This window comes from Enhydra lutris, unplaced genomic scaffold (assembly GCF_002288905.1).
Source record: "Enhydra lutris kenyoni isolate GAN:26980312 unplaced genomic scaffold, ASM228890v2 scaffoldscaffold8, whole genome shotgun sequence".
In the NCBI taxonomy this organism is placed as follows: Eukaryota; Metazoa; Chordata; class Mammalia; order Carnivora; family Mustelidae; genus Enhydra; species Enhydra lutris.
Window position 1 is genome coordinate 26,223,723 of NW_019154092.1, and position 144,179 is coordinate 26,367,901.

Consider the following 144,179-nt stretch of genomic DNA (forward strand, 5'->3'; position numbering starts at 1 on the left):
CCTCCTTCTCTGAATAATTACCTACCTCTTCAACTGTTTCCCATTGAATGGCAAATATATTTTCTTAATAATGAAATTATAAGCAACTTGGAGGGAGCGCCTGGGGTGGTTCAGCAGTTAAGCATCTAACTTCAGCTCAGGTCACGATCTCAGGATCCTGGGATCCAGCCCCATATACGTCCAGTTCCTCACTCAGCAGGGATTCTGTCTCTCTGCACCCCCCCCCCCATTAGCACTGTCTCTTTCTCTCTCAAATAAATAAGTAAAGTCTTTTAAAAAATAAAAAATAAAAATAACTCAATTATAAGCAACTTTGAAACTTATGCTTCTTGATATTTCTCATGGTGATGGCTAGCGCATGGCACACATTCAGAAGATACCCAAAAGTTGCTTGTTTTTTATTCAGTTGATGAACAGAAAATATCCTTATATTAGTCATATTTCCAAAATTGAAAGATACGTAAAAGTCACCAAAATATGGATCCTGAGCCACGGATCCTGGATGATGCCTCTAAGCTGATTCTAAAGGTGACGTGAGTTAAGAAATAAAAATCAGTAACAAAATCTTTTTAAATTCTAGCTGGAACAATGGACCTAAGCCCCAGAGCTGTCTCTTGGTGAACTGAGCTAAGCTATCAGGCAATCATGAAGACATGTTTGGAGAAGAAAGTAGTCTGTTCCATCCTATCTTTCCATCAGGACATACCCTAATTCTTGCTTATCACAGGATATGGTCACACAGGTCCACCAAAGGGACATGCGATCTCAGGCTTGTTTTGCCATACCAGGGACATGAGAGCTGCAGAAAAAAACAGAAACACAAAGAAAACCTGCAGCTAGATGAGAATGGAAATCTCTAGTTGGATTCCCCTCTCCTGTCTATACCTCTCTCCATCATAAGAAGGGCTGGATGAACTTTGAGTGGCTCCAGAAATCAAAACTCTAACTTCATCTAATAACTACCTATGGATAAAATCCTTAACAAATGTGTAATTGCTAGGACAGATATGAACTTGGCCCTAGGCATGGGTGTTTTGACTTTGAATCATCTGATCTACTGACGTAAGGTAAATTGAAGTCCTCCAGATAGAGACAGGGTCAGTTTTCTAACTTGGTGTGGGGCCGTGGTTGCTGCTTTCCATGATACAGTCCCCAAATATGGCAGCATGCAGGATAAGAGCTGTGGAAAATTCTTATACTGGGAAGTTCCCAGCTGTTCTTCCCAACAAGGTTGGGCCCTGAGATTCAACCGTGAAACTAAAATTACAATTAATAAAAAATAAAATGAGGTCTAATTAACGTGTCCTAGCAAATGTTTGCCTTTACCTGCACGATTGTCCATATGGACAGTGAAAGAAGGGAAGACAAAGGAAAAGCCCTTTTTAGTGTTTATTCAGCAGTCCCTGAGGAAAGACATGCCACATAAGGTGGACACAAGCATTTTGAGCGCCAGAAAAAGCATACTCTATGGTGAAGTAAAGAAACATTTCTAGTCTCAACAGTAGTTTGGATAAAATGTTTTCAAAAAATCAGTCAAGTTCCTTTGCTGTAATTCCTTGCTTACTCAGCAACCATCTGACTATTAATTAAATTGGTATTATGGTTTAAAATGAATCTTTTATGATTTGCTTACCTTTAATCAAACCCACAGGGCTTTATTCACTTTGAGAGGAACTAACAGAATTGAATTCTCTACCCCCGCAAAGATCCAGGGTCCAGCCCCACCCCCACTGCTTCCATGGAGACCCATTCCAAGCACTTGGCCAGCCAACTCTCCACTCTGGCTAATCAGCTTACTTGCAATAATATTAATAAGCATTTCAGGGTCAACAGACCCCCCCCCCCGCTAGCATTTCATAGGCACCCTCAGAAACTAAATGAAGAAAAAAAGAGTTAATCTATTGTACTTTAAAAATATTGGTAAGTTTGTTCGTTACAAGGGAGAGAGCAGAAGGACCTTAAATTAAGAGCAGGCCCTTCCATTAACCACCCCGTCTTCTATAGTAGGAAGAGGAATGTTGTCATCAAATTAGTCTATTTTACCTCAATTAAACATTTAGCCATAGTCCCATGGTCGGAATGGGAGGAAAAACAGGATATGGTTAAGAAAAGGCACAATTGTAGCATAAATGTCTCAATAACGCACCTTTTGTTTTGGGCAATGGATCCTTATTGCTGCTAATATTTGCCCTAGAGCACAGTTTCTACAGCAACCACTTAGGACTCCAGGAATGTGGTGACCTTTGACCTTAACTCATCCCTCTTGGTGATCCCATGTAACCATCTTTCTCAAAGAGCTTTCACAAACTCAAAGGAACAGGGGAAAAGCAGCCCCTCTTATCTTAGAGTGCCTGTGTTTACCCAAGTGACCCTCAGTCATCCTCACAGATTGCCTCTCAGGCAGGAAACACTGGATTTTTCTTGTACTAGTCATTGCCACTTGTTCCAACAAGCGTTCCTTTGACCGAGAATGCATTTCCACTCCTTTTCTCTTTTTCCTTCCTCCTTGCTCTCCCCTCACCTAAAAGGCACTGAAACTCCTTCTCCTGAGCTCTCTTACGTTTACTTTAGACCATCTCCCTTTGATCTTTAGATCTCTGCCAACATTTTTCCCTTTATGTTAAAAATAACTTCTAGGGACGCCTGGGTGGCTCAGTTGGTTAAGCAGCTGCCTTCGGCTCAGGTCATGATCCTAGCGTCCTGGGATCGAGTCCCACATCAGGCTCCTTGCTTGGCGGGGAGCCTGCTTCTCCCTCTGCCTCTGCCTGCCTTTCTGTCTGCCTGTGCTCGCTTTCTCTCCCTCTCTCTCTGACAAATAAATAATAAAATCTTAAAAAAAAAAAAATAACTTCTATCTCTGAAAATTTATGGTTGATTCAACAATCAAATGCAGCTGCTCCTTGTACTCTGCATGACTCCACTTTCCCTCCACCTCCTTGTCTTGTTCAAATTCAAATTTTATTAATGATTTCCAGATCAATGACCTTTCAGAAGGGAAGCAAGTCCAAGCGGCCAAGGACAAGGCTTAGAGGGCACACTCACGCAGGGAATAACGGAATCAACTATTAAATGGTGTCAATAAGATGGCTTGGGGGAATAGAACTAACAGGAAGACATAAATATAGGTTCCCATATTTAGGTTAAAATTTATAAATGATAACCACAATGAGTTAGCACCTCATACCTGCCAGAATGATAATCATCAAAAAGAAAAGACACAACATGAGCCAGAATGTGGAGAAAAGAGAACCCTTGTATACTGTTACTGGAAATGTAAATTGGTTCGGCTACTAGAGGAAATAGTACGAGGGTTTCTCAAAAAATTAAAAATAGAATTACCATATGATCCAGCAATTCCATTTTTGGATACATATCTGAAGGAAATGAAAATCGAATATCAAAGAGACATCTGCATTCCCATGTTCACTGCAGCATTATTCACAATAGCCAACATAAAGACACAACATAAGTGCCAGAAGACAAATGAATGGATAAATAAGATTGGGATGTAAATACACTGGATTATTATTCAGCCACGAGAAAGAAGGAAATCCTGACATTTATGACAGCATGAATGGACCTAGAAGGCATGATGCTAAGCGAAATAAGCCAGAGAGAGAAAGACAAACACTACATTGTATTACTTATATGTGGAATCTAAATTAAAAAGAAAAGAAAAAAAAAAGTCAAACTCAGAAACAGAATGTAGAAAAGTGGCTGCCAGGGCTGGGAGGTGGGGGAAATAAGAGGCTAATAAAAGTACAAATTTCAGCTATAAGATGAATAAAGTCTAAGGACTAATGTAAACCATGGGAACTTTAGTTGATAATAGTACACTATATAACTGAAATTTTCTGAGACAGTAGAACTTACATGTTCTCACACATAAATAAGATAAAGGGCGCCTGGGTGTTTCAGTGAGTTAGGTATCTGACTTCAGCTCAGTCATGATCTCTGGGTTCTGAGGTCGAGCCCCTCGTTGAGCCCCATGTTCTGCTCCATGCTCAGCAGGGAGTCTGGTTCTCCCTCTCCTTCTGCCCCTCCCCCCACTTGTGTTCTCTCACTCTCTCTCTCTTTCTCAAATAAATAAATAAAATCTTTTTTTTTAAAGGTAAAAATATGTGGGGTGATGGATGTATTAATTAACTAGATGGTGGGAAATCCTTCCACAATGTATGCGTATATCAAGTCACCACAATGTACACTTTAAATATCTTATAATTTGTCAAGTATATCTCCATAAAGCTGAAAAACAAATAAGATAAAATTTATACATGATAAAAGCATAGGACAATGGATAATATATGGTGATTTGAGATCATTGTGCCTATCAGGTCACAGTGGGTAGTGTTATCATGGGGGGTTCATAGCTGCTCTGGTACAAATGCTCTTAGGGTGCCCCCTTGGCAGTGGAGTGCCTTTGCCAAGGGAAATAATGGTCTCAGTCCTGTTTGTGCTCCCATGTCGCCATCAGAGCATCACATTTGAAGAGAAACAGTGTCAGTGGGAGTATGTCAGAGGAGGAAGTTTTCGGTGATAAGGGTTCCAGAAACTGTCTGAAAAGGAATCATGCAAAGAAGTGAGAATGTCTGTTTGGCAAAGCAAAAGACAAAAACAAAAACAAAAATCCGAGCTGTCATTCACTATCTAAATGGCTGTTGGAAGACCAGCAATGGTTAACCCAAGTTGCCAAGAGGCCAGATAAGAACTTAGATGAGACAAACAAGGGCATGTGTAAGGAAAGAACCAAGCTTGAGCCTGATAGTGCTGCTTAGAAATGTCACCTAGCCTGAGAGCTGGAGGGAGGCCTAATGCACTGTGATGTCTGAGAGGGAGAGCCCACTGTAATGTGTGAATGTGGGCTGAGAGCTGCCATCTTTTCTGATTTTTCAAGAGAAGCCTGAAACAGAAATTTTTATGCAATGTGTCTCAACTTTTAATTTTAGCAACTATTTCAGAATATTTAAAGAAATATCCCATAACCCATACATACGATGTCTACAAACCAGTAGCAGCCCGGGATGGCCAGTTCACAGTGTCGGCAGGAGAGTGTTCGATTTCAACAGAACGTAGTGCTGAGATGGGATATAAGAGAATTTTCAAGTATTTTCATAGTCAGAAAACAGGCCCTCCATCTAACTTCTGAGCCGTGGGAACAAGTCAAGAGAAAATTGGATGACAATATATAAAAAACATTAGAGAAAGGGTCTTCTCCTTAGCAGAGATGTTGAGCCAAATTGTTATAACTATCCTTGACACCAGAGCAGTGGTTTACAGTTTACAAAAAGCTTTTATATCCTCTCATATTAAAAGCTACTAGAAAGGCCCTTTAAGTAAAATATTAGATATTTCCATTTTACTAATGCACAAGCTTGAGTATCTGAGGTTATTCAATAACTGAGAGAAGGTCATCCTAGAAATGGGGCAGTAGAAGTAGGAATTGGATGATTCAGGTTATCTATCAGCCAACTCAAAACTCTTTCCTGTATCACTTCAGAGCCAGGCTCTAAGGCTCTAAGATTCCATTTGGAGCTATGCTTAGAAATGGATTTGCTCTGGTTACTCTCCTGTGATCACCCCACCCTCCCCAAGTGTCCTGCTCATTTCCATATTCCTGAAATGCTTCCCTGTCCTTCCACTCTTCCCTGAAAGCTGTTCTCCTTCATGATTACTTGCCAACTTCTTTTCAGCCTGATTCTGTCAGCTGTGAGAATGCTCTCCCAACCCTCACTGCTCTAGACGTGACCTATCCTTGACTTGTATTTGCCCAAAATTGTTGTCTATATTCTGCATGTCCCTGTAAGGACAAACCTGTCTTAAAGAATCCATGAACAAAGCCACATACACATATGTGTGCATTCATGTACCTGAGTTGAAACTTGATCAATGAATCGTCGAATAGTGATAATTTCTGGGTGTGTAAGTTGAGAGGAGGAAGACAATATGCTGTCAACCGTAACTTTCAGGTCTTACAGTCCTTTCTACTCCTTCAAGGAATTTGGATTGTGATTCTTTTTTTTAAATAAACTCTAAGCCCAACATGGGCCCCAAACTCACAACCCCAAGATCAAGAGACGCATGTTCTACCAAGTCAGTCAGTGTCCCAGATTATGATTCTTGAGATTTAAAAACCAGCTGGGTAGCCGTGTTTCTGCACATCCATGCAGGAGAAACAGTAAGAATATCTGGTTTTCCGGGCACCTGGGTGACACAGTTGGTAAAGTAACTGACTCTTGGTTTCAGCTCAGGTTATGATCTCAGTGTTGTGGGATTGAGTCTGGTGTTGGGCTCCCTGCTCAGTGCGGAGCTTACTTGAGATTCTCTCCCCCTCTCCTTTGCCCCTTCCACTCATGCTATCGCTCTCTCCAAAATAAATAATAATTAAAAAAAAGATCTGGTTTTTTGTATTTCAGGCTCTTTAATGTCAGTTTGAAACATATCATTATTTCTTGGGTTGAGATGAACCTTGTCTGGGAAGAACACAAAAACCGGTGGAGAAATTGCTGAGTAAGCAAAGCTTCCAGATGACTTAATTTGGCTGAAACATAGGCTTTTTAAAATATAAGCACCATCAAGAGTTTTTCTTTTTGATTATTGGACATGCATGCCAAGTGCACTGATGTTTTCTAATGCACTGTATTTAACCCTGTGAGGCCAAACGTCATTCCATGTGAAATAAATTATTACAACTTGCATCTCACATCTAAAACAAAAGACAAGATGTCTAGAAAACGAAAAAATAAAAAATAAAAATGCAGAAAAATCTGTAAGGGAGAAAAAAAAAGAAAATTCCCAAGAATGCTGCTGCCTCCTGCCAAGTGGAGAGAAGAACATGACTGTTTGGTTTCGTGTGTTTTGTTTTGGTGATCTAGCTGGCCATTGACCCGTCAGGCATAAGAATATTTCATAGAGCTAATGTTCCTACGCTCTAATCTCTCTAGGCAAGGTTCATATTTGTGTGAGTTACTTATTCTCCCTTTGTTGACTAAGTCAATAATCAGAATCAGCAGGTTTGGAGTCAGTTGGCAGGGATCAGCGGCATGGCTTGGGAGAAGGGAGCATAAAAGGCCCAGGCTGGGGGCGGCCGCCTCACAGGCCCGCGCACTCTTGACAGGATGGCTTCTCGTCGTCTGCTCCTCCTTTGCCTCGCCGGACTGGTACTTGTGTCAGAGGCTGGCCTTGCGGTGAGTGCTGGATTCTGTGAAGTCCTTTTATACAGACCCTGAGGTCCACTAGATAAAGTAGAAGTGAATTCTTTCAGCTCTGCCAGCCGCCTTTTGTTACTAGGTCAAGGACAGCCCGCGTCGACTTTTAAATATTATTGAGTCAAACTTCAAAATGAGCCAAGTTCTGCAGAGCTCACTGAACGGGGGCTGGAACCCTCGGTGTGTCCCGCTGTTGCTCTGGTGCCCTGGGGTTACGGGGCCTGGCTCCTCCGCTCTGTTTCCTCAGATGGTAGAAATAAAGACGTGATCTTCGCGAAGCTACCAATATCACGTTTTCAGAAATGCATCCTTTTATAAAGTTTATTTCCCTTCAGCTAATCAAAATATCTTTATTGATTAATTTTTGAAAGGCTTGGCAGAAAACCTCAAATACTGAATTCTTAAGTCCTCTGGAAGAATTAACTAATACTATTAAATGGGTCATGAAATAGTCTGACAGGATTGTACAACTAATAAGAGGGAATGACAACAGCAACAGAGAACTGAAGGGTTCTCAGGGAGAAACTCACTCTTTGGGCCTATGGCACATTACATCTTTTCAGTAATTCCACTCAAATAGCGAGGCTTCACAAAGCAATTGTTCTCAGAGGGCCTCTTTCCTCCCTTAAAATTCATTAGGCACGTTCCCGGTCGATCATAGGGGACAGAAGCATAAACCAGCTTTGCTTTGGGAACAATCATGTCTGTGTGACATGGAGAAGGGGAGCTCATTACCTAGCAACACTTATATTGCTGGAAATGGAACTGGCATGTACATCTTGCCTTGTTCCAGATTTCGAACTCTATAAAGGATAGATCCTTTCAGGGGTGCCTGAGTGGCTCAGTTGGTTAAGGGTCTGCCTTTGACTCCGGTCATGATCCCAGGGTCCTGAGATCAAGCCCCACATCAGGGTCCCTACTCAGCGGGGAGCCTACTGCTCCCTCTGCCCTTCCCCCTGCTTGTGTTCTCTCTCTCTCTCTCTTAAATAAATAAATGAAATCTTAAAATAAAAAACAAGAAAAAGAATAGACCCTTTCATTCTGACCAGTTTTGCTGACCTCTTCCTGGCCTTCCCTATCCCCAGGGCTCTGGTGGATCCAAGTGCCCCCTGATGGTCAAAGTCCTAGACGCTGTCCGAGGCAGCCCTGCTGTCAACGTTGGCGTGAAAGTGTTCAAAAAGGCTGCTGATGAGAGCTGGGAGCTCTTCGCCTCCGGGTAAGCTGCCCAACCACCCCGGACCTGGGACCTCGTTCTAGCTGCTCATTCTCCGGCCCTTTCTTAGAGAGAGTGCCTCACACCATTCGCCATTCACCAAAGAATGCAGGCAGGGGTCAAGTAGGTCATGGGGAGGATGCCCTGCTCTTGCTTTGCTTCCCCTGGAATGCCCTGAAGGGACAGACCAAAAGAAAGAAGGAGCCAGCACCTCCTCTTTCTCTAGTAATGGTCCAAGGCCTTCTTGAGTCACAGACCACTTTAAGAAGGTAATCTCCTATGATCTCCAAACCCAGAAAAATCTCACACACACACACACACACACACACACACACACACACACACACACATATACACAATTTCAAGAGTGTCACAGATTTCCCAGTGCCCTTGCCAAACACTCAAGCTGAGTGTCCTTGGCTTGGAATTATAGGCAAAAAGTGCAATTTGCACTACTTTATTAACGAAAGGAAAGGAACTGAGGGACAGCCCTGACAAGGCGTGCGTCTATAGTTTAACTGGACCCTCCAGACCTCAGCGCTTGTGTCTAACCAGAACACGTGGAGCGCCGAGTCCATGCCAGGCTGGAGGCCGTGCACTCAGTAAGGAAAGGACACAGACAAGAAAGGCATATAAGCAAAGCCCAGCCCCAGACCAATGACCCAACATCGGGTGCAACAGTGACTTCTTACCTTCTGTGGCCACTGCCCAATTTTCATGGTGGTTTCCCACCTCCTTTAGCAAGAATCTCAAAGAAAATGCACATTAGTAAACCTAAACCAACTCACTGTATGAATGAGCAGCCAAGAAACCCTCAGCACCAGACGATACTGCTAAGTGCTTATGTTTCCAGGAAGGAAAACTTCTGTGGGTTTTAATTGAATCCCAAGAACCGCATTATGATTCCTCACCCATCCCTGGGAAGACCTTTTCTGTTGGTGTGGTTTCAACTAAGTGTTTATTTGTGAATTCATTTATGTTTATCTAAAATGCCAAGCACAATGTGGAAAGTACTTAAGAGAATATTCTAAGCAAGAGATCGAATAAACACCAAACATTCAGATGTTCATGTGGATGTTTTTTCCTTCTGACAAGACCAAAAAAAAAAGAAAGAAATTAAATCTTTTCTTCCTAGAAGAGAAGAAAGGTGGAAAGGCAGTGATCAGAGTTAGTAAAGACAACTTCCATTTTTATCTGTCAGTTTTTGAGGTCTAATGGAGGGCAATTTCTAACATCAGTAATGGAGCTGGTACGTATGTAGAAATAGAATTGGCTTAGTTATTTTTTTAAAAGGAATTGCCTTGTATTTATTGTTAGCAAAGTTTTACCAAAGAGATTAAACATGCAAATAATTTCAGATAACGGGTGCCTTATCATACGTTGGGGCTCCCCCGTGTGTTGCAGTGTTACCACCTCTGAAAGCCAACCTCACACTGGGAGGGAAAGGAGTAAGACCTTGGTGTCATGGGGCCTGCAGAGTCCTAGAGGCTCATGGCCACTTCCGAGGGGTAGTTATGAACTTTCACCCAAACACCAACCCTGAATTGCAACGACTGTTTTTGAGGTGAAACATTATACCTATACCTTCTGTTCTCCTTAGAAAAATCTAGAATAAAGTTTTGAAATCTTTCTGACAAATTTCTTCTCAGTAAATTTCAGTTACTAGAATTTTGCCTTCCCTTCTCTCTCCCCTTGCTGAATATGTATATTTATATATATGTATTTCCCCCCACATACACACACTGCACATGTGTTGTGTGTGTGTGTGTGTGTGTGTGTGTGTGTGTGTGTGCGCACGCGCGTGTGGTGTCACCTTGCCCTGGCATTCATTCCCCTAATGCCTAACTTAACCTATAATTTTTACCTTCTAGGAAAACCAAGGAACTTGGAGAGCTCCACGGGCTCACAACTGCTGAGAAATTTGTGGAAGGGGTGTACAAAGTAGAATTAGACACCAAGTCGTACTGGAAGTCACTCGGCATTTCCCCATTCCATGAATATGCAGAGGTGAGAGCGTAGAGACACGCGGGTTGCTTTTTAGTATTTTATTTGTGTTCTTGTTGTTGTTAATCCCAGGCAATGCCCAGTCTGCACGTCACAGGCCATGGAAATGTTGTAAGGAGAGCACGGAACTAGCTTAGATCCCCTTTCCTGTTTCTACAGCCAGAAATGTATAAAACTCTGAAGAGCAAAGTTTATTTCTAAATTTGGTGGAAACTCACTTAGTAACATGACCTGAATTTACATGACGCTCCTTAGTATCTTCCTTAATTCCACTGACTAGGAATATTCGCTTGCCAAAGAACTGCTAATGTGTTGGATGACTAGCAGCTCTCCAGACCCTACCCAGGGTGTTATGTAATGAAATATAGATGTGCCACTTTACTTCTCTAAAATCTGAAACAAACAAACAAACAAGCAAAAAAACAAAACCCACTTCATTCCAAAACACCTCTGGCTCCCAGAGGTCTGGAGAAGCGATTTGGGGTAATGCCTATACAGATGACAAATTCAAGATAGTGATGGCAGCACAATAAATAACAGGGGTTGAGCATACATCATGTGCCAGACTGCTGTCTTTTCTATATTTAACCTACTCAGTCCTCCTCCACAACCCATCACGGTTGTTATTATTAGCCTCATTTTACAGAGGAAGAATTTGAGTCAGCGGACAGTGAAATAACTTGTCCAAAATCCCAGGCTAGTAAAGGAGGAAGTAGAAATAATGACCACCAGGGCCCAGGCTGGGCTTAGCCTCAGGTGTGCCTCAGCTTTCTTACTATAAGAAATCAGGCTAAAAACAACAACAATAAAGCCACGTTTGTAACCCTTGGTTCACACTCTATATTTTGCTTATGAGGTAGTGGGAACCTCTGAGTTATTCATGGGCCCAGTCTTGGCACCTCCTCCTTGCCTCTAACTCCTTAAGTCATTTAAACCAGATGGCTGTCATGGAAAGAGAATCCAGACATGCTGGTTGGGGTCAAAGATCAAATAATTGCGAGAAAAATAGCTCAGCATGAAAGAGAACCATCATTTCTGGCTTGGTCATGGATGAGACTTTCAACTGACATCAAATGGTTCTTTTGGTAGATGGTGTTACCAGAAAAATCGTAGGAGCCTGTTTGATTTCTGGGGTTCACAAGTCATCCAGGGAGCTGGGGCTCCCCATCTACCAAGAGGCTTGCCTTTGGCTGCTCCTCCTCAGTCTTGGAGGCAAGACAAGGAGCCTAGTTTACATCGTGCAGGGCTTAGAGGAGCCTACCACAAAACGTTTGCTCGCAGAGTCTTAGCCTCTACCCTGGAACACAGGATCAGGCTCCTTGGAACCCTTGTCTGCCGTGGGCTCCTGCTAATGAGAGGAGTCATGGCCATAGCGCCCACCATGGGTTGCTTCTAGTCATTAGGTGTTAGCTTCCTTGTCTGTTACTTACTCTCAGTATTCATTCAACTTACCCTTGGAAAATGAAAGCCTTCTATGTGTCTACATTCCGCTAAATGTTAGAAATTCGTAAGTGAAAACACACTCCTGCTCTGAGGGTGGAACGAGAGGGACTGATGTCAGACATATTAGGTAGGACCATCAGCCCCATGGATATGGGGGTTGAGAAAGGGCAGGCAGGGAAGTGCGAGTCCTGGGGCCTCCCCTCAGTGGCTGGTGCTGATGGGTCCAGCCATGAGTTCCTCCCCTGCCAGCTTCTCCTGATCAAGACCTCCCAGACAAATGCTGTTTTTCTGCATCATCCCCTCCTCCCTTGCCAGGGACCCAGGTCGCCTTGTTACTCTTGCCAAGAAAGTAGAAAATTTTCTGTGGAACTAATAGTCCTCTTCACTTCATGGGATTTTGAGCACAGATTATGCCATTTACAGTTTTGAGGAAGAATCAAGTTAAGCTGGAGACCAATGCCAGTGTTAGAGGGAAGAAGCTTTCTCTAGGTGATTCTAGTCACTTGGCCTTTAAGGAATGTTTTTTCTCCTTCAGAGATTCTTAGGTGATTCTCACCGCCTCTTGCCCTCATGCTATTTTTATTTTCAGTATGGTTCAATAAGATTTTTTTCCTCCTGTCTCCAAACAACCAAGGCTTCTTTTTTCCATATTAGGAAAAAAGCCATGTTTATCCATGATGGGTCCAAAGCTCAACCCAAGACCTGTATACAAAACAAATAAAATTAAAGACCTCCTCACTGTCCCCCATCTCTCTCCTGAACCAAATTCCTCTCTATTTGTCTCACTCTGGCATCTAGACTATCCCAGTCCCTGAGTCTCAGAAGCTCTACTAAATCTGACCGAAGTATATGACCGACCAGAACAACACTTTGGTCAACAATTTGTCCAATTAGGAAGTTCAAATGAGCTCCAACCCCCATGTGTCTATTTCAAAATTCTCACATGAGCCTCCACACTCTGCTTTTGTAACTAGAACCCTATACCACTTTTACTCTATATTGCATTGTTATACACATAAACACATACTTGTTCTTTGTGTTAAAAAATGCAAAGGAATAGAGGAAGAAAAATCTCTGGGTTTGGAGACAGAAGCCTTAACTTCTAACCTGGCTCTGTCCTGTGTAAATTTGGGCCAAACACTAACTCAGAGGTCTGGTTTACTTATCTCTTGTTATCTCTGGTTTACTTATCTCTTATCTCTCTATTTACTTATCTCTAAAATGGGAAGAATATTCCCTTCCAGCTCTACAGTTCTGGGTCCCTGGTCGGTGGTGAGAATGGCAGTCACCTCTCTTCAGTTGTCTGGCCACCAAATGACAATTACTACCTCTTCTCCTCTTTTTTCTAAAACCAAGAAAATGAACAAGAGCATTTAGGCTCTCTGTGATTTCCCTCAGTCAGGTTAGGGCCACCCTGATTTTTACTGTGAATTTGCAAAAACAAGCAAACAAAAATGAGAGAGAGAGAGAGAGAGACATAGACCTGATGACACAGGCCTGGGAAAGAAATCTTGTTCCAAGGGTTGCGCCAGTCTCCCATAGAGTCTTACCTGCATATTTGGATTTTTGCCTTTTGTTCAATCTGTTCCAGAAAAAGAAACCATCAAATAAAATGAATTAGCTTGGCACTGAACTTCCAGTAGTCTCCGTCTTGGTGACTCACATTCTAGGCTCTGATAGAAACGGACCCTGTCTGTGCTCTCTCTTAGGTGGTGTTCACAGCAAACGACTCTGGCTTCCGCCACTACACCATTGCAGCCCTGCTCAGCCCCTACTCCTACTCCACCACAGCCCTTGTCAGCAACCCGGAAGAATGAGGGACCCCTCCTTGGGTGGATTTGAAGGAGAAAGGACAGGGTTTTGTGTAACCAGTAGTATTCCATTTTTATTAAAGCAGTGTTTTCACTTTATAAGCTATGCTAGAAACTTGAGCAAAGACAATAAAACATTCCTATTAAAGCAATTCTCATTTCATTTGAACTCACTTTTTTAATCCCCTTGTCCTCTCAAAAAAAAAAAAATAGAATTTTAGAGAGAAGCAAAGGAACTCAAAAAAAATCTCTGGCTGAATTCTGGAGGGAAGTTCCAATTCCCAATGTCTTTCAAGCTAAACAGGTACTCAACATGGTCTGTAGTCATTAAACACACACATTCTAAAAAAGAGAGCTTTCATGTCCTCTAACCTTCGGTGAACAGCAAAAGACAAATTCTGAGGACCCACTTCTTTATTCTGTGCATTCCCTTTAAGGGCTTTTCTGATTTTGAGAGCAGCGCCCAGCTGTACAGGGACAGTTCTGCAGTGATTCAAGCTCTCTTATCTGGTTCTGACCAATGGCAGCCCATAGTCAGCTGACTAGAAGATGTCATCTGAGAATCCTCACACCCCCAGTTCACTTAGACTCATCCAAAATTCATGTACTGAGAAACCCTCCATGCCAAGTGCTATTTTAGGTGCCCTGAACATAAAGAGCGAGATCTAGTGCCCGCATTTCAAGAGCTCACAGACTTTGCAGAAGATGACGATGTCAATGTGATCTCACCGAGGCTAGGCTACAAGGCGCAGAGATGGGAGGAAAGAGGGCGTAGCAAACAGCTGGGAGAAGTCAGGCAAGGACACCGAATAAATTTCCCTTCTGAATCTTGGCGGTTTACCAGCTAGAAAAGGGAGGAGTTATTCCAGGTCAAGAGAGCAGAGATTGCAAGGCCCAGACAAAGTGAAACAATGCTGTGAGTTGGGGGAACAGATGGAGACTGAGCGTGTTGACAGGTAGGGGGTCATAAGGTGGGCTTGTTGCGCTGCCATAATAATAATCCCAAACTCCGTGGCTTCACAAAACCACAGGTTATTTCTCACTCACACCAAGTCCAATGAAGGAGCTCTTCGTCTAGTGATCCCCAGGGTGGCTTTCCTCCAAACGATGATTCTGGGTCCAGGTTTGTTTATTTTGTGGCTCCAAGGGCACCCAGTCCGCAGACCAGAGGAAGAGAGAAAGTATGGTCTTCTCCCCACTGTGTTGCAGTGACACACAAGAATGTGTGTGCCAGACAAATTCTGGCCAGAATTTGTCGCATGGTCTCACTTAGACACACCAAGCAATATGGTTCCTGGCTGGGAGTCGTTTCCCAGAATGACGGCATTCTGGAGAAAAGTACTAATTTGTGTCGGTCAAGAACCGTCTCTGTCACAGTGAGGTTAGGGCCAGAGGGAAAGGGGGCTGGAGTGGAAGCAGGCTTTAGATGCCTCCTGCTAGAGCCGCAAATTCATCTTCCAGACAATATGGATCCAAGCTGGGAAACTTGTGACCCGGTGTTCCCCCCGCCACTGCCCCATGTGACTAGAGCAGAGATGGTTACTTCTGGGGCACAATCTCCAAATAGGCTTCCCCAGGACAAGTTGGATCTGACCCAAGGTTTAGGTCTAAACATACCTAAGCAGCCATTCTATTTTCTTTTTTTTTTAAGATTTTATTTATTTATTTGACAGACAGAGATCACTAGTAAGCAGAGAAGCAGGCAGAGAGAGAGGAGGAAGCAGTCTCCCTGCTGAGCAGAGAGCCCGATGCGGGGCTCGATCCCAGGACCCTGGGATCATGACCTGAGCCGAAGGCAGAGGCTTTAACCCACTGAGCCACCCAGGCGCCCCGCCATTCTATTTTCTACCAAATTCAAATCTAAATGCTCTAGCTAGCTGTGCTCTAGGTGGCTGTGTGGAAAGAGGAAGAAATTTGAAGAAAGTGGGGTGTTTTAGGCTTGGACTTTTTAACATGTATTCATTATGCTTTTCCCCAAATCCATGTGGTAAAATCAATGCCTCTAATTCTGCTGACAAGGTTAGCAAGTCCTTTTTTCATGTGTATTGGGCTAATCCACATCAAATCGCCATTTTTATAGATTAAACAGTCAAATATTGGTAATTTTGTAAGATTCAATCTAACACTTAAATGATTGTATTGGTCACTGGCCTGCTTATTAATAAAATACGACATTTCGATTTGGCCACTGTTAAATAGCTATGGATTTTTATAGCCCAAGCATATTGAAAAATTGAAAATATGAACCTGCCATATAATATACATATTAAATATATATAAATATATAAATATAATTATCTTATATTTATTATTATATAATTATAATTATATAAATATACAGATATATATATATATATATATATTTGTTTATTTATATCTGAATTTAATTTAATCTTTTAACGTTCCTGCCTCATTTCTTCTTGGCATCAACAAATTGAATCATGTCCATTGAAATCAACTCAATTTGACTTGCTGTTTAACGTTCAGCCTTCTCCTTCCTTTCTGAATGTCATCTTCTGGAAGCTATGTAGTATCTTGGCATAAAGTAGAATGTGTTGTCTGGTCCCTGAGAGTCCTCTGTCCCTCCTGCCTCCACTGAAATGATACCTTCTTTCTTTGTTTTTATTATGTGTTAATATCTTAGCTTGTGCCTTTCACAGCCACAGTTACAGTTTGAGTTGTTCCCCCTAGAAAGATACGTTGAAGTCCTAACACCCAGTACCTGTGAATGTGACCTTTTTGGGAATTGGGTCTCCAGACGTAATTAGTAGAGATGACGTCATTAGGGTGGGCCTAAGCCAAGACGACTGGTGTCCTTATAAGAGGAAAATTCAGACACAGACACACAAGGAGGAGGCCACGTGGTAACAGAGGGAGAGAATGGAGTGACAACAAGCTATAAGCCAAGGACACCAAGGATTGATAGCCATCAACAGAAGTCTTCTCCCCTACAAGTTTTGGAAAGAGTATGGTCCAGCTGACACCTTGACTTTAGACTTCTACCCTCCAGAACTGTGAGACAACAAATTTATGTTATTTTAAGCCACCCACTTTACAACTCTGGGAAACTAATAAAGCCTCCTATGGTAGTCTTCCAAATTTTATCCTAGGTTTATATTCACTGAATTATGTCATTCTGAAAGTCAAGATTTATCCCTAGTATTTCTTTAGATTCTTTTTTCCTTGGTGATGCTGAACATATTGTCTTGTGTTTATTGGCCATTTGAACCTTTTGTGAACTGCATGTTGGCATCATTTACCATATTAGGCAGGGGGGTCTGTTTATTCAATATTGATTTATAAAAGCATTGCCTATTTTAAAGATATTGCAAGTTGTATTTGAAAAGTAAATGTGACAGACAGAGGAATAGTTATCTAAGTTGTAGAAAACCCACAACAACTGAGATATCTTGATGGAAGCTAGTGTGATAATTGCAAAGAGGAGGGTGGGAACTGGGTCGTCACAAGCAGAGAGATGAAAAATCATTGGGGATAACTGGATGGGTAAGTTCAGGTTATAGAATCACTGAATGCTAGGTTTTAGAAGTCTTTTTGGGACAGGAAGACTGAGCTACAGAAGGTTAAGTAATTTGCCCAAAGCCATGCAAAGAGCTTTGGAAAGCCCTGAAACGCAGAGAGAGAGATTTGCCACAGTAGTCCATGGGTTCCTCATTAACTCAGACAGCGATGAACTGCTCACCCAAACACTTGAAATAACAACAAATGCTAATAAGAAAATCCTGCCAAAAATCCACAAAAACAACAATATATGCTTCTAACATATCAACATTGGTGACCACCCATCAGCCCTCTCTTTTTCCCATAAAAAATAGCCAAGAGATTAGGGTATCTTAATTAATTCCATCCATGGCCTTTTCCACTAATCAGAAACACACACGTCTCTTACTTCCCTAGAACAAAAAGGATCTTTATCACGTTGTATCAATTTCCCAATAACCTCAGGAATAAGGATGTGGCCAAAGATTTCACCCTAGGATAGATAAATTAGAGGAGGAGCACCATGATAATTAACTTTATGCATCAACCAGGTTAGGCTATGGTACCCAGTTTTTGGTCAAACACTGTTCTAGATGTTGCCATGATGTATTTTTTGACATGATTAACATTTTTTTCCTCCATCTTTTTTAGGATATAATTGACATATAACACTCTGTAAGTTCAAATGTAAAACATTATGATTTGATAAACATATATCCTATGAAAAGATTACCACAATAAGGTTAGTTAACACATTCATCACTTCACATGGTTGCCTCTTGTGTGCATGTGCGTGGTGAGAACTTTTAAGATTTACACTGTTAACGACTTTCAAGTATATGATAGAATATTAACTAGAGTTACCAAGCTGTACATCACATTCCCCTAACTTACTCATCTCATAATAAGAAATTAGTACCCTTTAACTACTTAAACGTGATTAACATTTAAATCAGTGGACTTTGAGTAAACCAAATTGTCCTCCATAATGTGTGGGCTTCATCCAATCAGATGATGGTCTTACGAAAAAGACTGATGCCCCCAGAGAAAGAAGGAATTCTGCCTGCAGACTGCCTTTGGACTTAGGACAGCAACATCAATACTTCCCTGGATCTCTAGCCTAGGGGCCTGCCCTGCAAATTTCAGAATTCCCAGCTCCCACAATCACATGAGCCAATTCCTTAAAGTGAATCATTTTCTCTCTAAATATATATGTATATATAAATATAAATAAAATTAAATTTTTATTTTAGATATAAATTTATTTTTTATTTATATTTATATTTCTCTGGAGAACCCTGAGTAATACAGGGACTATACTACCATCCATCCTTTGAAAAGCCTGTATATAGAATAAAGAGGCCTTGTAGGGTCTGAACCAGGGGAATGACATGATAGAAGTTGAGTTTAAGGAAACAAAGCTTGTGGGGCACCTAGGTGGCCCAGTTGGTTAAACGTCCAATTCTTGATCTCAGCTCACATCATGTTCTCAGGGTCATGAGACTGAACCCCGTGCTGGGCCCCACACTCAGTGGGGAGTCTTTTGGAGATTCTCTCTCTCCCTCTGCCCCTCCCCAATGTATAGGCATGCACTCTGGCTCTCTCACTCTCTCTCGCATATCAATAAATAAATCTTTATTTAAAAAAAAAAAAAAAAGCAGGGTCCCTGGGTGGCTCAGTTGGTTAGTGTCTGCCTTCAGCTCAGGTCATGATCCCAGAGTCCTGGGATTGAGTCTGTTGGCTCTCTACTCAGCAGGGAGTCCGCTTTCCCTCTCCACCTCTACCCACCTCCTCGAATGCTTGTGATCTCTCTCTGGCTCATGGGATTGATTGAAAGCAGAATCAGGGAAACCAGCCCAATTCACCTGCAGAAATGAAGGTTTGAGGTATGGATTAGTGTGATTTGGATTAGTGTTGGTACACATGGACATTCAGAAAAAGGAATGAATATTAGATTATAAAATGTATACAAAATGAATGAGTTTCATTTGCCTTGTCCAGAAAAAGCTATGAGGTAGATTAAAAAGAACCCAGTGCCTTAAGAGAGAGCTAGATGAAAATATCCCTCCGGCCCATGTAGACTTCCTATTATTTGAATCAATCATTTATCTCCATATACAAAAACATAAAATCAATAAAGCAAGCATGTGTGTATGTGTGTTTGACGGTAAATGTTTAACAACAGGCTCTTCAAAGGAAAAAAGCCCAGATTTGTAGTGTTTGCTAATTTCTCTCATGTAAATAATCTGACCACGGCCAATTTCAAGCCGCCAGCGCGGTGTCCCTGAATGCAGAACTGGCAGGAGAAGCCCCGGGGTGTGGTATAGTATCTCCAGCATGCAGAAGCAGCGGACATAAGTAACATAAAGAGCTCAGAAAAAATGATTAGAAAGGAAGGAGATTGAAGTTTTTATTACCTTTATCTTAATATAATTTAACACAGTGTTTGATAATCAGCTATAAAATTCCTGGAAGTTTAACAGAAGGCATTACATGCTGGTTCTGGGACACCAGTGAGTAAATCCTGAGTTACAACCCTTTCAAATGTGACCTGACTATGAGTCTCGGTCTGTGTGAATGGCTGGAGGGTAAGTATGAACAGCAGTGTCATTTAAAGGCAAGGTATTCATTCTCATAAAATGGCCCCGCCCTTCCTAAAAATAAGAAAAAAAAAATACGGCTATGTTTGCCACTTAAAGCATATCCAAATGAACGTAATTTGAATGAGACATTTATATGCAACAGTCTATTTCAAGATTACCTCTGTTTAAAGACAGACTTTTCCTGGACCGTGTGTTACATCTTTAGGGATCCAGAGACCACCACTAGAATCAATGGAACGTCCTGAGCCTTTGAAGCCAGACTTCACAGGTAAAAATTATTAATCTGATCACATAGAGATGAATTGATTAGTACATTTCCACGCCCCATTTAACCTTTCTGATGTTTCAGGACACTACACTGCTGAAGCCTGGAGACTCATACCTGGGGTAAGACCCTGGGGTAAGACTCATCCCTGTGGTTAAGACTCTGAGGGGCATAGGAGAAAGGGAATATTTTTCTCATGGTTTCTGATATAAACAGAGAAAAGAAACAGAATATTCAGTGCACGCGGTTGGGGACTGATGCAGCCAGAGGGCAAGAAGGGAAGGATCAGAGAGGAGACAATGAATGAATGGAGTCCTGTCAATTCCCACAGTGGGAAGGCGAGAGCCATGGAGATGAGCCTAGTGAGGTCAGTGTCGCTGGAGAGCAAAGACCAAAGCAGGGAAGGGCAGCCTGATGGACAGAGGCCGGCTTGTGAGATGCCTTCTGTGCCTCCCCCACCACGTCATCTTTGGTGCAAACAAGCAGGGCGGACTTGTTCCTCTCATCCCGACACAGGGTTTTAAGCAGAGAAGTGGCAGGATTAAATTAGAATGTCAGATTATTGTTTCTCTCTTTTTTTCTTTTTTTTAAGATTTTACTTATTTATTTGAGAGACAGAGATCACAAGTAGGCAGAGAGGCAGGCAGAGAGAGAGGAGGAAACAGGCTCCCTGCTAAGCAGAGAGCCTGAAGCGGGGCTCAATCCCAGGACTCTGGGATCGTGACCCGAGCTGAAGGCAGAGGCTTTAACCCACTGAGCCACCCAGGCACCCCCCAGATTATTGTTTCTTATTTAAAAAATAAGTCTGTTCCCTGGTGTGTGTGTGTGTGTGTGTGTGTGTGTGTGTGTGTGAGTGTGTGTGTGTTTTAATTCCAGTATAGTTAACAAAAGTGTTACATGAGTTTCAGGTGTACAACACAGTGATTTAACACTTCCGTAGCTGAGCTCAGTGCTCCTCACAGTAAGTGCACTTTCAATCCCCATCACCCATCTTATCCATCTCCCACCCACCTCCCCTCTGGTAACCATCTGCTTGTTCTCTATAGTTAAGAGTCTGTTTGGGATTTTTTTTTAAGATTTTATTTATTTATGAGAAAGAGAGAGCACAAGCATGGGGGAGAGGGGCAGAGGGAGTGGGAGAAACAGCTTCCCTGCTGAGCAGGGAGCCTGATGTTGGGGCTCAATTCCAGGACCCCAGGATCGTGACCTGAACTGAAGGCAGACACTTAACCAACTGAGCCACCCAGGTGCCCAAGAGTCTGGTTTTTTGTTTTTTTATAATTTGTCTCTTTTTTTGTTTGTTTTTGTTTCTTAAAATCCACATATGATTAAAATTGTAGGGCATTTGTCTCTCACTCACTTATTTTACTTAGCATTATAGTCTCTAGGTTCATCTATGTTGTTGCAAATGGCAAGACTTCATTCTTCTTTATGGCTGAGTACTATTCCATATGTGGTATGTGTGTGTGTGTGTGTGTGTGTGTGTGTGTGCACATACTACTACTTCTTTATCTATTCATCTATCAGTGGACACTTGGGCTGCTTCCATAATTTGACTACTGTAAATAATGTTGCAATAAACATAGGCATGTATATATCTTTTCAAATTAGTGCTTTCATATTCTTTGGGTAAATACCCAGTAAAGGAATTACTGAATCATGTGATAATTCTATTTATACTTTTTTGAGGAACCTCCATATTGTTTTCCACAGTGGCTGCACCAATTTGCATTCCCATCTACAGTGTGTGAGCTTTCCTTTTTCTCTACATCCTTACAAACACTTGTTTCTTGTGCTTTTGATTTCAGCCAGTGTGGCAAGTGTGTGGTGATATCTCATTGTGATTTTCATTTGTATTTTCGTGAGGATGAGTGATGTTGAGCATCTTTTCATGGGTCTCTTGACCATCTGGATGTCTTCTTTGGAGAATATCTGTTCATGTCTTCTGTCCTTTTTAAAACTACATTATTTGTTTTTTGAGTTGCGTAAGTTCTTTATATATTTTAGATAATAACCCTTTATGGGATATGTCATTTGTAAATATCTTCTCCCATTCTGTGGGTTGTCTTTTAGTTTTGTTGATTGTTTCCTCTGCTGTGCAGAAGCTTTTTATTTTGATGTAGTCCCAATAGTTTGTTTTTGCTTTTGTTCCCCTTGCTTCAGGAGACATACCTAGAAAAACATTGCTACATATGCCCTATTGTTTTAACTTCTCATTTTGAATTAGTTTTCACCTCAGAGAAAGAAAAGTTGGAAAAATAGTACATAGAGCTCCTTACCCAAATTCTAATGCTAACGTCTTAGGAATGTACACTTATCAAAACTGAGAAAACAACAATGATATAGGGCTGGTTAGTGGCATCCAACCCATAACAGTTTCTCGGTCTTTTCTTGCTGTATTAGATTCCGGGGGCTGTTGTAAAAAACGTACCATAAACCAGGAGGCTTAAAACAACAGAAATGTATTGTCTCACAGTTCTGCGGGTGAGAATGTCCAAAATCAAGACATTGACGGGGCCCCGTCCTTTCTGAAATCTGAGAGACAGGATCCTTCCTTGCCTCCCCCGGCTTCTGGTGACTTGCTGGTAACCTTTGGGGTCTTTGGCTTGCAGCTGTGTGTCCAGTCTCTGCCTCCTATCCAAATCCACCAGGAGCACTTTGATGTAGCTGAACCACTTGGGTTTATTACTCTTGCCAGTCAGAGAGAACATGCACCATATACACGCGAACTATAGAGTGTCTCACTGAGTGTTGGAAAGAAACTATTATAGGATTTGGGCTTTAATTGGACGAGTTGAGAAAGAGTCTAAGAACGTGGGACTTCCTCAAGATTGGATGCTGTCTGAAAGTGGGGGCCATTCTATGGGTGTCACAGAAGTTTATCTGCAGGGAGGATAGACCAGAGAAGAGAGAACTATAATTGGTAACAAAGCAGGGGATTTATTTCTTTCAGTAGAGGGGAGGTTTGGTGATTGGTGGGTTTCACGGTGATTTTGGTTTCTGTCTTTGTCATGGTCTCAGAACAAGCTTGATGATGTTGATGCTCCGTGGTATTGTCATGTCCAACGGACCAAACTAGCTTATGGTAACACTGAGGCCATGTCCTCCACATGTGAGCTACTTGCCCACCCTCCCCCCTTGGCCTCCATGTCTATAGAGGGCTCTAGAATAGAAAATCAGCAGATAGCCATGCTGGCTTCATTGTGGGGATGGGGAGAATTAGAGGAGGCCGTGAAGTCTCGAGCACCCATCATGGCTAGCAGATTGAGTGGATGAGCCAGCAACTGAGCTCAGGAATACAGGCAGAAGAGAAGATTTGTAGGCAGAGATGATGAGTTCAATTTCAACTATGCTGAACTTGAAGTCATCAAGCCACTTTTTTTTTTTAAGATTTTATTTATTTTATTTGACAGATAGAGATCACAAGTAGGCAGAGAGGCAGGCAGAGAGAGAGAGAGGAGGAAGCAGGCTCCCTGCCGAGCAGAGAGCCTGATGCGGGGCTCGATCCCAGGACCCTGGGATCATGACCTGAGCCGAAGGCAGAGGCTTTAATCCACTGAGCCACCCAGGCGCCCCATCAAGCCACTTTTTAATCTCATACCTTGGGGGTTGGCATCGTGGGCACCCAGGTAGCCAGGAAACAAAAATCCCCAATATCACTGGAGCTCCTGAAAGACCTGGATAGCACCTGTCTGACAGGGATGTTTAGAGAATTTATGCCTTAAGCTACATTTTGTCCACAGAAACAGTGTTTCCTAGGAATCCTGTACCTCATCCGACCCTCAGCTTTACAGCCATGCCTCCCTTCTACTGCCCAGTCCACAGAACACACCCCTCCCTTAGCCCCATTCCTTCTTACTGCCTCTCAACATGGAAATAAGCTCCCAATCCATTCCATTTTCCAGCTCCTCATTCACTGCGGGTTAGAACGGCCCCAGTTAATTTAAAGCCAAGGCAGATGGCAATTCATCTTTGGCGGTCAATGCAAATGCTGAAGATTGGTTCTAAGATCTTGGCCGTGGCCGCTGCTAGCAGGGAGGGAGGGGCTCCACGCAGCCCGCTTCCATAAACGCCAAGGGGTGGCGCTTCCCTCCAGGCAGGACAGGCACCCACCTGCTCACCCTGCCACTAAGGTCATCTAGATGACCCACACTGAGCTGAATGAACACTGTTCCACCGCCTTCCCCAGGAGAGTGTTTTTGGAAAAGACACTGGAGTGTCTCCAGCTCCTGAAAGACAGAAAACAAGGCTTGGTGATATTTTGGCCCAGGTGAAGCATTTAATATTTCTTGAATTTTCACTGGAATTAACTAATAGTTTATTTTTTAAGTGGGTTTGATACAAGGGGTTTTTTAAATCAATTTTTCTTTATTATAAAAATGGCTTTTAAAAAATTATATATACTTTTTAAAAAGAGTTTTAAAATAAACTTTGAATTTTAGAACAATTTTGGATTTACGGATTTATTTATTTTGCTACTGATGACCAAGAATGTCTCAAGAGGTGCCTGGGTGGCTCAATCTGTTAAGTGTCTGCTTTTGGCTCAGGTCATGATCTCAGGGTCCTGGGATCGAGCCCCATTTCTGCTCAGTGGGGAGTCTGCTTCTCCCTCTCCCTCTGTCCCTTCTCCCTTTCCCCCATGTTCTCTCTCTCTCTTTCAAATAAAATTTTTTTTTTTTTTTTTAAAGAATGTCTCTCCCTCTCTGGTTTCATCTTGTTTCATCTCAGGAAACAAACTGAGGGTTGCTGGAGGGGAGGGGGTTGAAAGGGATGGGGTGGTAGGATTATGGACGGTGGGGGGTGTATGTGCTATGATGAATGATGTGAATTGTGTAAGACTGATGAATCACATACCTGTACCCCTGAAACAAATAACACATTATATGTTAATTTTAAAAATTAAAAAAAAAGAATGTCTCAAATGAACAGCTGTAGAAATACCCATTTGTTTTGGTAAGAGAAAAGCATGTACCAAAAAAAAAAAAAATCAGTTATGGTTCCAAATAGGCTTTCTTTTTGAAACACTCAATCCCATGATTTATTGAGAAAAAAGTTAGCAGAGTTTTTTCAAGGATAATTATTTTATTATACTTTTCTTGAAAGGAATTTCATAATGTCCAAAAAAATGAAAATTATAACAACACATAGTCGTACCGCAACAGAATGTTCTTATTGATAGGATGCTATAAACATATTTATATAAAGTTGCCATCATAATGTAAAATTACTTTCATGCTTTAATTATGTTATCATGAACAATTTCTCATATTGCCATATAATCTTTATAATTTTTATTTTTTGAAAAATTTATACCACTTTCATAATGTAATATACTTAGTCTCAATTTGGGGGACTTATAGTTAGTGCTACAATGAATATCTTCATGAAGCATACAGCTTTTTGCTTCTGTTGAATTAAGTTGAATCTGTTGCATTCTGTGAATGACCTAACATTTTCTAGAAGTATCTAATTCTTATGTTAGATAACGTGGAGCCTTGGGCATCAAATTGCCTGGGAAGTAGTCTTGGCTTCTCCGTTATAAGCTCTTTGATCTTAAACAGATTACATCAGCTTTCTACACCTTGGTTTTTTTTCATTTGTAAAATGGGAATAATCATAGCACCACTTCCAAAGCATTCTTTTAAAGACCAATTGTCACGTAGTGATCCGAAGGGGCACGTGCACCCTAATGTTTAATAGCAGCAATGTCCACAATAGCCAAACTATGGAAAGAACCTAGATGTCCATCAACAGATGAATGGATAAAGAAGATGTGGTATGTATACACAAGGGAATACTATGCAGCCATCAAAAGAAATGAAATCTTGCCATTTGCAACAACATGGATGAAACTAGAGGGTATTATGCTTAGCGAAATAAGTCAATCAGAGAAAGACAACTCTCATATGATCTCCCTGATATGAGGAAGTGGAGATGCAATGTGGGGGGTTTAGAGGGTAGGAAAAGAATAAATGAAACAAATGGGATTGGGAGGGAGACAAACCATAAAACAAACTGAGGGTTGCCAGGGGAGGGGGGATGGGAGAGGGTGGTGGGGTTATGGACATTGGGGAGGGTATGTGATATGATGAGTGCTGTGAAGTGTGTAAACCTGGCGATTCACAGACCTGTACCCCTGGGGCTAATAATACATTATATGTTTATAAAAAAATTAAAAAAATTTTTTTAAAGCTAAAAAAAATAAAGACCAATTGTCATAAAACATGTAAAAAAGTTTAAAACAATCCACAAAACATATTAAGTTCTCAAGAACTATGATATATTATTTGGAGTAATATTGGAGTATGAACATTAATGTGAAAATTTCTGTAGCACTGAAGCTTTACCAGTTCTGCTTTTTAGAAATGTTTTACCACTTTAGCAGACATATCATTATACCTCATGATTGCTTGAATTTTTACTCTTTGACTACAAAGGATGAACATTTCTCCTGTATTTATTTTTTAAATATTTGGTTATTTATTATATTGTGGATATATTATATATATCCACTATATATATATATATATATATATATATATAATATTGGGATATTATATATCCCACAAGCAGGAGGGACAGAGGGAGAAGGAGACGGAATCTCAAGTAGACGCCACGCTGAGCGCCGAGCCCGACATAGGGTTTGATCTCAGGACCCTGAGATCGTGACCTGAGCAGAAATCGAGAGTCAGACGCTTAACTGACTGCACCGCCCAGGTGCTCTGTACTTATTTTATTTTTAATGTGTATTATCTATTCTCTCTAATAAGCCATTTTTTAAAATATGTCTAATAGCCTGAACGTTCTGACTCGTTGATTCATTTAGGCATGTGTATTAGTGTATTAATGTACTGTCACTGGAACAAATTACCACAAATTCAGTGGCTTAAAACAACCCACATTTACTCTCTTACACTTTCAGAAGCTAGAAGTCTAAAATCAAGTTGTTGGCAGGGCTGTGTTTTTTTGTGGATGCTTGGCCTCAAAGCGTGGTTCTCCTTATCTTTTTAAGCTTCTAGAGGCCACTTGCATTTTTGGCTCATGGCCCTGTCTTACAAGGACCCTTGTGATTATATTGGGTCACTCAAATAATCCAGGATAATCTCTCTGTCTCAAGATCCTTCATTGAATCACATCTGCAAAGTTCCTCGCACAGTTCTGGGAATTAGCATGTGGCTATCTTTGGCGGGGTGAGAGGGCTGGTGCACTATTCAGTCTATGACAGCACACACGTATTAGTTCTTCCGCACACACGTGTTGAGTGCTGGAGCCAGAGGGTTGGTGATTAAGACACTAAGTCTGTTTTCAGGGAACTCATGTCATTACCAGTGGAGATGGGCATGAAAGAAGAATAGAGAGAAAAAGAGAAGGTGGGAAAAAAGGAAGGGTTGAAAAGAGGGAGGGAGGAAGGAAAGTAGAGAGAAGGAAAGAGAGAGGGAAAGAAAGTCAGCAGTCCATAAAAAAGATTCAAATGCTATGGCAACGTAACAGGAAAACTTGCCCCCATTGCTGGGGCCTGGAGGTGTCCCAGAAGAAAGGACATCTGAGCTCGTACTTGGAAGCTAAGTAGGAGGCACCAGGCAAATAAGTAGGAGAAGCCATTCCTGGGGAGAAGACTGAACTGCGGAGGGACAGAGATGTGCAAGAACATTAAACGTTTGGGGAAAAGCAAGCAACTTGGTTTAATTCGAGGCAGACTACTTCATATCGAGTAGCAGAGGACAGAAGGCCTATGCTAAGAAGTTAAAAAAAACTTACAGGTAAAGGGGAAGCTGGCGTCAAGGTGAAAACAGGCAATGAGCTGATCTGATCAGTGCTTTAAACCCCGTCTCGTGGCTGGGATAGACCAAATGAGGGGAACTTTACAATTAGCCGCTGGAGGAGTGGTAAATTCCATTTATATTTCTTTTTGTTTTAATGGGGACCTAATACAATAAATAGAAAGGAACAGAAGTGAACTGGATGATTTTAAATTTCCGTCCTGATCTGAAGTTCTGTGGTTTCACAGTCTCTATTCAAGTTGTTCTCCCCATGGGACTGGTCGTTACAGCACTTTCGCTACTAGGCCTAGAGTAAAAAATTATATTTACTCCCAGGAAATGACTTACAAAAGAAGTTTTTACATAACTAGCTACTAAAAAGTGTTATTAAAAAATTATTCAATTATTTCCCCTAATGTATACTCTGAAGCCTTTGGATAGACTTTATTTCCTTACAAAAGCACACTATAAAAGCAATGCCATAGTCCTTACTGAAAGCAGCAAAACCCTTCACACTGCAGACTCAGAAAAACAATGTCTGTTGTTCTTTTTTCCCCCCTTTAATTTTAATAAGTTGTTGGACTTTAAGGCTGAAGTCTAGGGTCACAAATTAATTTCTAGAAAGGCCTAACACCTGTAAATTTCTGGGGTTTATAAAATCCCTCATCCACTGCTTCTTATTCTACTTCCTTAGACCCACCAATATCCTTTAACCACTTCCACATTCTGATTTATCTTGAAGGGGCAGCATTTAACTTTTGTCCTTTTCCCATTGAATTTCTTTCCTGTGGCTTCTCAACAGATCCCTACTTCTACTGCTTCAGGGTGGTTGTGAGGACCAGTAAATTGTGTCCATATACACCATGGAGTATTATGCCTCCATCAGAAAGGATGAATACCCAACTTTGGTAGCAACATGGACGGGACTGGAAGAGATTATGCTGAGTGAAATAAGTCAAGCAGAGAGAGTCAATTATCATATGGTTTCACTTATTTCTGGAGCATAACAAATAGCATGGAGGACAACGGGAGATGGAGAGGAGAAGGGAGTTGAGGGAAATTGGAAGGGGAGGTGAACCATGAGAGACTATGGACTCTGAAAAACAATCTGAGGGGTTTGAAGAGGCAGGAGGTGGGAGGTTGGGGGAACCAGGTGGTGGGTATTAGAGAGGGCATGGATTGCATGGAGCACTGGGTGTGGTGCAAAAACAATGAATACTGTTACGCTGAAAAGAAATTAAAAAAAAAAAAAAAAGAGGTTAGGACCTGAAACAGACTTCAGGGTGGTTGTGAGGACCAGTAAAGAGGTAGGACCTGAAACAGGTTAGAAAGTACCTGGTCCAGGGGCACCCGTGGTGGCTCAGTCAGTCAAGCATCTGCCTTTGGCTCAGGTCATGATCCCAAGGTCCTGGACTGAGCCCTGCATTGGGCTCCTTGCTCATTAGGGAGCCTGCTTCTCCCTCTTCCCCTGCCTGCTGCTCCTCCTGCTTGTGCTCTTTCTCTCTCTCTCTCTGTCAAATAAATAAATAAAATCTTAAAAAAAAAAAAGAAAGAAAGTAAGTACCCGGCCCATCGTAAACATGTGTGTGAAGTATTATCTATGTGAACTTCATGGAAACTGAGCATATTATCCTATGAAATAGTCAAAAACTTTTCAAGATAATGGTCTTATTAAATAGTCTGTCATAATGAGCACCTGGGTGGGTCAGCTGGTTGAGCATATGACTCTCGGTTTTGGCTCAGGTCAGGATCCCAGGGTCGTGGGGTTGAGCCCTGCATCGTCGGGCTCCATGCTCAGTGCGGTCTGCTCAGGATTCTCACTCTCCCTCTCCTTTGCCCCTCCTCCCACCCTTGCGCACATACTTTCCCTCTCTCTCTCTCTCTCTCTCTCTCTCTAAAATAAATAAATAAAAATCTTCAAAATAAATAAATAGTCTGTCTTAAGTCTCCAGCATATTTCTCTGGAAATAACAATAACTTACGACTAAAAGGAGAGGGGGAGGGGCATGGACCAAGACAAAGGCCACAGGTTCGACACGCACCTGTTTTGGCATCAAGCTGTGGTTCCCAAACTTCAGCGCCCATCAGCCTGGACCGAGGTCTCCATCTGTGTGAAAGGTCCCATGAGTACCTCAACTGCAGGGCCACAGTAATGACTTAGGGTTTACTGCCATGGTTTTCCATCCCAGCTGCATTTTTGAGTCATGTGGGAATATCTTGAAGAATTCCCATACCCAGGCCCCAAATGAGACCAGTGAAATCAATTCTCTGGAGGTGGTCCCCAAAAAAGTCCCCAATTGATTCTAATGTCAGTCAGCTTTGAGACCCACCAGCCAAGAGTGTCGTCCATGTAAACAGTCCCCAAACCATGGGAAACCCCTGCCTCAGCTTCCCAGGACTTCCTAGACAAGGACTGAGGCAAGCCAGAGACCTGGGAGATTGTTCCAGAATCTCTATAGCTCCTGAAATGCACCTCAAACTGAAGCGGTACTTGAGAGATTCTCATTCTGTTGTCTCGGGAAACGTTGTTTGGGAAAAAAACAAACCAACTGAATCCATGCTCTAAGGGCCATCACTGAACAAAGTGTCACTCAGCACGATTTATTGAACTCCCGTTAGGAGTGCCAGGTAAAGATGAATGAGGAATGGTTCTTGTCTTCAAAGACATCTCACTCCAGTGGGGCTATTTATATGTAGCTTTGAATACCCTTGATTATGAATAGCTTGTCACTCTGATCAAGGTAATCAAACTTGATTTTAATGAGGTCAAAATCCTTTCTAAAAGAGAAATGAAGTATCTCAACAAGGGGTTCGTTTAAGAAACCCAAACTCAGCCTAGCTGACTTGAATGACGAGGGATTTATTTAAGGATTCACGTGTATCGTACAGGACACAAATGGAATGGACACAGCTGGGCTTCCCCAGGGACTGGATCTGGAAAGCCATCAGGAACTAAGGTAACTACTACCTTTTTATTTCTCTATTTCTGGGTTGCATGATTCCCAATATAAGTCTTCCTTCTCACTGCAGACCAGCCTCTCTGCTCACCTAACCACATGGAAGGAAATTTGGACTCAGTCCCCACCCCCAAATTAACTGCCTCACTCCCTCTGTCCCTTCAAATTTCTGAGAACCTGGTTGGTCTGGTTTGTGTATTGTTGTGCTTTTTCTGGGCAAGTCTCCACCTACCCTTCGTCCAGTGAGCAGTGACCAGGAAAGCTAGGGGGCTGTGCAACTCACCCCCAGGTGATTAAGACGGGTTTTCTGGGCAAGGACCAGGAGCGGGGCTGTTAAACCCACTGATAACGGTCACAACAATTGTCGCATTAACAATACAAAGTAAACTGTCTACAAGAAAGAAAAATGCACGGTAAAGATGATAAGAATAAAAGGCCTATAAAACATGCAGACACAGTATTAGCGACACTTGCCTAATACAGCCAAGATCAAACAAGAATTGTTTTCGTTATACTTGCTGAGGTTAATCATTAGCTGATGAAGAACGGCCTCACTAGACATTTGTTCTGCTTTGTCCCAACACATTTTTAAACTTGTTTCTGTTGAAAATCGATTTTAGGGTTTGCTGTAAGTTCAATTTTTTTTTAATTTTGTAAAAACGATACAGTGCTAGTTCCTAACTATATACGTTGGCAGAATCCATCTCACTGCCAACCCTCTGGCCCTCACCCCATTGCTCCCCTCCCCTACACAGACCGCCATTTTTATTATCCTGCCAGTGACTCCTTTGTAAAAGAGGAGTAAGCACACACATGTAATTTTAGCTCCCCTTCTTTCATTCACAAAAGGCAGCATTTTATACAGTTTGTGAACCTTATTTTTTTTCCCCACAGGACACTATTGGCCTGGAAACCAGTACAATCAGAGCATAGAATTTAGGCCCCCTCTTTTATGGCTGCAAAGCGCTTCAGTGTGTGGGTGACCATTCACCCAGTTCCCTCTGCTCAGCGTCCATCTTTGCTATTCTAAAACCACCTCCATGAATCAAATTGTACACGTTATTTCTTTCTTTTTTTTTTTTTTTTAAAGATTTTATTTATTTATTTGACAGACAGAGATCACAAGTAGGCAGAGAAGCAGACAGATAGAGAGAGGTGGAAGCAGGCTCCCCGCAGAGCACAGAGCCCGATGTGGGGCTCGATCCCAGGACACTAGGACCATGACCTGAGCCGAAGGCAGAGGCTTTAACCCACTGAGCCACCCAGGTGCCCCTGTACACGTTATTTCTTATCTGTAGAGATGTATCTTTAGAATCGATGCCTAAAAAAAGCTTTCTGGGACAAAGGGTAAATGCTTTAGCGATTTTGTTGGATCTTGCTGCATTCCCCTCCACAGGAGTTGGGATATTTTGCATCCCATGTATGAAAGCACTTCACTTGCCACAGCCTCACTAATTGTGTCGGTGAAACTTCTGGATTTTTGCTAGTTGGATAGGTCAGAATTGGTACTTCCATGCAATTTTCATTTGTGTCTCTCTTACTCTGAGTGGAGGCAATCATCTTTCCATATAGAGCACTTTACCTCTGTGGTAATAAAAAATTCTCAACTTTGAGGTCCATGGAGACTCACATGTAGTGGTAAGAAATGGTGCAGAGAGATCCCTATACCCTCTCCCTAGTCCTGCAAGCAGTTAAAGGCCATGTCTCAACTACTGTACTGACCCACAGTCAAGATACAGAATAGTTCCTGATCTTTCTTTGTCAGGGAATTTCTGGGAATTGAACAAGATGGGGTAAATGCATTCCATTAGCTTCTCCCACTAATCACCAAACAATGAACCCCCACCAGAAGACTGAAAGGAGAAGTAAAGAAGGCAAACTCCCAGGGGACATGGGGACTTGATGAGAAACAACCCAGGCGTGAGTTCTGAGAGGTTTTATTCTTGTGCCCTCAGTATCAGCTAGAGATATCTGCAGCCCAGAAATGCTGATGGCAGACCCCAGCCCTCTCCACGCAAACAAAGCTTGGTCTCTGCAGCTCAAGAGCCTAGAAGAGCACAGGTCATCACCTTTCCAACATACCTGTCTATTCTCCAGAAGGCATTCCAGAAAAGCCAGGGCCTTCTCCACCCGCGACTGGCAACCTTGTCCCCTCCACTCCCCACCCCCACCTTCTGCATGGTAGAGGTGATGCTCTCCCTCACAGAGCCTGTGGATGCAACTCTTTGCAAACTCCTTGCTTCTATATGACCTGTCCAAGACTTTGTCCATTTTTCTATTGAGTTTCTGAGTACGTTATAAAATATTTAGAGGCAAAGGGGTGGCCCGTGTGAGAAACTCTTCACAAGCATTTCCCTTGCTTGGCTGTGGCCTGCTTGAGGGAAGTAACTGCCTTATTCTCTCTTAGGTCCTCAGCACAGCACAGTGCCTGACCACAGCAGGTGCTTAATAAATTTGCGGATATATTGGGGTTGGAGAGACCACAAACAAGGCTGCCAGAAGTTGCCAGACAGGTTAAAAGACTGGTTAATTACCCTATGCCAAATGACATTTATATAAGGTCAGGGATAAGAGAATAATGAAGGGGAAATTTGGTTACCATGGTGACCCTGTTCTGCCCGAACAAAAGCACTCACAGGATTTCATAGACTCCAGGAAAACAAATCGCCACCATGATTTTCTCCTGATTCTAACAACAGTGGTGGTGGAAGAGAAGAAGGAAAAACAGGTGAAGAAAGGGAGGAGGGGGAGAGATAATCGTGTAAAATAAAGTCCTTGGAAATCAACTAAATACATTTTAAAAAGTGCCTCAGATGGAAATTATGTTCCACAGGTAAATTAACACCTTCTCTCTGGTATTAAGTCAAACAGGTGTTTCCAGCATCTGCTCTCGTTCTTTCTTCAACACAGTAATGTCTTGTGACATTTATTTTACAGGAAGGATGACTTCCACTTTCCAGGATTTTTTTTAAATTTAACAAAAATTTTAGCAGTGAATTTTCACTATTCTATTTCTTTTTACACTAATACATAATAATTTTTAAAAGTATTTATTCTCTACCTCTGAAACTAATAATATACTATGTTTATTAACAAGTAAAATTTGAAAAATAAATATTATTTGAGAGAGAAAGAGTGGGGGGAGGGGCAGAATCTCAAGCAGACTCCCCGCTGAGCATGGAGTCCAACGATGTGAGACTCGATCTTATGACCACGAGATCATGACCTGAGCCAAAATCAAGAGTCGGATGCTTATCCAACTGAGCTACCCAGATGCCCTGATGTTAATTTTCTAAGCTTAGTAAATACTTTAAAATTATAAAAATATGTTGAGTAAAAAGATGGGCCTGGCTCCCTATTCAGATAGATTTATAGGTGGGTTGAAACACATCTTGACGATGGCACTTGGCAGTCCTAATTAAGGCACTGATCCTGCTGGACGTAGCTCTGAGTAGGTATGACACATGGAGTCATAGCACAGTAATGTAGAATGCTATGGAGTGTTCTGCCCTAACAGATGGCAAATAGTGTTGCCCTGACAGGATGGTTCATTCACTGAGTGGTCTGCAGGAGGCCTGGTATACAAAACCAAATGGCATCAACCACTGCCCTCAAAGAGCTAACAGTCTGTGAGAGAAGAAGAAAACATATAAACAAATTTAATAGCCTAAGACATGCTTTAATGGTGGAGTACTGAAGGGACAAGAGCACAAGGGAGGGAGTGGCCAATTTTACTTGGGTTGGCCAGAGATGGCTTCCAGAAGAGCTTGAGTTTTTCTTTTCTCTCTCTCTCTCTTTTAAAGCAGGCTCCAAACCTAGCATGGAGCCCAACTCGGGGCTTGGACTCACAGCCCCGAGATCAAGACCAAGACAAAATCACCAGTGGGACAACCAACCGAGCCACTCACCCAAGAGATTGTCTTAAGAGATAGGTTGGAGACCCTCTGGTGGATGAGGGTAGAAAAAGCAGAGGCAAGCAGAAGCCAGATCATTAAAGCCCTGGTCAGAGAAGCAGAAATATTTGGAACTTTCTTTGTGGGCAATGGAGAGCCACTGAAAGATTTAAAGCAAGGTAGTATTTCAAAAGACACAATTTTGTATGTCAATATGGAAGATAGATTCAAGGTACCTATTTTTTTTTTTTTTTTTTTTTTTAAGATTTTACTTATTTGACATGAGAGAGGGAACACAAGCAGGGGGAGTGGACGGAGAAGCAGGCTTCCCATTGAGCAGGGAGCCCAATGTAGGGTTCAATCTCAGGACCCTGGGATCATGACCTGAGCTGAAGGCAGATGCTTCAGGAGTGAGCCATCCAGGCACCCCTGGAAGATAGATTCAAAACAGAAGGCATACCTTTATATTAAGACAAGACTGGGAGTATCCAGCAGTTGTTGAAGAAACAAAAGACCCTACAGATTGAAGAGGGACTTCAGAGGTTGAGCTAATGCTGATTGTACGGAGGAGATAAAGGGAGAGCGACTCGCAGATTTGGCTTTGAGTTACTAAGTGGATGGTAAAACAAGAGGAAGACTACATTTTGAAGGTGAATATGATAAATTCAGTCTAGGACATGCTGAGTTTTAAGTTTCTGTGAACAAGCAGGTTGACATGACCCGTAAGTTGATAATGTGGGTCAGGAGCTAAGAATTCTAAGCTGGACATTTGGCTTGAGAGCCTTTTGCATGTATTTGGGGACACCATGAGGTTAAAGTTCTGCAAGTATAAGGGATCATCTGCTATATGTGGCTATTTACATTTACCTAAGATTTGACAAAATTAAAAATCTAGTTCCTGGCTCACACCAGCCACATTGCAAGTGCTCAACACCCACATACGGCTACAGGCTACCATACTGGACAGCACAGTCCCAGAACATTTCCAGCACTGGACAGTGTTAGCCAGTGGTCCCAGAAATTGAGTTACTGATCAGAGGAGAACGGAGAAAGAATGGCAAGCAGAGGAAGAAGGGTCTTCTGTGGAAACTGGGGAAAAAGCCGGTGAAAAAGCCAAGCCCAAAAGCCAAGGTAGGAGAGAAAAAGGCAGTAGAAGCCCACATGGCATTTAATTTTTTCAGTCACAATACTGAGAAAAGCTACAAGTTACTGGACACCTTCCATAAGCAAAGTATTGTAACAGGTGCTTCCCATGCTGTCCACCTAAAATCACACAAGCCTCTGAGCAAATGGAGCCGGATTGCCACTTGCTGCATTTCTCCTCACAACTATTACTAAAATTTAGTTTTGTATCTTTGCCAGTTTTACTAATTGTTTACATGCATTATCATGTATAATCACTAACTTCATTTCCAAAAAGAATCAAAGAATGCAGTATAATTTTAAAAATATGACCTAAGATAATTTGCATGAAAGAAAAGCTTATCACCCTCAAGTTGAAAACTGACTTAATTATAAGCCAAGTTTTTGCTCAGCGTGTCAGGTGCTGTGTTCATTTCTCTGTTAGGATCCGCTTATTTAAGTTCTTCAGCAATCCTTGGGTAGTTCCTATCATCCTCAAACATAAGATCAGGAAATTAAAAACCACAGGGGTTTAAAATGTTGCTAAAATGTCACAGTGAACAACGGGGTGGGTCTCTAAATTCAAACTCAGGTCAGTCTGATTCCAGAGTCGTTGCTTATAACCACTGCCTTCCACACAGTCCTATTAAAAGTTCACTGTAAATCCTCAAGATTTATTGTAGACAAACAATGACCTCCATCCTTCTGATGCACAGGGTTTAAAGAAACATTCTGTGCCTTGGGAAAAGCTTCTCCCACAAAGATGCTCAAGTGGCCTAATACTGCTTTAGTAAAATACAAAACCAACGTGTGCAGAGGACACAATTGAGCACTTCATTTCATAGTGTGTAGGTTTCTAGATTGTTTCCATGTCTGTTTTATCCACAAAAGACAGTAAATTCCATGAGTGTAGGTAATGTCTGATAGTTCTTAGAGATCAAAGACCTCACTGAAGGAGTTAGGAGGATGAAATTAGCAACAAAATTCAGGTCCATCAAAATATGTTATAGAAATGTGTTGAGAAAGGATAGAAGTTTTATTTTTACAACCTATATATTTTTCTTTTAATTATAGTATAATTTTCAGTGATATAGCACTATGTTCTCTGAAGTCATTTAAATTAAGAGCAATATAGTAATATGCTCCTCAAGAAGAAACTTCTCTAAATAAAACAATCTGGGTCCAGAATATCTCCACAACCTTAAATCCACGTGTTTAATATAGGACAAAAAATACAGATATAAGATCATTCAACTGAGTTGGCATGTTTTATCAGAGGACACATTTTGTACCATAGGTAGGAACCTGGTCCAGACTAAGCCAACTCAATTTTACGGCTCTGTATGATTTAAATGACTAAATGATTATGATTTCATGATTGGCTTTGTGACATACAGTGTCAATATCTCTATAGCTCATACTATGCATAAAAATTAATAGTAATTCATTACATAAATAATTTAAGTTGACAAAAGTCATGATTTCACATTGCAGGCTCAGATACAAATCTAGTCCCTAGATATTATCTGCCTTAAAGATCTTCAACACTACTTGATACCTAGAAAACAAGAACGGCACTAAGGACAACACACAACACTACTTGATACCTAGAAAACAAGAACGGCACTAAGGACAACACACCAGCTTAGTTTACTCAAGTTGTGTAGGCAGAAAAAATGTTAAAAATGACTCCTTAAATATTCTTCTTGGTAAAGTAGTATACTAGTTATACTGATGAAAAATATTTAAATTTTGAGATCACTAAATGTATTTAAACTGCTGCAAAGGCAAACACAATGGCGGCTTTATGCTTCTACTGCCATCTTGTACAACCAAGGTGTTCATGAGCAGTTCTCCTCAAAATTAGGAAAACAAACACAATAAAAAAACCAGGTAAGCCCCCAAAAGTTCCTGAGCGAAAATAATTAACAGTGTCACATGGAGTCTTTAGAACATTATATTTCATAAAAGACAATGATAAAAAAGTACAAACATTTCCATGAGAAGCAAAAAAAAAAAAAAAAGAGAGTACAAGAAATTACTAGCATTTATTCCAGTGCATTTATGTAGAAGCCTTTCAGATCTAATAAATAAAATAATCTTAAGTACACTTCCTCCTTCTGATAAACAATACTATGGTCATTTTAGATCTCTCAATTGGCATACTTGCAAATACAAAGCAACAAATCTAGAGTACTAATATTCATCTGAAAAGTACACAGAGAAATATAGCAGATACGCAGAGGCCAAACAAAATGACACAAAACCTGCTTTCACTTGTAGGAAGCCTCCAAAAGAAGGACAGTATTGTATTGGTTATTTTCCCATTTTGTTTTAAAATGGATATCAATAGTTTGGCTGGAAAAGAAGTCTAGGCAAGTTTTTAACACGTAATTATATATTTGGATAATACTGTAAATAAGTTTTCTGGTTGAACATCTTTTCACAAAATACAAACAAATTTAAATGTAGATTTAAAAAAATACTCATGTCTGCACTTTTCCCTCTCTTTTCTACAAACAGGCCATTAATCATTACTTCTCTCTCGAGCTAAAAGGCACTATATAACTTTCCCAGTTAGTGCCATAGGGACCTCATGATAGCCCCATGTCCACATATATGTTTCTATCTAAGAAAACATGTTTATCTAAGAAGTACAACAGGTAAGTTATCAGAGGATGTCTTCATAATTTTAGAAAGGTTTCAACTTGCTTGATTTGATTTGTTCAGAAATATAATACTTTTTCTGTTGGCATACCTCACATTGCACTTCATACAGTCGGCAATCAATACACGTTCCCAAAGAAATCCACCAAACATGACAATAAGAGAAATTTCCATTTGCAATGCATTTGTTAAATTTTATGCAATAGATTTATTTTCATAAAATGAAGATAACTGAGCAAAACTCTCTATCACCCTTCCAGAAACATATAAAAGTCATTCTTTATAGGCAAAAATCAATTTTACATGTGCACACAAAACCAAAACAAAACAAAGAGGGTAAAAGCGAAAAACAAACTAATGAGATGATTTTCACGGGATGACATACCGTATTCAAAACCAAAGAGAGCAAAATAACATGGCTCACTCATAAAACAAAAATGGCTGTTAGACTTAATCCAAGAAAATAAGGCAGATACTAGCAGAACTGAGTTCTCCTAAAACTGTAAAATGTGTATCAAAATGAGAATTCCAAAATGTGGGCCACTCCACATTAAAAAGCAAAAAATATGTTTTACAAGTAAGACTCAGAAACAGCCCTAATTTTCCCCACAGTTAAAATATGTAAGTATTAAAAAAATATTTAAGTATTATTGGGTTAATTATGCTCCTATGCCCCTACTATCTTGTTAGTGATCACAAATGTTAACATTCCCAACCAACTTTCATTTCACCAAATTAAAAAAAACTGCATTGGCTATGAGACCAAAAGGAACAGATACACAAATTCAGAACAAATTTTTTTTTACTTTTCAGAGTTTGATTTTTTGTGATTTTGAGGACCACTAAAAAAATGGAAGATAAATATTTTGGACATACTGCTAGAGAAATAAATACAGAAAATTCTGTTTGTATCATAAGGGAGAGTGATCAGTTTTTTCAAAGTATAAGAATTTCAATTATGTTATGATTTGGTTTGTGGTCATTTGTATTACTAATACTGCCATAAAAGATGGTATTTCAAAATTAAACTCAAACCTGAAATAAATAACCATATTTCTGTTTTGGGTGAACAATCTACGAGGCAAATATTATCCCAACATCCCTCATAGATAGATTTCTATTGTTCTTCATTGTTTTTGAAGATTCACTTTACGGATACATAATTTTTTTGTTTTAAATTTGTGAAAATATCAAGATATTTTCTAGAATCTTTGGTTACCTATAGTTGATAATTTTCAAAATAAGGATATTGTTTGGTTTTGTCATGAAAACTTCATCCAAATTTAAGATCAAGTAATATACTGGATGTCAGGTAGTGTTCTCAGAGAAGTGTTCTAGAACATCAATCCATTTAAATAACTGATTATATATTTTAATATAATTCTATTAAATCATTTCAGTGAGGCAATTTTAAGAATACCAGGAATGTAATTTCTTAAAAGTGAAAAAAATATATAGTTCTAATAAAACTGGTTGACATTAAAGGTTCCCTTCAAAAACTTGAAATTCTATGAGTCTGAGAAATAAACTTAAAATTTGTCTTTATCTACTAAGCATTTATCTTCATAAAAATAGAACATTTAATTTCTTATCTAATATTATAATTCATTTGTATAAGTACTACTGGGTTTTCCATAGCTCATTCTTTTAAAAAAATTGTTTTGATTTTTTTTAAATGAAAATTGTTTTTTGGCTCTTCTGAACTAGAAATAATAAAAGTGCTGTTCACTATGAATTAAAAAAAAAATACAGTGTACAAACACACGCTACCTCAGGAAGATTTTTTGAGGCACAAAATCCCTGACAATTACACCAAAGATACATGAAAGACAGTTAACATAAAGAGGTCCTTTATATCATGTTAACATCACAACGTTTAAGATTTTCTTGGTAATACTCATGCAATGTGCATAAACAATATGGTTGTGATTTAGCAAAATCTGATGGGATTGCAAGCAAGGAAAAAAACAGGTAATTCTGGTAGGAAGAAAAGTGGTCTAAGTAACTTTCTTCTTACCCTTTAAAACCCTAGGGAAGCTGTGACTTCTTCCACACAAAAGGCTTAAGGTCTAAAGCTCAAAACTAGTGTAACAGTTTACTGTGGTAGTTGACTGTCAATTATTGACAGTTCCTTCATTTCACACAAGGGTTAACCTTTGTTTAGTGACATAAATTTGCATTGTTTTCTTCCATGCAAATAAAAAATGTCTATAAAAGTCCGATAAAGGCATAACCAATTACATGCAAAACTGCAACACATCTTTTTTTCAACAATTTGAACACGTTAATTTACATCACATATATACAAAACATGTTTAAACAGAAATAAAGCATTCTCTTGAATTAAATTATGTATTTTAGTATAAAAATTTTCTCTTTGTAGGGAGCTCTCTTAACTTCCAGATTTCAGCAAGGGTCTTGGGTATCTGCAGCGCTCGCTGTGAGGGTGTGTCTCAGAGAAGAGTGTGGGTGATGGTCTCTAATCTCACACTGTAAACACTGAGGGCTGCGGGCTCTTGCTCTCACCACAGCAGGGCACCAGGACACAACCACTCACTGACCTCCAGTAAGAGTAGGCTCCTAGTTGATGATCCAGCATTGCAGTCTGTCTTGCCAGGAGAGCTGTTTCCTTTAATAGTCCTCAATGGGAGCTAACTCTGGCATGAGGTTTACAGATATATTTGTATACAACCTGTCAACCAGTATTTTTGGCGTATATATTAAATTGTTCAACCCATCGATGTACTGACGCTCTTTTGAATATCTTAGCAATTTATACCTATGGTGTTAGAGAAAAAAATGAAAAACAACAGGAACATGTTCAAAAAGAAAAAGTGACGACAAATATGGTCAGGGTCATTCTTATAATTAAAGCATTTAAAGCTTTTTCAATTTTTACTTTTCATATGTAATTAAAGATCTTTTAAACCATTATCTAAATTAGCATTTTTACTAGTTTTAAAAAAAGCCTCCTGAAAAAATTATTTTGCACACTTACAACTCAGACATCCTTAAGAAATAAAATGTTTTATGAAATAATACATCTTATGTTAAGGGAACACTTTTTATATAAACAGTTAACCGGACTCTTTAATATAAATATATACATATCTCTCCTCGAAACAATCACAAAAATATTTTACTTCTTTTTTTTTTTTTTAAAGATTTTATTTATTTATTTGACAGACAGAGATCACAAGTAGGCAGACAGGCAGGCAGAGAGAGAGGAGGAAGCAGGCTCCCTGCTGAGCAGAGAGCCCGATGTGGGGCTCGATCCCAGGACCCCGAGATCATGACCTGAGCCGAAGGCAGAGGCTTAACCCTCTGAGCCACCCAGGCGCCCCAATATTTTACTTCTATAAGAGAAAATAAGATCAACAGAAAATTCCCTGCCGAAGATTTTTTTGAGGCTGCAATGTTTTTTAACAAATTTTTCATACATCAAAAAATTCTGAAACCTTTTTATCTAAAGATGATATTAAACTTACCGTCCTAAAAATTGGACTTCACCTCGATGGTGATGAGGAATAGACTTGTATTTTCCCAAGTCTCCCTCTGGCCTTGTTACATTGTATCCAGCATAGTGAACTCTACAAAACATGGAAATAAAAATATAAAGGAATAAACTGTGATGTAAAAATTGACTACCTGAATTTAACTTGAAATGCAGAAGAATGCTCTCATGAGAGTGGTCAATAATTTCAGAAGGCACTCTTAATGAAGAAAGGCAGAAACACAAAGCAGGATTTAAAAACCTCAAAAATTTTCCATCCCCAAAAATCTTTTCTTGGAATAGCAAAGTGCAATGTAACTAACAGAAAGGAAATTTATACAAATTCTATTATTAAGCAGTTTGTACCTCAACATACCTATTCCAAAGGTCATCATCTTCTCCTCCCCATCCCCAGAAGGCATTAGGAAAACCATTGATCTTTCTAAATTGTTCCACTGTCAGTCCACTTACACCACCAAAAAACTCTTTATATGGAAGACTAAAAAGAAAGCAGAATACAGCATTCTAAAAATGAAATCAAAACAGTTTGCCAACTGAAATCAAGTTTTCAGTCTTATATGTGCCTTGCAAAATATATTCTTACTTTCCATATAAACAATTGTGCAGATTAAATCATATTCTGGGAAATATAAAGTACACCAAGAAAGAAAACATTTCACAGTCTAGCAAAATATCTAACTATGTTAGGTAAACTTGTGATAAATGAAATTTAATACTCAATATTGTTATTTTGTAAGACTCACAACCCAGTGTTCAAAAATTGGTAAGACTTCCACACCAAAGCAAACTTGATTAAATACATCAATAGTTGTCAATGCAATGTTAGATGCTGTTAGGCTAATAAAGTATTCTAAATCAATTGAACTTAATTATAAATGTGTCATTTATTATGTAGATAGACCAGGATAAAAATAAATTAGTAATTACAACTCTAGCATTTAATTTTGAAATGACTAGATGCCTGTTCCAATAATAATCATACCTGTTCGGTATAATACCATAATACGCACAATATTTACAAATATATTATTTTTAATGTACTAATATTTAGATAAATGACTTTTTGATTGAGATATAATAGACATATAATACTGTATTCATTTTAGGTATACAACATAATGATTTCACATACATATGTACTATAAAATGATTATCACAATAAATCTAGTTAATATCCATCATCATACACAGTTACAGAATTCTTTGTTTTCTTGTGATGAGAGCTTTTAAGACCTATTCTCTTAGCAACTTTCAAATATATAGTAGAGTATCATTAACTCTAATCCCCATGCTGGACATTACATCTCCAGGACAAATATAACTTACAACTGAACTTTGTACCTTTTAACCCCCTTCAGCCACCGCCCCCTCCACCGGCCCACCACTTCTGGCAACCACCAATCTGTCCTCTGTATCTATAAGTTTGTCTGTTTGTTTTGGTTTCCACATATAAGTAAGGTCATACAGTATTTGTCTCTCTTGGAGAAATGACTACTACATTTTCAAATTTGGATTTAGTTTCCTTACCTTTCCCTAACTCATACACCAAGGAATTCGGCAAACCAAGTTGTTTAGATATAGATTGGTTTTCTGATCTATATCTAGATATAGAGCACCCCTAGACTTAGTTCTGAGTAAATTCCAGTGGCCCCAACCGTACTAATGGGAAGTGGTACAGCAGGGCCCCTGCAGAGGTCAGGTCAATGTGGGGGGCCAGCAGGGAAAATCTGACCATGTGCAGCAACTAGAAACCGAGCGGAGGGAAATCCGGCTGGGACTATAGCAAAGCTGCCTCAGAGAAGGGGAGAGAGCAGATCTCATCGTTTTTGTGGGAGGACTGTCATCTCGTCTCATTCCCTGTGGGAAGAAGTGCTGGGTGCCCACGGAGATCCGGTGTGGGAGAAGCAGCTCCTGCATGGACTCAGTGGGTGAGGAAGAAAGCAGTCTTGGCCCCAATGGCTAGAGGTGCCCAAGGACAACCACAGTGTCCCAGGAGACGGCACGAGGTTTACATCTGGGAAGTAACGGTCCTGCTTATATCACGAGCTGGGGGTCAGCAGGGCTGACAAGTATTGGTGGTACTCGTCATGGCATGGGTTTCCCACACCAGTTAGATTCTTCTTCCCCAGGCTGCTGGTTTGGGAGAAACTCCAGATCAATAGATAGGTAGATATGGATAAGTGCATGTGTGTTTTCATTAACATGTATAAATTGGTAAGCACATTAATTCCATGTATTGTTCTGTTTAAGTGCAAACAATCGATTGTACTATATCCAAAATGAAGAAAAATTAGGTAAAAGGAAGACATAATAAATAAACTAAAGAAGAAAGAGAGAGGGGAAAAAAAAAGTATTCTTTTCCTGTTCTAGTGCTGATTCACCTGGTCATGTCCTTCACACTTTTTGCCTCCCCCTAGCCTGTAGGTCAGGCAGCAGGCATAACTGTGAAGTAGGGAACATCTCTTTTGCTCCAGGCTTACAACTGAACTCTCTGTTCTGCTCTGTCCTCTCTCCACTTCCATCAACCAATGAAAACTGTGATGACTTCCATGCTTCAGTGCCGACGTAAGTTACTGTCACAGCTCCACTGACCGTTTACATTTCAAGGAATGTGCAGTCAGAGAGCAAGAAAGGTCTGCCTCTTATTAACAAGGGCAAGACAAGAAGCTATAACTTAGAAAGAAGACACACGACAGAGAAAGGGCCTTCTCCGCACCATAACAAGTCACTGGAGAAGGGGAAGCAGAAAGGAGCCACTACGGGGGTTGTGTGGGTGGCTCCATCGGTTAAGCGTCTGCCTTCGGCTCAGGTCATGATCCCAGGGTCCTGGGATCAAGGCGCTCTCTGTGCTCCTTGCTTGGCCGGGAGCCCACTCCTCCATCTCCTCCCGACTCGTGTTCCCTGTTTGCGCTCTCTGTCACTATCTCTGTCTCTCCCAAAGGAATAAATAAAATCTGGAAAAAAAAAAAAAAAAAGAAAGAAAGAAAGAAAAAAAAAAAAGAAGGGAGCCACTGTGTGCTCCATGCACCTACTCAGGGCAGGCCCAGGGTGTCTGGTCTCCTACAGTCCTAGGGTCAGACTCTACGACTCCAACGATCAAGAAAACCAACATGCAGGGATAGAAGGAACAAACCAAGTCCTATCACTGGTACGTGGGGAACCCAAAGTTAAACCTACTTTTGCCTGACATAGAGCCCATGTTCTCTTTCCCATCCACCCAAATGCACACCTCTGTGTGAGGAAGCACCTAGATGGCGGGCGAGTGACTACCCCAGCTCCCTGTGAAGACTGAGTGGAGTGCAAGATCTCTCAGGCTTTTGAGCCCTCAGATCCAGGCACATTGAGAGAGCTACCCCTTCAATGACACGATTTTTAAGTATACGGTCTGCTCTCAAGAGGAAGGCTTATTACTCACATATACATGTATTTATCCAGCTTCGCTGCAAAATGACGTGGCATTTCTCCACAGCCGTAATAGTTTCGGTCATTCTCGGGTAGATGATCCACATCATGGAAGATGACGCAGTCCCAGACACTGTCTTTCATGGCCTCTTTGAAGCCCACATTGAAGAGCATCGCACGGTTAAAAGGCTGTATGCCAGTCTTCACAAAGGAAAACAGAAACGTAGTCAGGCTTTGTCATCTGACTTTGCTCTATGGTTTTCTAACTTGTTGAATCATGGTCAAATAATAAGAGTAAATACATCCAAATCAACTAGATAAAACAAGAAAACATGTCAGGTTCTCCAAATATGTGGTTTAGATTTACTTACTACATTCTTTTGTACTTTGGTCACATATAAGAAAACGCTGTCATCTAGTGCATTTATGGGATGTTTCTGTTTTACTTCAAATACATCAGAATACAGATCACTTATGACCAGGAGAAAAAAATAAAACCATTAAAAATAATATAGGTTGTGGGGTGCCTGGGTGCCTCAGCTGTTAAGCGTCTGCCTTCGGCTCAGGTCATGATCCCGGGGTCCTGGGATCGAGCCCCATATCAGGCTCCCTGCTCATCGGGGAGCCTGCTTCTCCCTCTCCCACTCCCCCTGCTTCTGTTCCCTTTCTTGCTGTGTCTCTCTCTGTCAAGTAAATAAATAAAATCTTTAAAAAATAATAATATAGGTTGTATTTTTTTAAAGATTTTATTTATTTACTTGACAGAGAGAGATCACAAGTAGACAGAGAGGCAGGCAGAGAGAGAGAGAGGGAAGCAGGCTCCCTGCTGAGCAGAGAGCCCGATGCGGGACTCAATCCCAGGACCCTGAGATCATGACCTGAGCCGAAGGCAGCAGCTTAACCCACTGAGCCACCCAGGCACCCCTAGGTTGTATTTTTTAGTGAAGCTTTCCATATGTGTCAAGGCTAAGAGAAGCATGAAGCTAACTGGGACAGGACAAACAGTAGGCCTCTGCTTACAGAACAAGGCCAGTGAGAGCTAATTCTGTACTGTTAATTCTTACAATAAAGACACCAACATTTTGAGAGACATAAAGAAGTGAAACTTACTACACAAAACCCAACTTCCTTTATTACAACCATTTACCTTTATTATTAAGAAAAGTCTATTAAAGTGCATGGGCAACAAACACTTCCTATTTTTATTATTCTTGCTTATGATACAGACCAAGTACACTTTAAGGGACAAGAAGATGGGAACTTATTACACAGAACCCAACTTCCTACAGAATACTCACTTCCCTTTATTTATGAGGGAAATTATATAAAGGTGCACCGGCAATGAAATTGCTTCATTCTGTATCTGAAGGAAATTAAACAGCAATTATCCACGCCTTCGTAATATTTCTCAAAATCATTTCCAAACTAGAAAATAAAATAAGATGATGACAGCAGCAAATGAGATACACAGCACAGTCATCACCAGAGGGCTGCCGCCGGAGAGAGAAACTAATTCCCAGTCCTGAGCCCTGCACGGACTTGACTTTACTTTTACTTTTCACTTTACTTTTTACAGCTTCTTTCTTCACCATTGAAAAGGAGAGTAAAAAGGAAAGGGAGTTAAGTTAAATTACAGTGTCACTATGGCACATCAACATCAGTGTGAACAAATTCCTTTAAGGTTTTAAAAAATTGGTTTTATTAAGTGTGGACATAATACTTTATGGCTTATAATCAAAATAAGAAGTCTATGTCTAACCCATCTTCACCTTCCAAAAGTAGAGCATTTCACCTCCTGTAGTGGTTTATCCGGCACTTCTATCCATATTGCAAGGTGATGAGAGTTCTGACATTTCCTGGCTTCATTAATGTTAGACATTGTCTACTGACTTCCTACCATGGCCACTGAGGATTCACACCACCATACTCACTGCCCCCCATCCATTTTCCCAATACAGTTATATCATAATTTACATCATTAGGACTGCATAAGTATTTCTTGAGTGCAGGAGCACCTGAGTGGCTTGTTTGGTTGGGCATCTGCCTTTGGCTCAGGTCATGATCTCAAGGTCCTGAGACTGAACCCCACATTGGGCTCTCTCCACTCAACGGGGAGTATGCTTCTCCTTCTCCCTCTCCCTTTGTGTTCTCGCTCTATCTCAAATAAATTACACACACACACACACACACATACACACACACACACATTCTTGAGTGCCAAGTGAATTATGATGCTGTTTTTTAAACTGGGATTAGTAACTTGCTTCTGTTTTCTTAGTTTTCTATTATTACTCTGTACAAAAGCCCCAAGAGATAAACATTTTACTTATTAATAATTGATGTAATTCGAGCACATCAAGTCATCTATCAACTCCTTTTCCACCTCCTCAAGCCCAAAGCCAATTCCCACTGCCCTGGATTCTTGCTCCAGTCTGGAGAGGTCTAACCATGGGCACCTCTCATCCTAGGACTTCTTCATTCCCTGACATCACCCCTGTCCCTGACTTGGCTTTCTCCATTTGTTAAGGCACATCCCTCAACAGCTTCCTAAGTAAGGGTCCATGAAAAAAAAAAAAAAAATCTATCTATCTATCATCATAAATAAATAAAATCTTTAAAAAAAAAAAAAAAGACCATTTTCAGGGGCTCCTGGGTGGCTCAGTGGGTTAAGGCCTCTGCCTTCGGCTCAGGTCGTGATCTCAGGGTCCTGGGATCGAGCCCCGCATCAAGTTCTCTCTGCTCGGCAGGGAGTCTGCTTCCCCCTCTCTCTCTGCCTGCCTCTCTACTTGTGATCTCTTTCTGTCAAATAAATAAATAAAATCTTAAAAAAAAAAAAAAAGACTATCTATCTATCATCAGTCTACCTCACAACTGATTGACATTTTGGCTGGGTAAAAATTTCTAGGTTAAAAATCACATTCTCTAGAATTATTTTTTTTTTTAATTTTATTTATTTGTCAGAGAGAGAGAGAGAGAGAGGGCACAAAGCAGGGGGAGCGGCAGGCAGAGGCAGAGAGAGAAGCAGGCTCCCTGCTGAGCAAGGAACCAGAGCCAGGACTCGACCCCAGGACCCCAGGATCATAACCTGAGCTGAAGGCAGGCACTTAACCCAAACTGAGCCACCCAGGTGCTCCTCCGTTAGAATTATAAAGGCCTGGATCCACAATCTTCTAGCTATCAGCATTACTGAGAAGTTTCCTATGATCCTGATATATAATCACTGGAAATTCTACAGAATTTCTTCTTTATATATTCTCTTTTTAATTCGTATTCTAAAATTTCAAAATAACACGCTTCACAGTGGATCTAGATTTTATTCACGTGTACCGGTCAGTTCCTTCAATCTGAAGACATGCCTTTCCTTCTGGGAAACTTTCTTATATTATTTCTTTGGACTTTTTCTCCCTACTCCCTCCCCAGTTTCTTTGTGCTCTGCTTTTCCAGAACTTGGATTAGTGAGTCTACTGCTAATTGTGAGCAGGGAACTGGGACACAACCCCACAGATGCCTTCTCTCTGCTCCATGACATCTCGGCCTGGCCTGGAAGATCCACTTCTGGGGTGGGGGGTGAGGGGGTGGGAGATCGCTCACACAGCCAGCAAGATGATGCTGCCAAGTTGGTTTCCCCTCCCCAGGGCTGCCCGAGTGTCCTCGTGACCTGGCAGCTGGGTTCCCTGACAGTGAGGGATCGGAGAGACCAAGGCAGAAGCAGCCAGGTCTTTCTGACCCAGCCTCAGAAGTCACACACTGCCATTCCTGCAATCTGGCTGCCAGGCAAGTCAGCCCATATTCGTTGTGGGAAGAGACGACACGAGGCCTGGCTGCACAGAGGCAAAACTCCTTGCGGGCCATCTGGGAGGTGGTTACCCTGTGACATACTGGTACTGACTGATCGTCTTAATTTCTTACATCTTGTTCTACTTTAGGAGTTATTTTCTTAAGTTTATCTTCCAGCCATTGTACTCAGTTTTGTTTTAGTTTGGGCACTTTCTTTTACAATAACATCCTTATTCCGACTACTCTTCCTTTATGACGCCCTATTTTTGCAGATTCATGATCTTTTCTCTCTGTGGATATTGATTATGAGCTTTTGTTGTTCTTTTAAGATTTTCTCTGTTTCCTTCATTGTCTCTATTCTCTACACTCCTTCTCTTGGATTGGTTTTATCCCCTCTTGTGCAAGCTTTCTTCAAGATCTGAGTAGCCCTGGCATTCATGCTTGAGAGTGAGGCTCTAAAAAGCTGGGGAGAGTCTCCACGAAGCTTTGAGAGCTCTGTGGCATCCCGCTCTTGACTCAAACACATACACCACACATGCACATACACCACACCGGTGCATAAGCAAATCCTTAAACCAAACTAAAATATAAAACCAAAAGCCCCATTCCTCTCCCATGCCCTACATGTTGACAGCCCAGAAAACGGCAACACCCTTGTTCAACACACACATGCCAGCACTGCGGACAGTTCTCCATCACTCACAACACGCATCTGATTCATTAGCAGTAATATTACTTTTCAACCCGACGGAGTCAGCCAAACCCCACCACAGCTCACCTCCCCCTCAGCGACCGCGGCAGCGCAAGCCCATGTCTCCTCCTGCCGGACTTCTGCAAAGCCCACAGCTGCCCTCATCTCCACTCCTGCCCCACTCTGCTCTCACCACAGTCATCTTTTCAAAGCCTCAGTTAGATTATGTCACTGCTTTACTGAAAACCCTCCAGTGTCTTCCAGCCTCAACTGGTGATAATCCATGCCCCCACCCTGGCTTTCCGCCTTCCATTTTTGCTTCTCACGCCCTCTTGGACTTCCTCCCTGACACCACCCCCCACCCAGCACTCCAGCACTGGACAGACACACTGGCCTGGAATCCACATCCCATCACATGACTCAAGGCTGCCCCGACGTCACCTCCCCCAAGAGGCCTTCCCAGAACAGTCTATATAAAAGAGCACATCTCCCTACCTTTACTGCTCTCTCTGCCCTTTTACCCCCAAACCCCTCCTGACATATCACAGGTTATGTGCTGTCCATCTCTCCTCATCAGAACAAGGGCCTTGCCTTGCTGAGCTCACTGCTGTAACCCCAGTGTTGCATGAAGGAAAGAGCTTCATGGAGCTGATAAGGCGATGAGCTGGATCTTCCTTTGGAAATTTCTAAATATTAGATGAGGCATCTTTTCCCTGGGGCTAATCTGTTTCTCTAACAAAGATACTAGTCATGCCGTGCCTCAGTTGGAGGGGCTCAGGGGATTCGTACCAACAGAGAAAAGGCCTGAGGGGTCTCTAGAGCTGGCATGCAAACTTACTTAGCCCCTCTGTTCCAAAGCCCCTCAAGCTGAGCTGGGCCAGCAGAGTCAGGACTTTCTGTGGTGTGGTTTCTCCAGAGGACAAACTTAAACTTTGATTTTTTACAAGACACAACGGAGTAATCCCTTGGCAGCATAAGCAAAGATGGGGAAGTGGGAATCTGATTGTTTTGCAATCAAACTTTTAAACAACCCTGTTACTTTAGCCCTGTAATTCAGTCTACCTGTGACATCTTTCAACTGCCGGGATCCGTGGGACTTTGTCCAGCAAACTGACTCAACACTTGTCACCATCACCCTCCACAAGCATGTGGGTTTGAACATCCTCTGCTTTATTACAGGAGCTGTGAGTGCCCCATCTGCTTCCTGACGTCCAGAAATGTGTTGCAATCTCTCAACGACCGACTCTTTTGTCCTTGTGGTTTAAAACTTTTTTTTTAAGTTTTTTCCTTTCACTCTCGTTTTAGGAGTTTGAAAAAGAGAAGTGGTAAATGTGTGTTCACTGTTCCCTATTGCACTGGAACTTCTAAGCTGTTCTTCAATTGCTTGGCTCCTCTGGGCACCAGTCCAGCAGAAGAATCACTCTTCTTTTTCACATGTGGTAAAAATGTTACTACCTCAAAACCACCCACCATCAGATACATGGGCTGAATTAATACTGATCAAGGCTGAGATTTAGACTTAAGTGGTTTATAAAATATGGATCTTAGCTGGTTTGTAAAGGTTGCTTCATCACCTACACAAAATAATTCAGCAGTGCTGGACTCTCAGAAGAATATGCCTTTAAAAGCACAAACACAGTGCCCTCTTCCATAGCTCAGTTGGTAGAGCGGAGGACTGTAAAAACACAGACGCACACATCTCACCTCCCTACACATTAGAAGACTGAAGTTTCAAAAAAGGAAACTAGCAGTTGGTAAAACTGACCTAGAGGTTTTTTAACTATGGCTATCATGAAAGAAGTTAAAAGTTTTGATTTGTTATCAGATAATTAAAAAATCCATTTTCATAGTATAGGTTGTCACATTAAAAAGTACACATACACTATATGCATCACTGAATGGGAACAAATTACCTTAAAAAGGTGATTTACATACAGAGAAGTGTAAGTTATAATAAACACCAAGTATTTCCAGGGGGGGGGAAGTACAGGCAAAAAGCTAAAAGGAGATCTAAAATAAGCCACAAAGGAGCTGGGAAAACATACTATATATAATAATCTTAGGAACATAATTTGAATATGTTTCACAAAAAAAAAAACAAACACAACAAGGAGCATTTAATAATGTAAGCTAGGTCACTTTCTGTCTACTGATAAGTAAGGAAATCCATTTTTAGTCAGGTTTAGTGTGAGTAAAAAGAAGGAATATCAGGATAAAATGAGGTTATCAAGGTCAAAACCAAAAGTTCCCAAATTACAATATATTTGAAACACAAATGGAGTGCACCTTTTTAGAAATGCTACCTAGAAATCACTGATAAAATTCAGCAAGTGCCTCGTGCTTGGGAGATGGGGATGGGGAAAGATGACGGAAGAAATCGAAGACAATGCTTTAAGTATAAAACTAGGTAATGACAGAGGTGGAAAAAACTAAAAGTATGGTAAATATCCTCAAAGGGTGCAAATAAGACTGAAAGAAATTGTAATGTATGGAATACTGAGATATGAAAAATATTTATAGAAAAAAATTAGCTGATAATATGAAGACTAATTAAAAAAAATGTTTCTGGTGAGTGTTGTGAAGTGTGTAAACCTGGCGATTCACAGACCTGTACCCCTGGGGCTAAAAATACATTATATGTTTATAAAAAAATTTAAAAAATTTTTCAGAAGTTTCATTTTAATAGGTAAGACATGGATGATTAAAAACAACAGGAGCACATCAGCTGATAAATGGATTAACAAATGTGGCATATGTAACATACTCAATCCCAAATAAGAATTTACCCAAATATGAAACTAAAGATTCACTCTAAGCTAAACATTTTTAAATCCCACCATATATCTAAGAATTTATTAAGTTCCAGTACACTTAGGTACCATTTTGAAAAATATTCTCACCTGGGACACTGTGTGGCTCAGTCGGTTAAGTGTCCAATTCTTGATTTCAGCTCAGGTCATGATCTCACGGTTGTGAGATCAAGCCCCACATCGGGCTATGCACTGAGCATGGAGCCCACTTCAGAGTCTTTCTCTCCCTCTCTCTCTCCCCCTCCCCCACAACTTACACAGACGCTCTCTCTAAAAAAAAAATAAAATTTTAAAAAAATTTTTAAAAAGTGAAAGAAAAAGAATAACATTCTCACCTGTTCAATGACATAAAAGGCAAATTCCAGCCTCTGCTTCTGGAGCATTGGAATCAGATGCAAGAAAAAAATCGGAAGATGTTCATGGCGATTACGGAAAGGAATGAGAACTGCCACCTTTAAAAACAAAATAGTCACATATATAAATAAATAGAACAGCAAGCCCTGGAGGTAAAGATAAAAACTGATCCTTAAAAATTTCTAAAGGTTTTAAAGTCCTGCCTTTATGGATTTTCTCACCAGAGATCTAACAGTGAGAAAACATAGACATGGCCCTTGCCTTTGTGCCACTCAGGGTCTGGTGAACCTGGGGAGGTATAAGTGGGCTCTGAGGGCCACTCCTTAGATTGCATCTTTATTCTAACAACACCATGGGAAATCTTGGAAAGATTCACTAAAAGTGATAAAATCCCATTTGGGGATGGCAAACACTACCATGGAGAGTAGACTGGAAAAAGCCCAAAATAGATTCAGGTTGCTGGTTAGGACATTAACGCAATTAGTCAATACAAGAGGCAATGGTAGCTAGAACTGAGGGGAGAGTGGAAAAGAGTAGAGGTACATGAATTTTGAAACATTTAAGAAGTAAATTAACAGGACTGGTTTATGGATGGGATAGAAGGAGTAAGGGGAAGGGATGTGTCAAGAGTAACTTCTAGGTTTTAAAGTAGATCATAAATAATAAATTCATGGTTTTTAAACTGAAATTAAAAGAGATCCCAATTGAATATCTACTATCCTACACGTGACTTACCTGACCTAGAGTTATTTTGAGAAATATAAGGGATATATCATAGAAGTATCATAATTATATTAATACCTTTCATTTAATCAAAATGCACAACTGAATTTTTGATACATGTTATATTTATTTCACTGATAGGATAATACTGGGTTTAAAGTGAAGCTTAACAAAAAAAGTAACGTAAACAGCAGAAAAGAGAGAAATTTATCTTTTTTAAACAGCCAAAAAAATGTGTTTCTTACATAATCTAAAGGACAAAAGAAAAAAATATATATATGGAAATTAAATGGTTTCTCAGTAAATCAATGTTTCTTCTAGTAGGAAAAAAATGTATTGGGACTCTGAAAATCAAGACTAAAAAACAACATCTACATAAAATGTGTTCACATAAAATAAGAATAAATGAATATTATCAATCATCACTTATTCAAATCCTCTATTTCCTGGATCCAAACTTTGTCATACAAGCTAGGTTGCCCTACAATTTAGATTTTGCTCTTGAAAAACTCAAATGTTTTCTAAATATTAGTTTTCTTTTTAAAAAGCCCAAAAAGATAGTTTAGCAAAACTAAGAACGTCTAAACTAGAAACACCACCACTAATTTTCCCTTAATGCAGGGAGGCACGACGGCCACTACAAGGCTGCCGTCTTCATGTTCACACTGTCTTATATTCGGTATGTGGTAGGAGCTCAGGAGGCTCTCGTGCCTCTGCCAGTCCCACTTTGGATCCCATTCCCATGTGGCTTTCTCATAAGGCACCTCTTGAACTGAAGACCACAAGGCTGCTGGAGCAAACCTACCCCACATCTAAGTGTTCCCTCGATCCCTCCCACCTCCGTGACTGAGGACCTGCTGGTGGGAGTCACTGTCCATTGCTGGTGCAGCCACACTATTCCCAAATCAGTACAACTCCCAAAGCTAGTAAGGACCCCTAGGTTCACTCTTAGGAGAGTGAACTGCTACAAAAAGTCAAAGGAGAGGAAGGAGTCAGATGGCAAGAAAGACCCCGACCACTAGCCTTATCTGAAGTGAACAGCGTGATAACTTCTGCCCATCAAGCTTGCCCTTCCTCATTCTGAATCTGGCCACAGGTTAGCCGCCTAGGACATAATACAAATGGGCTATAAAAGCAGTTAAGGAAAATTATGGATATTTAAGGAAAGAAGCTATTAAATGGCTGCTAAGTCCATGTTAATTAAATGCAATTACACTGAGTGATGAGTTGAACATCTAAGAATAAACAAAGTCATAGTCCCTAATACAGTCGTTTGTTCAATGAAGGATTTAAAATATCAAGAGCTGTTTTTCTTTCTTAATCTTATAAAGAAACTGAGAATATGGGAAATGAAATGACCAATGTCTTGACAGATTCAAAATAAGCCAAACTGTTCTCTTAATAGCAAATAAATGTCCATTTTTTAATGAGACAGCTATCAAATATTTTGAATATTTTGCCTAAAGTTTTTATTAAAACAAAGCTAAATGGTATCTTAGAAATTCATTTGGCATGTCACTTCTTGTGGCTGTGGAATGACATTCTCAAAAATTTTACAATTTATTGCCTAGAAAATGAAGATCTCAGTGTTCTGCAATAATCTATTTCAAGATTTAATAACCTCTGCTTCAGGGCATTTTTGGCAGGTACCCTAAGTTGCTGTTTGAGCTACTCTCCTGTGGATGCATTTCCAATGGAGACACACAACATCTGGTCATTACCTTCTGCAAAATAATACTCCATCTTCATGAATCTCTCCGCACCACCTCTTATTCAAGCAAAATTATCCCATTCAGTTTGCCCTCACTTTAAACTACTAATCTTACTGAATTTATGCACCTATTTTTCTCGCTTATTTTCTCTTATTCTGACCATGAGAAGATCAGCAAGAAAAGTGTTTACTACATGCTATTTCCCATCAAGTATGTGTCCTACTTCCAAACTTCAAGCACACCAGCAGCTACGGTGTCCCTGGGTGACCCGGCTCCACGCTTGCCTCCAGCGAGGGCTCACTATTCTCCCACTGCCTAGGATGGAACACAGCAGAAGCCGCTGAGCTCTCATTCTCTGCAGTGTTCCGGCTCCCTCTTTCTCAGCCTTCCCACTTCCAGTGTCTACAGGAGCTTCTCAAACAGGAGGCACTTGATAAAAAAGGTTCTTGTCCCTTCCCACCAAGAGCATCAGAATGTCTGAGCACTATGTTCAAGAATCATCATTTTTACCTTCTTCTGCACAGGTGGCTAAGACTCATCTCTGAGCCATCGGAGATGAGAAACAGAACCCCATGCCTCTGAACAGACACATGCAGCGGGCACTGCCTGGTCCTTTCAGCCTTTAGGTTTTAGACAGAAGTGGCTCAGACCTCCCACTGACTCCCAAATGGAAAGGCAAAGCCATAGGTGAACACTTTACTTTGAATGTTCAGAAAAGCATCGCCATCTTTGCCTTCTATCCACCCCCCTTCAAAATAAGCTTGCCTTCCTCCATAAGGCCTCCAACATGTGCTGAATTTTCCACTTGAACCTCCAGTGTTCAACAACACCTGAGAATTGCTGAAATCATCAGATTTGGAAGATCTCAGTTCCAATTAATAGGCCATCAATGAACTTAGTTGGTTTTTTTTTTTTTTTAAAGAAAAAAAACCTCAAATATTAAGAATCATGTTGGTAGCCCCATGTGTAACATAAATCTAGTAATTCTTTTTCTCCCTCTCAGCTCTGTTCTAAGATTGGAATGGGACGTTAGGAAAGTGTGAACAAGTCGGGGGCAGAGAGAGGACAAGGAGAGTCCTTACTTAATTAGTTAAATATGGCAAATTCAAGTCACCTCTGAATGACATCCAAATTTTGTCTCCTACCTTTAGCTGCATAGCTCAGAACCAGAAACTTTTCTGAGAAGGGTTTGTGTCAAGTTGAAATAAGAGCAGCCATTACCGTACAGTTCCTTAATAAAATAAGCTTATTTTTAGATCCTTGAGTTAGCTTGCTCCTAGGAACTCCACTTCCAATATTGTTACCTAGTCACTCACATGGAGTTTACTGTCTACTAAAATCTTTAAAACAGGAACTACTTCTGTGTGTGATATACCTTTCTCCCAGAAAATGAGAAGAAAACAAACCATAAAATTTAAAATCCAGTGTCTGATACAGACCAATGAAGAAAGGACAAGAATACTTAATTTTTCAATCCCAAATTATTTTACCATATCACACCATGCACACCTGTGCAGCATGCTGTACCCCACACTGATACGTCTGAGGACCAACTCCACACTACCGCACAACCGTTGTGATTAATTGTGCTTTTTTCTCTCATTTGCATTCAATATACACACTCAACACCCAAGTAAGAAAAATAATTTATTTGCCTGGGACATTTTTTAAAAGTAGAATTGTGTAAATTAGACCCTATTTTACCTACAAGTGTGAAAAAAATCAGTCGTGAAATACGAAGATTCATTTATTAATGGAATCTGACCAGACAACTGTAAAATAAATGATCTGCCAAAATTTGTACTGGAATCCATTTCAGCACCTTTACAACTTGTTTGAGGCAAAACAAACAAACAGACAAAAAAAAAACAACCAAAGCTGTATTTAATAATTTGTCTCAAGACATTTATTTATCTCATAACCTCAATTCAACAAAACCAGGTTTAGGGCTTACCTTAGACAAGACAACATACTCTGCGTTAGGGATGCAGGTATAAATAACATACTTCCCCAAACACAGAGTTCAAGGCCAATTAAGTCAAAGGGCTTTTAACTAAAATCTCCTTCTCAGCAGTGATTTTGTGTACAAAAAGACATATATTTTAGCAAAATACTAATGCTAAAAAGAGGAATTGAAAACTCTTTCCAAATTAAGGCTATATCACACTCCTTGAGGATAGGACGTATGATTTAATCATATGTAGTTTTAACTTGAATTATGTGAACGCTACTTCCTACTCAAACATAACCGCCTTACCAGAATATGCACCCAACTAGCCAATTTCACAGTACTGTAAGCAACTCTGATTTAAATCACAGTTTTCAATTTATTTTAAGCAGCAGAGGCAGACCTACTCCCTTATAGTTTTTCAAACAAAACATTAATTAGAACTCTGACATGTCAAAAAGATAAAAAGCTTGTGCTCTGCCTTCTGAAATACCTAAGTTTTCCTTATCGCATCCCACAGGGACCTCTGAGCCGCCGCGTCAAGGTTCCGGGACTCTGAGGAACCCCGACGTGAGACCCACCTGGAAATCACGGTTCAGGACTTGGTGAGGCTATGCCTGCAGGTGAGAGTAATCATTAGGGATAGCAGCAGGAAGCAGAGAAGGAAACAGGAAAACAGGGGGGGAAAAAGCTGTTTTCCAAGCCAATCGCAAGTGAGGCATTTATTAGCAGAATCTCCACGAGATGCACACGAGCACGTATTTTGTTAACACGCAGGTCTGGTCAGAGTCTTCACAAGGAACACTACTAGATCGTACCTCGACTGTGAACACCTATACATTAAATGCAAAACTTCTGAGGTCTTAAATTTTCAAGAGACAAAGGTATTTCACTGTATATCCTGAATCAAACGCACTTTTCCTCACTCAGACACATAGGAACAATGACATTACTTAGGAAAAAATTTACCTCACCTTCCATCTGGGTTTACAGTCTTTAGGCCTCCAGTGACCTCCTGGCTCAATATCTAAATCCTTGGAGAAGAGTTGATGAATTTCATCAAAACTGATTTCACTTACATTGACATTGAGGAATCCCCCTAGAAGGTCAAACACGTGAAGAACTGTTTTAATATGGAGCAAGACAGACAACAGTCAGTAGGGTGACGGCGTGACTTGGCTGCTAGGACAGTCCAGTGCACTCCTGTTATCACCACGGAACTATTAGTACCACCCCCTTTCGGTTCTCATCCGGATGATACCTGATACGAGCACTCCACCGTCTTTGGTAAATAAGCCGAAGATAAATCAAATTGTTAAATTTTTTTTGCTCTGAGTACCACAGTGAATATTTTACTATTCTTTGGGAAATGTTTGCATGTCATTACAAATTAGCTTATTATTGTAATGTTACAATGTGTTCAAGTCTCTTAAAAGGACTTTTAGTTTCAACATAACCAACATAGGCAGCATGAGAGCACAGTACATAAGGGGGTTAATGAAGAAGTTAGATTGGCAGGGAGCTGCCGAATCCTACCTTCTGTGCACTAGGGACACTATGGAACTTCTCCGTGCCTCAGCTGCCTTCTCTGTAAAAGTAGATGGTGACACCTGCCTCTCCATGTGGCTGCATCCACTAGACAAAATAGTGCACGCACATGAAGGATCAAGCGGCGTGTCAGCCACAAAGGCACACACTCAATATACGCTAGCTGCTATTACTCTCCTCTACTTCACTCACACTTCTTGAGAGAATTTGCAAACACAACTCAACGAATTTATATTTTTAGTACCTACGCAGTATCCCCTTGATAGGCAAAAGTGGAAAACTACAGGCTTTTAAGATGTTCCTGGCCTACTAGGCATTCGCTCTCTGAATTAACAAACATATTCCCGGAGGTGTCTTTACTAGTAGCTTCTCCGCTGTATACCACTGAAATAGGAATGACTCTTGGATGGAAAGCCATTCCATCCATCTACCTGTTAACTCAATCAAAAACAGAACTAAGAACTTACAGAACTAAGTTCTGACTCACTCTTCATCTCATGAAATACATACCAACAAATGAGGTTTCCCACTTCAAGTCCTCTGAGCCTGAGTGGCCCTGATTCCACGTATACAACCCTCAGCTCCTCTTGGATAGAGCCCTTCCCTTCCCATCCCTCCCTCCTCCTAAGTAGGCAGGAAGACCAGCAGCTTCCACTAAGCACAGAGACAGGCCAAAGAGAAGTATTCTAAAATATAAATGTCTACAGTTCAGAGGGTAAGCTGGGAAAAAATGTGCCATCTTCTCACGTCTGCCAGTTCACCTGACAATGTTCGTGGTATTTTACAACCAATCACCCAGGCTTTCGTGTGACAAGGGTCACCTAAAGGAAAGAGTAACCTATGAACTTGCAGAGAAAGAGCAGGTCATGACATGAGACTGATGAGCCCAAGTACAGACTCCGCGGACAAACACGGGATCTACCACCATAATCAAATAAAACTCACACAGATAAATCAGATGCACTCAGTGGTGTGCGTGACGGCTAAAATGATAGTCATTAGGCTAAATTACAGACAGTTCACAGAAGTCTCCGAAGCTTGGGGGACTCTTGATGGGGGTGACACCGATTTCTTTGTCGGTGCTCCAGCTTGACAGGGCCTGACCCCGCGGCCATCATCAGCACGGTCAGCAGCTCTCTCCAGTCTCATTCCGTGTAGTTCTCCTCTCAAACATGCGTGTGCTGGCAAATTAGGAAGCTAGCTGTCTATCCCTCTTCTCCGTGGGCAGGGCCTGCGGGGGCCACTGTTTTCCTCTCTAATGCTCCAGGCACCCCGAGTTCACCTCCCCTCAGACTGCCCCACCATGCACATTCCCCAGAGTCCCTCAGCAGCCTTCCCATGTGCTTACTGCTCTTGGCTCTGAAATCCTGATCTCTTACTGGCTGATGGCCGAAGATGACCCAGTGGCATGACGCTGCATGCCAGCGGTCACAGTGTTACTATTTGTGGGGGAGGGGGGTGGCAGGTAGAGGACAGGCCTCCAAGACAGGACTGCCACCACGGGGAACACTGAAAATGGGACCAGAGAGAGAGGAAGAAGAAGAAACGCACACTTAGTGCGATGGGGTGACGTGTGATGAGACCAACAAACTGTTTTGCGGAGTTGCTGCTAAGGCATTTCAAGGTATGATAACCCTACTCACACCCACCCAGAGGCCCAACATTTAGATAAGGACGTGACTTTAGGATTCCTGCCATAAATTCCTCCTTTGCTTTTCCCACCGCACCTTTTTAAATAATCACGTAGAATGAAGCCCACAAAAAAAGTTAAGCAACCTCTGCCCCAAGCACCCTGAAAGTGACAGGTGCTGGCTCCCTGCCCCGTCTCTTGCTCACTCCACCTGACAGAGGCCTGTCCTTCTCCCAGCTCACTGCACTCCCTTGCGTCTGGGATCTGTAAGCGATTAAATCTTGTGACTCTACTTCCTTTATGGGGCTATATGAAACTGTAAGTTCAGTCAAAAGGACCCCATGGGTTTGGGTTTCACTTCCCCCAAGTGGGAGCATGGATGCTGAGGTTGCTACCTGCCAATCCCAGGTGGCAGCAAGTCACCCTCTGGGTGTCCTTAATTCAGCATACCAGTCCTGTTTCTCAGCACAACTGGCAATGAGGAGACAACTGTGCGTGTGGCCTGTAGCCCCGCACAACGCCCCGGAGCTGCCAACGGCTTCCTAACGCCCTCTGCCAGGCTCAGTCTCCCAGGGAGAGAGCCCGGCCTGCTGGCAGGTCTGTGGCATGGCTGGGCACCGCTGTCTACTGCGGCGGTCAGACGTGGCCACAGATCCCCATCCCAAACTGTGGCTGCTGTCAAAGTGAGACTGCCTGCAAAGACGACTGCCAGCAGGCCGCAGCTGACGTGTGAGTGCCGGCGAGGTAGCAGGTCTGGAGGAAGCTGGCAATACTCGCCTGCCGAAGTCCCAGCACCCGGCCAAGGTGAGCTGATAACCACGAACACCAAGGCTCGGCCTCCTTTCCCCCTGCAGGGAGACGGGACGTGGGTGAGGTCCCAGGAGCAAGGAGAGTGCCCTTAGAGGAGGGACCCAGGGGAGGCTGGCTGCTGTACCTACCAAGTTGCTGGCTGGGACTGGGGTGCCGAGCTTGGAAAGCCGGCCAGGACCCACGGAAGAGGTGGTTCTAGGGGGGCAGCATGGCGCTCCAGGTGGCCAAGGCTGCCACATTCCTTGCTGTTGTCACAAATGATCCCCCAGCTACACGGGTTATCAGGAGCCCCGGCCCTGGCCTGGTACAGCAAAACAAATTCTCACTGAAAGCAGGGGCCCTGAAAACATGGTAGCAGCTCCTCCCATGTGCCCAGAGGAGGCTGAAAAACCACGAGATGCTTGCAGGACCCCTGCTCACATGGCTTGGGCTGCATCGAGCAGTGCGGCGTATCGACGTGCCTCCGTAAGGCTGCTACTACGCTCTTGAGGCCTGGGACACATCAGCTCATGTCATGCTGGTGGGGGTTAAGCCCCGACCACCCAGGGGGTTGGCTGGGATAACCTAAAACGGGAGGTGGCAGCACATGGGTCAGGGAAGAGGCCGCCTCCATCCCAGGTGTTCCCTGTTACTGTCTGTCCAACCAGAACATCCAATCACCAGTGTGAAACGGAAGAGGCAAGTAACTAAACAAGATAGAAATGCAAAGGTTTTCTAGAAAAATCTGCCCATGGGGAGGGGGAGAAGGGTGCCAGTTGGCTCTCACAGGTCTTTTGAACCAGCTCCAAGCTGTTGGTTATAGCACTTAAGATGCCTGCCCTAGCCATTTGGCCAAAGACCCCAAAATTCACAATTTATTCAAAAAACAGCAAACAAAACACCACCCAAGGTAGTGAAGCCCTTTTTTATTAGAGACATCCTAGGGGAGACTCCGGACTTGTCAGCACAGCGACAGCACTCCCAAAGGAACTGAACTACCGATGAGGGAGATGAAGACAAACAAGGGAAGAGACTCCCAGAAAGAGACCACTGCTACTAGCCTCCGGGGTCCAACAGGGATAAGGGGAAAGCAGCCCCGCCTCTCCTCACTTGGGTTTCCTTGGTGGCTCCAGGCCCATCCACCCATCACAGTTACTACAGCTCAGGTTCACTGGGAGCAGACGAGCCCAGATGAAGCTCCCTCCTCCCGTGGAAAACTGGGATGGCTCACTGGGCATGACGCGCTGACCATCATGCTTCCACAGACAATCCCCTGCCCCCCACCACCGCTCACCACTTCCAACCCAGAAGGTGCCCTTGGGGCCAGAATCTAAGGAGTTCTTTTTTTTTTTTCTTTAAAGATCTATTTATTTCTTTTTGAGAGACAGAGAGAGTACAAGTAGAGGGAGGGGCAGAGGGAGAGAAAGAAGGGAAGCAGACGCCCCGCTGAGCAGGGAGCCCAACTCACTGGATCCCATGACCCTGAGATCATGATCTGAGCCAAAACCAAGAGTTGGAGGCTTAACCGACTGAGCCACCCAGGCACCCCTAAGGAGTTCTTCTTAAAGCTCCCCCCGCCCCCCAGTTATAAGGCCATATTGTTACAGCTCACTACAGTGTCAGATACAGCAAAATAGGCATTAAACCACATCAGCGCTGTAGCTAAACATGATAATTTTCCTGAAGGCCAAACCTTGTTTGCCGGTGTGATGAGGGCGAACAGCCCCTCTGCCCCTTCACCCAGGAACCCAACAGAAGCTCCTAGGAGACATAAGGGCTCCCAGGCCCCTTATCAGTCTCCCTCGATTCAGCTCCCTCCCACACACGATGACCAACAGGCCCCTCTGTATGGGCAGCTCTGGAGATCAGGGGTCTCTACTCCCAGACGGCTCAAATACGAGTCAGAAGCCTTTGCTCAGACGCTGTGGGCTCTTTGAAAGACCGCCAGCCCCTTGTGAGAGCCAAGGCCATCACCACTTAGAATGTCCCAGCCCTGGCAGCAGGATCTGGGGTCCCATACTCTGACCTCCAAGAGTACAAGCTGCTAAGGCCACTGCCCTAGGGACCCAGCAGTTCCCCAGAGTCTATCTCTCCCCCAGGGGACAATCACTGATAGAGTTCTCTAATTATCCACTAGGACACATATAACAGACAGTCCTCCCATTTAAGCCCTCCAACAGTCATCCTATTTTTATACAATAAGCAGAAATCAGAGCTCATATGGGGGCCACTGTAATTGCTAGGCATGTTACCAGGCTCAGGAAAGGCTGCTTCCCGAGTTAGGGGCCTACCAAGCTGATTTACTGACCCCATCCCCAATGGACCAGCAGAAGGGCCCCCACACCTCCCTGTGGCTGCCGGGCTTCTCTCTACACTGCTCAAATGCTCTCAGGCAGGACACTTTGCAGCACATGATGTGATACTTGGCAGGAGTGCCCCAGTGCCCTGTATAATCTCCCACACCTGCCCAAGCACCAAAAGCACACGGATGAGAATGATCTCTGCCTCATCCCCAGGAGAACAACCCCCAGGGCCCAGCCATCCTGCAGGAACTTCCAACTTATCTTGGCTTCCCTGATGAAGCAGCTCGTGTCCACCGCAGGGGCAGTGCATCAGGGCCATCACACACACGTGGCTCTCTGTACGTGCACTTCTTCACTCGACCTCCAATGCATCTGCCTCCGTGCCAGCCCCCAAGAGTCCTGTCTAGTCATGGCATCGTACTTTCGTCTCCCTGGAGCTCCCCTTACAAATCACTGAACCCAACAACCCGCCTCCATCTCTCTGCCCCCTCACGTCAAAACCAGGCAGAATCTAGCCGCATTATATGGAGCCGAGGTCTGCTGCTCTCCCTCGCTGGAACTGGGCTAGGGACCACCACATGGGGCACACAACGATTTATGAAAACAAATACCAACCTGTCAACCGCCCTGCCGAACACATGAGGCCGTGACACCAAAGACCAGCCCTCACACAACAACAAGATTCCCTAGCACAGACAGTTCTGGATAACCATTCCGTTTTAGATGACCTACTGGCCAGGGAAGGGGCTGTGTGTGCTGGCAAGGCCCCACCTGCTGCGTGTGTATTAAATAATTCTGGGAAGCTTCAGACAAATTTACAAATGATGGCCCAACAGGTACAAAGTATTCCATAATCTCACCCAAGTGTTTCATCAAATACTTATTTTAACCTTATCCAGGGGTGTTGGTTTATTTTCTTGGCTAGACCCCAACAAATGGGGAGGGCGATTATGGACAGCATTTCAAATTGTTTGTCTACTGGGACTGTTGACTGGCGTTTTTGCTTTGCTCAAGTGTTTTATGAACTGAGTGACCAAAACCCTGACAGTGGTTAATCTCTACTGTCCAGATAGTGCCTATGATTTTCCTTAAAGATTAATGCCTGGGCATCACTGGGTCAACTGTGATGAAAAAAACAACATTGTTCTTCTGAAAAGCAGCTCTGTTTTTCTGAATTGTTGCCTAGGCATTTCAAAGAATGATAACCCTAGTCATACCCAGAAACCGGACACTTAGATAAGGACTTGAGTTTAGGATTTCCACTAAAAATTTCTGCTTTGCTTTTGCCAGGGCACCTTTTAAAATTACCACTTAGAATGATGCCCACAAAAAATTTAAGTGACCTCTGCCCCAAGCACCCTGAAAGTGATAGGTGCTGGCTCCCTGCTCTGTCTCCTCACTCTACCTGAAACAGAGGACTGCCCTTCCCCCAGCTCACTGCGCCCCCTTGCTTCTGGGATCTGTAAGTAATTGAATCTTGTGACTGCTTCCTTTGTGGGGTTATACTGAAACTGTGAGTTCAGTCAAAAGACCCCATGGGTTTGGGTTTCACTCCCAAAGTGGGAGCGTGGATGCTGAGGGAGCTTCCTGCCAATCCCAGGTAGGTGGCTTGTGCCCCTCACTCAGCAGGTCATAATCTGTATATTCTTAATACACCAGCTCCAGCATCTCAACACATGATATTGAGGAAAAGACCCCAATGCACAGAAAGTGAAGGGAAAGGAGGCATATTATAGAGAATAGCCAGGAAGAGGCACTGTGCAGATGAACTACTCGTAATGTGGTTTCCAAGCAAACCTCAGGAGAAAAAAACCTCTCAAAATGAGCCTGTGGTCAGGGAGGACCACAAGTCCTCCCTGACCACTACACCCACTGAAGCTACTTTCACCTCCTTTACATACTGGATGTCCCCTTCAGGTGCCACTCAAAGAAGCACTCCAGTGCACTGATACCAAGAGAGGACACATCTCTCTTTACTTGTGGAGAAGTAAGCAATCAGCCAGGCTAGCCCCCTTTATTTCATTTGTTGAGATTTCAAGGGCAACTGGAGAGGAAGGACCCACTGAGCTCCACAGAGAACCCCCAATCTTCATGCCGCACCTGTGCTAATCTGAGCTCTTCCAATGAGAAAGTGTGCTCATTCCCCAATTAGAAATGAAAAGGTCAAAAAATAAATATATTTGCTGAAATCAATGTATCTAGTAGTTTCATCAGCACATAAATAACATAATTTATCAAATCTTGATTTTCACCATTCTGAAGGTAGAACTAGGGTTAGAAAGGAAAGATCTAGGCCTCAGCTGGGATCAAGTGGAAGAATGAAATCGAGTGTAAGCTACCTATTAGTCCTGCCAACTAAGCCTGCACGGCAAACTATTTATTTTATGTGTGAGAAAAACATAGTTGCATCATTGGTTATATATGACGTTTACTATAACTTCTTAATGCTGAATTAGCAAGACATGCAATAATGCCACACAGTTTGGAAACCTAAATGGGTCTGGGGTCCATCAGGTATGTGCAGGCCCAAACCATAGGCTCATGGTAGTGTGCACCGTATGGTATTGCATTACATGACTTAGGATACTACTTTTTCTATTAAAATGTAATCCTTGGATGCCTGGGTGGCTCAGTTGATTAAGTGACTGCCTTCAGCTCAGGTCATGACCCTGGAGTCCCAGAACCAAGTCCTGCGTCAGGATCCTTGCTCTGAGGGGAGTCTGCTTCTCCCTCTGACCCTCCCTGATCTCATGCTCTCTCCCTCAAAAAATAAATAAATAAATAAATAAATAAATAAATAAAATATAATTCTTAAAAGAATAGTCAATACATATGAATTACCTACATTTACATTTTTTTTTACATTTCAAGTAAAATTTAAGGCATATATTATCTGTAGCCAGGGAGTTGTTTCCCTATAAATCAACATCTTTCCATGACTCCTTCACTCGGCTTAGGGCCTATTATCTATTTCTTGGTATCTAAAGCCTAATTCTGGATACTCTGGCTTTTTATCACCACTTCAAATGCACACAGCCCAATGATCTGATGACAGTGTTGAGAAAGACCTAAATTTCCTGAAGAAATATCCCATCAGGTTAATTCCACCCCAAAGTCAAAATATGATTTTTATGGTAAGAGAGCCCATTTGTCTCCTCTACCCTCTGGACGGCTGCCTGAACACAGCTCAAGGCCATTTGGTTACATCAGTCATCTTGTCCCCAGTCACCCACTGCCCCCTTTGGAACCAACACCAGAAACTGCCAATTCCCAATGGGGAATTACTTGGGCTTCTCAACTTCTGGAATTTTTAAAAAAAGATTTTATTTATTTACTTGAGAGAGAGAGAGAGAGAGAACAAGCAATGGAGAGGGGCGGGGGGAGCGGGGGAGAGAAGCAGACTACCCACCAAGCAGGAAGGCCAATGTGGGGCTTGAACCCGGGACCCATAGATCATGACCTGAACTGAAGGCAGATGCTTAACCGACTGAGCCACCCAGGCGCCCAAAACTCTGGAATTTTATGTCTGTTTACACAAGTAATTTCTTACTCAACTACTCCTAAAGTAACCAAATTTAAGAATTCTTCTTTTTTTAAAAAAGATTTTATTTATTTAGTTATTTATTTGGAAAGCATACAAGCAGGGAGAGGTGCAGAGAGGGAGGAAGAGAGAGAATCTCAAGCAGACCCCTCACTGAACATGGAGTCCAATGCAGGGCTCGATCTCACGACCCTGAGATCATGACCTGAAACCAAGTGTCGGACACTTAACACCACCCATGGACCCCCCAAATCTAAGTATTCTAAACACAGAGTGGTTTTTAGCCCCACATGACCAATGCCTGGACACTAGATGGATGAATGAGCAAACGAATGAATGAATGGGTAAGAAGGGTAAAGCGGCCATGTCCAAATTCTGTCTCACCTCTCTTTCTTCGGCTTCCTTTCAACCTGTGCTTCCACCCACTGGCTCCATCAAGTGCTAAAATATGCCTATAAGACATTCGTGCAAAAGGTGCCCCCCAAGTAAATGACCCAAAATAACAGCTCCCAGCCAGCCCAAGTTCTCATCCCCTGATCCTGCCCACCGAAGGGTGAACACACAGTTCTTAACACCTGACTTCCTCCCTTGCTTATGGTTTTCTCCTGCTTTACTCTGAATGACTAACTGAAACCTGATTTTTGTCCCCACCCAGGCCCTCTAACCACCCAATAGGCCCTTGTCTCAGCCCAGAAGTTCTCACAGCCTTTATCACATTCTTCCAAATGATTTTCCTAGTTCTTGACTGTTAAGAAGATGCCAACCTCCTCTATTGTCACAGTCCACAACTATTACTTATTTCCTCAACTCTGACACACGCACTCATTTATGTTTTAGCACCCTGATATAAGGATATACCCCATAATGTGTGCATTTAATGCACTGCTTCTTCCTTGTTCCCAAAAAGCCATTATAAAATTAATGGTGTGCCTTGTCAGGAAAATATGATATATCAAAAAAAAAAAAAAAAAAAAAAAAGAAAGAAAAAGAAAGAAAGAAAGAAAGAAAGAAAGAAAGAAAGAAAGAAAGAAAGAAAAGAAAATACAGTATGTCGTATATTCCTCCTGTGATTTCAAATGTATTTTCTGGAACCATTTCACTGCCAAGAAATTTCCATGTGTAGCACCTCAGTGTTTTTTCTAGAATATCTCCCCACTCTTCATCTTAAATGAACAATTATTCTTCCTTTCAAACTGTGCTAAGTGCTCACTTTTCTAGGTCTACCATCTTGGAGTCAGGGATAAAAGAACGTATTCCACAGACTTATAGCTACAATTTACCAAAAAAAAAAAAAAAAATGTTTACTTTGTTCTTTCATAAATTCACCTCCTTTCACGTTTATGATTGTTAATCATACCACCTTTTAATATCCAGCCTTGTTTACAGAGAGAGAGGTACTCTCCCCTCCCTGTCCATCAACCCAGATCTGTATTCACCCCCTAAGCATCACGGTCACCTAGAATGACGGGCAGCATCAGAGCTGAAAGCCAGTCAGCTCTGGCTTCAAATTCTCTCTGCTACATCCTCATTTTCCCCATCTAGCTGGCTTCTAATAAGCTCACTAAATTTGGTGGTATGGCTAAGAATCAGCAGGCATGGCTGTTTAGAATGAGGGTCACTGGCCCTGTTCTCAAAGCTCCTATGTCAGTAGACACCCCTGTGAACACATTTCAAGTGTCTGAACAGCCCACCGCCGAGTCCTGCCTTCCAGAGGAAGAAGCTAGAACCCACTCGCCCATCCTCTCTAGCAGGCAGGAGCAGTCATGTGACCAACCGCACCAGCAGGAGCATTTAAAGCAGAAGACAACACCATGAGGACATGGGCACCTCACAAAACTACCTACTGGTAAAAGCAGTGGCAGAAGCTTCCAGTTTGGGGTGGGGGGCACTCTGGTCTCCAGACCGGAGCACCTGGGGGAAACTGCGACCTCTGCTGAGGGAAAGTGAGAGATGCTTCAGCAGGAGTCTAGGTCTCATCACGGCTCTTCAGCCTCTAACCCTAACTCTATGCCACCCAGGTTTTCTGAGGACTGCCTGGGATCTCTCCACAGATTCCCTTTCTCCTTAAACCAAGCCAAACTGTATTCTGGGGTGTGCAGCCAGGAAACCTGACCTTCTCTAGGGATCAGGGGTTTGACGTAGAGGCTTACATTTTTAACCAGTATCCCAAGCTGATTCTAGAGCAGATGATCCCCGGACCACACTCAGAGAAACACAGCTCTATGAGCTCTACCCCATCACAGCCATTTGTAAGGAGCTGAATGTTTGTGCCTCTAAAATTCGTATGTCAAAATCCTAACCCTCAACATGATGGTATTAGGAAGGCGATTAGGTCATGAAGACAAAGCCTTCATAAATAGAGTCAGGAGTCTCATAAAAGAGATCCCAAAGACATCCCTCACCCTTTCCACCACGTGGGGACACAGTAAGAAGATGGCCATCTGTGAACCAAGAATCAGGTCCTCACCAGACACTGAACCTGCTAGAGCACTTTAATTTTAACACTTCTGGGCTCCAAGGCTGTGAAATAAATACTTATTGTTTAAGCCATCCAGTCGATGGTATTTTTGTTTTAGCAGCCCAAATAGACTAAGCCACCCCTATTCACTCACAAATACTCTTACTTGCCCCCACTTCCTGATCTGACACACCTGATCAATAATTGTCCATGCTTGAATCCTCTACCCAATAAATACCACTAAAGAAAATCACATAAGCACACTAATCTCATCCTTAGTGATAGTACTTAATACACTGCCTTGAACATAGTAAGCTTTCAACAAAAACAAGCGTCACAATATTTGTGCATTTTGACCCCCCAGGGAAGGTGAGGGGCTCTTTTGGCTAGCCTGTCACCTTTAACTTGTGGTTAGCTGGCTCCACTTTTCATTCCCTACAACAACTTTTTAAATATTTACTTCTACCTTTCACACTGCTCAGTCCTAGATCAACCTCTTAGATATATGTGGCCTCCCACTTTATTAGGAACACAAAAGCAACTGGCATGAACCCCCTTAACTTTCTCCACCTCATCTCCAAATGACCTGTCCTCTTGCCTCAGGGGAGAAGTGGTCCTACTTTCCAAGGCTAATTCCTGGACCTGAGCATATTTCTGTTTCCTATACATTTCTCCAGAATCTAGCTCTGTGGATACCTCCCTTCTGCTCCCTTCTACTTCCCATCTCCTGTCTTTCTGGAATGCCTAAAACTCGTTCACGTCCACATCTTCCCCAAGAGTTCTTCCCTTGCCCCCACCTTCTCCTGATACCTTACCTTCCTCTCTTTCCCTTTCTCTCTCTTTTTTTTAAACTGACTGGTTTTTACACACCTCTGCATCACTTCTCCAGACAGTATATGTTGCCTCTTACCCGACCCCTCTACTGACACTGCGCTGGCGGTGGTCCCCACTTTCTTCTTGCTCAATTCTATGGCTCCTCACAGGTCCTCCGCCCACCTGCTCTGAGGTACGTCACAAGACAGAACACTCTCTCCTTGAAACTCTCGTTAGCCTCTGGGACACTGCTTTGTGACCAACTGTTTCCCTTCATCTGTAGATGCCCCCTTACTCCCACAAGTGCTGGTGTTCTCCAGAGACCCACTCTTAGCATCGCTCTCACTTCCTCTATTTCCAGCCTGGATCTCTTTGATGAAATTCAGACCCCAGGTCAACTCTTCCGAACTTTAAACAGAACAGGCCCAACACTAACTTCCTCATTAACTTCCTCAGAAACGTCAAATGTGTTGTTTATCCTGTATTACTTGTTTCCGTGAATAGTCGCCAGGTCAGAAACTGCTCATGAACCCTGATCCCCTAGTTGGTCACTACATCCGGCCAGTGGTGCCCCGGAGTTCTCTCTGGTGCCCCATCCTCTCTCCGATGCCTTGTCATTCCTCTTGGCCCCCTCAGAAAGCTTTCAGATTCTAGTGTTTCCCTGTTCTCATCCATTTTTCAACTTCTCATTAGAATAATCTTTCTGAATACCATCTTAGTCATATTATTCATCTGCTTAAAGCAATGGTTTTTGTTTGTTTGTGTTTTATCCTTTTTTGCCCCAGTCCTTTGAAAACTGTGCACGCTCACCCTCCAGATATGCACAGAGGCCATAACTCAAACCTTGGCATATAGGCTCAGGGGCTCTGCTCCATCTGAGGCCTATCTCATGGATGCCCAGGGATTCATGGAACCCACACGGCCCTCAGGCCCCTCACATCCCTGTCCAGCCTCACTTCCCACACGCCCCACCAAACACCTACCCTGGTCACAGCAGACCACCCTCTGTTCTTGAAACACAGAACCCTTGGTGCTCTGACCCTGTTACCTCAGCTGCCTACTGAACAATCTTGCAAGACCCAATTACAACATCCCCTCTCACTGACGTCTCCCTCCTTCTAGAATGAACCACTGAATCCTTCCATCACACAATAAACCATTCATAGCAATGAGCACACTGCCTTCCTCTGAGCAAGTTACCTGCTCTAGCTGGTTGGACACAGGATCATATCCAGCTTTGTTTCTCCTCTGCCTGTCCCTGTGAACAGCCCAGGAACACCACATGTGGTTTACTCTAAAACGGCTCCCATCTCCCTTTTTACAAAAACACATGCATGATGGTTTGTCACCCTAAGCAGTCTTTGAGCTTCTTTTAGGTGTGTTTGTTTACCTTCTCCTTCTTTGCTGATTTTCAACTGAATTATTTAAATTCATCTCAAAAATTAATGCATCTCAAAACTATTGCAATTATCAGGTTTAAACCCTAAAGGGAACTATTCCACAAACAGTAAGGACAAAATACATGAAAGTTGCTACAAATGTATTCTATTTGAATTAAGGATTAAAAGACAGGAAAACTCCAGATAAGTCTACCTTCAACTGCAAAGAATACAAATGACATTTCTAGCTCTCCTTTACTTAGAAAAATCAAAACATTCACATTAAGCACTTACTATTTTTAACCTCTAGATAAAGTGAAATTTCTACTTTACTTCGTTAGCATGGACGTCTCACATAAATTTTAAAAAGCTGAAAGTGGATTAAGCCCTCTGGAGAATCTATAAATACTAACACTGACAAAGAAGTCATTCATATTGTATAAATAACACACATTAAAATAGATTTTAGAGTGTAACTGATTGAAGGTAAAATATTGCTAAAATCTGTGAAATCAATTTTATCTGAATTCCAATTGGAAAAGTTCCAACTTTATCTTTATGGCAATCCAGTGCTCTAGTCCCATTGTTACACTAGAGAAAAATTAAAAAAAAAAAAAAAAAAGAAGAAGAAGAAGAAGTTATAGCCAGATCGCTTTTGGTGAATATAGGAAAATTAAGTATCATTCATACATGGACAGTTTTCATCAAAGGAGATCTTCTTCCTACACAGACTTCCTTTAACTATTATTTAGGGAGGTATTGTATTCAATTATTTTGTACCACATTTTAATAAGATTTTACACTTAGGTATTTTAGTATGCTGTTCTCTATTACGGATGGGAAATAATCCTGTTAATTAAAAGTAAATTAGGGATGCACAGCTAAGTATAGAACACCTTAACTCTACCCATTTCTCCTAGGTTTCTCATTCCCTTGGTCATTACAAATTCTGGCTCCCTCAAAGCTGTGAGAAAGAAAGGAAATATCAAACTAATGTCTATCAAGCTTCAAGCACTGCACCTCTTTGTATCCTTGCAACACTGTGAAATTGATATTATAGTCCCATATTTTCCAGACAGGTAAAGCGAGGCTCCACTTTGCAGAGGTCACATGACTAAGTGAAGGGGTTCCACTGCACGGCCCATGCAAGGCCCTCTTGGAAAAAGTCTCATTACATTGGCTGTACCCACAGCCCTTTTCTAAGTAGTTTCTGGTATGTGGCCTATTTTCTACTTGGACATGGGGTTGGTGCCGGACCCAAAGCCAGCAGCCCACGAGGAGGCCTTCTGTGAAAAGGTGGCTAGCCAAAAGAGCGTGATCCTCTTCTGTGATGAACACAAGACTGACGGAAGCAGTGAACAGTAGCACCAGCACTTTGGAAAAAGGCAGTGCCTAGCAGCCTTGACACAATCTCTCAAGCACTAGGACAGGAGCAATTACGAGTTATGGGCCTGGAGGAGGACAGGGCTAGTAGGAAGGCCTGGCAGGCAGATGCTTTTAAACAGAGTTTAATTAGTACCCATAAAGCAGTAATTAAGAAAATGGCAACTACACCAAGAACAGAAAGATTTCCTAAAACTATAAATCCTTGAATATGCAAATTATGAAAATGAAATTATTGTAATCAATATTTCAACAGAACATTACTTAGTGGTTTCAGCACTGCACAGACAAAAACATTCATTTTTAGAAAACCAAGGCTACAATAACAAATGACAAATACACAGCCACAAAAATCACAGCTTCCTCTTCTACTATAAGACAGCAAAGAGAGAGCAAGATTAGAACCCACTGAGAATTTTTTTTTTTTAAATACCCATGCCCCCTGTCAGGTTAATAAAATCACTTATGGGGTGGGACCAAGAATGATAAAAGTTCCCCAGGCTCAGTAGAGCCAGGATCTAGTCTAGATTAGTGGGTCTCAAAGTATGGCCCAAGGATGACTAGCATCTAGGAACTTGTTAGAAATGAAAATTCTCAGACCCTCCTTGAGATCTACAAAGTCTGAAACTCTGACAGTGGAACACAACAATCTATATTTTAAAAGACTATCCAGCTGATTCTGATGTACCCCAAAATTTGAGAACCATGGCCTTAGATGATATTGAAAGGTGACTCTTTTTTATTACAGATATATAATATCAACAATTTACCAACAATAAACTGAAAAAAATCCTACAACTATGACAGGCAAAGGTTAATTTCCTCAAGAAAGAATAATCATGAGGGGGCGCCTGGGTGGTTCAGTGGGTTAAAGCCTCTGCCTTTGGCTCAGGTCATGGTCCTGGGGTCCTGGGATCAAACCCCGCATTGGGCTCTCTGCACGGCAGGGCGCCTGCGACCCACCCCCCACTCTCTTTCTGCCTGCCTCTCTGCCTACTTGTGATCTCTGTCAAGTAAATAAATAAAATCTTAAAAAAAAAAAAATACTCACATAAAGACATAAAAAACACATTCAGATACCATTTTAGAACCCAAGGGTAAACAAGCAATTCACAAAGATGTTCATTTAAGTTTTAGTTATATAAAAATCAACTACAGGCTTATATATAAAGAGTATGCTTAAAATTGGGGGCACCTCGGTGGCTCAGTCAGTTAAGCAGCTGCCTTCTGTCCAGGTCATGATCCCAGGGTCCTAGGATTGAGTCATGCATCGGGCTCCCTGCTCAGCATGGAGTCTGCTTTTCCCTTTCCCTGTGTCCCCCACTTGTGCTCTCTCTCTCTAGCTCTTTCTCTCTCAAATAAATAAAAAAACCTTTAAAAGAAAGAAAGCTAAATAAAATGGTAAAACTGTTAGAAGGAAATAAGAGTATTTGTATGGCCTTCAAGTAATAAGGAAAGCTTTCTTAAGACCAAAAAGCAACAACTTTAAAAAAATCACTGATACACTTAGAAACATTATAAATATAACTTCTATAAAAGTTCCCATAAACAAAATGGAAAGACAAGCCAGGGACTTTGAAAAGCTGTTACATCACATACAGCAGATAATAGGTCACACGTAAAGAACTTACATCAATTAATATGAAAACCTAATTAATCAATATGGAATTGATAAAGCACACGACTTACTCACAGGAGAGAAAATGTAAAACCACTCATAAACACATCTAAAATTACTGAGGGGCGCCTGGGTGGCTCACTCTGTTAAGTGTCTGACTCTTGATTTCAGCTCAGGTTATGATCTCAGGGTCATGACACTGAACCCCTGTGCACCTCAGCTCCGTGCTCAGTGGGGAATCTGCTGGAGATTTTCTTTCCCTCTGCCTTTGCCCCTCCCCCTGCTTGTGCTCTACTTACTCACTCTCTCTCTCTCTCTCAAATAAACAAATAAATCTTTTTTAAAAATGTTACTTGAACCTACTAATAATAAGAAAAGTGAAAATTCAAACAGTGAGATACCAGTTCTTATCTACCATATGAGAAAAAATATTTTCCTCAGATTAGCAAAAATTTTAAAGTCCATCCATATTAACATGGTACACTCGTGCTCTGCTGCTGGGGATATAAACCGGTCCAGCTGCTTTAGTTCAAATTCAAGCCAGCCTATAGAGCAACTGCAGTTCTAGGTCTGAACCCCCAAACACATGCACACCATGTGCAGAGAACTCTGTACTACGCTGCTCCCTATGCTACTACTTTGTGATAGCAAAAGAGCGGAAATAACATAAATTTCCATCAACAGAGAAAAAGGTAACTGAAATGTGGTATATTTATTCAAAGATGTACTATACAGTAGCTACGGAAAAAAATAGATCTATATGTATTAACATGGACAGTTCTTTAAAAAGCAAGCAAATTACAGACTTTACATAACTTTAAGACCACTTATACAAATTTTTAAAACCTTTGCAACATTACAACTTTCTATCTAACCACCTATTTATGTAAAAAAAATTTTTTAAATAACCTGTAAGAATACAAATCAAACTCATGATAGAGGTTACTTGTGGGTAAAGGATGAGCTTTTTCTACAGTTTTTCAATCCCCCTCCCCTTCCAAAAAAAAACTTCATCAAAAAAAAAAAAAATCATGTAATATGCTATGTAACATGAACATTAGCACCCACAGTGATGATCTGAGCGTGGAGTGCTCAAACTACGTGGTTTTGATTATTTTATTATAACACAAGCAAACAGTTAAATCAAAATGAGATGACACTTACGCATATAAGGCAGTTTTTCTGGGCAGGGTAGATATGGTGAATATGTGAAGTTTTCCGGAAGATATGTTGTTGTTTGAACAAGATAATCACTTGAATTATTGCCTTCAGGATAATCTTGGAGAGAGAGGAAAAAAGTTACAACCGAAAAACTGCCGTTTTCTTTGCTCCTAGCATGAAATAAGTCACTATCACTGCTAGAAGACTTGCAACATGCAACCTACAGAAGTACTTAAAAGCAGTTATCTATAAAGAACAAAGGAAAAGCAAGCACGGCTGCCATGGCTACTCTCCCATTCACCCCTCACTGCTACTAGAAAGGACCTCTCAGTGTGATTTCCCAGGGGAGCTCGGGGACAAGGTTAGAGAGCAGCCTGGCCTCATCTGTACACACATACAGAGCAGGCTCATCTGTGGCCATACGAGCACACCTGCTCCCATCCCTCCCCCAGCTGAGCAAGATCAAAAGAGACTGGAAAAGTACACCAGGGGATCCCCTCTAGCATCGATGGCCAAGGGTATATCCTGGAGACCACAGAGCCACAGCACAATGCTTCTAGTAAGCACCAGGCTGAGGGGTGAGAGTCATGTTTTCTCACCACCCCACACTTAAGAAACTGAGACTGACCCACTCAACTTACTTCCGTAATGCAGTCCATTTTAAATCTTTAAGTTCCCAACTCGTCGGCTGCCGTCCCTAGGGAGCCCTGGGCTGTGCATTACATTAGGTCCATTATCGCTCGCTACTATAAGTTTGACAGCATGGAGGGCACTGGTTAGAGCGCCACAGTCAAATGTGGAGTTCAAATCCTTGCTCCGACATGCACGAGCTTTGTGGTACAGGGCCAGACAATGTAGTTTCTCTTCTCTACCTACCGCATGTAGCCATTTCCAGATTTCAATAAGAGAAATGCACAAACTGCTTACAATAATCCCACAGCTGGAGCTGTGAGTGACTGGTTCAGAGCAGTGCATAGGACTTAACCCAGGATATACAGAATCTTAGAAATTTTGAACTTGGAGCCAAAGAGATCGTGTTTTGGCCCTTTCTAGAACAAGGTTCTGAGAGGCAAGTCTGAGAACCATGAACTGACAGTTTCCTCTATGTCAGAGGAAGCCAGTCTAAGAGGACAAGACCAACGGGTGGTAAGAGACAACACATGGAAACAGCTGATTCAATGAGTGTCTGTCTCCTGGATCATAAATTATGTACCCACAGGAAATGAAGCTCTAGCAGACACTTGAGGAAAATGCAAAGAGGTCCTCTCAATCTCCAGGAATCTGCTCTGATGACAGAGTTATTCCTATCTGAACTGGTCTGCAGGCAGAGAGGTAAGAAAGAGGAGAACAGGCATACAACTTGAAAGAGAGGCCTGTCTGCCAGTGACCAGCAAGCAAAAGGCGAAAGGTAAAAAGCACACACCTACTAACCTATAAAAGCTAAACCCTCTCCCTAGGGAAAAATGGTAGAATCCTGGCAATTGAATATGAAGTATATGAGAAGAGTCAAAGAACACTAAACACCACCCTGCATACCTTTTGCCTACTACAGTTATCCACCCATCATCAAAATGGACTTGACAGGGGTGCAGCCTGGGCTCCAGGATGGCACTTCCAAGCACAGGCATGCCTGCTGGAAGGAACCCTGTAGAGCCTCCTAAGTGGAGGGTAAGGGCTTCCGGTACGAACGAGGGGACAGAAGCTGGAGGAGAAGGTCCAATTCCAAAGCACCACATGGAAATCCCAGTTGTGATTTGGCAGGGCATGGGGGAGGTTTTAAGATAAGTGTACTTATTGACAGGAAACCCCAAGATGATAAGTAGGGCTGAACGATGTACAACCGCTAAGGCCGATTCCAGGAAGCGGGAAAGTGGGAAAGCCCCAGTGACAGAATCCCCCCAGGAGCTCTCTCCAGAGCAGCCCTGGAGAGCACTTCACAGGAAAATGCTCCAAGCCAAAAGGGAGGGGCGTTCAGTGCACAGCAATTGTTTTGTAAGCCCAGGGACACACCGAGAGCAGAGACCCCTCTAGTAATCCATACTCCATGTGTCCCCATATACATCTGAAACGTTTAAAGATACTAAACATAAAATAAGTTTAAGTCCATTTAAGTCCATTGAAGTTCTGATTCTTTAAGATGCTTTTAAAAATATATATCTAGATACAGATCAAATTTCAAGTTATATTCAAAAAATTTTTCTGTATTTATGGGGACTCCTACTATACTAGGTAGCCACTATAGTCTATGCATTTGTGGGAGCTAAAAACAGAAGATAATTAAGGTTGTCCCTGGCCTTTATGTGTTCCAAAGATTGATTTTCTTATAATCCTGAGGATAAATATTAACATTCTCAAAATTCTTAAGTATTTCTTAATGTTATGTAGTTAACTTTAGATGAGAGTATTTTCTTCTTTTGCACAACTTATTCTGTCTCGTGATTAATGTTTGGGCCCCTTCTCTTAGCTACATGCTATGATTCTATAAATCTGCATCCAACTCACAGAAATCGTAAGCTCTCTAGACATTTCTGCAAAACAAACTGTTAACGGAAGTTCCCCCTGGGGAGTCTGGTGGCAGCAGAAGGCCTAGAGGACTGTTTCACTTTTTATTTTAGTGTTAGAATGACTGAGTCTTTCACAAAAAACCCATGTATCACTTTGATCAGTTTTTAAAGGACTAGATTAAAAATAAAAAACTCAAAGACACATGGAATAGCAGTATATTCACTTCCTTTAAACACAAAGTTTTGGAGCTAAATGTGTTATTCTTGGCTAAATCATTACAAATGATCATAAGGATCAACTCACTGCCAGACTTACAGAAAAGTCTCCGCACTCCTTGGGTACTGTGTCCAGTGGTGCTTATGTTATCCCAATGTATTATGTATAAGTCTACCCACACACCCCCCGCCACTAGTCTGAATACTTTTTTTTTTTTAAATCAAACTGCCTTTGATTTCCAGTATCAAAGTATCTACAACAAGGTAAAAACTTACTGTAAGTGAACTCTTCACAACTGATCATTCAGCCAACAATAATTTAAGCTTTTGGAGACTATACTGTAATAAACCCACAAAATCATTATTCCCACAAAAGTGCTTGGGTCCATCAAGTATAACCACTGCTTTCAAAATGAGGAGCATTACGCATGATAGATGCATCTGAGGCGGATCTACCACAACTGCTTTAAAATGTAGACATTATTTCATCTAATGAATGGATGGGTGAAAACACAATGAGTTCTGGGCCCAAGCCTTCTTTCTCTTTTCTAGAGCCACACCTAAAGAGAAGAGAGAAACAGAATGAAAACTGCTGGACAGGTCCCCTCCTCAGCTCTCACTGGAACTTACCACTTATAGGAAAAGGAGAAGAGCACCAAACTGAATTCGCAAGGACTTTGTACTTCCTGCAAAGGGCAGCTTAAAGTGGGGACAGAAACTCAGAATTCTAGTCTGTTTACCCCTGGCTTGCTCTGTTAGCCTGGCAGTGTCTGAGGGTTCGGACCACACAGCCATCAAACAGGAGGTGCGCTCGGCTATTTCTAACAAATCTACCAGTTCTAACATTGCATGACCCTTATCATCTGCTTCAGTAATTATTCACTGATTACATCTTGTTTCCTTAATTTGACTAACTCCATAGCTACAAGGCAAAGCATCATTTGATGATGAGAGTATGTGATGTCTTTGCAAAAATATCATATGTAGTACTTCTTTACATTTGGTGTTTCAGAAAGTCAAGTACAAGGTTAAAAACCCCTTTTTGAAATCAAATGTTCTTAGAAATATCGCAACCTATTTGCCATCAAGTGTTAAATTTTAAAAGCGCTAGCACATGTTAATCAATTCTCCCCCAAACTTCAATTAGCTCTCAATACACCTTACTGGCCATTATCTCCTTACCAGCAGATTAAAACTATATAAGTTTGTGCAGAAATAAACAACTTCATTATAAGTAACTATGTATGCTTCCATCTCTCTCAAAAGAGATCCTCATACAAAGGGAGGATGTTCTTCTTAGTGCTGTGTCTCCAAGTATCGAGGTTAGAATACTGACAACATGAACTGTTCAATATACATGAACACAGCAGAGTCTCATGGTTGCCTCCTCAAACTCTATTTTCCCTTTCTCATTAAGTAGCAGAACCCCAATTTCATTCAAAGCACCAGTGTGCCCAGCTCGTAATTTACAGTCCCTACAACAAAGTTCTGGCCAATGCGATAGAAGCAGAAATATCATGTGAAACTTCTGGAAAGTCTCCTTAAAAGGGTCCCTCTGTTCTTCTTCCTTCTTCCTTTCCTTCTTCCTACTAACCCAAGTACAAACAGAAAGACTGGAGCACCACAACAACCTTCGAAGACTATAAAACTCCATGACAGAGCAGAAGATGGAAGGTGTGTGGAGACTTTCTCCACCACAGCCCCAGACATCCAACTTCCAGGTCTCTTTTACATAAGAACGTGGAGTCCCATGGGCTTAAGCCACTACAGCCAGGTCCCTCTTACAGCCAAACCTAATTCCTAGCTGATACAATGACAGAACAGTTTACCACCAGTAAATGAACCATGAGAAAAATTTTCAAAGGTTCATCAAAGTAAGCCAAATCTAATCCAAGTAGGCAGAGGTTGTTTGGTCAGTATTGAAACTGAGTTAAGGGGAAAAGAGGATTTCCCTTCTTCTTGTCTTCCACTTGTGGGGTGGGGGGTTGGGGGGGGAAGAGTTTGTCTTAACCCAGTAATCAATTCTCCTAATCAAGCTCAACTGAGTTCCCACATGAAACTTATTCATGCCTCAGGAAAGGAACTCGATTATGCACCGATGTCCAGCACTCCCTTATACAAACACAGTAGTCTGAGGATGTTGAGTACTTCTGTCCAGTTGAGTAAAGTTTTAATGAACACTTGACAATCAGCTTATTCAACCAGGACAAGTCCTAAAGAATCTTTTATAATGTTTAAAATGCTCCTAACATTGACCTACTATTCAGAAGACCAATTAAAGCAGAAGACCAGTTAATGAGATTTTTACGATACTATTAAAATATCAGGTACAATGATGGTCTTTCTAAAAGAAACGTCCTTCGACTTAAAAGGGAGAAACAAGAGTGTTTTGACTTGCGGCATTATAAAACAAATCAGACAAATGACTAGACTGAATTTTGCAAAAGCACGTGTGAAATTAAGAATCAATCTGATACAGTCTTGAATTTTTAGAAGGGTAAAACTATTACCCACCGTAACATACATTTTAAGAAAGAACATCTGTGGCTGGCAGATAGTGTGTGCATGTGTGTGTGCGTATCTGTCATTTACGGTGGCACAATGGAGAACTGTTGACAGGAATGAAATCTTAAATTTTAACTGTTTAAAATGAGAATATAAAGGATGCAACAAGTGATAACCAGTTACTGAAACCTTTAAGTAACGTCCAATAACACTTCAGAAGTCACTGCAGAAACACTGCCCCGTGGAAGGCTGAGCATTCTTCCATGATAGTTCAATGTATTTGCCTCAGTTCTGCCTTCATTCAATCACTAATATTGGCCCATTACTTGGTTTTAACCTCATGTGATTCTGACGGACATTCTACTTCCAGATAATATTTTTAAAGGAAAACAGCAGCTACGGATTTCCGCTTTTATATAATTTCTCCTTAAGCCCCCTAAAAAGGCCATAAAATTATTAAGAATCTTCTATAATTAAAAACATAAGTATTTACTAAACAGAGTTAGAAAAACATTTTAGGAGTTAGAATAGGCATAAAGAGAGATGGCGGAATGACTAATACGGATAAATTATTCTTTCTGTGGTTGATTTTAACTACGATAGGTGAACTGAAAAAGCACACGCTGCTTTTTGTACTTTATGTTTGCAAGAATTAAGTTTAATAAAAAAGAATTAAGTCCCGTATCTTTGTACAAAACCCCCATCGCCTCTGTGAGAACACCTTTATAGATCCTAAAACATGGACAGTCTGGCCCACGCAGCGAATGAATCTCCCAGTACACGTGGTAGGAGATACCTTCATCTTTAACAGGAGTCTCAGAGCTTGAGGGATCTGGTTTACTTCTTGCAACTACAAAGGTAAGAAGCAGAAACAAAGCATGATGAAGAAGCAAGGAATCTTACCTGTACCATTGAGGGTAGTGTTTTTATTTGTGTACAGCCTGATCATATGTCCTATTGTTTTCACATTTTCTCTCAACATTATTCCTCGAGCTTGTACCATAAAGAGATATGTGTTGGCTATAAAAAGGAAAGAGAGGAAACATCATGACTCAATAAGCTTTTTTTTTTTTCTAATTTAATAAAATAATATTTGGACTGGGGAACAGCCCAGTAAACCCAAACTGACTCAGTTAGCATGTCCAAAGGGAACAAAGAAATACAAAATGACTATTTCCTATTATCAAAAACTTATAAAAACAGGGGTGCCTGGTGAGCCCAATCAGAAGAGCATGCAATTCTTGATCTTGGGGTTGTAAGTTTGAACCCCACATTGGGTATTAGAGATTTCCTAAAAAAAAAAAAAAAAGAAAGAAAGAAAAGAAAAGAAACAAACTTATAAAAACAGTTTTTAAGGGGCGCCTGGGTGGCTCAGTGGGTTAAGCCGCTGCCTTCGGCTCGGGTCATGATCTCAGGGTTCTGGGATCGAGCCCTGCATCGGGCTCTCTGCTCGGCGGGGAGCCTGCTTCCTCCTCTCTCTCTGCCTGCTTGTGATCTCTGTCTGTCAAATAAATAAATAAAATCTTAAAAAAAAAAAAAAAACAGTTTTTAAAACAATAAAAATGAAAAATTCAAGTAGTGATATCCCATTAAATAGAATGAGACTAAATGAATATCATAATGAATTCCTTTATCCATAAATGATTTTCTACCATAAAATATACATTTCAAAAAGGCATTTTATTACAAACATACAATCATAGTATACTTTCTCTAATTCTACATTAACTTCCTCAAACCCAAAACTCCACAAGAGCAAGTATTCCTGGGGCACCTGGGTGGCTCAGTGGGTTAAAGCCTCTGCCTTCAGCTCGGGTCATGATCCCAGAATCCTGGGATCGAGCCCCAAGTCTTCGGGCTCTCTGCTCAGCAGGGAGCCTGCTTTCCTTCCTCTCTGTTCCTGCCTCTCTGCCTGCCTCTCTGCCTACTTGTGATCTCTGTCTGTCAAATAAATAAATAATATCTTTAAAAAAAAAAAAAAAGAGCAGGTATTCCTTACCTAATAGTAAATATATCATAAATCACCATAACAGCTAGTATGAATATGACTCTTGTAATGGATCTCCTAAATTCTCTTAAATTCTCACTGTGTTTGGGGAAGGAGAGTTAGGGGGCAGAATGACCTAGAATCAATACCTATTTTGGTAATTTCTCTCCACTGAGTTAATTACTGAAGAACTTTTATACTCCCTTTCAATCACAAATTTATCTACCAGGATGGTAAAAGCAGACAAAATCAAAATCAATGTACATTTTCAAGTTGGTACATTTAATTCTTTGTGTTAAGTGCTTCAAACTAGGCCCCTAATTTCTTGCTTTGGGAGAAACTGGTCAACTGACAAAGATGACAAAAATCTCTGCCTTCTGAGATGCCAGGACTCCTCAGAGAAGCACAGGGGTAATCAAAAGATCCTTTCTTTCTCGGTCCTGATTCTGCAAGCACAATGCACAACTCTAGACAACTCATTGAATCTCAGTTTCCTCACCTAAAACAGTCGGTGTATTGCCTTAGATGTTCTCTAAAGCCCTTTCTACTCTCCATTCTCCAAGCATGCAGCCAAAAAAATCATACACTCCATTCATTCAAGAGGAAGAGGATCATTTTCATGGCAAAACCAAAAAACTGCAAGTCTCAGTTAATGACTCTTCCAATTTTAAAATAAGTCAGCCCTGAACACTGTAATGAAGCTCTCAAAAAATGAATGCCAAAATAAAAAATGAAATGCAACTCATTTTCTGGGCCCTGCTCTACTTCCCTGAGTTGCTACAGAGAGATGAGCAAAATGTGATGTTTACTACCACCTTTAAAGATTTTATTTCCTTATTTGAGAGAGAAAGCACACATGTGCGTGAGTTGGGAGAGGGGCAGAGGGAGAGGGAGGAGGAGACTCCTTGCTGGGCAGGAAGCCTGATGAGGGGCTCCATCCCTAGGACCCCAAGATCATAACCTGAGCTGAAGGCAGAAGCTGAAGGCATAACCCCTTAACTGACTGAGCCTCTCAGGCACCCCCCTCCTTTCCCATTTTTTTTTTTAAAGATTTTATTTATTTATTTGACAGAGAGAGACACCAGGAGAGAAGCAGGGGGAGAGAGAGAGAGAAGCAGGCTTCCTGCTGAGGAAAGAGCCTGATGGGGGGCTTGATCCCAAGAGCCTGGGATCATGACCTGAGCTGAAGGCAGATGGTTAATAATGACTGAGCCATCCAGATGTCCCTCCTTTCCCATTTTTTATGTAAATTTTAACATGCTCAAAGTACAAAAGACAATAAATAAACTAGAGAGGCAGAGTACAATAATACTTCTCCTTTTACCTTTAATCCATAACAGAGAAAACAACAGAAATCCAACTTCACATAAGTTTACCTCAATCATTTTTAAGAGCGTGTCTACATCCTCTCTAGAAAGCAGTCCTATAATTAGATATAACTTGTTTAGACTTGAATTTATTACACCCCTCAGGTTACAAATACAAGTTTTTATTGAAGTTTTACTCTTGAGTAGACTCTAAAAGAAAGAAGAGATAAAGTGAAAAATGAAAACAAAAAGAAGAGCTAACCAAAAATGCAGAAAAACATTCAATAAAAGTCAACTAACACTAGCAAAAGCCGAGACCTAAAATTCAACCGAAATGATGCAGAGGAAAACCACCAAATAGAAAACTAATTCAAACTTACAACACCTTGGATCACTGAATCCTAAAGTTACACATGAAATTTGTTATCAGTGATGTAATATCTTGTAACATCTGTTCTGCACCAAACCATAGAGAGGACCTGTCATGGGGCAGTGAAACTGAGTGGCTCCAAACAATACTGGCCCAAGCCAGGATGCGACAGGTGAGACCATCAGTGCACTTCCGTGTGCCCTGGAAACTGAATCTTTAACACACCTATTCACATAAAGAATATTGTCTGACATCGGGAAGCCAAGTCAGACTTGAGCAGCAAAGATCTGGTATAGAAAAGAAGGATCCTCAAGGTAAATTATCCTAAAACCTTCCAAAACATCAGGTAACAAACTTATACAGGGGAAAAAAAAAAAACACGAAACAAAAAAAGAGTGATGACAACTGTGACAAAAGAATACATTTACTCTTCATTAGACGGATGGAGAAAAAATTAAGGAAGGCAGACACCAAGCTCTCCAAATGGAGAATCTATTAGTTTATCTTAAATCATTTACAGCTAATTGAGTTACAGTCCTTAGGTTAATAGTCCTCGTGGGTTTAATCCCTAAAGAGCAAAACCCATTAGGGAATGAAGGTGTTTTGTTTAAACAGTCGTTGTCAACAGGAAGAGTGCGGTGTGTCAAAGTACTGCAAGGCGCACTAACCGAGAATGAGAGTGGTTCCAACTGTCTGATTTCCAGACATCTTAAGCTGCTAATCCACACTCAAATAACTATATGACCACTAATTACTATTAAGTACATCTTCTTGGTAAACCAGCAAGTTAGAGGAAATCTTTGTCAAAAATTTCTATTCCAAGTAAGAGAAATTGCATTTCAGAAAACAGGGAAATCTTTATCAGCTTTGCCCTTTGGTATTTAGAGAACTCAGAAATACACTAAAAAAAAACTACCACTGCTTAATTAAAATCATGTCCTGTTCTCTACTCTAGTTAATTTGCATTTGCCTCTGCTTTGTGAGACATACATTTAACTTATTTACCTAGGTCTGCTTTGCGGGGCAGTGGGGGCAGGGGGAGCGGAATACCTACAACTTAAAAAAAAAAACAAAACACTCAAAAATCAAGTTTACAACAGCTAGGCATCCTACCCTTCGTTTGTGAAGCAAGAGATGTAATTCTCGGCTTAAGGAAACTAAGGAATGCACTTGCTAGTAATGTGTCTCCCCAACCCTTTCCACATCCAGCTCTGTTCACTGAAAACAGTATTCCGGACAAGGAGAATGTGCCAGTCTGCACTGATCTGGAAAGATTTCCTGAGCTTCAGAGGTTTCAGACACAGCATTCCCCTGGTCCCATACTATGATACACTGCCACAGGTCTGTTAACAAAAAGTAATCCAGCCAGGAGCTGATTTTAAGAGGGAGATTATGTTGGTTAGGTACATTGTAAGTGCAGGACTGGAGCTAAGAAAGGGCAAAAAATACAATTTGGGGTGACATTCCTATAAGGGTAGGAACTATGGTGGTCAATCACCATAAGGAAAAATTATCCAGAAAAGGGATAAGAAAGCACAGTTCAGACACATGGAAAGAGACCACAAAGAGGGTCACAAAGATAAAAGGCCCCAGATGAATTAGTCTGAGCTTGAACACAGTGAAGAGGAAATGGTCAACCATATCAAATACCACAGAGGCTAAAAAGAAAGACTAAAAAATAACAGTTAGAAAAAATAAAACACTAATGGTTGGTACATACCCTTTGTCAAGCATCCTTAGGACAGCTTTACATATACTAAGCTAATTAATCCTTACAAGCAACCCTATAATGGTAGGTACCAATATTATTCCCATTTTGCAGATCAAGAAATTGAACAATGGAATTATATAACTTGCTCGAGGTCGCACAGTTATTAGCTGGTGGTGGAGCCAGAATTCAAACCCCAGCAGGCTGGCTCCAGTGGTCTTGCTCCTTACCACCATACAGTGCAGCCTCTTTAAAATGCTGGTAGGAGATCACTGTCAATCTTTAAAAGAAGAGTTTCTGGAAAGCAATGGAAACAAAAGGCAAGTAGCAAAGAATAAAGAGGATAGTGACAAAGTAAAAGCAATTTTAAGAAAAGAGAAGTGAGAGCAAGGTCAAGGAAGTTTTTTTAGACGGGAGAAAACTGAGCATGACTGTGGCCCAAGCAGAGAGAAGAAAGAGTAAATTTAACTTTAAGGTACTGAACGAAATAGGAGGAAGGATGGAAAGGAACAGTTCCACTGAGGGGACCACATAAGCAGAGGCTCTGGGGTGCACGGGCACACAACACATCCAGGAGTCAACAATCCAACTTGAGTAGAGTTTGGCAGCAATGAAAAAAAATTTGTCAAGGGCTAAGTGGATGGACAGTGAGAAAAAAAATAGGAGGAAAGAGGGGAGGGACTCGAGGTCATTGTGAAGATAAGAAGGGACGCCTGGGAGGCTCAGTAGGCTAAAGCCTCTGCCTTCGGCCTGGGTCGTGCTCTCAGGGTCCTGGGATCGAGCCCCGCATCAGGCTCTCTGCTCAGCAGGGAGCCTGCTTCCCTTCCTCTCCCTCTGCCTGCCTCTCTGCCTGCTTGTGATCTGTCTGTCAAATAAATAAATAAAATCTTAAAAAAAAAAAAAAAAAAGAAGTCATGTTAACAGTAAGTGAGAAAGTCCCAGAAGTGTAAGGGTTAGGAAGACTGTGGTCTGGGGAAGTGCAAGGGAGAGCAGGTCACAACTACGAGGACCTGATATGGCCAGACAAGGGAGGATGGAAGACAAGCCCAGACTGCCTGATGGCTACCAGTGGGGCATCAGTGGGGGATGAAGCGGAGAGGGAATGTTCTGAGCTGAGCGCAGGCATACCTCAGAGACATGGCAGTTCTGCCGCAGACCACCACAATAAAGCAAATACTGCAATTAATTGAGTCAAATAAATGTTTTCATTTCCCAGTGCATATAAAAGTTTATACTATAGTATAGCATTATGTCTTAAAAATCAATGCACATACCTTAATTTAAAAATACTTTATTGCCAAAAAAAAATCTTAATCATCACCTGAGCTTTCAGCAAGTAATACCCTTTTCGCTGATGTAGAGTTGCTTCAGTGTTGATGGCTGCTGATCAATCAGGGTGGTGATTGCTGAAGGTTGGTGTGGCTGTGGTAACTTCTTCAAATAAGATCATAATGAAGTTTGCCACATCAAATGATTCTTCCTTTCATCAGTGATTTCTCAGTAGCACACTAACACTGTTTGATAGCATTTTACCCACACTAGAACTTCTTTCAAAACTGGAGTCAATCCTCTCCAACCCTGCCACTCCTTTCTCAACTAAATTTATATCATATTCTAATCTCTTATTGTCATTTCAACAAACTTCACAGCATCTTTACCAGGAGTAGAAGCATCTCAAGAAACCACTTTCTTTGCTAATCCGTAGGAAGCAACTCTTCATCCGTTCAAGTTTCCTCATGAGGCTGCAGGAGTTCAGTCCCATCTTCAGGCTTCACTTCTCATTCTAGTTCTTTTGCTCTTTCCACCACATCTCCAGTGACTGCCTCCACGAAGTCTTGAATCCCTCAAAGTCCTCCATCAGGGAGGAAAACAACTTTTTCCAAACTCTTGGTAATGCTGATATTTGAACCCCTTCCCATCATAAATGTTCTTATTGGGATCTAAAAAGGGGAATCCTTCCCAGAAGGTTTTCAATTTACCTTGCCCAGATCCATCAGAAGAATCACTGTGTATGGCAGGTAAAGCTTTATGAAATTTATTTCTTAAATAAAACTTGAGAGTCAAAATGATTCCTTGACCCATGAGCTCCAGAACTGATGTTATGTTAGCAGGCAAGAAAATACTTATCTCATTGCATACTCCCATCAGAGCTCTTGAGTGACAAGGTACATTGTCAACGAGCAGGATTATTTTATAAGAAACCTTTTTTTCTAAGCAGGAGGTCTCAACAGTAGGCTTAAAATATTCAGTAAACCACGTTGTAAGAAAATTTGCTCTCATCAAGGCTTTGTTTTCCCATTTCTAGAGCACAGGCAGCGTAGATTTAGCATAATTCTTCAGGATCCTAGGACTTAGAGAATGGAAAATGAGCAATGGCTTCAACTTGAAGTCACCAGCTCCATCAGCCCCCACCTAAGAAGAAAGTCCACTTGTTCTCTGAAGCTTTGAAACCAGGCGCTAACTCCCCTTCTCTACCTATAAAAGTCGTAAGGCATCATCTTCCAATAGAAAACTGTTTTGTCTACACTGGAAATCTGTTGTTTAGTGTAGCCACCTTCATTAAGTAACTAGACCTTCTGGATCACCTGTTAACAGTTTCTATGTCAGCACTTGCTGCTTCCACCTTACTCTGTCGGTTTCTTCCTTTAAACCTCGTGAACCACTCTCTGCCAGCTTCAGACTTTTCTCTCGCAGCTTCCTCACCTCTCTCCGCCTTCATGGAATTGAAGAGAGGCAGGGTCTGGCTCTGAATTAGGCTCTGGTTTCAGGGACTGTTGTCGCTGGTTGGATCTTCTAACCAAACCACTAAAACTTTTTCCACTTCAGCAACAAGATTGTTTCACATTTTTTTAACACTCATGTGCTCACTGGAGTAACACTTTTCATTTCCTTCCAGAACCATTTCTCTAGGAGTGCCTGGGTGGCTCAGTTGGTTAAGCATCTGCCTTTGGCTCAGGTCATGATCTCAAGGTCCTGGGATTAAGCCCTGTGTGGAGTCCTGTGTCGGGGGAGGGTCCCAGCTCAGTGGGGAGTCTGCTTGTCCCTCTCCCTTTGCCCCGCTCATGCCCTCTGTCCCTCTCAAATAAGTAAAATTTTAAAGAAAGAAAGGAAGGAAAGAAGGAAAGAAAAGAAAAGAAACGAAAAGAAAAGAAAAGAAAGAAAAGAACAGAACACTTGGGTGGCTCAGTCGGTTAAGCCTCTGCCTTCAGCTCAGGTCATGATCCCAGGGTCCTGGAATCGAGTCCCACATCCGGTTCCTTGCTCAGCAAGGAGCCTGCTTCTCTCTCTGCCTCTGCCTGCCACTCTGCCTGCTTGTGCTCTCTCTCTCTCTGTGATAAGTAAAGAAATAAATAAAATCTTTTAAAAAGAGAGAAAAGGAAAGGAAAGAAAAGAAAAAGAATCATTCCTCTGCACTCATATCTGAGCTATTTGGTGCAAGGGGTCCATCCTTCTGCCTACTGGCTTTCGACATTCCTTTCTCATTAAGCATATCATTTCTAGCTTTTTTTTTTTTTTTTAAGATCTTATTTATTTATCTGACAGAGAGAAAGAGTGATCACAAATAGGCAGAGAAGCAGGCAGAGAGAGGGGGGGAAGCAGGCCCCCTGCAGAGTAGAGAGCCTGATGTGGGGCTCCGTCCCAGGACCCTGAGATCATGACCTGAGCCGAAGGCAGAGGCTTAACCCACTAAGCCACCCAGACACCCCTCATTTCTAGCTTTTAATTTCAAGTGAGAGACATGGGACTCTTCCTTTGAGGTGAACACTTAGAGGCCACTGTAGGATTATTAATTAGCCTATTTTCAATACTGTTGTGTTTCAGGGAATACAGGGAGGATTAAGGAGAGGGAGACTGATGGGGAATGGCCCATCAGTGAAGCAGTCAGAACACATGCTTTTATCAATTAAGTGTGCTTGCTGTCTTATACGGGCAAAGTTCATGATACCCAAAACAATTACAATAGTATTATCAAAGAACACAGATGACCATAACAAATATCATAATAATGAAAAGGTTTGAAATATTACAGTTATCAAATGTGACAGAGACATGAAGTAAGCAGAGATTGTTGGGAAAATGGCAGTAACAGGCTTGCTTAATATAAGATTGCCACAAACCTTCAATTTATAAAAACCCATTATCTACAAAGCACAATAAAGTGAAGCATAATAAAATGAGATATGTCTGTACTAACTGCCAAAATCATGCCGGCATGGAGAATGCTGGTGGGCAGAGGCTTCTAAAGAGAAGGGAAGGGCGCCTGGATGGCTCAGGCAGTTAAGTATCTGACTCTTGGTTTCAGCTCAGGTCATGATCTCAGGGTCATGAGATCGAGCCCCTGTATCAGGCAGGTGCCTGCTGGCATTTCTTGCCTTCCTGGGCTCATGGTCACATCACTCCAGTCTCTGCCTCTATCTGTACATTTCTCTGTGCACAGCACACACGGTCCCCGTGAAATTCTTTCCCTTTCGTTCCCCGTCTGCCCTTCCCTGAGTGTGTGCACACGTGTGTGTGTATGTAGCAGGTTGTATGGGGTCCCCCCAAAAATATGTGCATTCTAATTCCCAGAAGCCGTGAAAATGTTATCTTATTTGGAAAAGGAGTCTTTGCAGATATAATTAAGGATCTTGAGATGAGGAGATCATCCTGGATTACCTGGGTGGGCTCTAAATCCAATGACAAATGCTCAGATAAGAAAAAGGAAAGGGATATTTTACACACACACACACACACACACACACACACACACACACACACACACACAGAGGCACTGAAGAGAGCAAGGAAAAGATGGAGGCAGAGACTGGAGTGATGTGACCACAAGCCCAGGAAGGCAAGAAATGCCAACAGGCACCTGAAGCTGGAAATAGCAAGGAAGGATCCTCCTCGAGAGACTCCAGAGGGAGCGCAGTCCTGACAACAACGGATTTCAGACTCCTAGCCTCCAGAACTAGGAGATAATAAATTCCTGTTGTTTTAAGCCACTCAGTGTATGGTAATTCATATGGCAGTCCTAGGAAACTAATACACCACCACACGGTGTAGGTATAACTTTTCCCCATTTGAAATATCAAAAACAAATTCAGAGGCAAGTTGCATAGACAGGATTTAAGAACTGGGATTCAAGGACAGGTTGGAATGGCAGCAATATGGAAGAAGCCATGGCTGAAAGTCATAGAGGAGAGGGAGGGGCCAAAAAAAAAAAAAAAAAAAAGCGAGAGAGAGAGAGAGAGAAAGAGAGAGAGGAGGCACTGAAGAGAGCAAGGAAAAGATGGAGGCAGAGACTGGAGTGATGTGACCACAAGCCCAGGAAGGCAAGAAATGCCAACAGGCACCTGAAGCTGGAAATAGCAAGGAAGGATCCTCCTCGAGAGACTCCAGAGGGAGCGCAGTCCTGACAACAACGGATTTCAGACTCCTAGCCTCCAGAACTAGGAGATAATAAATTCCTGTTGTTTTAAGCCACTCAGTGTATGGTAATTCATATGGCAGTCCTAGGAAACTAATACACCACCACACGGTGTAGGTATAACTTTTCCCCATTTGAAATATCAAAAACAAATTCAGAGGCAAGTTGCATAGACAGGATTTAAGAACTGGGATTCAAGGACAGGTTGGAATGGCAGCAATATGGAAGAAGCCATGGCTGAAAGTCATAGAGGAGAGGGAGGGGCCAAAAAAAAAAAAAAAAAAAAAGCGAGAGAGAGAGAGAGAGAAAGAGAGAGAGAAATCCTTAATGTAAAAAGTAATGAGCGAGTGAGAAAGGTGGGATAAGCCAAATCTCAACTAGTGAAAGGAGAAGGAGGAAATCAGAAGGGGCACTAAAGGCTACAGGAGAGAAAACAGTTTCCCATATTAGCTACAGAACATATACCGAAATAAACAATGTGGGAAAAAAGCAAAATACCACTTATATATGCCCCTGGATATTACTACACACATGTGAATCTGGTATCTCTGAATCTATCAGATCTCACAATAATCTTCTAAGAAAACCCAAAGGTTTTCTTCTACCCACATCTAGCCCTGTTCAACTAATTCTCAGAAATGACTCACCCAAGATGGTAAAGCTAAACATATTATCTCTGGTAATAATGTTGTAAACCCCAGGATCAGGCCAGACTATATATGAAATATTGCTCATATTTTGCCTAGGACCAAAGTACTGCTTGGGTTGAAAACAAAACAAATGGTTCACTTTATGTCAAAGTACTATTTAAGCAGAGTATCTTACCACAGTGACAGTAATTCAAAGCCAGGTATGGGCTCAAGGAAATCTGTAGTGCAAATAATTACCAGCCTAGAATAACAACCTCCCCATCCTTCAAGTGAGTCATGGGCTGACTAATGAATTAAGAGAATGAAAGAACTCTGCATTCAGAATCCCATTTTATCAAGGAATAATGAATTCCGTGACTATATACAGTATAGCTCTATTTCAGATCTTAGCCAACAGCTACAGCTTTGCTGACGTAGACACTAAAAATTAACAAGAAATTCTTTACAATTGGTGCTTTCACCATTTCCACTCTGCAGTTAAGCAGTTTTAAGTTATTTTGGGAGATTATTTGTGCTTGAATACTGATCAAAATTAAATATTTTTAAATAAAACTGGACTTCCAACAGTCTTATTAAAGCTGTTCAGGGTGGAGACATGTGTTTGTTAGACAGATATTTACTGAATGCCTACAGTCTGCCAAACAGTAGCAGAAACTAAGGCCTCCAGGGGGTTCCTCTGTAAAAATCAAAATCCTGAAAAAGCATAAACTGCCTAAAACGACAGAAGTACTTTCAAAACAATCAGATCATCAGTTCAGGCTAGTTTACACTTAGCTAATAATTCTAAAAATAGACTCCGAACCTGAAAATATGAAAACACTATCTAACACAAGATATCGATCTGCACTGTCATGTATTAGTTCACTATTATTCACTTAAAACAAACACATGCTTCTTTAAAGCAGGACAGAGGCTTCAAGAGTTAAGCATTACACCCCACACTGTAGAAAAGCAAAATTTGGAGGAAATGAGGGAATTGAGGAAGAAGAATGCAGGCAATTAAATAGATTTTTTTTTAAAGCCAATCAGTAAGGAAATTTACTTAATGAAATTACATACTAAAAGATCAAACCATAAATAATCACACCCAGAAAACATTACAGAATTGTTGAAATTTAATGATTTCAGTGTACATACAGTGAATGTGAAATGAATCTCTATCCTCTTAAGAATTCTATCATGAGGAAAAAAAAAAAGTGGAAGTGGTATTTGAACTACATGTTTTACAATCATCCCCAATTTCCTTGTGTTTTCACAATTAAAATACCTTTTGATTTCAAGTTTATTTTATGAAAGGAAAATGACTCTAAAACAAGCAGGAAAGAAGAGTGCACTGTGGGAAATGAGTGTCAAAGATTTCTAAAGCTAGGGGAGCCTGGGTGGCCCAGTCAGTTGAGCCTCGGACTCTTGGTTTTGGGTCCAGTCATGATCTCAGGGTCATGAGATCCATGGGCTGGTGCAGAGTGTCCTTGAGACTTTCTTTCCCTTTCTCTCCCTCTGCCCCTCCCCGACTGTGCACACATGCACTCACATGCATATGCGTGCGCGCTCTCTCTCTCTCTCTCAACCGAATAAAATTTTTAAAAAAGATTTCTAAAGCCAGAGCACATTTTTAAATCAATATACAAGGCACCTTATAATTCTCTGCCTTAAGTCCCTTGATCCAAATAAAAATAAAGTCCAATTTCTCTTCCTCTAAGTCAAACTGGAAATTGCGTAAGTCATAATTTCTGAGCTATTAACTTAATTATTAGGAAGGTAATATATGCAAGATGGTTTCGTAAAGTCACATTAAATCTAAAAACGAAACAAGACATAATATTTCAATCAAGATGACAGGTTACAGTAACAAATCTCATAAACCTACTCACCTGTAACAATATTACAAAGGGACTTTCCTAGCCAGATGCTATATGAATTTTTTTAAAGCTTATTTTTTTTTTTAAGCAGAGAATAAGCAGAGAATAAGCACAAGCAGGGGAAGCTACAGGCAGAGGGAGAAGCAGACTCCCCACTTAGCAGGGAGCCTAGTGTGGGACTCTATCCCAGGACCCTGAGAGCCTGACCTGAGCCAAAGGCAGATGTTTAACCAACTGAGCCACCCAGGTGTCCCATGAAATGTTTTTGTTGTTGTTGTTTTTTTGTTTTTTTTTGTTTTTTAAAGATTTTATTTATTTATTTGACAAAGATCACAAGCAGGCAGAGAGGCAGGCAGAGAGAGAAGGGGAGAAGCAGACTCCCCGCCGAGCAGAGAGCCCGATGCAGGTCTCGATCCCAGGACCCTGGAATCATGACCTGAGCTGAAGGCAGAGGCTTTAACCCACTGAGCCACCCAGGCGCCCCCATGAAATGTTTTTAAATCATTGGCTAACATGCAGGGCTATATGTTTTAATCACTTTTTAATCTTATCAAGTAAATCACAATGTAACTTTCTAATAATTAGAAACAGTAACAAATTTCTGATCAACCTATAACTCAATCATACAGTTACTGCAGACCCACAAAGAAACACAGGATCTTGGCTATCTTAAAGGATGTGTTTGTTCATTCTGTCCATTTCTGCTCTGGAGGAAAATAATTTTTCACCATGATTGCCATCTCTAGCTCCAGTAAAACATGATGCTACAAACACGTTAATCTGGTTTTTAAAAAAGTAAGTTTACTTCTATGAAAGAGCAAATGATATAAGATGATTAATTTCAAAAAATAAACCTATCTACCACTTGATTTTTTTTAACCTATCAGTTGGAGTATTTGTCAGAAATAAAGTTCCCAGGGTCCAGAATTACCTAGGATGTGTATTAAAAATGAACCAGAATCAGAATTAGCATATCTGGTAATAAAAACCTAAGAAATAAACTCATGTATGCAAACCACCTTAAGTAAGGCTTAAGTACATTCATGTTTGAAAAACACTGCTTGTAGTAATTCTTTAAACATAACATTTGTAACAAGCAAAAAAGTAGAATCTTCTTTTTATATTAGTTTAACTTATATTAAATAAATCCTCTATACAGCTTTCTAATTTATGCACAGTTTATTCAGACATAGCAGAATCTATGTTTACCTCCTATTATAATGGTATCACACAATGATTTGGTGGAGCCAAAGACTTTTACTAACTCGAGTAATTAATCCTGAAAACAAAGATGAAAGCAAAAAGCCATATTTATTATGCCTCTAGAGAAAAAAAAAGTTAATTATAAATTTCAGATTTAAAATTACTAAGTATGTTTTCCTAAACATTTTGCTGTGCCACGTAGCCAAAAATATAACTGCTGACGAACATCCTTTAAGCTAGCTTTCCTATTTTAACTGAGGAGGGTTCTTGCTATAGCTTTAAACCAAACTTTGCCAAGTTGTGGTATGACCAAAAACAAGTACACCCACGAAACATAACAAATCAGGTTGGCCCAATGCAGGATTCACATACTAGAGAAAAATAAAATTGAGGTGTTACCTGAAATTCTCCAGTGAATCCAAGACATGAAGTAAAAATATCTAGTACTAACTGGAGTAAACTCTTAATTTTGCAAAGGAATGTTAATGGCATTGTAGGTGCCTACTTTCAACCTTGAATCGGCCTGATCTTCAACTCAAATCACATTACCTGTATGATAGTATTCTCTTTGCTATTCTGACAAAAGGCAGAAATGAAAAGAAACAGTCTTTAAAATACTAAATTACCATGTCCTCCAGAAATTAAAAAGAAGAAAAATAGATTCAGAGGGAAAAGGGATGACAGAGATGACAGGGGCAGGCAGCTCTGATTCAACGGGAACACTGTAGTCTGAGGCAGTGGTAACAACAGCCAGTTTGGTCTCAGGCAGCCAGGAAAGTTGATCAGAAGGGGAACGCTGCGAATGCAGACATCAATGCTCTTCGGAACTCCCAAAACGCAAACCTGCGCCATGCACCTCTTTCCACGGTCACACTGCAGCCTCCCCCCACCACCTTCACACTTACTGAGGTGAGGACAAACATGAAACGCAGGCTTGAAAGGGAAAGGAAGTCATAAAAAGCAGTGTGGGTGGGGGTGTGGGAGACAGGTGGAGGAGCAGGTCTGCCCTGAGGCTGGGTGAGCGAGGCTGCTGCAGAGTTTAACACAGCAGCACTGCGTTTAAGAGGCTATTAGGAGCCTGCTTCCTCCTCCCTCTCTGCCTGCCTCTCTGTCTACTTGTGATCTCTCTCTGTGTCAAATAAATAAATAAAATCTTAAAAAAAAAAAAAAAGAGGCTATTAGAAGTCTACCCAGTCTCCCAAGTATAGCACCTTCTCCAGCTTTAACAGGTGGTCATCTACCCCTGGCTGGATGAGGCACCTAGGAAGCCTTATTTCATTGTTTATAGCTCAGTCAGGATGATTTGATTTCTTAAAATCTGACTCTTTGTAACTACCCTCACTGTTACCTGATGCTATTCGAAAAAAAAAAAAAAAAAAGGTTCATCTCTCTTCGATATGGTGTTCCTTTAACCTAAAGAACACAGAGTTCATATTTCCCCCAAATCATTTCCCAGGCAACAATGACCAGACCCTTCACCTCCTGCACAGTGGAAGAGTCAGCTATCCCAAGGTGTACATTTCAGCTCTTCCAAAAAACTATATGCCTCAGCTCTTCCAACAATGACATGTGAGACTTTGGGCACATGACAATCTTTGAGAGGCTGTCTTGCCTTCTCTTTCTTTAAAACAAGGCTTTTATTCCATGAGCATGGGGTTTGGGGTGTGGCAGGAACAGCTCCGTGAAGCTCCATCTCGAATCTTTCTCCTGGGACTTCTTTGCACAAAGCCTTGGCTCCAGACGCCACGGCCTCTGTGTCCAAGGTTCCCATGGCGCTGGGCCCTTGAACACAGGCTCAAACCTACAGCACCGGTGAGGAGACTGGCAGCCACTGCTCTGACTACCAGAGCCTAAGGCCTACAAACTCAAGTGCTCTGATAAGCTCTGCAGTATACTCTTTGATAAAAAGCCCGACAGCATGGTGGGTTAGGAAATTATCCATCTTGTAGAACACTGCCTCAAGAGAAAAACCCATTCCATTCCCAACTAAATTCCAACTGGTATTTGGAATACCTACCACACCTACCATATGGAGACTACAAACCTAGATTAGGAGTTTCTCCTTTAGAAGTATCCACAGACATGGCTATTTTTACTTCTCACAAACATTAAAAGGAAGTCCGATAAGCACTGCTGCAGAATACATGTGTCACTTATCTCATTCCACCATATTGTTCAATAGACCTCAAATTTATTCACGAAAGAAAAACACGAAGAATAGTATTTAGCATTGTCAGATTTCAGTGAATCAATTTTCCATCCAAAAATACTGCATTTCCCACAAGTCCAAAGGATTTAGATTCATTTATACTGAAACAATATAACTTAAGTTACAAATGCTGCTCAAGAATAGCAATCCGACTGGGGTGGGAAGTCTCTAAGAACACTTCCCATTCCCTCGAACGTAGACCGAGTGACTCTCTTCTAAGAAAATATGGCAGGGGCACCTGGGTGACGCAGTAAGTAAAGCTTCTGCCTTCAGCTCAGGTCATGATCTCAGGTTCCTGGGATCAAGTCCCACATTGGGCTCCCTGCTCAGCATAGTCTGTGGCTCCCTCTCCCTCTGCCCCTCACCCCTGCTCATGCTCTCTCTCTCTCTCTCTCTCGCTCTACTACTTTCTCTCTAAAATAAATAAATATAATCTTTAAAAAAAAAAAAAAGAAAGAAAGAAAAGAAAATATGGTGAAAGTGGTGGGGTCATGAGCTGCCCTATGGAGAGGCCCATGTGGCAAGAAGGGAGGAAGGCCTCCAACTAACAACCTGCAAAGAACTGAGGTCCTTGGTCCAACAGCCCTCAGGAACTGAGTCCTGCCCAAATCCACATGGGTGAACCACAAGGCTGATCAACACTCAACACTCGGTAGCCTCATGAGAGACCTTGAACCACAGGCATGCAACCAAACCAGGTCCAGATTCCCAGCCCACTGCACCTATGAGATAATAATACATTTGTTCTTTTAAAGCCCTACATTTGGGGGTAATTCACAAAGTTATAGATAATTAACATACAGACCAATCCAATTTTCTCTACGGTTCCTAATTCCCAGCCCGTCCCTCCATATTCTCCCAAGGTATCTAACATGTAACAACCCAATGGTACTAATGAGTAAGCCAGTAAGAGGACAAAGGAGCTGCCATACCAAGAGAAGTGATTTAATCAGAAACATTCAGCCACTCAACAATTCTTCACTAAGCCTCTAGTGTGGTCCGAGGCAGAAACCAAATCTCTTAACTTGGGTTAGAAAACACATCACTCTATACTAAGATTTGGTCAAATAAACTGAGTACCTCACTCTCAACAAATAACTCAGATACCTACCCAAGCAAGAATGAACCTTATTCTCCATATTCATCTCATTTTTGCTAATACAAACATCTTTATGTCCTCTTCTTCCATCTCCAAAATTAATGTAACTATACACTTGATCCTACTCTCTCTACCTGCTCTCCATGATTGCAATCTTGTTCCCTTTAATCCATTCATACCAGTAATGCCTAAATATTTCTGAAATGAAAATCTGATCGTGTCACTGTCCTACTCAAAATTTAAGTTCAATGGTTTGAAACTGTCCTCGGGCTAACCTCAAGTTCTCACACCCAGTTTACAAGGATCATGATTAGACCCATATTTATCTCTCTAGCTTCAGCCCACACTCTCCTCTGCACTCTATGCTTTAGCCCCTATGTTTCTTTGTTGTTGTTGTTGTTTTAACTTTCCACTTCTTCACCTCTTAGCCTTCGAATCTTCCATTCTTGCATGAAATATTTTTCTCCTAAGCCCATCTTTTAATTACCTAACTTAAGCTTCTGGCCTCAGCTGCACCTTCATCTTCTCCATAATGCCTAAACCAGCTCAGGGCCATCCCACAACCCGCGCCTCCCTAGCAAAAGGTATTTCACTTTACTCTAGAATAGTTATTCTTCAGTTGTGAGGAATTCTCACTGGCTATAGGATCTATGAAGACAGGGACCACGTAGATCCTGTTCAATGCTGAACCACAGCACTTTCTGCAAACATTCGCTGTATGAAAAATTGAAGGAATGAGTCTTCATAGATCACATGTCATAATCTGTTCCCTTTCTCAAATCTTCAAACCCTGTCCTCAGTCCTTAAACCTTTCTATAAAGTTCTTATAGAACCTCAGGTCTTCCCATCTTGTAAGACTCCTTAGAACCTCCTTCCCCCTACTTTACCCTAACTAAGACACTTTCTTGTGACCTCTGATTTACTACCCAACTCAAGGCTATCTGACCAATCAAAACAAAATTGTTCCTGAAGCAGCTGTCATGGACCTCATACTTATCAAATTGGTAATTCTTCTTATAAGCATTAACCCATTTCTTATTTTTTTTAAAAGATTTTATTTCTTTATTTGTTTGACACAGAGAGAGAGAGAGAGACAGCAAGAGAGGGAACAGAAGCTGGAAAGAAAGAGGGAGAAGGAGAAGCAAGGTTTCCCACTGAGCAGGGAGCCTGATGGGGGGCTCAATCCCAGGACCCTGGGATCATGACCTGAGCCGAAGGCAGTCTTTCAACCAACTGAGCCACCCAGTCACCCTGCATTAACCTATTTCAACACTTGTCTTGCTAATCATCATTTTTCATTCATTCATTAATTCATTCATTAACAAAACCTCACTTTGCTCATATGATCTCTCTTTCCCTTCATTTTCCTGTTCCTATTTCTCCACTTACCCTAAGCTGTTAGACTGCATCCATAGCTGCCTTCTTTTCAGCTTCCACAAGTTCTCCTTGAGTGGCCACCCAAAACTTTCCATGTATCAACCACAATGATTGCCTATTTGGTACTGGGGAATGAAAAGGGGAACAGAGTCTCACGGGAAACTTTTCAAAGTACACTTGGGCCTCCTCTATATTTTGATTTAGCCTCTATCATCCCACATTTAAGAGTAACTGATTCAGTGAGTCACTTCTGCTTGTAGGAGTGGAAAATAAATAAAAAAATAAAACTCAGATATGTTGGGAGAGAAATAAGTACCATTCACCTACCTGCTGAAGATAGCCAAATCTCTCTCCTGTCAAACATTTCTCCTGGGCTCCAAGTCCTTATGTCCATCTTCCTACTACTGAGAAGTTCCTCCTGGGCATCCCATTGGTGTCCTAACTCAGTTTCTCTAAAACCAAAACAGCTCCCTCCAAGCACATGCCTTTCTCTATTCCCTATGACCAGCTACCAGGTTGTCGAAGCTAGAATACAAACAATGTCTTAAAGCTTCTCCCTTTCATTCAATGTCACTACTCCCATCCTCTTAATTCTGCCCAGACCCAACTATGACCTTGACCATGTTCTAATCTTCTGAGCTACCAAAAAAAATTCCTACCTGGTCTCCCTGCCACTAGTTGTGCCCTCTATCACTGGGCTCCATGCTAAGAGAAATGCTGTAGAACAAAGGATTGCATCATTCCCCTTTTCAAAACTTCTGATCTTTCCTGCTACTCCCAGGGCAAAAATTTGAGCATTGGATAAGTGGACCAGCAAAGGAAGGCCTAGAGGAAAGAAACAGCTGACACCAGAGCCCAAATCAAAAGAACCCTTGAAAGGAGCCATGTAGGTCAGAGAACTTGGGTGAGGAAAAAACCAAGGGACCTTTGAAACACAAAGCAAACTGTAACAGCTCACAACACAACCAGGCTTACCCAGCCAGGGCCAGGAGGCCAAAGGGCTATGATAAGAAAGCTGCAGGGCAACTTGCCACCTTCTGAGCTAGCCAAGAGAGACCCAGGGAAAATGTGAGGGGGCTCTCAGCAAGGACCTAACGAAGTTACCCTCTCCCCTAACACCTACTAGTACACACACACCCACATGTCCTGACCGCCCATGAACTACACTAGTACCAGCAGAGCGCAATCCGCCTAGAGGCCCAAATTGCCAGGTAATTCCTTAAAGGGCCCACAGGAATCCAGACCAAAGTACCCCAACCAGATTCCACCTCTCTTCAAAGAATAAAACGGCCTGTCAGCACATCTAGGAAAGGTCAAAACCTCTGGTGAGTCACATAGACAGTGAAACCCCACTCCCAATGAGTCGTGCAATCTTCTCCACAATACTATCCCATTGATTATAGGCACATCAAATTTTTTCTTAATCACAGACAGCTTTGATAAACCTATATGAGTCAAAACCAGCTTCTCTCTGCCAGAATTTTAGGGACCTCAACACCAAAACACTAGGCGGGGCAGGGGAGTCCCAAGAATTTTTCTCAATGTGGCTGATCTGCCAGCCCATACCCTCAGTGGTAGCCAGATGGAAATACTCCTATTTTCTGTAAGTATCTTTGGCCATGCTGCCCCATTACTCAGTCCGGTCAAATCTTATCCATCCTCAATAGCTTGTTCCAACCAGCAGCTCCCTCTGGAAATCCTACTCAGCCTCACTCCACAACGCAGGCTCTCCAATGACTGGCAGCTCTTTCCTGGTGCTCGTCCCATTGTAGCACGAAGGAAGTAACTCCGTCTTAGTCATCTATCTTCTGTGCCTCAAACAATGTCTAGCCTATCTGAGATACTCCACTTGTGTTGGATGAATGAACTCCGAAGTCATAAGTTCATCTTCTCCTACGATGCGACAGCAGGAAAATACAAGTATGTTGTGTTGGAAGCTGCACTGGAAACTAAACACTAAATGGGATTCTACTCTCAATCCAGCCAGGTCAAGAACTTGGGGGGGAAATGCACTCATCCTTTTGCAATCACGTACAAAGGCGAAAGAGAACGAGAAACAACTAATGGCTCCTGACTCTACCAGATGGGCTAGGGAAAAAATCTGTCTTCCTGTGGGGGATGGTGTCTACAGACCAGTTTCCCTTGTTACTAAAGTTCATAATATAAAGATTATCCGTGTGTTTCCTGCATGAATCAGAAATTTCAAGGAAAAGGTTTCAAATTATTCTTAAAATAATGAGCTTGGAGTCTGATGGGACTCTTAGAGTAACACCTAAATAGCCAATGAATTGTTCAACATGAGAAAACACTGGAAACTAAACAGACTATGCTTTCTACAACTGTGTGGTACTATCTGCTCAGAGGGAAGAGAGAGAGGGAGGGAGAAACACAGGTTAAGAAGGCTAAGAAAAAGGAACTAAAAATGAGAAAGGACTGCCCGGGGAAGGTGCAAGACAAAAACAGGTCTCTGGACAGAAAATGTAGGAAACTAAAATTAATGTCTACACAACAGGTTGATGTGGACAGGAATAATACGGACTTTTTAACAGAAGACATTTGAAACATTTACTTAGAATCAATAAAAAGTGCTCTCTTACACCACATATATTTTCATCACAAGAAAGTTTTGCCCTAAGATGTAATTCAGACTAAAATATGAATTATTTCAAGAAGCTTCTCTGTTCATCGAATGTAAATTAGTTATAAGAACCTAGTTTGGGGATATATCTCATTAAGAAGAAATCTGGAATGAAACAGGAAGTGTACATGAAGCATTTCTGTAGCACACCAACGTACTATGGTTATCCTGAAAATCAACTTGTGCGCTGATTTTGCATTGTGAGCTAAACTAGCCACATGAACTATTTTTCATGAACTATCACTTTTACTTTAAAGAACTGACAGGCTTGGTTATTTAAACTCCTGTATTTGACCTACATTTTCCCAAAAATGAACAAAGTGAGCCTGGCACTTCCAAAGGGAAAAAAAAAAAAACAAAAAACAAAAAAAAAACCCTGACAGTATTTGTTGCCAATGATAAAATTTGAGCTTTCAGGCAAACGTGATTTTTGGAAAACTGCTTCCCAATAAAAGAGAAATAAGGAGACTTTTTTTTCTGCTAAGTAATACTGGGTTTGGGAAATAGATATAGCTTAACAAATTGATAGCACTTTATAAGTATTGGGTTTCATTCTCCTTACTGGCTTTAGTCAATTTTTTTAAGTTCTAAATTTAGGACCCACAAAAACAGTAGCTTAAACTGTGTCAACCTAATTGTCTATAAGAAAACTGCCAAATTTTTATGATATATAAGTGATTAGTCTGTGGCAAACGTTAAACTCACACATAACTGAGAAAAAAGTATTAGTATTACGTATCAATTGAATTTTAAGAATCTACAGATAATATATCAATGCGCCAAGAAAAAAAAAAAAAGGATGACTACCAAGTAACAGAATTCTGATCTCCTTTGGTTAACATTTTGAGTATCATAACTTCAACAAGTTATTCAAAATACCAAGAAAGTAAAAACATTGTTGCCTAAGCGCAAAAAACCTTTTTCTGCAAAACCTCTCAAAGTTAATGTCTGAGTAACCAACATCACTCAAAGATTTCCAGCCTTTAAAGAGCTACATGACAAAGTAAAAATGGCTGTAGACGGAAGAGTTAATTTCTATGACTGTCAAAATGGCAGAGGACTTTAAGAAAAGCCAGCCAAGGGCACCTGGGTGGCTCAGTGGGTTAAAGCCTCTGCCTTCAGCTCAGGTCGTGATCCCAGGGTCCTGGGATCGAGCCCCATATCGGGCTCTCTGCTCAGCAAGGAGCCTGCTTTCTCCTCTCTCTCTGACTGCCTCTCTGCCTACTTGTGATCTCTGTCAAATAAATAAATAAAATCTTTAAAAAAAAAAAAAAGCCAGCCAAATAACTACTCTCAAGTCCACTGAACACCACTGTAATTTCTACTACAGGCTTCCAGGGGTTTTTATTTAGCCTAAAGAAAAAACTGCTTTAAAAGAAAATAACATCTTAAAATATTCACACTTGTTAAAGCTTTAACCTCAAATTTCTATTTTGGAATACATCAAGGTTTCAACAATTTATGTCTTCTCAAGCATCATTATCTTAATTTACACATCTTACTTGAATTCAAAAATTTCATCAAGAAAAAGTCACAGTAATTCTGTTCTAGGAAATGCAACAGTCTTCATGAGGTTTGCATCTTCCTTCTCCTCTGCAATTCATTACAATACTCTATTATAATCACACAAGACAATGCTCTGATACTAATGCCATCTCAAAATTCTGCAGGTGTTTTCATTGTATAAGAGGCCATACATTTTTGACTTACCCAGGGAGAAAAGGCCCTGGCTCAAAAGACTACTAGTGTCTAAAAAGAAATAATAGGAGACACGCACTATTACTGAGTGAACAATAAACTTATATTTTACACTAAATACATTAACATTAAATACATACCATAAATATTTAACATTAAACACATAATGGCCAGGAAAAACGCAGAAAAAGTTTTGGAGATACAATGTGTTTTAATATCCATACGAAGTTCTTATTTTTTACTCATTAGAATGCCACACTGGCACCTTTCAACCAAAGGGGACTGAGTACTTAGAATATTAAATGACCCAATCCAAATAGATTCTTTAAAAAGGTATTTGACCCAAAATATGATAAATAGGTTAAAATGTTAAACTACAAACAATCCTGTATAACTGTCACTTTAATCACTGTATTATCTCAGAAATCATCCTAACAGGTAGCAGAATCTACCTACCCTTGAAAAGCTGACTAAAGAATGGAGCATTGTTTTCACAAGAAAACTCATCGCCTAAAAATTCCTGAAGTGTGGCACAAATGTTCACTGACCCCATTCTAAAAAAGTGACCTAGAATACTAGAATACATACATTCTTGAACTCAATCACATCCCCTGGTGTTGGTTTCTCCTTCTTATTTTTAAACCAGTTATTATATCCGAGGGTGTTTGAATAAAACCTGGATTAAGCACCGAGTTTAAGCTTCAAGAGCTGATATCACATGAATAAAGCTGTCAAGAATACTCGAGAAAGCGACCAGGGCATCCGGCAAAATTACACCTAATTTTGCTACGTCCATTTAATGCAGTCTTTTAAGTTAGTTAAACCGGCACAAACGAAACTCACGTACTAAAGCCATGCCCCGAGCGGTTTATCTGACACGTCTGAAATAACATTTCAAATAAAATGCTTTCTGCCAGTCTCCTGTTTATACACCTTCCAAATCCCATAAGTAACATCCTGCATTTCCTACGGTGTGACTGTGGGAAGGGAGGGTGTGTCTCGGTGCTTACCGATGCCCGGAGCCACATAGACGAAGTAGAGGCAGGAGGAGGAGAGGGAGAAGAAGAAGATGAAGGCGAGGAGGGAGCGATTGGAGACCCGCATCATCCTCTTGAGCACAGACATCTTTCTCTTCCCGGCCAGCAGCTCAGGCTGCGCTCTCACGCCGGACTTGGGGGCACCATCCAGGCCCTAAACTTCCATGAATGTACCAAGAACCCCGAGACTGCAACGGGGTCCGCGCGGGGAGGACCAAGGGGAGAGGGCCGGAGCGGGAAGGAGGGAAGGGGAGGGAGCGGACGGAATGAATGGGAAGCCGGAGAGTCGGGGGAGGGGAGGCGCGGGAGGAGAGGAGGAAGGGGTGGAGGAGGGAAAAAGGAGGCAAGGCGTGGGGCGGGGGGGCCGGGGACTGCCGGACCTGCGGAGGCCCAGGAAGGGCAAGGACGCGCCTTTTATCCGCCCCGCAGCGGCGGGAGGAGGGGCTGCAGGTGGGAAGAGGCGCGGGCTGCGCGCCGCGGCGCTCCTGCGGAGAGGGGCAGCGAACTGCAGCGCGCCCGGGCTCCCCCCGTACGCTGGGGTCCGGGGCGCTTAGCCCCCGCGCTCGGGAAGCGGCCCGCGCGCGCTCGGCAGGCCTGCGCCGCCGCCTCGTCCCGGCCGCGGCGTCTCGTGCCTGCGCGGGGCTAGCGTGGGCGCCGGGGCCGCAGTCCGCGCGCGCGACGCGCGGGGGCCCGCGGGGGCCCTGGGGGCCGAGGAGCTGAGCGCTCGCGGGCGCGCAGCCTCCTCCTCATGCCGCGCCGGGCCCCGGCGCCCCGCGGCGGCCGCGGGAGCGGTGCGCAGACGAGGGCGGCGTCCCGGCTAGCGGCGAGCGCGCTCCGACTCTGGCTCCTGCCACCGCCAGCTGCCCGCCCGGCCGCAAGGGCGGCAACCGCAGCAACATTACCGCCGCCGGCCTGGGGTGAGACGACCCCGCCGGCGCCGCCCCCACTCCGCCCCCGGACACCAGGCGTAGAGCGGCTGGGCGACTCGCGCTGCGGGCAGACCCCGGGAGCCCGAAGAGGAGGCCGGGCGCCGTCGGAGCCGCGTCTGGGTCGCTGAAGGGGGACGGGCCTGAAAGGGCGGGGGAGCCGCGGAAAACCGAGGACCGGCGCGTGCGCCCGGAGACCCCGCGGGGCTCCGCGCCTGAGCTCGAAACTGCAGGCGGCGCCGCCGGGGCACCCGAGAAAACCTGGAGGCCCCCACCCACCCGCTCCCCTCCCTTCGCCCCAAACACCGCGCCTCCTGATTGGCCGGCGCCGCACCGCGCCGAGCAACCTGCCCCCTCCCCTCGCGCAGCGACCTGGGCCGCTGCCGCCTCCTGCGTCACCGCCGCCCCCGCCTGCCCCGGGACCCCAGCGCCAGTCGTGCTGCTCGGAGCTGAGGGATAGGTCTTGAGCCTCAATACGCAACCCCCCCACCCAGGGATCGTTAAAGAAGGATGATGTACCTTGAGGGAAATGGGTATCTCGAGGAGGGGACTTCAATGGTGTAATTTCCTCCCAAAATAGACGCTCCGGGAGCAAGATTTTTTTTTTCCGGTCCCGGATTAATGAAACCTTCCATCCCGCACTTCTTACAGAAACATACTGCTAGGATGTGTTATGGATCTATGTATATCCCTTATAATGGGACTTGCCTTCTCATCTGGAGGTGAGCGCCGGTGGTCTCTACGGTAGCTCTATCCATTCAGGCGGGGCCGAAAAGACTTCTGTGCAGCCAATTGGCCGTTCAGTACTGCAGCACCAACCAGCTTCAATTGGCAAATTGTTTTAATTCCCCTCCTAGGCCGTGGTGTCCCTTTGTTCAAAAAGGAGAGACCTTTGGTAAGTAAATAAATTAGCCTGGAGCCTTAGTTCAGCTATCTCAGTTTGCCAACCTGTGTGTGAAGGTGTTTCAACTAATCATGTAAGTGGCTGGTTGCGCCGCCCCCCTCCCCGCCTTATTTGCTCAGCATTTCCAGAGGCAGTGTGTTGACCCGTCACTTGATTGCCAGCAAATCTGGTACATTCTTAGCAAGCCTTGGATCATCTCTTAAATAATACTGTGTTACATGGAGCCTGAAACACCCGGATTTATACTTCACTAAGGCCTTTTATTAACTGTGAAATTCATGGCAAGCTAGGCAAGCTACTACCCTCTGCAAGCCTCTCTCCGTGGCCCTCAAATGATGACCCCACCTTGCAAGGCTCTGGGGTTGAACGGGGTAACTGTAAAATGCCAAGTGCTATGGCTGGGACCTAAAGAGATTCCCTCATATTCCATTTGACAGTTGATTGAATGGAATCGCCAAGTTCAAATTCATTTTTTAATATTTTGGTTTTTTTGGAATTCTCTGGCTGATGGGATATTGAATGTGGAAGGAAATGACACTATTCTGTAACATTTTTAGATGCTTAAGGGGAATGTGAAATACAAACAGAGCAATATTAAATGAAACTCACTTAAAAAAATACCTATGCAAAAGAAAGAAATCTATGAATGGTACAGAAGCAAAGACGTTCCCCTCTCAGACCCTATGGACTTTTCATCTCTCTGTTCCCACAATTCAACCATCATGCTGGCTTAGCAATGGCCAGGTCTCAGGCAAGGTTGACTTTTTATAAGGAAAGTTTATTATGTAACCAAGAGGGAAGTATTAACCTTGTAGAAATTGATTATTAATCTTACTGTAGGAAATCCAACTACTAGGTATAGATGTGCCTTGCTGGCATAGACGACTGCCATGGCTGTTCTCTCACGTTCACCACAGTACTTGTTAAAACTAATTGGCTGCTAAGAGAGTAAATCTTAAAAAGTCACATCGCAAGAAAAAAAAAATTATAACTATGCACAGTGACAGATGGTAACCAGACTTATTGTGGTCATCATTTTGGAGAGTATACAAATATTGAATCATGCTGTGTACCTGAAACTAATGTAAGATTCTATGTCAACTCTACCTCAATTAAAAAAAATCAATTATAGAAAAAAAATTTTCAAATTAAAAAAAAAAAGCCTGGTTTGTTCTAAAATGAAAAAGACTGGTTTTCTGGTACTCTGCTTTACTCTTCCTTGGAGTAAAGCAGAGTACCAGAAAACCAGCTCGGTTGGTACTTTTATCACCAGTCACAAAAAGAGGCAGCCAAGCTTCTGGAGCCAGGGAACCTGTGGTCGAATCTCAATCACTCTCTGATCAAGTGACCTCAAAGATATTCATACTATCTATTAATGTCGTTGTAAGGATTAAATTAAATGAGTTAATGCCTCTAAAGAGCTTGGGGGAGCCTGTTACCTAGTAAGCACAACTCAAATATTGTTAATTTTTTAAATCTCTCTTTTAGATCACACTCTGCCAACAGTAAGGGTGATGCTGGTCTCTTTCTGTTTAAAAACCAAATTTTCTACTGAGTCACCTATGAAGTCTCTGAAGGATGCCGCAGGGTCTCAGCTCATTTGTAAAGCCAAAGTCCATGAAATACTCAGAGCTCAAGGAACGCTAACCAAACCTTTCCAAGCCTAGATTATCAACTGATACTTCCTCGGGAGCCAGGTAAAGTCCACAGCAGAAAGTTTCATTTTATAACATCAAAGTTTAGTTTTACAATATCCATAAGACTTTAAGCTTATAATAGTAAGATGAAACATACACTATTAAGATACAAGTGAATTTCATTGAACTGCTTTGTTCTATATTTATTACCACCAAGTATTCTTTTTATTATTTTCTATGAAAGCCCCCATGCTCTTAAATATTTGGGTATCAAACTGAGTAAGTTTTAACTAATTGTTTTCTATTTATATTAATCAGAAATATATTACTGAGATTGTGCTTACAACAAAAAAAATACCTGTTGGATGAGGTGGATGACATTTTCCTTGGTCCATGCTGAGTGAGGATAAACAAATGTTTATGAAGTGTTTTGGATTTGCTCACAACCTTGGTAGTATAAAAATCAGAAAGGTTTTTTTTTTTCCCCTATAAATTGGGGGAAAAGGAATGAAACAAAGCACACCGATTAAATATTACAATCACTGATTAAATATAGTAATTTTATATATTTAAACACAGGGCCTGAGCACCTGAGATTCAGGTAAAGAAAATTGTTTGGTTGATGAATTATGCTTAGACAGTTGAATTTTTTTTGCATATGTAATTGGAATGTAGATTGTATAAGAGTTAGACACTGGCATGGTCTACAAAATGGAATATATATTCCAAAATATTGTTGTAGCACAGAAATTTTTTTTCTTTGAGCCCAACATGGGGCTTAAACTCACCCCCTTGATATTAAGACCTGAGCTAATATCAAGAGTCAGATGCCTAAGTGACTGAGCTGCCCAGGTGCCCCCAGAAATTTCTCTTAAAGAAAGCCCATTTCCTACTGATTTCCATGATAAATATAGTCAGAATTTTTACTATAAGTCCTTATATCTTATTTAGGTTATAATAAACTTTAAAATAAATGTCTTACATTTGAGAGCAAACATAATCACTTTAAGGCCAGACTGTTAATAATAATCATATATATATGAAATAATATAGACTTTATGATAATATGGTATTGTGGTTAAAATTTAAAAAGAAAACCACTGGAGTGATGAGAATCCCTACTGCAGCAGTTGACCCAAATTTCATACTCCTCTCAGATTGCTTAACGCTTGCATCTGAAATCCAAAATCATTCTTTCCCATCATAAGAATGCCTTCTAACATTTCCAAGTATTCAAACCACCTACTTCTCCTTTTCACAAAATCCCTTTGGCATACATTTAGCAAGTATTATTATGTCACTCGCGATGAGGAAACTACAGCTCCATCAGGTACGATGTGTTGTTCATGATGTGAGTTCACATGATAATGAGGTAGCAGCAGAACTGGGAAAAGACCTAATACGTTAGCAGCCTTCCTGTGTCCCTTCCACAAACCACACCAGCTCCCGTCTTCACAGGGATTACTTTGTCTATCAGGGCAAATGTTTTATTTAGTGTACTTTTCAAAGTTTTCTACAAATAAATAGGTGCTCTCCGTCTTTCAGGCTCTCTTTACTGATTTTGTCTCTGACACCTGTGTCATGGAATATATCGATTGAACTACATGGTACATAAAGTGAAGGCCCATCTTTCTGGCTCAAGCAATTGATAAGTCATAACGAAAAATTAATAGGTTGTGTTTGCTTTAAACCTTCTTTTTCTTAGCATCATATTAGTTTATTCAACAGATGGCTAGTTTTGCCTTAAAGAGACTCTGAACTGCCAAAGCCATGTCCCTGACTTAGGCCCCAGGCTGGCTGGGAAAGAGAAGTCTGCCCATGGCAGATGGAATTAGACTTTGTTGGGGAAACCAGACATTGGAGTTTGGGGAAATGGACAACGAAAAGCCAAAACAGGAGATTAAAAGAGCAGCTGAGTCCTATACAAGATAGCGCCTGGTCCCTTCCGTGGAAAGGGATGTGATTTCAGCACCCACCGAGGTAGACATAGGAGGCTTCCTCTTCCTACTTGAGGCTTCCATCTCCCACGTCCTGTGCAGCCTCCCGAAAGCTGAGGGAAATCCAAGTATCAAGACACATACAAACCAGATGCGTAGGACCTGTGGGTCTTGCACATACCAGCTGAGCAACCCAGCCCTCCAGAGAGCCCTTAAACCTGGCTGCTAAAGAGACAAAACAATAGCCACATCCCCAGAGCTCCCTTGAATTCTAAACAGCAGTTAGTCCTGAATAACTCTGAAAGATACTTTTCTCACTGATAGGCACATACACGTTAAAAAGAAGGAAAAAAGAAAACCAATCCTATTACTTGACACAGTTCAAAAGATTTCTGCTTATTATAGTCAAAATAGCCCAACCTCATTCAGTTTTTAAAAAATCATTTCCGGGGCACCTGGGTGGCTCAGTGTGTTAAGCCTCTGCCTTCAACTCAGGTCATGATCTCAGGGTCCTGGAATTGAGCCCCAAATCGGGCTCTCTGCTCAGCGGGGAGCCTGCTTCCCCCTCCCTCTCTGCCTTTCTGCCTACTTGTGATCTCTCTCTCTGTGTCAAATAAATAAATAAAATCTTTAAAAAATAAAAAATAAATAAAAAATCATTTCCTGAACATGATTCTATTTTGATGATATACAGTAGTAGTCCCGAACCTCATATAAAAACAAGGCAATAAATAATTATTGAATGAATAAGCCAACACACTCTTAACCTTTTACATAATTACGTATGTTCTTCTGTGTAGTGTAACAAGGAATACAAGTTAGTTCACCTTAACTTACCCAGAGCATTTTATCAAAAGAGCCATCTTCATAGGTGAATGAATCATAAAAGTAGAAGATAAAATGCATAGATAAAAGCTAGTGTACTATTAAAGTGTTCTTCTATCGTATCAAGAATCTTATGCCTGTGGCAGCCAAAAGCAATAAAAAAAAAAAATAGAATTTAAAATACAGAATAACCTTTAATGAAGGACATTAGAAGGCAATTTTCTATCCATTTTTTTTTATCCTGTTTAACATCATAAGGCTCAGAGGATATTCTCTATCTACACTTTTAGTGACTAAATCACCCTGGGGGCAGTGGGGGGAACTAGTTTTAGAGTTTAAATGGCTAAAAATTGAAGTGAGAAAGGAGATTCGGGTAAATTTGATAAAGGATTTTGGTGCTTCTGTGTATGAAAAGGGAATTTTGGAATACTGAGGTCCTGAATACTGAGGTTCTGACTTAAACTAAAATTCACAAGTTCATAGTCAACAGAAGGATTTAAGTCACTGTAATAAGGGACGTAAAAACATAAGCTTAAATATGTCAGAGTTAACCAAAAGAAAGATGGAAGCCAGTCTTTTAAGCCTAAAAAATACAAATAATACCAATTCACCATGACCAATAAGGAATACCCCAGAAATGCAAGAACCTAGCAACATTAGGCAAATTGTTAACATGATCCAATGTATTAGGCCAAAGAAAAAAATTTAGTATCTTATTTTTAATTAGGTGATGGTACAAATATACTACAATTTAATTACCTATTCTGTTATTTGTTAATGAACATTGCTTTTCAGTTTGATCCAGTTACAAACAAAACTAGTATAATGTACACATTATAAACTATTATAATACACACAGATTTGTGCATTTCTGTTGGCTATATGTCTGCTAGTCAAAATTCTTGGCTTCATAATATGGACATGCTCAGATTTCAGAAATAATATAATGGCAACCAATTCCCCAAAATGTTTTTACCAACTTACACTCCCTTCAGTAGTGTTTGAAGGTTCAGGTTCCATATGTTTTCAGCAACACTTGGTGTAATCAACCCTATTAATATTAGCATTTTAGGTAAAATATAGTGGTATCTCGTTTTGGTTTTAATTTTCTCTTTCATAAGGACTAACAACAAGAATGAGCAATTTTTCAAAATGTATTGGCATACATTATCTCCTGTAAAGGCTAGAAAAGCATTTGATACAATCAAGCAATTTCTGATGTTAAAAATTTTCATAAAATAGGGATAAGAGGATTTTTTTTAAGTAAGCACCATGCCAGTGTGGAGCCTAACGTGGGGTTTGAACTCAGAGGACCCCAAGATTAAGACCTGAGCTGAGATCAAGAGTTGGACACTTAACCAACTGAGCCACCCAAGTGCCCTGTTATGTTGTAAAGAATAGGAGGCATTCTTATAATTAAGGCAGAATCATCCTCTTGCAAATCATGAAAAAAACATGGGCAGGCAAGAATCAGGCAATGCAGTTGGATGAGAATGTGAAGAGGTAAAAACAGCGAAAAGAAAGTGAGAAAAATTATTGCTATTTATAGGTTTGTGACTACCAAACAAAGCGTTAACTGGAAACCTGTTAGATCTAATAGAGGAGATCAATAAAGAGCCAGTGAAAAGAGTATATGCACACTTACCCCAGTTCAGCATGGAGATACATTCCTAGGAACCAGAGTTCTCAATATGAGGTCCTACAATTCCCATGGAGAAGTATTTTCAGTATCATACTGAAGCAATTTCTCAATCGTCTCAGCTTTTAGCAATGTTTAAGATATCCTTCAAAATGTCAAAAAAGACTTCTATCAATCTTCTAATTTTCTTTATTCTCTGCTTCCTCAAGCATTTCCTTGAAAGCACCACAAGTGAACAGAAAATTTGTCTTCTAACTCAGCTTCTGATCCTCCTTGTACCTTTGTAGTAGGTAAAGCACTGTGGCACCGTAACTTTGGAAGGTGATTTTTTGCCAAAATTACTTACCAGAATTCGAAGTGCAGGGGAAACTAGAACAGAGAAAACAATGCACATCGTAGAACCATTTATCTCAGGAAAACCAGGACATCACTCACTGGTTACGTTGGTAGCACAGTGTAGTCCCCTAGTACCTCATGGATTGAACATATTATGGCACTCAGAGCATAAAGAAAAACCCTATTAACAGGGCACTATGATAGACATTAAATATATAAATGTATTGTTACACATACAGCATATTCTATCTTTGAAAATATCATAAAGACAAATAGCAAGTGGGAAATGTACCTGATTATATTACAAAATTGAAAAATTCAATCAACTTATTCCATAAAAATATTAACCTGTGAGTTAACCACAGCCCAACTTGCTGGGGCATTATCAGAGCCTAACTGGCCTAGGGGAAAGGAAATTCCGAACTCCAGTCAGCTCTAGCCTTCCATGTGAGGGAAGAGAAAGACTCAAATCCAGCCTAAGACATCGTTGATCTATCAAGTTCCTAACTTAATCTATAGATTCAGTGCAATCCCAGTCAAAATCCCAACATTTTATTTTATGGATATTGACAAACTGATTCTAGACTTCATATGAAGAGGTAAAAGACCCAGAATAGCCAACATAACATTAAAGGAGAAGAAGAAATGTGGAAAGCCCACACTACCCAACTTCAAGACTTACAATAGGTTATCAAGACAGTGTGATATTGACAAAAGGATAGACAACTGGGTCAGTAGAACAGAATAAAGAGCTCAGAAATAGACTCACATAGATATGTGATTAGATATATAATATATATATGTGATAGATATATAATATTTGACAAAGAAGAAAAGGCAACAAAATAGAGCAAAGATAGTCTTTAACAAATGGTGCTGGAACAAGTGGACGTACACATGCAAAAAAAAAATTTAGACACAGACCTTCTACTCTTCACAAAAATTAACTCAAATGGATCAGAAACCTAAGTGTAAAATGCAAAACTATAAAACTCCTACAAAATAACATAGGAGAAAACATAGTTGCGCTGGGTATGGTGATGACTTTTTAGATAGAACATTAAGGGCATGAGCCATGAAAGAAATAATGGATAAGCTGTACTTCATTAAAATTTAAAAACTTCTTCACTGCGAAAGGCAATATCAAGAGAGTGAAAAGATAAGCCACAGACTGGGAGAAAATATTTGCAAAAGATACATCTGATAAAGGACTATTATCCAAAATATACAAAGAAGTTCCAAAACTCAATAATATGGAAACAGAAAACTCAATTAAAAATTGCGCTGAAGACCTTAATAGACACTTCTCCACAGAAGATATACAGATAGCAAGTAAGGATGTGCAAAGATGCTCCACAGCACATGTTATTAGGGAAATGCGTATTAAAACAAGATACCACACGCCTATCAGAATGGCCAAAATCCAGGGACGACTGGATGGCTCAGTTGGTTGACCATCCAGCTTTTGATTTCAACTCATGATTTCTGGGTCATGAGATCGAGCTCCATGTTTGACTCTACACTGGGAGTGGAACCTGCTTTAGATTCTCTTTCTCCCTCTCCCTCCACCCCTCCCTCTCCCCCTCTCTCTCCCTCTCTAAAAAATAAAAACAAAAACTAAAACTAAACATACTGTTATCATTCAATCCAGTAATCATGCTCCTTGGCATTTATCCAAGGGAGTTGAAAATTTAGGACCACACAGAAACCAACACACAAACAATGGAATATGTTATCCCAGACTGAAAAGAAATGAGCAGTCAAACCGTGAAAATACCTAGAGAAAACTTAATGCATTACCAAATGAATATTACTAAGTGAAAGAAGCCAATCTGGAAAGGCAACAGACTTTAAGATTCCAATTATATGACTTTCTGGAAAAGGCCAAACTATGAAGATAGTAAAAAGACCAGTAGGTGCCAGGAGTTGGGAAAGGGAGAAGGATGAATAGGCAGAGCACAGAGGATTTTTAGGGCAGTGAAAATACTCTATATGGTGCTATAATGATGGATACATGTCATTATATATTTTTCCAAACTCATAGAATGTGCAACATCAAGAGCAGACCCTAATGTAAAAACTATGGACTTTGGGTGATAATGATGTGTCAATTGTAGGTGCATCAGTTGTAACAAATGTACCACTGAGGTGGGGGATGTTGACTATGGGAGAGGTTATGCAGGTGGGGGCAGGAGAATATGGGGAAATCTCTGTACCTTCCCTTCCATTTTTCTGTGAACCGGAAACTGCACGTCCACTTGTTCCAGCACCGTTTGTTACCCCTTCGCTTACCCAGAACACAGATGTGTCCAGGAAAGACTGGACACCTTTGAACACACCATCCTCCTCAGGACTATGGTATACTAGATAGGGAATGATGCCTCAGAGTCTGCAGGCTTGACAGCGGGTTGAGAGAGCCTAGGTACTAAGGAGAGGACATGAAGTGACTTGAACTAGAGCCCTTGGCTATAGGATCCTCACCCTTGGTCAAATGAAAGGCATATATAGGATTTTTCTTCACACAGATCATTTGCAGCAACTGGCAACTATTACCAAGTTGGTTTTGCCTCTGGTGCTATTGTAAGTTTTCTTAGAATAACGTCAGTAAAAAATTTCCCTATCTTTGCCATACGATAAAAATAACTTAAAATTCCACTTTATCAAAACAATAAGATTCAATGTGAAACTGATAATACAAAATAACAAATTTTACCCCTCCCCATATGACATACTAGTCATCCCCAGACCCCATATGTCTTTAAACTGTTATCGGTAGCATAATTTTGCCAATATGAATTGCACTGTGATTAATAAAGATACTTAATTTTAAATATTCTTTTTTTAAACCTACATTATATTATTTTTTATGTCTTTTTTTTTAAAGATTTTATTTATTTATTTGACAGACAGAGATCACAAGTAGGCAGAGAGGCAGGCAGAGAGAGGGGAAGCAGGCTCCCTGCCGAGCAGGGAGCCCGATGCAGGGCTCAATCCCAGGACCCTGGGATCATGACCTGAGCTGAAGGCAGAGGCTTTAACCCACTGAGCCACCCAGGTGCCCCAATTTTAAATAGTCTTGATTGAGTTCTGGGTCTGCTTGTAAAATAACATTAAAATCTCTTGGGAGCCTTCCTCATCTCATGAGCCCTCTCAGGGGAGAGGGAATACTGATCTGATGAAATAGAAGTCTCATTAAAATAAGGTGAGAGTGAATTTTTTCCTATCTTGAAGAAAAATCTTTCTGGCAAACCCTTCCCCACTCCCACAGAGAAAGGGGCTAAAACATTAAAAGTATACATGTAGCAGGAAGAAACTTGTTATTAAAGGCGTGGCTGGCAAAAGGTGGTTTCCAGTTTAAAGGAATAAAGTAAAAATAGCTCTGCAACCTCTTCTCCCTGAAATCCACTGAAAATAACAAGGAGTACAAGAAAAAGTCTCAATGATGCAAGAAAATACTTAAAATTCTGAACAATGATATAAGAAGAAAGCCTGGGAATGTTGTCCTTCAGTCAAGGAGAATGCTATAAGTGAATCCCTACTCAGTCCACTGGGACAGCTACCAGAGCAGACAGTTTCCTTGGTGGTGGGACCCCTGAGCAGCACAACAGTTACTGCCTCCTCTGGAAGGAGAGGTGGTGTCTAGGCTGCCTAAAGACCTTCTTTCACCGTTTTTGACAGTGGGGGCAGGGGAAATATTCAACCAGCAAAGCACAGGCACACCATTTCTCTAAGAAGCAAGCTATCAGTGAATCCCTGGAAGAAAACCCTGGGTGACCTGCAGCCCTGAGCTGCCAATCTGTATAAGCTGAAGGCTGTGAAAGCTAAGTCAAAGGTAAGCATCCTGGAAAATTGTATCACGTGGAGACTCATGAAAAACCAGTGCAACGTCTACTAACTTGCATTAGAATTATGCTACAGGGCAAAGTAAAACAGCTTTCACAGGCACCGTCTTGTAATGCAGCGGACCCTCAGGGGCACTCCCTGGCCCTTAGCCCCTACCAGACTGGAAGCAACTTCATTCCAAATAGAAATGTCCAAAAAGGGGCCACGGCAAAACATAAGAAAACCAAGAGGAAAAAGATCATGACGTAAGAAAGGCAGATAACGACCACATACCAGAAAGATTATACCACAAATGAGGTTAATATAGTTTTTTTTTAATTCCAAAGAATTTTTATACACACACACTTATCTGGGATATATATATAGAGAGAGAGAGAGGAGATACAAGAGCTCAAGAAACAGATGCAAAATAATCTCACAGAGCTCAGGAGAAAAATGGAAAAGAATAATACCATCACAAAATCATATCCATATGGAGTGCAGAAATAAGAGAATAACAGATATTGCTGAAAACACAGACATGTGAGATAACAGCCTTGAAAAAACTGAACAAAGTGAAATAATAAAGGAAAAAGTAGATACAAAAGATGGGCAACAGAACTTATCACATGCACATTTGGTATTGCTGAAGAAGAAAACAGAATAAATGCAACAGAAAAAAATTGAAAACTATAACCGAACAAACTGAAAAGAAAGAATATCTCTATTCATTATAGATTTTTTTGGCTTTCTTTATTCCTATGAAGTCTTGCGTTTTGATTAATCAAGTTTTAGTTCATTGCTTTTCCCCCTTTGCTATTTTCTGCATTCTATTTCTATAATTTTATTGACTACCCTCAAATTTTCAACACACATATTAAATTTTTTTATATTTTTAAGTTATTCTAAAATTATCAGTGTCTCTTCCTCAAAGATCTAGAAAAATTTAACTTCCCTCCAAAAAACCTACTTTCCGTATAACATGCCATGTCTACTATTTTGTTTTCATTGTTTTAAACCCCATCAAATGTCTTTTTAAAGAAGTTATTGTTGCTGCCGTTTTAGGATTAATAGTTATATTTTTTTCTGAGCTATCTCACCCATTTCTCTTCTTACCATGGCTTCTTGCCTCAGGTGTTTCATCTACATCCTGTTCCTTCTTGCCTAAGTATATTCTTTAGAGTCCTTACAGTAAGGTCTGTGGTATTAAACTGTTGATCATTTTGTGTACAAATGTGACTTTATTTTGCCCTCAGTACTAAATGGTTGCTAGCTTGGCACAAAATTATCGGTTGACAGTGATTCTTCCTTCAGCCTTTGAAGGTGTTGTGTTATTATCTTATGGTATCTGTAGTTGCTATTTGACTGATTATCATTCTTTAGTAGATAATTTTCCCTCCATCACTACTAGAACTTTCTTTCTTTGGGGATGTTCTGTGGTTTCATTATTATGTGTTTGAAATGTGTTCTTATTTATACTGTTAGGGATTCTGTATGGATGTCCTTCTTAAGTTCTGGAAAATTTGCAGTTATTAGTTCCCTGAATGTTCTACTTCCCCGTTCTATGTGCTCCTTCAGGAAGTCTGTCTGGCATATGTTAGATCTTCCCATTCCCCCTGCCTATCTTTTGATTTGTCTTTCAGTTTTCCATCTCTTCATCTCTGAGTTTACTTTATTCTGAGTTACAGCCTCAGCTGATATTCAATTCAGTCATTACATTGCCTTTCTATTCTCTTTTTTAAAAGATTTTATTTATTTGACAGAGATCACAAGTAGGCAGAGAGGCAGGCAGAGAGAGAGGGGGAAGCAGGCTCCCTGCTGAGCAGAGAGCCTGATATGGGGCTCGATCCCAGGACCCTGAGATCATGACCCGAGCTGAAGGCAGAGGCTTAATCCACTGAGCCACCCAGGCGCCCCTCCCTTTCTATTCTTGATCTTTTCAATGTATTTACAATGCAAGAGATACCTCTGTCTTGTGAACTTAGTCTACCATCTTACAGGAGGCTGAAGACTTAAGTCAGCATGTCCCAGAAGAAAAATAATATGAGCTAATTAACATTGATAAGTATACTCAGTAAACAGAAAAAAGAGTCTTCTGAACATTTAAGCAAAAAAGATCAAATCATGACAACAAGGAAAAAATTAACTGGTTCCAGACTTCTCTACAGGTTTGTTGAATTCTATAATAATTTTCAGAAGTAGCCAGGGGGGAAAATGTCATGCAATAATTTTATACCCATAGAAATTGTTATACCCATAACATAAAGGCAACAGATACTTTCAAATGTGAAAGAAGGCAAAAAGTACACTTCCCATGAAACTCTTCTTAAAAAATCTGCTGTACAGAGAACTTCAGCTAGCAAAGAGCTGAATGAAGAAATGATGGTGGAGGAATGATGTGACCATTGAATCAATACAGACTACTAGTACTCATAAACTCAGCTGCCAAAACAATATAGCAGAGTAGAAATTCAGAATTAAACTCAAATGATTATGGAAATTCAATATATATATAAAAGTGGCATTTTTGTGCCCGGTTGGCTCAGTCAGTAGAGGGTGCAACTCTTGATCTTGGGATTGTGAGTTCAATCCCTACAATGGGTGTGGAGATTACTTAAAAACAAAATCTTTTTTAAAAAGTGTCATTGGGGGGCATTTTCAAAGTCATGAGAAGTGGTCAAGAGGAGTCATTAAATGGAGAAGGAACAATACCAACTTCTGGAAGAAATTAGATCTACTTAATTTTTTATGCTGAAAATGTCCAGAGTTCAGAGTTTTAAACATAAAAGTATAGAAAGTAAAAACTGTAAAAATACTAGAAGAAAGCAAGGCAAATCTTTCAATTGTCTCAGAAAGGGGAAGGTCTTTCTAACAAAGACATTTAAAAATGATTGAGAAGTGTCACTAAACAAATAGAACTTTCTTCATTGAAAATGTTCCATAAGCAAAGTTAAAAATGACAATCTAAAAACAAGTATTTGAAATGTGTGAAAGAGACAAAGAATGAATTTCCTTAATATATAATAAAAGCACTTCATATCAATAAGAGGTGGGAAAAGGAGCTTTCTGGAAAAAAATATTTTTTTAAGATTTTATTTATTTATTAGACAGAATCACAAGTAGTCACAGAGGCGGGCAGAGAGAGAGGAGGAAGCAGTCTCCCCGAGGAGCAGAGAGCCCGATGCGGGGCTCGATCCCAGGACACTGGGATCATGACCTGAGCCAAAGGCAGAGTCTTTAACCCTCTGAGCCACCCAGGTGCCCCTGGAAAAAAAATGATTTTAAATAAATATAAAGTTGTTAAACTTTTACTCAGAATTCTTAAGATGCAAATTAAAATGACAGTGAAATACCATCTTTCACTTATGGGTTTGATAAAGAATTAACTGTATTGGCAAGATACAATCAGAGGCAGTACAAACTAATAAAAATCTCTAAGGGGGCAATTGTTGGCATTTACTAATATTATAAGTGCCTATAGGCTTTGGTACAGCAGTTACTATTTTTTTAAAAAATTATTCCGCCATTCTATTTGTACATATGTGCAAAGATATTAACACAAGGATATATATTTGCATCAGTGTCATAAACAGGAAGTAACCTAACTGCCAACATTAAGGGACAGGTAAATAAATTACAGCAGTGTGACTGAATATTATGTTTATAAAGACCTAAGGTAGATTTCATGTGAGTTGATACATCCTGACATCTAAGCTCCAGAAAACGCATAAATGGTGGTCCCATTTATATCTTTAGGATTCCAATAGGTCACATTCAAACTGGATAATCTGAGGAGTTCTCAAAGGAGACTGTTTATAAATTTGGGAGGGTGTGGTGGAGAAACCTCTAGAGATAATACAAGGCATTATAACCACAAATAGACCTGAAGAGAAGGAAGAAAGTCACAGTTACCAGAACTGGAATGAGAGAGCCACCAAGGGACCCTAGGAAGCCAGGCCAAGGCCCCACCTCTTTCTTCCCCTTAGAGCTTCCATCATGAAGCCAGAGGTGAGCGAGTCTGAAGATTAATCCATAATGGAGCTCTGAGCAGGGAAAGAAAGGGAGAGGGTTGCAGCATTCTATGTTTTTGAGAAGTGGGACTATACTTGCACTTATGTACTCAAGAATCTGGCATGAGGAGTCCTTGAGAAAGAGAACGATAGGAATGGGGGTCTCTGCAGTTTGAGGTGGAAAGAAATCGTATTTTCTCTGCATTCTTTATTTTACTGTTGACAGTTTTGTAACCTTATGCATGTATTATTCTTTCGATTTAAAAACTAGCTGGTGGCAGAATTTCTTTTAGGGAGAATACTTTTGTTTAGCAAGCATCTTGGTAGGTCATCCTGGCTGAAGAAAGAGAGGAGAGAGAGAAAGAAACTGTTAAGAATAATTTGAAGAGGGCAAGGGAACCAAGGAATGAGTAGAAAGTGAGAACCTTCTTTTTAAGTAAGCTCTATCCCCATCGTAGGTCTCGAATTCACAACAGAGATCGAGTGCATGCTCCGGGGTGCCTGGGTGGCTCAGTGGGTTAAAGCCTCTGCCTTTGGCTCAGGTCATGATCCCAGAGTTCTGGGATAGAGCCCCACATCGGGCTCTCTGCCTGCTTCCCCCCACTCTCTGCCTGCCCCTCTGCCTACTTGTGATCTCTGTCTCTGTCAAATAAATAAATAAAATCTTTAAAAAAAAAAAAAAAAAGAGTGCATGCTCTACTGACTGAGTCAGCCAGGCACCCCAAAGAAGTGAAGTTGTTGAGGAGAGATACAAGGGACACAAAATGCTGGATGGCTAAGACCTAAGGAGGATAAAAGGACCAGAATGACACAGAAGTCTAAGAGCAATACCCAGTTTTGTATTACCCCAATCCTACAGAAAAACCAGCTATATTCACAGCTTGTACTTATGGTATGTGGTTAGGACAGGTGGGAGAGATTAAAAGGATAGGACTCTGTTTCCTGTTTGGGCTATTTTAGGACTGAGAATAAAGAAGAATTACAGTTAGCCAGACACACACACACACACACACACACACACACACACACACACACACACACATGCATTTCATCCTAAACCAGAAATTGGGACAGACTTTGACTTGGGAAGACATAAGCCCCTAGAAAGTCTTCAGCAATGTAGGAGGGATGCTGATTTTCACCATGTTTGAGGTCAGAGACCCAGGCAACTTTAAGAAACGAGTGAGCCTAAGCAGCTAGAGCTCTAAGGATGCCTGGGGAGCTGTGTGATATATATAGAATGTAGGAGAAGCAAATAAATGTATTCAAGGACAGGTCTGACTCAGGTATTCTGCAGATGTCGAAGAATCCACATGGAGAAATATGCAGAGCTCTGAGCGCAACTGCTTCGCATTGGCTCTTTTTCTTATCAGCAAGGTTAAGAGGTTTGAATATTATTTTGGGAATTGATAGCCAGTGTGTTATGATTCCAAAGAAGCTATTAGATTTTTTTCTATCATAATAAATCATCTATCCAGGTCCAAAAAATTTTTTTTAAGATTTTATTTATTTATTTATTTAACAGAGAGAGATCACAAGCAGGCAGAGAGGCAGGCAGTGAGAGAGGAGGAAGCAGGCTCCCTGCTGAGCAGAGAACCCGATGCGGGGCTCGATCCCAGGACTCTGAGATCACGACCTGAGCCGAAGGCAGCGGCCTAACCCACTGAGCCACCCAGGCGCCCCCAGGTCCAAAATTTTAATCCTTTTTTGTTATCTCTATTTCCAGCAAAAACAACATTAACAACAGCAACAAAAACTGAATATAGAAAACTGGTCGTAGAAAAGTTTTGTGGTAAATGATATGTCAGACTGTCAGATACACATAATAATTCATAATAATTCTACAATTAATTACTATTCTGAAGAAACTAGACGGCTTCAAGATACATAAGAATAATAGAATTCATTAAGCAAAACCAAGATCTTTCATAAAAGAGCATAGGACATCTTTTTCATTTCAAAAAAGTCCTGTATCTATTCTTAGTATAGTTTTTGGTATGTCTTTCCCAACTATATAATAGGCACTTGGATTTGCTTTTCTTCCTTTTCTTTTTAAAAAATAAATTGCATTTATTGACATATATAGACCACAGAAATGCAAAAATTAACATATTTTCAAGTGGATTTAGGATATTTATAAAAACTGACAAAATGCATGAAAACACACTGGGTTTGTTTTTCTGAGACTGATGATGTGGTCTCTCCTAACCAAAAATATATATTTGTGAATTAACCGATTGGTTTAGGGATGTAGACCATGGCCACTCAACAGTTTTTTTCATATTAAAGTTACACAAACTCTAATGACCTCATTTGTACAGTCACACAATAATCAACCAGCTGAGTGGCCCAGCATTTTGGGGACATGGAAAGAGTCATATGTTTAGTAATTAATTTATAATTTGAGAGAGATATAAGAGATGTATAGAGAAATGTATATAGGCATACAAAGTTAAATCTTTATAGCTATAACTGTCTTAATATTCTGTTCACTGACCTCAAGATTTGGCCATAGGCTGTCATTTAAAAATTGCAGATACAACACAATGCCAAATCAGTCAAATAAGATAAATAAGACAAAAGTCAAGTAATAAATATGGTGCTAATGAATATACCTATTCTCAATTTATAGATGGGAATATAGAGTAGAGCTGACCTCAAGACCAGATCTTTTTATTGCCTTATAAAATATATGTGACTTAGCATATTTGAACCTGATATTTTTTCTTGACTCTAACAAATTAATGAGACTAATAAAAGTACTTACACAATAGAGTATGTTAGAAGATGGTATCTAACACTTGGCCATTGGCAGAGAGAATACAGAGCATACTTTCAATGTCATACTGGGGCACCGTTTAACCAACCTATTCACGGATTATTTCATTATCTGGGGTAACATTCCTTTGTTTGATTTTCATACAGAACTTTGTGTATGATTTGTACATAAATTAAGATCTCAGACTCTGTGTTAACTTGAAGGTAAATACAGTGGAGCAGCAAGTAATTTCTGTCAGGTAGAAAAAATAGCCCCAGAGGTGATTTTTTTTTTTTTTAAACTGCCCTCAAGATCAGTCTTATTCTAACATTCTTCTTAGGTGTCTCTAAGCACCTAGTTTCTCCAAAATACTTTTTGAACCACTTTATTATGTTGCTGGTTTACTCATTAATGAGTTAATAAATCCTTAGCATGTGTTCATTCTATATTGGAATAAGAATCATGTTTTTAGTTTCTTGAAAATTATAATTTTTTTTTTAAGACCTATTTATTTGAGAGAGAGAGCGAGCGAGCAGAGCGGAGGGCCAGAGAGAGTGTTAAGCAGATGCTGGGCAGAGCACCGAGGCCAGCAGGGGGCTCTATCTCATGATCTGGAGATCACTACAGGAGCTGAAACCAAGAGTCGGTCACTCAACCAACTGCTCCACCCAGGTACCCTGAAAATTATATTTAGACAGGTAGTTATGATGGTTAAATGAGACAAGTCTAGAACATAGTAAATGCTTTATAAATATCAGATTTCATTAAGTTTCATATCCTAATTCCTCCAACTTTATAAAAAAAAATAACACTGTTCACAGAGGAAATACACATGTATGAATGTATAAATGTATTAGATGTGTATATGTACACATCCATACATGTATTATATGTATAAAATTGATGTGTATATCTTATACACAATACATTTGCTATCAAGAACCTTATGTAACTTCAAAAGAATCTCTGTGTATTTCCTTATTCCTATCAGTGACATTAATGTCTTCTAGAAATGTTAATATTAATAACCAATAACAATATACTTGGGGCACCTGGGTGGCTCAGTTGGTGAAGCGTCTGCCTTAGGTTCAGGTCATGATCCCAACATCCTGGGATCGAGCCCCGCTTTGGGGTCCCTGCTCCGCGGGAGGCTGCTTCTCCCTCTCCAGCTTATGTTCCCTCTCTTGCTCGCTGTGTCAAATAAATAAAAATAAAATCTTAAAAAAGAAAAAAAAAAAACCAATATGCTCAATCAAGCCTGTTTTAGGCCTAAGTATCCTAAGCTGGAAGTACGTAAACAGATCAAATGAGAAACAACAGCAGCATCATAAAGATAACTGAGAATATACTAATTTGGGAAGAGAAGGTTACAGAGTGTCTGTGAGAACTCTGGAACATTAGCCCTGTTGACATACCTCAATTGCAAGAACTGCTTACTAACACACATCTGTCCTGAGTGGACGTTTCTTCATGCGCCCTGGTATATACAGGGGAGGTGGCTACAGCAAAGAAGGACCCTGCAAAGAAACATAAACAGGCCCTACTTCTCTATATTTTTTCTCTCTTCAGAAGAGTGGCTGCACAGTATAGTGTCTGGGAAACTTTTCCTTTGCAAATAAAATTATGAAAGTCAACTTTTTCTGAACTTTTTACTAAAGGACCCAAATCGATTAACCACATATCTGTGAGAAATAGTTAATTTATTTTTATATTTCTTTTTTTTTTTTTTATTAAATGCCACCTAGGAAACCAGAACCTATTTTTCCCTCTTTGTTAAAATATTTACTCATGTTCCAAGACACTACAGTATTAGATAATAGTAATACATTTCACTGGTGCCTACAACAGAAACAAGGTATCTGGCTTGAAAGATGATCATTTTCTTTCTTTTTCATTCATAGATGTTGATCAACTGACCTCACTAAAAGTTACATCTTTTACCCCAATGAAAAAAAGTTACATCTTTTACCCCAGCTTTTACTGCAAAGAATTTTGTATTCTTCCCTGTTCTAGATGAAGAGGTTAATTTACGAGCTAAGTTAAACATGTTCTGCCCGTAATTTAGAATGTTTGAAAAGAGTAAGCTCAGGAAAGAAATGAATAAAACATTTTCACAGCGATAAATTATTTAAATGGTATTAATTAAGTTAAGCATCCTCAGAAGCTTCCCTGACATTGTCATTTAAGGACAGGAGCTCCTAGGCAGTTTCTTATTTGAATATTTCCTCCCAATTATGCATGGTTCATAATAGACTCATTATAAAAATTGGAAAACAGAAAGATATTGAGTGGAAATGGAAGTCTCTAACACAACTTAGAATTCTGGCTCACTATTCTTTCAGATATTATATTTATGTGCCTACACGTAACATAGTATGCTACATAGTACATATGCTATATTTTACATTGCATCATGATATATACTAAAAAATAAATGAGATCATCTTAAACCTGATCATGCTTTAACCTGACCTTTCACTCAACAGATTATGGCCATTTATCAATGTCAATATGTTGAGAAATGTCAATATGTTACCTTTTTGATAGCTATATAGTATTCCTTCACATGGGTTTATCATGAGGTAGTTTAGTGCACTAATTAGCCAATTTCAATTTACATTACTTACACGCCTGTGAAATTTAGTAATTATCCTGCTGCCAATATCCAGCTTATATATATTTAGATTCAGAAGGTCCAGCATGGGCCATATTTTTAAGAGTGTTCAGAAGAGATTCTGATTCAGACCGAATTTTGAGAACCACTTAGTTAACAATTTTCTTATCGATGTACATTTAGTTCTATACTTTTGGGCGTGTGCAAACCATTGTAAAAGTATTGACACGTGGAAATAAAAAAACATAGAAGGGCACTTGGGTGGCTCAGTCAGTTAAGTGCCTGCCTTTGGCTCAGGCCATGATCCCAGAGTCCTGAGATGGAGCCTTGTGTTGGACTCCCTGCTCATTGGGGACTCTGCTTCTCCCTCTGCCCCTCCCCGCAGCCCATTATCTCTCTCTTCCTTTCTCTCTCTCTCTCTTTCAAATAAAATCTTTAAGAAAAAAATTTTTAAATAAATAAAAAATAATTAGGAAGAAAGAAATAATATTTTTCTCTCTCTCCCTTTATTCTTCTCACCCTTTCTTCTTCATTTCACCTCAGCCTCTGACTTTCCCACTTATTCCATGGAAGGAAAAATAGTAAAATATTGGAGTTTTGAAAAAAAAATAAAGGAAACTATGACAAGAGAGGAGATCAGTAGAAGATATTGGGAAATACTGGCAGAAGGAAAAACAAAATAATGTCAGGAACAAAGAGTACATTTACTCAATTAATATATTTAATTAGAAAGATGAAAAATGGTGACAGTAATGTGGAAGAGAGGCCATCCTCTGGTTTAGGAAAAGCAACTGAAGAAAGATGAGCCTAGATTTGTCAGTTTCTCCTGAATCAGACTCCTAACCTATAAAATGTGTGTGCTAGATTAGATTAATCTACAGAAACCTTCACCTCTAATATTCTTTAATTCCATGAGAGAGCAATTTATTTCATTTTGTAATTAACCCCATTTCAGAGAAAGAGCCTTTTCTTCATTCTAATTTAAAAACCCATGGGTACTGGGATACATGACAATGAGCATTTACAGCCAGTAAATATACATCCCACTGGAACCTTTCTTACTGAAGGTGCATTACATACTATATGTTATTCTGAAATAGAAGGGGTCAAAGAGAATTCATTAATTATAGAAAGGTTTTAATACTTCAGTGTGGGGTGCCTGGGTGGCTCAGTGGGTTAAAGCCTCTGCCTTCAGCTCAGCTCATGATCCCAGGGTCCTAGGATTGAGTCCCGCATCGGGCTCTCTGCTCAGCAGGGAGCCTGCTTCTCCATCTCTCTCCACCTGCCTCTCTGCCTACTTGTGATCTCTGTCTGTCAAATAAATAAATAAAATCTTTAAAAAAAATACTTCAATGTGAGTCAATCCACAAAGACATTAGTAGGAAAATGATGTCTCTAGGATATCAACAATTTAAAACAAGTTCTAGGCAAAGAGAAAAATTTAGGTTCAAACTCAGACTACCAACAGCAATCAGGGACTTTTCATCCTTTTTGTATTTTTTTTAAATATTTTATTTATTTATTTGAGAGAGAGAGTGAGTGAGTGAGAGAGAGAGAGCACAAGCAGGGGGAGTGGCAGAGGGAGAGAGAGAGAAGCACACTCCCCATTGAGCAGGGAGCCCAATGCGGGACTCCATCCCAGGATCCTGGAATCATGACCTGAGCCTAAGGAAGACGCTTAACTGACTGAGCCACCCAGGTGCCCAGGGACTTTTTATCTTTAAGAAATAAGAAATGCATAAATGGAAAGTGTGTTTTTCTGATTAAAACAGTTGCCTTATCAGGATAAAACCAAACCACACAAGTATGAAATGAAGACTGCATAGCCTAAAATAAACAGCAAGTAAATGAAACATATTTGAATATCAGTGAACCATAAACTGATATAAACAAGTAATGCAATATCTCAAAATATCAGATGGGAAGTTCCTGCCTACTCACCAGCTTAGTATCTCACCACAACTCACCTTGTAGTGGGCTGAATGGTGGTTCCCAAAAGATATGTCCACCCAGAACCTGTGAATGTGACCCTATTTGCCAAAAAAGGCTTTTGGAAATGTAATCTGTCTTGCTCTAAATCCAATGACACATACGCTTCTCACTGAGGAAAAGGTGGTGTGAAGGCAGAGGCAGAGATTGAACGTGTCTATAATCCAAGTATGGCCAGCAGTCGCCGGCAGGGAAATGAGTATCCATACTCCCTCCAAGCCACCGAGGCACAAACCTCACTGATACCTTGATTTCAGACCTGTGGATTTGTGGCCTCCAGAACTGTGAGACAATACGTTTTTGTTGTTGTAAACCATCTAGCTTATGACAATGTGTGACAGCAGCCTTGGGAAACAAAAAAACTCCATTAAAAATATACATTTGTGGGGGCATCTGGGCGGTGCTGTCGGTTAAGCATTCAACTCTCGATTTCAGCTCAGGTCATTATCTCCAGATGGTGAGATCATCAAGCGCCATGTCAGGCTCCATGCTCAGCAAGGAGTCTGCTTGAGATTCTCTCCCTCCCTCTCCTGCTGCCCCTCCCCCATCCACCTCCACTCAGGGTCTCTAAGTAAGTAAATAAAGTTTTTTTTTTTAAAGATTTTTATTTATTTATTTGACAGAGATCACAAGTAGGCAGAGAGGCAGGCAGAGAGAGAGGAAGGAAAGCAGGTTCCCTGCCGAGCAGAGAGCCCGATGTGGGGCTCGATCCCAGGACCCCGGGATCATGACCTGAGCCGAAGGCAGAGGCTTAACCCCCTGAGCCACCCAGGTGCCCCAAAATCTTTAAAAAAAATAAAATAAAAATATACAATTGTCCCTTGAACAACACAGGGGTGAGGGATACTCACCCCCATGCAGTAAAAAATCAGCATGCAACCTTTGACTCCCCCAAAACTTAACAACTAATAGCCTATTATTGACTGAAAGCCTTAATAATAACAATTAATACATCTTGTGGGGGTGCCTGGGTGGCTCAGTCATTAAGCGTCTGCCTTCGGTTCAGATCATGATCCCAGGGTCCTGGGATTAAGCCCCACATCAGGCTCTACTCAGCAGGCAGCCTTCTTCTCCCTCTCCCTCTCCCTCTGCCCCTCTACCTGCTTACACTTGCTCTCTCATTCTTGCTCTCTCTGTCTCTCTCAAATAAATAAAATCTTTTTAAAAATCAGTAGGAAGAGAAAATATTTTTTCGGAACTGTATTTCTCAAAAGAGATCCATGTGTAAGTGGACCTGTGCAGTCCAGACTCCCATTGTTCAAGGTCAACTGTAGCTTCCGAAAATACTGATCTGCTCAGAGTTCTGCAAGCACACTGTACACATGCACACACAATATAGTCCCCAAATCCTTTTCAGATTAGGTGATGTTGGCCTAAACCCACTTTTATGACCTCTAATAGTCAAAACCCACCCCACATAGCTTGTGAATTCCCATCCCATACACAGTTCCTCATGGTTGCGGCTGCCATACTGCGTTGCACAGGCCGTGTATTGCAGGTCACCCAACCAGGGAGGTGAGCGAGGGCTGCAATCCAGCAGAGCGCTGCCCTCAGAGCTGTGCACCCTGCTATGGGAGGACCAAAAGGAGATCCCCAATTGCCTTGATGATGCAAGGCCTCTTTTTTTTCCCCCACAAATCAACTACCTAGTCCCAAAAAGATATCTTTTTTAAAATCACGCAAAAATGATGTAATGTCAACAGTGGTCCTGGTGATTCTTTTTGTCTGTCTTCTTGATGCTAGTCCCATGGTCTCAGTCCTTCTCCAAGACTAGTATCCACAAATTCCCAAATGCCAAGCATCTCTTAAGCCTACGAAGATTACTAAAGTATGGGGTAGCACAGAGGAAAGCAGACACATGACACACAATTTCACTCTCATGTTCAATTTTCCCCTCATGTTACCCTCTCCTTTCCAAAATACCAGGAAGTTTAATAAACAACTCTGCTACCAATGTAAGTCATCTCACAAACCCTCTCTGTGTACCATATTCTGGAAAATAAAATTTTTTCTATCTTTTTTTACTATTTTGTCTCTGAGCCTTTGAACATGCAGGACCTTATACTCAGAATCACTTTCTCCTCTTGTCCACCAGTAAACTTTTATTCATCTAGTCATCTTCCAAAACCCATTTCATACATTTTTTTTAAAGATTTTATTTATTTATTTGACAGAGAGAGAGAGAGATAGATACAACAAGAGAAGGAATACAAGCAGGGGGAGTTGGAGAGGGAGAAGCAGGCTTCCCGCCAAGCAGGGAGCCCAATGCAGGGCTCAATCCCAGGACCCTGACATCACGACCTTGAGTCGAAGGCAGATGCTTAACGACTGAGCCACCCAGGCACCCCTCAAAACCCATTTCAAAATGAAAGAATTGGGATTATCAAAAAGTAAAAACTATACAAGTTACTTCCAAATTTACCAGTCATCATCTGTCTCCCCCATTAACCTCTGTTCTCTCCTATATCTCCCCAACTGCATAATAATTCTTTGAGAGCAGAGCCCTGATTAGTTGTTCCCCTTGTATTTAGTTCATGCTGAAATGTTTGTTTCCTAAGCATTTTTTGTATAACCAAATACCCTAAGAGGATTATAGTCACTTAACTTTAAACTCCTGCCATTTTCCAGTATCAGTAACATTGAAAAGTTATACACCTTCTGTTGGCCATCACTTCAACTAATGATATAGACATAAGCTATGTCATAGCCTTTTTCTTATTTACCATGGGATTTCTGCAATAGTTTGTGGTTACCATTGTTTTTGTTTTTGTTTTTATCTCTATGATACATCCTTTTTCCTTTTGCTTTCCTGACATAGTATCTTCAGAAAAATCACTTTCACTTTTTCCTTCTTAATTTCCTTTGTTATGCTCAAATTTGCATTCATTGCCCAATTTTTAAGGGCTTTTGGTGATGTTATGTTTCACCTGAATTTGATTTCTTTGTCTATTTTAGGTTCCTTTCCAATTCCAAATTAACAATGGCACTAAGCAGGGAAAGTATGTTAATGAGTCAATTTCATCTTGACAGGCTCAAAATGCAGTTATTTTCTGGTAGGGTATATTAGATTATGATCAATGAATTTAAGCCCAAAAACATATGAAAAGAAACTTTCATTTTATTTTCTCTATGTAGGCTGCAGCATTTTATTTTTTATTTACTAACAAAAAAGTGCACTGTTTACAAGCACTGTTTAATTCTCCCCAGATTCTTTAAAAATTGATATTCTTATCTAAATATAAAATTTAACTCAGATGAAAGTCCTATTTAAAAAATTTTTAATTTATTACTGAGCATTGATCTTAAGTGCTTTATACACTTCATTATAGTAAAGCCACATAATGATACTATAAGATAAGTACTATAATCAACTTCTGTTACAGAGGGAGAAACAGAATTTCTCAGAGACAAAAGGATGAGACCAAAGTTGTCTGCTTAGAACATGATAATTCCAGCATGTAGTCCTATTATAACAGAGTTTGAAGCCCCCACTTTCCTGTTTCTGAGCCTCATTTTTCATCAGAGGCACCTTCTAATTAATACTTTTAAAAAGCATCTCAGAGTTAGGAATTTAATTAATTTATTTTCATAAAAATGAAACCTCATCGTTTTTCAAACAGGGATCCCAAAATCAAATGCCTGTGGCAACTAGGCAGATAAAATAAGTGATGAAAGCCGGTGGGTATAAAATAAAACAAAAGCAAAATAACCACTGATAAGCTCAAGCTAATTAGTGCCTTGAGAAATGTTGGCTTGTTTGCCAGATATCTTGTTATCTTCCAAAGAAGCCAGAAATTCAGGTTTTCACTTAGGATCTGCCACTTATCCATTGGGGAAGGTATGTGCTATGGTGAGTGCCGTGACATGTAAACCTGGCAATTCACAGACCTGTACCCCTGGGGCTAAGAATACATTATATGTTAATAAAAATAAATAAATTAATTAATTTTTAAAAAAGATCCACCACTTATCAAATGTTAACAACTAAATCAGGTCTTTTTGTTTTGCTAACTATGCAAACTAAATGTGTCTATGTGGCCCACAAGCTGCTAGCTGGTGAATGACTCCAGGATAGACTGATGTTGACCCGTAAACCACGTGAACAATATGATAGCCCATAGCCACATGCAGCTATTTTAATTTTAATTTTAATTTAATTAAAATTAAATAAAACTTAAATGTCAGCTCTGTAGTTGAATTAGCAACATTTCCAGTGTTCGGTAGCAACATGTAGTTTGTGGGCACTCTAAAGGACAGTGCAGAGCATTTCCATTATTCTAGAAAGTTCTGTTGGACAGCACTGAACTAGAACAAGGAAATCTGGGCTGTTTTTCTGTCCTCCGTCATGATTCACCAACTGTTACTGCAGTGCTAAAGTTAACTGCTTCCCCAGGCCCATTCTTACCATTTCTAGTCTACCTGAACAGAGCAGTCCTCTCTGAAAGTCCTCTCGTTCAGCTGGGCATCACTGTAACTGAGAACAAGTCAGATCCAGGACAGGTCTGGGGAGTAGGCAAAGTGTGTCCTTAGCCCCTCCCACATCCCAGCTCTGGAACTAGAAGTCAGGCCACTGTCCTCCCCTTTCCACAGAGATCAGAGCTTCATATCCTCTTTATTCACTCTTAAAAACTTATTTTTAGATGGTTCAACTACAGTAATGTTTAAATAATGGATACTTAATTGAAGTTTCTACCCTTCCCTAGGATATTTACATTTATAATGTATAAAATCCTAAGAGTGAGGGACACTTAGGTGGCTCAGTTGGTTAAACGTCTCAGGTCATAATTCCAGGGTCCTAGGATCAAGTCCTGCATCGGGCTCCTTCCTCAGCAATGAGCCTGCTTCTCCCTCTGCCTGCTAATCCCCACTTGTGCTCACTCTCCCTGTCTTTGACAAATAAAATAATATTTTAAGAAATAAAATAATAAAATAAAATAAAATGCTAAGAGTGAAATGTCAAGCCTAGAGGAGATGGTACGGCTCCTAAGAAAAGACTATGATCATCTCCCTGGAGCATTTAAAATCCTGCCTTGTAGGCAGGCAGCTCATTTCCCTCATTTAATGACAGGCCCCACTCAGGATCTGAGTCAGTAGTTTCTAAAGGAGTTGCTCATGAGAATTACCTGTGTAGGATTGCCAGTGTTAGCAAGTAAAAATACAAAATTCTCAGTTAAATTTCAGTTTCAGGTAAACAGTGAATAATTTTTTTAGTATATGTCCCATATGCCATGCAACATGGATTATATCTGAAAATCCTATGCCTGTGACCTTATTGTAAAAATAGTGTTGGACACCGGGGTGGTGTAGTCGGATGAGTGTCTGACTCTTGATTTCAGCTCAGGTCATGAACTCAGGGTGGTGAGATTGAGCACTGCGTTGGGCTCCACACTCAGCTGGGAGTCTGTTTGAGACGCTTTTTCTCCCTCTCTCTCTGCTCCTCACCCTTGCCTCTCTCTCTAAAAAATAAATAAATAAATATTTTTTAAAAATACTGTTTTTTTGGCTCCAATACATCTTTTGTTTTTAATATGTATTTATGTATTAGAGAGAGAGAGAAAATACAAGTGTCGGGGAGGGGCAACAGGAGAGGGAAAGAAAAAGAGAAAAGGAGATTCCCCGCTGAGTGTGGAGCCTGATGCAAGGCTTGCTCTCCTGATCCTGAGATCATGACTAGAGCCGAAATCAAGAGTCTGGCACTTACCTGACTGAGCCACCCAGGCACCCTCTGGCTCCAATAATTCTCATATTCATTAAGACTTAGGAACCATTGATCATAGTTAATTCACCTACCTCTTAGTAGTGTATCAGTTCTTAGCCAAATCTCTGTCACTTTTAGAAGAGTCTTTTTTAATGGAATCACAGTTTCCTAAAGCAAATATCAAGCTGCACATGACTGTCGCCTTGATAATGCTATTTGATCCTTACAATAACCCTGTAAAGTAAGACAAGCAAAGAGTCTCCCCATTTTATCAATAAGAAAACTGAGGCTCAGAGACTTAAACTTCTCAGGCTAGCCAGGCAAACTAAGAATCCAAACTCGGGTCTCATCCAGTTATAACGCTCATTCAGCTGTTCAGTGCTATAAGTGGAAGACGTAGGAACAACAGAGACAGAGACAGAAAGAAAGAAATTGAGACAGAGACCTTCTAAGAATTTTTAATCCAAAGTACAGCTAACTAACCAATTACTACTCTATTGACACACAGCGTTCTTGCCACCAAGTAACAAGAAAGGGGCAGACCTGGGACCTAGAGGTCAAAAGACCCCAAGTCTCCAGGTACTTAGGGGTCCTAGAGAGACTTCAGAAGTGGACAATAGAACCAAAATAGTCCAGAAATTGGTTTTGGGACTGGTAATGAGAGTGATGACAGAGAATGCCTGAAAGAATGTTTTATGCTCAAAACGGTTGTTAAACTGAGTAATGAGCTACTATACCTATAATTTACCTCAAGCACTGAGTTCATACTCTGGAATTTCTTCACGGTAACATAAATGAGTACTCTGCACCTAATCTGATCCCAAGGACTGGAGTGCAGTGAACAGGGTCAGAGCCGGGGTACTGTTAGAGAAGGAGAGGATGTGGGGAGAAACCACATAAGTAGGCTCTTAGGCTGCGGAGGAGAGATGACTACCCTGCCCCAACTGAATGCCAGGAGGTGATGGCAGAAGCTGAGCAGCCTCCAAACCCAACTCCTTAAGTTCTTTGCTACTGAGAGAATTCCTTGAAGGTGCCCCAAGTCATCACACATCCACAATTACATAGAACACTGGCGTGCTATCAGAAGAAATTCATTCACTTCTAAGCAATACAACTAGTGAAGTGAGTTTCCAAAACAAGTAGAGGAGTTATGGCACCATCCGTCCATTTTAGTGCATGTCTCAGGTTTAATCCTTTCTATGAGCTATTAATACACTGAATGTTATAATATTCCTGAATCCTGACAGTTGATTGAAAGGTACCCACCTCGGACACGTAAGGCTTGATATCTTGTTCAATCAACATATGATGCATGGGACGAGAGCATATGCTCGGTATCATGTTCCAGCTCAATGAATATTCTTATAACCAAACAATTCATCCTTATTAAGTTGTACCTGGGTGTATGAATTATTACTATAAACATTTGGCCCTCATTAGAGACACTCAGATTTAAAATCATTTTGGAAGTAACTTTCTCTATTAATCTCTAAAACACTTGAACAGTACTCTTGAATAATATATAATACCATTATATTGCATGGAAAAATACATCAAATACTTAGATTTGGTATCATCTTTCCTCTTTTACTTCCATGGTAATGAGATTGAGAATCTGTAAGCATACCAGTAATTTGAAACACAATAAGCCTAAAGCATTATTTTCCATATTTGATCAGGGAAGCAACCTAAAAAGCCATTTTCTCAAGGAATTCTTTTTTTTTTAATAATTTATTTTTTTAGTAATCTCTACACCCAACATGGGGCTCGAACTCACAACCCCAAGATCAAGAGTTGCACACTCTTCTGACTGAGCCAGCCAGATGCTCCAAGGAACCTTTTGAGGCTTAAAACATCAGGCTCTTGCATTTAAGAAGACAGAGTTAATAAAGACAGAGTCCAGGAGCTTATGTGTTGGCTGATTTGACATAGAAACAGAAGGGTTACATAGAAACAAGAGGGTTAAAGGTCAGATGGCCTCACAAGTTATTTTCAGACTCTTCCAGATCCCTATAGTAGCAAACATACACTTACCAAAATAAAATATTTAAACAACAAATATGTGCTCTTACCCCCAAATCAGCATACACTGAAGTTGAAACAAAATAGCAAGTGTGTTTTCTCTTTTGAGGAAAATTTCTCACTGGATTTATTCTGGTATTCTACCAAGAATAATAATAATGTTGCTGACTGGTCATCAGCAAGTCTAGGTCTTGGCAGTCAAAGTTGCAAGGTAACAAAAAATGTGTACTCGGGCTGTGAAGGATCGGACCTCCAGGACTGCAGAAGGCATAGCCTGCGGCGTGAAATAGGACATTCAGGAATGGGGACAGAAGGAGAAGGAGGGAGGGATTTTAGAAACTCTAAGCATTGAGGCCCCCAAATCTGCTGGAGATAAATCCTGGCCTTTCTGTTGGTACAACTCTTGGAAATTCGGGTGGGAATATCAGAGCTGATAGCACTGTAAAAGATCTCCACTTCACGTTCTGCTTATCAGTCAAAGATCCAGGAAGGTCCCTATAACTAGAGAATAGGTATTAAGAATTGTCGTCTTCCTCCCTGGCTCAAACAATTTGCAACATTTGGGAGTCTCCTGTTTTGACAGTGTCTCCTCTTTTTAGTCACACTGCTTCTTTTGCAACAGTGTTTTAAATTTTTTCTTAATGTGAGCTAGAGTATTACCCTGGATCCAGCGCACCCACCCACCCACCCTCCCACAGACACACACTCACTCACACAAATGAAACAAACGTTTTACTCTATATGATGAAGTTAAAAAGCAACAAAGCTAATATAAATGTGATTTTATTATTTTATTGCAACATTCTATTCTACCTCTTCTTCACTTAATTTTTATAGCCACCTACTAAAATGATTCTTTCAAACATGCTTTGCAAATGGGAGTTTGAAATACAAAGGATTTTTCCCAAAGCATTAGTTTTACTGCAAGGTAATATAAACAAAGGTAACCGTACTAGCACTCATTAATATTTAGTATATGCGAGGCACTGCTTTAAGTGTACTTCGGATGATAACCTTGTGGCAAAGCTACAATTTTTATTCTCATTTTAAAATTTTATATGAAGAAAAGGGCTATAGAGAGAGAGTCAGCGGCTGCTCAAGATCACACACCAACAAGAAGAAACAAGGCTCATATTCACACCCAGGCTTTCCAGATCCAAAACTACACACTCACACACTATATTATATTTTTCACCCCCTATCTTCAAATAAATTCAAATGAAATTCTCCCCAAGCCCTACTCAGTTTAAAGAAGAGGACCCACAGAGCTACTTTACTTCTGCCTACCTAACTTTTTTGGGGTCCCCTGGAAATTCTTCACCGGGGATCATAACTCTAGCCCAGGAGACAGAGGTGACAATGCCAACCAGGGAGTGTTTTCTCGTTCTCCCAAATCCAGGACGTGGCACAATGAACAAATAAACAAAGAAATAATAGGCCACCACGAGATACACCTTTTTAGCCTGGTAGAATCTCTGGCAACAGTTCCCTCCCATCTACCTTCTACATGACAGTCAGAGTTGTCTTTATAAACACATTTTAGCTTGTTACTCCTACCCTTAGAACCTTTCATGACTCTCATCATCTACTCAGTGTCAAATAAATTATGATCATTATGTTCGGTCACAATCTTGCCCCTACTTACCTAGAATCTCACTCGGTCATTCCCTCTGCACAAACCTGAATTTCACTTTCTTGCTTCTATATAAGCTCCTTTATCAAGCTACGATGACCTTTCCCACCTTGTTTGCCTGGACCTCTACCCCTAAAAATCCAATTCAACTAGAGCAGAATGTGAAAGCTTGACCTATGTAGATCTCAAAACATAGGTCTATAGACAGAAATAGTGTTGACTAGGACAGAAGAGGCAAACAGTTGTCCAGAACTAAAAAGCGCAGAGAAATGAGGGAATGTGATTGGGGTGGGGTGGGAGGTTGGTAATGAACACCAACATGGAAGAGAAGGCTTGAAAAGCCTGGTGACTGGAGATTCAAGAGTGGGTATTTAGGGAGGAAGGAAAATGATCTGGAAGAGGAAAAACAAGAGCAAAGAAGATAATTAGCACTCTCCTTGAGAAGCCTGCAAAGGAAGCAGTGTCCTAGAAGGAAAGAGGTCTTTGGGAAAGACATTGTTTTCAGAGAGAATTTAAAGTTTATGGGGAACCGAAAAGAGGAAAATCCAGTTCAATATCATTTAGGTATTGCTGTTACTAGCATAATAGCACAAGGTGGTTAAAGTAGCAGACCAGAACCTCTTTCAAAATGCTCTGATAATTATCCTCTATCGCTACCTTGGGTATGCCGCTCTTGAATATTCTAGGTAAGAGAGTAAATCTGTCCAGCCTCCATGGAAAGTAATTTGATATGATGCTTACATCTTAAGTGTTAACTTGGCTGGGCTATAGTGCCCAGTTATCTGGTCAAACATTTGTCTAGATGTTGTAGCGAAGGTATTTTATAGACACGATTCACACCTCCTATCAGTTGACTTCAAGTGGAAGAGATTGCTCTCAATAATGGGGGTGGGATTCATCTAATCTAAGTTGAGACATTAAGGACAAAAACTGAGGTTTCCCAGAGTAGAAGGAATTCTGCTGCAAGACTGTAACACGGATGGGGTGCCTGGGTGGCTCAGTGGGTTAAAGCCTCTGCCTTCGGCTCAGGTCATGATCCCAGGGTCCTGGGATCGAGCCCCACATCGGGCTGCATTTCATCCTAAACCAGAAATTGGGACAGACTTTGACTTGGGAAGACATAAGCCCCTAGAAAGTCTTCAGCAATGTAGGAGGGATGCTGATTTTCACCATGTTTGAGGTCAGAGACCCAGGCAACTTTAAGAAACGAGTGAGCCTAAGCAGCTAGAGCTCTAAGGATGCCTGGGGAGCTGTGTGATATATATAGAATGTAGGAGAAGCAAATAAATGTATTCAAGGACAGGTCTGACTCAGGTATTCTGCAGATGTCGAAGAATCCACATGGAGAAATATGCAGAGCTCTGAGCGCAACTGCTTCGCATTGGCTCTTTTTCTTATCAGCAAGGTTAAGAGGTTTGAATATTATTTTGGGAATTGATAGCCAGTGTGTTATGATTCCAAAGAAGCTATTAGATTTTTTTCTATCATAATAAATCATCTATCCAGGTCCAAAAAATTTTTTTTAAGATTTTATTTATTTATTTATTTAACAGAGAGAGATCACAAGCAGGCAGAGAGGCAGGCAGTGAGAGAGGAGGAAGCAGGCTCCCTGCTGAGCAGAGAACCCGATGCGGGGCTCGATCCCAGGACTCTGAGATCACGACCTGAGCCGAAGGCAGCGGCCTAACCCACTGAGCCACCCAGGCGCCCCCAGGTCCAAAATTTTAATCCTTTTTTGTTATCTCTATTTCCAGCAAAAACAACATTAACAACAGCAACAAAAACTGAATATAGAAAACTGGTCGTAGAAAAGTTTTGTGGTAAATGATATGTCAGACTGTCAGATACACATAATAATTCATAATAATTCTACAATTAATTACTATTCTGAAGAAACTAGACGGCTTCAAGATACATAAGAATAATAGAATTCATTAAGCAAAACCAAGATCTTTCATAAAAGAGCATAGGACATCTTTTTCATTTCAAAAAAGTCCTGTATCTATTCTTAGTATAGTTTTTGGTATGTCTTTCCCAACTATATAATAGGCACTTGGATTTGCTTTTCTTCCTTTTCTTTTTAAAAAATAAATTGCATTTATTGACATATATAGACCACAGAAATGCAAAAATTAACATATTTTCAAGTGGATTTAGGATATTTATAAAAACTGACAAAATGCATGAAAACACACTGGGTTTGTTTTTCTGAGACTGATGATGTGGTCTCTCCTAACCAAAAATATATATTTGTGAATTAACCGATTGGTTTAGGGATGTAGACCATGGCCACTCAACAGTTTTTTTCATATTAAAGTTACACAAACTCTAATGACCTCATTTGTACAGTCACACAATAATCAACCAGCTGAGTGGCCCAGCATTTTGGGGACATGGAAAGAGTCATATGTTTAGTAATTAATTTATAATTTGAGAGAGATATAAGAGATGTATAGAGAAATGTATATAGGCATACAAAGTTAAATCTTTATAGCTATAACTGTCTTAATATTCTGTTCACTGACCTCAAGATTTGGCCATAGGCTGTCATTTAAAAATTGCAGATACAACACAATGCCAAATCAGTCAAATAAGATAAATAAGACAAAAGTCAAGTAATAAATATGGTGCTAATGAATATACCTATTCTCAATTTATAGATGGGAATATAGAGTAGAGCTGACCTCAAGACCAGATCTTTTTATTGCCTTATAAAATATATGTGACTTAGCATATTTGAACCTGATATTTTTTCTTGACTCTAACAAATTAATGAGACTAATAAAAGTACTTACACAATAGAGTATGTTAGAAGATGGTATCTAACACTTGGCCATTGGCAGAGAGAATACAGAGCATACTTTCAATGTCATACTGGGGCACCGTTTAACCAACCTATTCACGGATTATTTCATTATCTGGGGTAACATTCCTTTGTTTGATTTTCATACAGAACTTTGTGTATGATTTGTACATAAATTAAGATCTCAGACTCTGTGTTAACTTGAAGGTAAATACAGTGGAGCAGCAAGTAATTTCTGTCAGGTAGAAAAAATAGCCCCAGAGGTGATTTTTTTTTTTTTTAAACTGCCCTCAAGATCAGTCTTATTCTAACATTCTTCTTAGGTGTCTCTAAGCACCTAGTTTCTCCAAAATACTTTTTGAACCACTTTATTATGTTGCTGGTTTACTCATTAATGAGTTAATAAATCCTTAGCATGTGTTCATTCTATATTGGAATAAGAATCATGTTTTTAGTTTCTTGAAAATTATAATTTTTTTTTTAAGACCTATTTATTTGAGAGAGAGAGCGAGCGAGCAGAGCGGAGGGCCAGAGAGAGTGTTAAGCAGATGCTGGGCAGAGCACCGAGGCCAGCAGGGGGCTCTATCTCATGATCTGGAGATCACTACAGGAGCTGAAACCAAGAGTCGGTCACTCAACCAACTGCTCCACCCAGGTACCCTGAAAATTATATTTAGACAGGTAGTTATGATGGTTAAATGAGACAAGTCTAGAACATAGTAAATGCTTTATAAATATCAGATTTCATTAAGTTTCATATCCTAATTCCTCCAACTTTATAAAAAAAAATAACACTGTTCACAGAGGAAATACACATGTATGAATGTATAAATGTATTAGATGTGTATATGTACACATCCATACATGTATTATATGTATAAAATTGATGTGTATATCTTATACACAATACATTTGCTATCAAGAACCTTATGTAACTTCAAAAGAATCTCTGTGTATTTCCTTATTCCTATCAGTGACATTAATGTCTTCTAGAAATGTTAATATTAATAACCAATAACAATATACTTGGGGCACCTGGGTGGCTCAGTTGGTGAAGCGTCTGCCTTAGGTTCAGGTCATGATCCCAACATCCTGGGATCGAGCCCCGCTTTGGGGTCCCTGCTCCGCGGGAGGCTGCTTCTCCCTCTCCAGCTTATGTTCCCTCTCTTGCTCGCTGTGTCAAATAAATAAAAATAAAATCTTAAAAAAGAAAAAAAAAAAACCAATATGCTCAATCAAGCCTGTTTTAGGCCTAAGTATCCTAAGCTGGAAGTACGTAAACAGATCAAATGAGAAACAACAGCAGCATCATAAAGATAACTGAGAATATACTAATTTGGGAAGAGAAGGTTACAGAGTGTCTGTGAGAACTCTGGAACATTAGCCCTGTTGACATACCTCAATTGCAAGAACTGCTTACTAACACACATCTGTCCTGAGTGGACGTTTCTTCATGCGCCCTGGTATATACAGGGGAGGTGGCTACAGCAAAGAAGGACCCTGCAAAGAAACATAAACAGGCCCTACTTCTCTATATTTTTTCTCTCTTCAGAAGAGTGGCTGCACAGTATAGTGTCTGGGAAACTTTTCCTTTGCAAATAAAATTATGAAAGTCAACTTTTTCTGAACTTTTTACTAAAGGACCCAAATCGATTAACCACATATCTGTGAGAAATAGTTAATTTATTTTTATATTTCTTTTTTTTTTTTTTATTAAATGCCACCTAGGAAACCAGAACCTATTTTTCCCTCTTTGTTAAAATATTTACTCATGTTCCAAGACACTACAGTATTAGATAATAGTAATACATTTCACTGGTGCCTACAACAGAAACAAGGTATCTGGCTTGAAAGATGATCATTTTCTTTCTTTTTCATTCATAGATGTTGATCAACTGACCTCACTAAAAGTTACATCTTTTACCCCAATGAAAAAAAGTTACATCTTTTACCCCAGCTTTTACTGCAAAGAATTTTGTATTCTTCCCTGTTCTAGATGAAGAGGTTAATTTACGAGCTAAGTTAAACATGTTCTGCCCGTAATTTAGAATGTTTGAAAAGAGTAAGCTCAGGAAAGAAATGAATAAAACATTTTCACAGCGATAAATTATTTAAATGGTATTAATTAAGTTAAGCATCCTCAGAAGCTTCCCTGACATTGTCATTTAAGGACAGGAGCTCCTAGGCAGTTTCTTATTTGAATATTTCCTCCCAATTATGCATGGTTCATAATAGACTCATTATAAAAATTGGAAAACAGAAAGATATTGAGTGGAAATGGAAGTCTCTAACACAACTTAGAATTCTGGCTCACTATTCTTTCAGATATTATATTTATGTGCCTACACGTAACATAGTATGCTACATAGTACATATGCTATATTTTACATTGCATCATGATATATACTAAAAAATAAATGAGATCATCTTAAACCTGATCATGCTTTAACCTGACCTTTCACTCAACAGATTATGGCCATTTATCAATGTCAATATGTTGAGAAATGTCAATATGTTACCTTTTTGATAGCTATATAGTATTCCTTCACATGGGTTTATCATGAGGTAGTTTAGTGCACTAATTAGCCAATTTCAATTTACATTACTTACACGCCTGTGAAATTTAGTAATTATCCTGCTGCCAATATCCAGCTTATATATATTTAGATTCAGAAGGTCCAGCATGGGCCATATTTTTAAGAGTGTTCAGAAGAGATTCTGATTCAGACCGAATTTTGAGAACCACTTAGTTAACAATTTTCTTATCGATGTACATTTAGTTCTATACTTTTGGGCGTGTGCAAACCATTGTAAAAGTATTGACACGTGGAAATAAAAAAACATAGAAGGGCAC

The 144,179-nt window shown here is 40.8% G+C and overlaps 2 protein-coding genes across 4 annotated transcripts; one reads left to right on the plus strand and one right to left on the minus strand.

Annotated features, from left to right (window-relative positions):
* The first annotated feature begins 7,088 nt into the window (after positions 1-7,088).
* LOC111142535 (transthyretin) lies at positions 7,089-13,839 on the plus strand. Of its 2 annotated transcripts, none has more exons than XM_022495792.1 (4): positions 7,089-7,184; positions 8,291-8,421; positions 10,290-10,425; positions 13,575-13,839. In XM_022495792.1, the coding sequence occupies exons 1-4, from the start codon at positions 7,116-7,118 to the stop codon at positions 13,680-13,682; spliced, it is 444 nt and encodes a 147-aa protein (XP_022351500.1). In that variant the 5' UTR covers positions 7,089-7,115; the 3' UTR covers positions 13,683-13,839. The 2 variants fall into 2 exon arrangements, with proteins under 2 accessions (XP_022351500.1, XP_022351501.1); XM_022495793.1 differs by having other exon boundaries at positions 7,115-7,181; positions 13,575-13,834.
* Positions 13,840-40,168: 26,329 nt separating this feature from the next.
* On the minus strand, positions 40,169-106,449 carry LOC111142529 (beta-1,4-galactosyltransferase 6). Of its 2 annotated transcripts, XM_022495775.1 has the most exons (9): positions 105,746-106,449; positions 82,124-82,240; positions 75,999-76,112; positions 58,347-58,471; positions 52,971-53,087; positions 45,371-45,558; positions 42,311-42,433; positions 41,930-42,031; positions 40,169-41,220 (listed from the first exon to the last, which is right to left on the minus strand). In XM_022495775.1, the coding sequence occupies exons 1-9, from the start codon at positions 105,858-105,860 to the stop codon at positions 41,073-41,075; spliced, it is 1,149 nt and encodes a 382-aa protein (XP_022351483.1). In that variant the 5' UTR covers positions 105,861-106,449; the 3' UTR covers positions 40,169-41,072. The 2 variants fall into 2 exon arrangements, with proteins under 2 accessions (XP_022351483.1, XP_022351485.1); XM_022495777.1 differs by lacking the exon at positions 82,124-82,240 and having other exon boundaries at positions 105,746-106,015.
* Positions 106,450-144,179: the final 37,730 nt, after the last annotated feature.

Excerpts from the sequence above, each read along its gene's own strand:
- LOC111142535 (XM_022495792.1), top strand. The coding sequence starts at position 7,116 with ATGGCTTCTCGTCGTCTGCTCCTCCTTTGCCTCGCCGGACTGGTACTT. Across the intron at positions 7,185-8,290 it reads TGTCAGAGGCTGGCCTTGCG|GGCTCTGGTGGATCCAAGTG; the intron begins GTGAGTGCTGGA and ends CCCTATCCCCAG. Across the intron at positions 10,426-13,574 it reads CATTCCATGAATATGCAGAG|GTGGTGTTCACAGCAAACGA; the intron begins GTGAGAGCGTAG and ends GCTCTCTCTTAG.
- LOC111142529 (XM_022495775.1), bottom strand. The coding sequence starts at position 105,860 with ATGTCTGTGCTCAAGAGGATGATGCGGGTCTCCAATCGCTCCCTCCTC. Across the intron at positions 45,559-52,970 it reads CCTTTTATGTCATTGAACAG|ACTGGCATACAGCCTTTTAA; the intron begins GTGAGAATGTTA and ends TCCTTTGTGAAG. Across the intron at positions 42,434-45,370 it reads CTGGATAAATACATGTATAT|TCTTCCATATAAAGAGTTTT; the intron begins GTGAGTAATAAG and ends CTTTCTTTTTAG.